Source organism: Kogia breviceps, chromosome 7 (genome assembly GCF_026419965.1).
Source record: "Kogia breviceps isolate mKogBre1 chromosome 7, mKogBre1 haplotype 1, whole genome shotgun sequence".
Lineage (NCBI taxonomy): Eukaryota > Metazoa > Chordata > Mammalia > Artiodactyla > Physeteridae > Kogia > Kogia breviceps.
Genome location: NC_081316.1, coordinates 17,315,959 through 17,435,471, shown reverse-complemented (window position 1 = coordinate 17,435,471; position 119,513 = coordinate 17,315,959). Strand labels below are relative to the sequence as shown.

Here is a 119,513-nt window from a genome sequence, read left to right as displayed (position 1 = left end):
CAGGGATGCTTGCTGTATAGGCAGACTGAAGTGGTGCAGTCAGATTTGGATTCTGGTTCCCAGGTCTCTCTTTGCCTCAGTTTTCTCCTCTGTAAAATGGGGTGATAACATTCCCTTTGCAAGCGTGGCTGTTGTGATCATTAACCAAACCCGGGGATGGAAGCATGTTCACAGCTCACCAGCTATGTGATCTTCAGCAAGGCTCTTGGCCTCTTTGAGACTCAGTTTCCCCATCTGTAAAATGGGGATCATAATAATGGTTCCATTTTCTAAGAGTGTTAATCCCTGTGAAGTGCTCAGATCCTTGCCTGGCATGCAGTGCTTAATAATTGTTAGCAACTAATTCGATTATGCCAGTGGACACCCCCAGGTCTCACTCAGGCCTGGGACAGCACTGACTCCCCAGAGCCCATGTGGCAGCATCCTGCCCACCAGGCATTGCCCCCCCACCCCGCCCCACCACACAGCCTCCTCCTCCACTTTCCAAATGCTTTCACACTCCCCACCCCGTTGGACTGCACACTTCCTGAGGGCAGGGTCTGGACTGATGTCCCCCTTGCAGAGTGCCCCTTTTTCTTCTCCCAGGTAGGGATCTTGAAGCTTTTTCACATGGCAGGCAGATCAGGGACTAAATCCTCAGTGCCAGCCACCTGCCTTCAACTCTGGTCCATACTCCTAACCCCACCTCTTGGGGGAGCTCCCTGGCGGCCCAGTGGTTAAGACTCTGCGCTTCCACTGCAGGGGGTGCGGATTCGATCCCTGGTTGGGGAACTAAGATCCCACATGCCACGCGGTGTGCGGCCAAAAGAAAAAAAAGATGCTACTAACCCTACCTCTTGGAGTGTGGGCCAGCCCCACCTCCAAGGTCCCAGAAGGGAACCCTATTCATAATGGGTACTTGCCATCCAGGAGAAAGAGCAGTGCCATGAAGGGTTTTGTGAGATAAAGAGGAGTTCTCCTCCCGGCCCACAGAGGAGGGTTTTGTATCGGAGGAAACATGCACACCCAAGGCCAGAGAGGATGAAGGGAGGGCTTACCCCCAACATTCCACAGCCCCTCCCCTCACCCCTAACATACTCCATGGGGCTGGGCTCCTGTTGCCCTCTGGAAGATTCATCCCTTCTGCAGGTGAGAGACACACTTCCCTCTCCTTCATAGGCACCAGACATTGAGAGCTGTGAATATGAACATTTTTCAGTTCCACATTCAGGGCTGCCGTTCATTTATTCATTCAGTATACATTAATTGAACACATACTGTATGCTAGGTCTTGTTCTAGGAAATGGGGATATGCTGGGAAACAAGGCAAAGTGCAATCCTCAATTTGTGGACGTCCTAGCGGGACAAGGCAGACAAAAAGCAAATACACAAATAATTAGGGAATTCCCTGGTGGTCCAGTGGTTGGGACTCTGAGCTGTCAGTCCTGGGGGCACAGGTTCGATCCCTGGTTGGGGAACTAAGATCCCACAAGCTGTGCAGTGCGGCCAAAAATAAAAAATAAAGCAAATACACAAAATACTTATACAATATAACATATGGTAGTGATTAAGAACATACAGGGGGAACAAGTAAGGGCCAGAGAGTGATGGGTGAGAGGGATGGTCAGGGAGGGCCCCCAGAGGAGGTGACATTTGAGCAGAGACCTGGAGAAAGTGAGGGATGGAGCCTTTTCAACATCTGGGGGAAGAGCTTCCGGATGGAGGGAACAGGATGTGCCAAAGCCCTGGGGTGCGAAGGGAGGTGGTGTATTTCAGGGTTAAGGAGGGTCAGTGTCACTGGGCCACATGCAGAGAGGATGGAGGAAGGTAACAGGTGGGGGAGGGGGCAATGTCGGAGGGTCATTGATGTGATGAAGGGCAAACGGAGAGGGTTCAGGGTAGGGGAGCTGGTGTGGGCTTTAGACAGACCCCTGGCTGTTGCCTGGGGGACACAACAGAGAGGGAAGCTTTGTGGCTGCATTTCCTCTTCCAAACCACCCACATTCTGGTCCTGGGCTGGAAGGATTGGCCTGTCCTAGGGGTTATGGAGCAGTGGGAAAAGCAAGGATTTTGGAGTCAAACAGAATGCCAGCTTGGAGCGGGCAGATTCTGCCTGTGGGACCCACAGGGATACCTAAGCCTGCCAGGGTGGGATGGGGATGGGGTAGATCCAGGAGGCCAGCCTGCCTCAGGAGCTGGCCAGGAGGAGGAAGACATCTGTGGAGAGACCTCCAGGCCTCGGTGGGAGATGGTTGAGGAACGCAAGGAAGGTTTGAGGGGTCTGGAGGTCATGGCCCTATTTCTCTTTTTAATAAGGAGGCCAGGCAGGACCCAAAGGTGTTCACCGGGGAGAATGAGAGGGCTGGGCCTTCCACTCGCCCCCTAAAACACCACTGTTTTATTTACATTGTACCAAGAGCACGTACCTTTATAACTTGAGGCACGTGAATATATCGCCTGTCCGAGTAGATACTATATTTCAGAGTCGAGGTGGACTCGACCGGGAAGTATGAATTGAGGTGGGGGATTGGGAGGGCGGGCTCCACCCAACCCTGGCGACTCCTGATGACGCCGACTGGAGGAGCAAGATGGGGGAGGGGTCCGGGTCTGCCGCCAGGCTGCCGCACTACGACCCCAGCCCGGCCCCTGCCCCTCTGCCCCAGAGGGACCTGGGGGGCTGCGGGGCGGAGCTCTCTCAGGCCCCGCCCCGGCCCCGCCCCCGCGCCCCCTGCGGTCCCGGCCCCGCACTCCTCAGGTTCCGGCCTGCCAGGCAACAGCTCACAGCCTCCCGCCCCGCCCCTCCGCGCGTGACCTAGGCCCCGCCCCCCTTGAGCCCCCGCCCCCCGCCCCTCTCTCCTCTGTCACTTCCTGATTCCCGCTTCCTGCTTCCCAGAGACTGGGATACGGAGCCACCCGAGGACAGTGCTGCAGCCTCCTGGCGTCCCTGGTGAGCGCGACGGGCCGGGGCTGGGGGCTCAGGCGGGGATTGGGCGGGACTTCGGGGGCAGAGCCGCAGGGGGCTGGGGTGGGGGTCGCCAGTCCGAGGAGCCCTTCCCCTCCGCGGCGCCCCACCCTCAGTCCCAACTCCCCCTGGCCGCTCAGCGTCTCCGCTGCCAGACCGGGATCCTTGAAGTTGGGCTCCTGCTTCACCTTGGACCCTGCTCTGAGGGCGCTCTGGGATGCTCTGTGGCTGGGAGGGGCGTCCCGACCCCCGCCCAGTCCTGCCAGGCCCCCTGGACCGTCCTGGGGCTCCCTTCACATTCCTGCAGGCACTGCACATTCCGTGGGATCCAGAACTGTGGCCTAGCGCGGACCCACAACGGAGATCATTGCGGCCTCCTCTGTCTGTCCTCCCCATCACCCTGCTTCCAGATCCTGGGCGGGAAGGAGCCTTCTGGGAACTGACTAGGACCCACTGAGGAGCTCAGCTGGCATTGGCTCGGGCACCTCCCTCCCACACACACACACGCATACTAGAGGCCGGGGAGAGGCCCTGGGTAGTATCCAGCAGAGCCCCTCAGGACTCAGCAGTGGTTCTTCAGGAGGTCAATGCATTTCTGCCTTCAGATCCCCCCTTGGGGAGAGGCGGCCAGGTCTGCCCTGTGACATCCTGTAACTTGGGAAACCGAGAGCCAGGCAGGTTATCAGGCCCCGGCGCCCTGTTGCATCCTTCCCACTCCCTTCGTGCAGCCCTGGGAGGCTTGGGGGTTGTTGAGAGGGGCAGAGGCTGACCTATGCTTCCACCCTGCAGTCATGTTCCGCAAAGTGGTTCGGCAGAGCAAATTCCGACACGTGTTCGGGCAGCCTGTCAAGAATGACCAGTGCTATGAGGACATTCGAGTGTCCCGTGTCACCTGGGACAGCACCTTCTGCGCCGTCAACCCCAAGTTCCTGGCAGTGATTGTGGAGGCCAGCGGTGGAGGCGCCTTCCTGGTGCTCCCCCTAAGCAAGGTGGGCCCCATCGGGGTTGGGAGGAGACTGGAGCCGGCTTGGTCGCGTCTGCCAGGTCTCTCTGCTCCCGTCACAACCCGTAATTTGCCCATCCCCACACTGCCGGGCAGGTGTTGTAATCCACATTTACTGCCTGGGAGGTGTTAGCACGGATAGGGAAGGTCTGTTTTTTATTGCCACGGAGTCAGAGGCAGAGGCAACAAACGTCTCCTGCTCACCTGGTGACACCTGTGAGGAAGAGGTGGGTCAGGAGGAGGCAGGGTGAGAGTCACATCTGGGCCGCCTGAGGGCCAGGCCAACCGCGTCATTCCCCGTGCACAGAGGGGAGGGCCGAAATTCTGGGAGGGATGGAGCCTGGGCATCTCGGGTCCCCCTTTACTGCCCCCCTCGTGCCTGCAGACCGGCCGCATCGACAAGGCCTACCCGACAGTGTGTGGACACACAGGACCTGTCCTGGACATTGACTGGTGTCCCCACAATGACGAAGTCATCGCCAGCGGCTCAGAGGACTGCACGGTCATGGTGAGGCATGGGGCTGTGATGGGGGCGGGGGTTGCAGATGTGGCTCAAGGCTGGTGGCATCGGGGCCAAGCAGGGGCCTCAGCTGCCCTCCCCGCCCCTCGCCAGGTGTGGCAGATCCCGGAGAACGGGCTGGTCTCCCCGCTGACGGAGCCGGTGGTGGCGCTCGAGGGGCACACCAAGCGAGTGGGCATCACCGCCTGGCACCCGACGGCCCGCAACGTGCTGCTCAGCGCAGGTCTGCACCACAGCCCCCGCCCTGCCCCTCTGCACGCACAGCTCCGCAGCACACCCCGCCCTCCCCCAGGCCCGTCCGGCACCCAGCAAGGCTGAGGCCCGCAGGGCTCGAGCGCCGGGTCGGGCCCCAGAGGGTGTCAGAGCTGACGGCCCCCCACCCGGCAGGCGGCGACAACGTGGTGTTCATCTGGAACGTGGGCACGGCGGAGGCGCTGTACCGCCTGGACAGCCTGCACCCCGACCTCATCTACAACGCCAGCTGGAACCGCACGGGCAGCCTCTTCTGCACCGCGTGCAAGGACAAGAGCGTGCGCATCATCGACCCCCGCCGGGGGACTCTGGTGGCGGTACGTAGCCCTGGAGGGCGAGGGTGGACGCGGACTGGCTGAGGGGCTCTCCTGGGGCTCCACGCTGACGAGCACTGCATCTCCCCGGCAGGAGCGGGCGAAGGCTCACGAGGGGGCCCGGCCCATGCGGGCCATCTTCCTGGCGGATGGCAAGGTGTTCACCACGGGCTTCAGCCGCATGAGCGAGCGGCAGCTGGCGCTCTGGGACCCAGTGAGTGGCCCGAGCGGGCGGCCTCAAGATGGGCTCCACCCTGGGCGAGGAGGGCGGGGGTCACCTGGAGAGGCCTGTCGTTCCCAGGTTCTCAGCGTGGCACCTGAGGCACCCAGGACTTGGAGCCCTGCCAGCCTCTCCTCTCCCTGCCCCCTGCTCTCTGGCCTCCCCCACCGCCTCCACCCGCCTCCGTGTCTGCCCACAGTGTTCTTGCCCCCTGAAAGGCCCTTCCCTCCTTTGCTTGTCTGTCGACACTCGGCCGTCCTTCGAGGCCCAGTGCAGAGGTCCCCTTCTCCAGGGAGGCTTCTAGCCTTTCCTGTGAAGTGCTCTGTCCCACAGGCTTAACCTTCTGTCTAGTGGCCTCCAGGGCCCTCTGAGACAGCAGCTAGTGCTGCCCGGCACCCCTGGCTCCCGCGTGGTGGGGACTTTCTTAGTACTTGCATGGTGGCCTGGGGGTAGTCTGAAGGCCTGGAGTAGGCGGGGAAAATGGGCCCGTGGGAGTGGAGGGAGGGGAGCCAGGAGGGCCTGGCGGGGCTACACCGGGTGGGCAAAGGGTGGCAGTGGTAGGGGCAGTGCCAGCCGGCTTGTGAGGCTAGCTGGGGCCAGTCTCAGTGACGGGTTAGGACAGTGAGGGGAGAGGGGAGGCTCCGGCCTGGCCTGACTGCCCCTCAACCCATGTGCCAGGAAAACTTCGGGGAGCCCATGGCTCTGCAGGAGCTGGACTCTAGCAATGGGGCTCTGTTGCCCTTCTATGACCCTGACACCAACGTGGTCTACGTCTGTGGCAAGGTAGGGCTGGGCGGGGCCGGTGGGGACAGGGAAGAGATAGGCAGGCCCGGGTGCTGACCCCCACCCCTCCCACCCTGCAGGGTGACTCCAGCATCCGGTACTTTGAGATCACAGATGAGCCCCCCTACATCCACTTCCTGAACACGTTCACCAGCAAAGAGCCCCAGAGGGGCATGGGCAGCATGCCCAAGAGGGGCTTAGAGGTCAGCAAGTGCGAGATTGCCCGGTAAGAAGGTGGATGTAGGGGGCTGCTCAGGGGCAGGAACGGGCCCAGAGGGGCCCCGGGGTCAGGGGCCAGCCCGTGGGAGGGGCCAGGGTAAGGACTGGAAGGGAAGAGCTGGGAGAGCTGGGAGAGCTGGTAGGGACAGGTTCCACCCATGGGTCCTCCCTCCCCGCCCTTTCCCAGGTTCTACAAACTGCATGAGCGCAAGTGTGAGCCCATTGTCATGACTGTGCCACGAAAGGTGAGGCCACCTAGTTCCCTGCCCACCCACTCCCTTTCTAGCAGACAGACCACACGGGGGTGACCAAGGTGAGGCTTATGAATGGGACATGACCGAGTGTGGGTGTAGTCAGCGGGCTGGATAGATGCCAGCGTGCCCAGCCAGGGGCAGGCAGGGATGAAACACAGGGTGAACTGAGGCCTCGCTCTGCATAAGCCACAGGAGACAGATACTGGGCAGCCTTGGAGGTCTCCCTGTAGGAGGCAAGGCAGGACCAACAGCATGGCTGGGGCAAGGCCTCCAACGAGGGGCGGGTCGTAAGCCAGGTGCAGGCACAGAGGTGGGAATGGAAAGAGGAGTGGGGAGTCTGGCTGCAGTGCAGGCTCCCGTGAGGTGGGGACTCGGCCACATGTGACTCGGCCTCAGAGCCCCAGCTGAGAGCCTTGAATGTGCTTCATTTCTCTCCAGCCAGCGTTTACTGAGGGCACAGGGTAGCGTGCCAGGCACGTCCAGGGAGCAGAGCTGAGGACGAGTTTGACGGGGCCAGCCCCAGGAGCTCACTGTCCACCGGGCACAGACGTGGCTCCCAGAGTCCCACAAAGCCACGTAGCTGGCCCCTGCTTGGGAAGGTGGGGGGAATCTTCAGAGGGAGCTGTCCAGAGGGAAGTGAAAGAGCAGAGCTTTAGAAAGGTCACTAGGGGTCAGGCCACAGGAAGCTTTAGAAAGGTCACTAGGGGTCAGGCCACAGGAAGATGGGTTGACAGGGTGCAAGCTTGGAGGCCAGGAGAGTGTTGAGGAGGTGGCCACGCAGGGTCCGGACGAGAGGACCCTGCAAGTGGGCCCCAGCTGACCCAGACCTCCCCGCCGCCCAGTCGGACCTCTTCCAGGATGATCTGTACCCCGACACGGCTGGGCCTGAGGCGGCCCTGGAGGCAGAGGAGTGGGTGAGCGGGCGGGATGCCAACCCCATCCTCATCTCCCTGCGGGAAGCCTACGTGCCCAGCAAACAGCGGGACCTGAAGGTCAACCGGCGCAACGTGTTATCAGACAGCCGGCCCGCCGTGGCCCCTGGCTCCCCCCGCCCGGGGGCCTCCACGCCTGCTGCCTTCACCAGTACTGCCGCCCCTGGCGGCAGCCTTGCCGGAGCCGGGGTAGGTGCCCCTCAGCTCAGGGTGGTGTTGGGAAGCCCAGGTGTTGCCCAGGTCTGCTGTGCCTGCCTGAACCACTCACTGCCCCTCTCTGGGCCTCAGGCCCCTCTGCCTGATAGTAGATTTGGGGAGGGCTGCAGCTCCGAAACCCCTGCCCCCGCTCCTGTCCCTGCAGGAGGCTGGGAAGCTGGAGGAGGTGATGCAGGAGCTGCGAGCCCTGAGAGCGCTGGTCAAGGAGCAGGGGGAACGCATCTGCCGCCTGGAGGAGCAGCTCGGCCGCATGGAAAATGGAGACGCCTAGACCTCGGGCCCAGTGGATGCCACTCCCCATTCACCTCCTCCTCCCACCCCTTTCTCAGCCTCTGCTGGCAGGTCACGCCAACTCCGGCTGGCTGCCCCTGCTCCCGCTGAGGGTTTCTGGGGCAGGTTCAGGGACCAGTCCACACCCTGACCCATCCTGTGGGATGGAGCCATCCTCTAGGCTGGAGCCACTGCCTGGCTTTGGGCATTGTTACTGGGGAGGGGTTTTGTACCCAGGAGAGCTTCTACTCTGAGGCACCGTCTCCCCGACCCCCACCCAGCCCCCCTGCTCCCTCCCCTGAGGAAGCAGGAGGGATGGGCTCTATATTTTCATTCCAAATAAAATTCTCTTTCTAAAAGCCAGGTTTGCCCTTCTGCTGCAAGGGTGGGACTGGGAAAGGAAGTCTGGACCCCTGGGGACACAGGGCACCCCCATGGATCATAAATGTGGGAAAGGTCTGGGGGACCGTGAGCATCCCCCACCCCGCCCCCCCCATAGCCCCAGCCTGGCCCGAGGAGAGGCCAGTGAGGATCTGGTGTGGATCAGGGTGGTTCTGAGAGGCCCCGGGGTTGGGGGGGGGGTAGGTGAGGGGCGTAGGTCGGGGGGTAGGTGGGTGGGGCGACGAGGGTCCTGTTGCAGGGAGGGCTGAGCAGGGTGTTGTGGGCAGGAAGCGGAAGCGCCGAGTTAACCCCAGGTGCATCAAGAGCGCAAGCTCATTTCTCGCTCCACACGGCCAGGGCTGGAGGTGGGCGCCCGGCGCTGAGAGGCCAGCAGACCGATGGTGAGCGTGGAGCCTGCTGGGTCCTTGGGGTGGGGGCCACAGGAGGTCAGGGCTGGAATGTCTAGGCCCCGGGAGCTAAGGAAGGAACCCCCGCGGACCCGGGGGCAGGAGCAGCCAGGCAGGGGGCAAAGGCGAGAGACCCGGGATGAGCCCAGGGCAGAAGCTGGGCCTTCCTCTCACCTCACATCAGACCTGGGCCTCCCTCAGATTATGGGGGTGGCCCCACCAGGGCCCCACTCCGTGCCTGACCCCCAGGTGGACTCTCACCTGCTCTGCTCGGGAGCTGGGACTGGGCACAGCCTCTACTCGCATCCCTGGAGCCTGGGCAGACAGTGTGGGGTGGGGGAAGGCTTGTTTGCGTCTCAGCACCCCTCCCCCCGCGCACCCCCCACCTGCCTTGTTCCGACCGCAGGTTTCCTCTGGCAGCTGCACCCACCTCCCCCAGCCCCTGGCCCTGCGAGGCCTGAGGCCCCAGGGACAGAGAGTTGAACGGAAATGCTGCAGCTGGGGCAGTCCCCGTGGCTGGGAGGGAGGAAGAGGGGTCTCAGTGACCCCCATCCTGGGACCTGGCCAAATGGAGGCTACACAGTTGCCTCAGGCTCGGTTCCCCCATCCTGGGCCTCAGGAAGAGCCAGCTGCAACACCAGCCTTGCAGGTGCCTTCCTTCCCTTCCATCCCCTCCTCCGCGGGGCAGTCTTTACAGATTTCTTGAGCACCTACTCTGCCCTAGGAATTGTTTAGGTGCTTAAGCCAAAAAGATCCCCGTCTTCCTGGGGGGAAGATAAAAGTATAAGCATACTAAACAGGCAGAGTTATCTTCTGTGTCGGGAAGTGGGTAGGAGGGTAAAGCAGGGCTGGGCTGCAGGGATGAATGTCAGGGTACTAATCCAGGCCAGCTTAGGCTGCACTGAGGTGACTTGAACCAGGGTGAGCAGGGAGCCATGTGGTGGCTCTGGCCGGGGTGGGGGTGGGGGGCTCCCCAGGCAGGAGCCGGCTTACGTGGTGCCGTGGGAGAGAGGGAGGCGAGAGGGAGGAGGACGCATCGCTGGCGTACGTCACAGAGCCAGGAGAGGCCTGACCGACGAGGACTTGGGCTTTTCTGCTTGACTGCCCCCATCTCACCCAAGAGGCAACCAACCGCAGGCAATGAGCCCCTTCCTGTCTCCCCCCAGGGCCTGCCCTGCGTCCTAGGGCTCTGGACTCTGCTGGCCCTGCCAGGGGCCCCGGGCCCAGGCAGCGGCGCCGAGGACAGCCCGGGCCCCAGCTCCTCGGTCGCTGTCATCCTGCTGCTGCTGCTGCTGCTGCTGCTGGCCACCGGCCTGGCGCTGGCCTGGCGCCGCCTGAGCCGGGACTCAGGGGGCTACTACCACCCAGCCCGCCTGGGCGCCGCACTGTGGGGCCGCGCTCGCCGCCTGCTCTGGGCCAGCCCTCCAGGCCGCTGGCTCCGGGCTGAGCTGGGGTCGCCGGATGAGGACCCGGGGCGGCAGGAGGACGAGCAGGATGAGGAAGATGACTACGACCTGGGTGCCGGCCAAGAGGAGCGTGAATCCCAGGAAGAAGAGCGGCGAGGAGCGGGGCCCAGCCCGCAGGAGGCCCCGGAGCCGGCCGAGGAAGCCTATGGCGATGACACCGGAGGGGGCCTGGGCCTAGGCTCCCAGGGGCCGCTGGGCTCAAGGGGCAGTGCTGAGGCCCTGCTGAGTGACCTGCACGCCTTTGCTGGCAGCGCGGCCTGGGACGACAGCACTAAGGCAGCTGGGGGCCAGGGCCTCCATGTCACCGCACTGTAGGAGCCAGCCCTGGTGCCACATCCTGGTCACTGTGCCTCTGCTTCCCGAGCTGCCGTGGCTGGACACAGCCTGCCCTGGGCTCATGTCACCCACACCCCCGCTTGGAGAGCCTCAGACAGTCACTCCCCCGCAAGAGTTCTAGTCCCCAAGTCTGTGTACCCCTGGCCCCTCCAGGAAGGCCACCCGTCCCCAGGGACACGGGGCAGCCATCTGAAATAAAACCCCTCCGGCCCTGCCATTCTGTGGTTCTGTCTCGGCCCCTCCCATCCCTTAGCAGGGACTCCTCCCGGCACGACCCCACCAGCCCCTGCCCCAGACTGCCCCAGAAGTCCAAAGGAGAAGCCAGGTCAGGGCCGTGACTGAATACTTTAATAACCCAAGGGCACAGCTCAACTGCGGGAGGCCGGCGGGCAGCCCCCCTTGACTGGCAGCCGTAGTCTGCAGTACTTCGTGTTCATGATTGAGGGGCACGGCCACCCCCAGCAGAGACACACTCACGCACACTCGCTCCTGTACCCCTAGGCACAGCCCCAGGTCTCTGGGACTGGCCCGGGGTCTCACTGCCCTCATCTCCACCCACCCTCTTAGCGCCCAGGGCGCCCACGGCCTTTCTTGGACTTCTTGGTCCCTGAGGGGGGTCGGATGGGGAGGGGGGCAGTGCTCGAGGGCGGTGGTGGCGGCGGCGGTGGCAGCAGGAGAGGGGGTAGAGGGGGCTCCATGGGCTCTGGTGGGCCGGGGCTGGGTCGGAATCCCTCAGAGGGCGAGAACTTCAGGGGGCTGCAGGGGAAACCAAGGCAGAGTCAGCATTTACTGGCACGGGGCCAGGATGCAGTCAAGTGCCCACCCAGGCGGCCCCTGCCATAGAAGTCCCCATGGTAGACGGAGAAACAGAGGCTGAGGCTGGTTCAGAGATGGCCAAGGCAGCCCTGGGGTTGACGGCAGAGCCAAAGCTAGAACAGCCGCCGCCTCGTGGTACCTGATGGGGGTCCAGGGGCTGCTGTTGAGGCGCCTGGGGGAGCGCAGTTTGGGCTGGAAGGAGAAGCCCTCCTTGATGCTGTCCAGGACGGAGGGTGCCACGTACGTGAAGCCCTAGGGAGCAGAGGCGGGGCCAGGCGATGCTCAGGGTCCACCACTCCTTGGCCACACCCCTGCCCGTGTCCCCATAACCCTCAGGCCCCCAGACCTCACCAGGAAGGCCTGGTTGGCGCTCTCACTGAGGGCCGTGTCGTCTGGACTGTCCACTGGCGTCTGCCTCGTGAAGTGGGAGTCAAACTGGCTCACGTCCTCCTCCGACTGCTGTGGGCACCCCGGGGGGAGAGTCAGGGGTGTCCAGGACAGGGGCCTCTACCCGCCCCCAAGCCAGTGGGACCTCCACTCACCAGGGAGGGCCGGAAAGGGGGGTCCACGCGGCGAGCCAGGAGGTCGTCCCAATTAACGTGCCGGAAGAAGGGGTGCCTCTGTGGGCAGAGTGCCCCCAAACATGCCAACATTTCACCCTCCGTGGCTCCCACAGGAACTCCCTCTGCCCTAGGGCCCTGCCCCCTGCACCCAGACACCCTTGGGGGCTTGGCCCTACCCCCCTGTAATGGTCCCAGACCCACCTGCACATCAGCGGCGTCCCCGGGGCCACCCCCGATACGTTGGCTGGGATTCCGCTTCAGAAACTGCAGGACAAGGGCAGGGGGTGAGGGTCCCGGGCAGAGGTTCCGATTGTTTCCGAGTGGCCCCAGGGGGTGGGGAAAGGTGAGAAAGGGGTCGTGGCTTGCGGTGGGGGCCCTGGAGTGTGGTCTCCGCCTACTGACACCCTCAGGATTTCCAAGGTTTGGTCCCATGGCCCCTTCTCCACAAAGCCTTTGCTGGCATCACCCCAGGGCACATTCGTGGGGATCCAACTCACAATCTGGATGGGGTGCCTAGCCTCCCACTTTGATCGCCAGTGATCGCCTTTTTTTTTTTTTTTTGCGGTACGCGGGCCTCTCACTGCTATGGCCTCTCCCGTTGCGAAGCACAGGCTCCAGACGCGCAGGCTCAGCGGCCATGGCTCACGGGCCCAGCCGCTCCGCGGCATGTGGGATCTTCCCGGACCGGGGCACGAACCCGCCTCCCCCGCATCAGTAGGCGGACTCGCAACCACTGCGCCACCAGGGAAGCCCCAGTGATCGACTTTTTGAGGAGAGCGGCTAGTGCATGGTGCAGGTCTCACTGATTAGCACTCGGACTAGGGACCTGTCCAAGGTCTGCAGCCTGTCTGCGTCAGAGCTGACGTCTCACACCTCACAACCAGTGCCCCTCATCCCAAAGGCACATCGTACAGGTGGGGGAAGGGGAGTGGGGAGCTCCAGCAACCCTGGCCCATGGAGACTCATGCAGGGCCTGGGAGAAGAGACGGGGGCCGGACCGAGGGCAGGAGGGAGCCAACCTTTTTGACGAGGTCCCGGGCATCTGGGGTGAGGTAGGCGGGCAGCTCCAGCTTCCCTCTGATGATCTTGTCCATGGTTTTCTTCCGGTTCTCTGCAGTGAAGGGTGGCTGGAGAAGGCAGAGGGTGAGAGAAGCCTTGCGGGCCCCCCACCGGGCCCGCCCCTGCCCCGGGAGGGGGCCCTCCTCCCGCCCCCACGCCCACCCTCCCGAGGAGGCTGGACTTGCCGATCCAGTGAGCATGTCGTACATCAGGGCCCCCAAGCTCCACCAGTCCACCGCCCGGTTGTGGCCACTGCGCACCAGAATCTCAGGGGCCCTGGGGGCCAGGTGGAACCATCAGTCAGGCCGAGCCCTGCCTGGCTGTCCTCCCGACCCCTGGGCCCAGCCGGCTGCCGCTTACATGTACTCGATGGTGCCGCAGAAGGTGTGGGTGACGGCACCCTCGTGAATCGACTCCTTGCAGAGGCCGAAGTCCGTCAGTTTGATGTGGCCTGAGGAAGAACGTTGGGGCGGGTCAGTCAGGACCCCAGGCCACCCCACGGGGCTCAGCCCGCCCCACACATGCGCACCCTGGCCGTTCAGCATGATGTTCTCAGGTTTGAGATCCCGGTAGATGATGCCTTGGGAGTGGAGATGGCCCAGGGCCAGTGTGATCTCTGACAGGTAGAAACTGCAGAGACAGGACAGGGTGAAGGCAAGGGGTGGGGGGGTGGGAGTGGAGCCAGGCCCTGGCGGGGAGGGGTCCCTGGACCCCCTCAGGAGAGAGGCTGGAGGTAACACCCACCAGGCCGTGTCTTCCAGGAAGATGCCCTCTCGCTCCAGATGTGTGAAGAGCTCGCCGCCTGCGACACAAACATGTCAGCAGCTGTGTGCTGGGACCAAGCTCCTCTGCTTGCCAAGCCTTGGTTTCTTCTCGGGGAGAGTGGGGCTCGTAATTCCCGCCCTACCTGCCTCCCAGAGCTGCCGTGGGGACTCAATTCAATTCAGCAAACGTCTACCGACGCCTACTCGGTGCCTGGCCCTGTGCTGGGTGAAGCTGGGGACAAAGATGAAGAGACCCAGCCACTGCCCGCAGGACGCTCAGTCTAATGGTGAGACAGACACGCACACAGCTGCTCCAGCGTGCCAGACTGAGGCAACGGCTCTGAGAGCCTGCCAGAAAACTTCGCAGAGGAGACAGGAGGACACCATTAACCCCAACGCGAGGGGACAGATCAAGTCCCTGGCAGCGGAGAGACTTAAAGGGGATGCAGAGACGGAGCGCAGGAAATGAAGCTCCCAGGGCTCATCGGGCCAGATGGGGTCAGTAGGAAATGCAGGCCCGGATTGCTTCATGGCGAGCAGGGGACACCAGGCCAAGGAGGCCAGGCTTGATCCGGGCAGTTCCAGGGAGCCATGGAATTCTGAGTAGGAGTGTTGGGGGCAATCCCGTGCTCTGAGACGATGACCCTGGAAGTTGGTGGAGGAGACACTAGGAAGAGGGTGAGCTGGAGGCTTTGAGGCCAGTTAAGAAACAACTGTGACGCCTCCCCTCCGTCCAAGAGAGTAGAGAGGAGAGAGGACACTGCAGAGAATGAACCATCTGGATTGGGATCTGACTGGATGCAGGGCACACAGGAGAGAGGACCAGGACATGAAGGGCTACTGGAAATGGACAAAACAACCCTCTGGACATCTATACAAACTCCCACCATTCCCATCCACGCCCAACACCAGTGAGGGATACAAGAGGCACTGGACAGACGTTTGCTGAATGAATGAATGAATGAATGAACGGACAGAGGGATGGATGAGGTGGGGCCCCCCTGGCCATTCTACATACCACGTCTCTCCCAGCTCCCCCCAGAGCTCCCTGTGCTGGTTCCCTGGCCTTGCCCACACCCCGGATGGGCCCGCACTCATACCACTGAGGCACTCCAGGATGAGGTAGAGTTTGCCACCAGTCTGGAAGGCATAGGCCAGTTCCACAATGAAGGGGTGCTTCACTGACTCTAGAATGTTCCGCTCAGCCCGCGTGTGTGCAGTGTCCTTGGCGTTGCGCACAATTTTGGCCTGCAGAGGCAGGGATTGGTTAGAAGGGGGGGGCCCCAGGACTCCCTCAGTCCCTCCAGCCATTACCCTTCAGCCATTCTCTATCACCCCATTGTATTTCTCCATAATTCTGCAGCTATCAGCAACCATCCTTTCCAGGGACTGGTTTATTCTAGTAGCACCGTGTTTCTCAACCTCCGCACTCAGGACATTTAGGGCAGATAATTCTTTGCTGTGGGGGGCTGCCTTTTGCATTGTTAGACCTTTAGCAGAATCCCTGGGCTCGACCCACTGGATGCCTGTGGCAGCCCCTCTCTGGTCGTGACTCAGAAATGTACACCGACATTGCCAACATTGCCAGACGTTGCCTCGGAGGCAGTATTGCCCATGGTTGAGAATATACTGCAAAACAATATAATTGCTACTGACAATGAACAAGCAAGTGCCCAAGATAGTGACCATCTCCTCCACCACGTTCACTGCTGTCTCCCAAAGGCCAGTGTAGAACATTGGGAATGGCAGCCACTGGGTGAGGATCTGTCGGCTGAACGAATGACTCACCTTCCTCAGAACTTTCATGGCATATATTCTGCCCACATTGGTGCCCTGCACCTTTCGCACCTGGAACACCTGCAGGGCAGGGGAGACAGGGTCAACCTCCCTCTCCATATCCTATCTTCAAAAAGCCCTACCCTGAAAAAAAAAAAAAAAAAGCCCTACCCTGAAGCTCTGGCACTGGGACCGAGAGGCCCACCCAAGAGTGGGGCGGTAAAGATTTCAAGTCCGATTCTAAGAGGGTTTACAAGTCGAACTTTTTTTTCTTTTAACTTTTTGGCTGCGCGGCATGTGCGATCTTAGTTCCCCGACCAGGGATCGAATCCCCGCCCCCTGCATTGGAAGCACTAGACCGCCACAGAAGTCTCTATAACTCTAATTTGTTTTGAGAACCTCCGGTGCAGCAAGACTGAGGCTGTGAGGCCAGTGAGGAAGGAGCAGGGCCGGTACCTTGCCATAGTTCCCCTTGCCCAGCACGCGCAGCAGCTCAAAGCAGTGGGGCCCGATGCGCTCAGGGCCCGGGTTCACACTGCTCTCAGTCAGCTCCACCTCCTCATACTGTCCCACAGGCCTGTGGACACAAGAAGTTAACGGGCGCAAGCTCCAGTGCTCTTCAGGTCCCCTTCCCCAGCCCATTCCCTCCTCCCCCAACACGACCCTCACTCACTCCAGGCCAGCCGCCCTCAACTCGGCAAGGGGACACACGTCCTGTGAGAAACCGAGGGGTAAGAGCCAAGGGAGGTGCCAGGCTCCCTCCCCACAAGCTGGTCTGCTTGGCCCAGGCGTGGAGAGGGTGAGGAACGGGAGCCATCAGGCGGTGGGCCAGGACTAGGGAGGAGAGCCGAGGGCAGGAAAGGGAGATGCAGGGGAAGGGCTGGGGGCCTGCAAGACAGGTGGGGGTGAAGGTAGGGTCAGAGCCTAATAGCGGCCGGGATCTTAGACAGACCGGGGTCTGCAGGAGAGGAGCCCACTCTGGGGGCGGGGGACCGGGCGCACGAGCGATCCCACCGCCTGGATGATGGGATCGAGCCGCGATCGAGCCGCGTCCGGGCGGACCACTCACCGCGGGGCTAAACTCTGGCTCGCCCTCGCCCTCGCTGCCTTCCTCCGTCTCCAGGTCCAGGTCAAACACCGCCGCCATGGCTGCGCCGGCCCCGCGGGCCCCCAGGTGCTTACCCAGCAGCGCTCTGACTGACAGGCCGTCCCGGGCCTTACGTCATCACTCCGCGACGGCGGCCTCGCGCGCCGATGACGAGAGAGGCTGCCCCTCCCGCGAGCTGGCGGCGAGAAAAGTTGGCGTCCGTCACAAGGCATCTCGGGAATGGTAGTTCCTGAGTGCCGGGGTGCTAAAGCCCGCCGAACCTTCTTCCGCGGGCCCCTCAGTCTTCCCAGCACAGCTTCCTCCGGGGCGGCACAGGAAGCCGACCATTTTGATTCTGGGGCGACTTTGACTTTGGACGGGGCAGAGTCGAAGTGCATGCAGGTGTGAGTGTAAATGCAATTCCCAGCCCTGTTGGAGCCCTACGCTGCCAGGTTGTCTGGGTGGTGGCTAGAGGCGGGTCGAGTATATCTCTCTGTTCGCCTCTGAAAGGGAGCCGGCTGCTGCATCACGGTCTCTAACGTGCCTCCCGCTCGAGGACCCGCAAGTCAGCATTTACTGCTCCGTGCTCAGCTCACTGCTGGGCTTTGTTGCCAGATTCCTGCCGGAAAGGGTTTGGGTCTCACTGATCCACCCGTAATTATGGGCTTGTGCTGTGCGTCAGACACACGAACTTGTGTTTGGTGACACTACAATAATGAACACACCAAACCCAGCCTGTGTGAGTTTAGATTTGGGGATGGATTCTTGTTGGATGGGATTCTGGGAATGTGAACTGGGCCAGACCAGGCCTTGGATGAGTTCTGCTTTTTGGAAGCTGTCTGGGTGTGCATTCCAGTTGGACAGGGGAGGCTAGATATGAGCTCAAATGGACAGAATTCAGGGTCTCCAGGCTGGAGGAGGGTTATCTGGTTGGGTGTGACCCTCATTGTAATTCCACCCTCGGGTTTGGGTCCTGGTGTAGGTGCCCCTAGCAGGCCCCTCGCCAAAGGTCAACCCAGAGGCCTGGTCAGTGTGGCGGTTTATCCTTAGCTCTAGACGCTACGGGTATCCCCTAACTACCTCTCCCTCCCCCTTCCCCATCCCCTGTCTACCTGAGCTTGAGAAGTGTTGGCCAAGTCGCAAGAACCTATCCCAGACTCTGGACGTTTCACTAGTCCATAAGCCTTTATTTGGAGAGGGACGCTTATGGAGCTGTCCACAGCTCCTGTGCAGCACAGAGGCAGAGTTCTTAAAGCAGCCTCCCCTGAATGAGGAAGGGAGTGTAGAGTCTCCTCTGCCAATGCTAGTTAGGTGTGCCTGAGGCCAAAGCACCAAAGCTTGGTGGATAAGGTGCATGGTGCACGGGAGGGTGTTCACATGTCTCAGGGCCACATATAGGAGGTGAGTGGGGCCTGGAAGCTGAGTGGGCAGGTACAACTTAGTAAAAGCAGAAACCTGGACCTTGCATCTTGTCCCTCGACTCTTCATCCACTGTGGTATGACATTGAGGCAGTGGCTTTTCCTCTCTGAGCCTGTTTCCTTTTCTGTAGAATGGGGCAAGACTGTCTGCCTGGAGGGGAGATGGTTACTGCTGACCCCAGGTCACCTGCTTCTACTGCCCAGGCCAAGTGAGGCAGGTGGGGCACTGCGAAACATTGTCAGCAGGCTCCAGAACTAACTAGAATTTGTTAAATGAGGGGGTGAGAGTAGGAGGACGAGGGGTTTAGTCTCAGGCTTTCTTGGGATTTGTCCAAAGCCAGAGGCCAGGTTCTCTCCTGTAGGCAGCAGGAAGAGACAGACCTGGAGGGGTGGGAAGGATGGGCTGGGTTTGGGCCCACTCGCACTAACCTGGGGGCAGGGTGTGTGTGTGTGCACAGTTGTTGTTGCTTCTCCATGACTAGAGTCCTGGGAAGCTATGGGCTGGACTGAGGCCTTCGGGACGGCAAGCAGCCCACCAGCTACTTCTTCTGTGGCCCCTCAAGTCCAGGAGTCCGTGGTGTCAAAATAGCCCTGCCGCTCTGGAACAGACCTGGGGCCTTGGAGGGGACCAGACCTCTCCAACGGTTGGGGCAGGACCATGGGAAGAGAAGCAGGGAGAGCACCAGGGGGCAGAGGGCACCAGCGCGTCCCCTCCAGCACGTTGCCCCTGCCCTCTGGCCCCAGCACTATTTGAAGTGGGACAAGAAGTAGGCGACGGGGTAGTGGGGCCCGTCGATGCCCAGGCCCTGGCAGAGGCCCAACAGGCGGAGACGGGCCTCCGCCGGGCTGGGCCCAGCACAGGCCACACTGCAGTAGGGCTCCTCGTATTCTCCAGGCACCAGGGTCTCCTCCAGCAGATTGAGACGCAGCAGGCCCTGGTCGTGAAGAGCCTGCAGGGTCTCACGGCTGGCGGTGGAACTCAGCGCCTGCAGGTGCTGGGACACCAGGCACATGACACCCACCAGGTGGCCACGGGCGCGTGGGTGGGCAGGCAAGGCAGGCCGCAGGCCACAGGCCACCATAGCAGCAGCGAGCAGCAGGTCCACACCATAAAGCTCCAGGATCCAGTCTCGCAGGTAGAAGCCACCCATGCGGGGGTTGATCTCGATGAGCCGCGGCCCAGCCCTAGTCAGCTTGAGCTCCACGTTGAAGACCCCATCCAGCAGCCCGCAGCCCAGGCAACAGCGGAAGGCTGCCTGCACCAGCTGCGCCTCCTGCTCCGGTGCCAACCCAGTGGGCATGCAGGCCGCCGTCTCAGTGAAGCCAGGCAGCCGTGTGGGGCCATTGTCGGAGACGAAGGCAGCCAGCAGTCTCCCCCCAAACAACACCAGATCCACGTCGTGTTCGGTGCCCTCGATGAACTCCATCAGCAGCATGGCATTGCCCCAGCCCAGCCCGATGCCAGGGTGGTCGGCCTCACCCTGCAGGTCTCGGGCGATCCGGGAAAAGTGCTCATGGCACTGCGACGCGTCCTCCACCAGCCGTACTCCCACTGCACCCGCCCCAAACTCCAGCTTCATGACACCTGGCAGGGGCACCTGACGGACAGCCCTGTCCACGTCGGCCTCGCTCTCCAGTGGGCAGCAGGGCACAGCATAGAGGGAGGGGGCGGGCCACGGTGGGCCATGGCGGCACAACAAGTGCAGCTGGGTGCGGCTCTTCTGCTTAGCCAGGTGCATGGCGGCTGGCGGGTTGCAGGGCAGACCCAGCTCCTGGCAGAGCAAGGCCGTGAGCACCAGGCAGTCATCCCAGTAGGAAAAGCAGCCGTCTAGCTGCAGGCCGCGTGCCCGCACCAGCTCCGCCAACACCCGTGCGTTCTCCTCATCTCTCCGGTGCTCTGTTACATCGAAGTGGATGAAGGTCTGCACCAGCTGGGACGCAAAGTGGTTGGGGTCCGACTCCACTAGGTGCAGCTGCAGAAACCACAGGGCGGTAACACACCGAAATCAGCTCGTGCTGGGCGCTGGGCAATAAGATGGGGCCTAGAACATGGTCCTGGCCCTCAGGGGAGACAGCTTCACCAGTGCTACGTGCTCAAAACGTGTATATATATATATATTTTCGGTACGCGGGCCTCTTACTGTTGTGGCCTCTCCCGTTGCGGAGCACAGGCTCTGGACGCGCAGGCTCAGTGGCCATGGCTCACAGACCCAATTGCTCGGCATGGGGGCTCTTCCCAGACCGGGGCACGATCCCGTGTCCCCTGCATCGGCAGGCGGACTTTCAACCACTGAGCCACCAGGGAAGCCCCAAAACGTATTTCTTGATGACTGGGTAGAAGGTACAGAGGTGGGACACCTAATCCAGCCGAGAGGGTAGGGAAGGCAACCTAAAGGAGGCAGTGCTTAAGCTGGGAGCTGAGTAAGGTTTAGCCAAAGGAAAGATGGCTGCAGGAGGAGGAGTGTCATATAGATGGGAGGGGTGGCAGAGAGGGCTGGTGGACTCTTTCCCACTGGCAGGCTCAGTCTGGCCAGGGTTCATAGGGAAACCACCAGGGTTCGTAGGGAAACCACCAAGGTTAGGGCTTGGGGCTGCTGGTCTGGTGTCCCGAGTGGCCTTTTACTCTTAGCAGGTACAAAATTCAGCTAGGGGCGGGAAAAAGTCGAGACTCCTAACCTGGACGGGGCGACAGACCTCGCCCCTACACTTGGGCTCCAGGCCACCGGCTAGATCGCCCCGCGCAGGCCCCGCCCCAAGGCCAACCCCGCCCCGGGCCCTGCCTCCACCACTCAGGCCGGAACTTTGAGCCCCACCCCGCCCACCTTGAGTCCGTAGTCGCGCGCAGCCTCCCACACGAACTTCTTGCTGACGCCGCCCGCTCCGAGCAGCAGCAGCTGTTTCCCCTCCATGAGGCAGCGCGCCGAGCGTCGCAGCATCGTCTCCACCAGCGGCGCGGCCGCCGCCTCCTCGGCCGCCAGCCCCGGGCGCGGCGCGGCCCACAGCCCTTCGAGCGCGCCGCACGCCTCCAGACACAGGTCTCCGTTCAGCTCCAGGGCCACGGGGGTCAGCGCGCGGCCGGCCACCGTCAGGGCGAAGTCCACCCCTGGGCCGGGCAGGGGGCGCGGGCTCAGTGCGGGCCGCCTTCGGGCCTCGGGCCCCCCTCCTCCCGTCCCCGTCCGGGGCGGCCCGCACTCACCGAGGAAGTCAGTGCGGACCTGGCGCCCGCCGCGCTGCTCAGCGCTCAGGCCGGCCTCCAGGGTCAGCACGGCGGCTAGCGCGGCCTCGGCCGCCGCCTTGACGCGCTGCCGCACGACTGCCACCTGCGAGGCCTCACCCAGGCCGCACTGGGCCAGCGCCGCCTCCAGCGTCCGTGGCAAGGAGCTCTGGTGCCGCAGAGGCCGGTCCCCACGGCCCACGCTGCACACCACCTGGGCAAGGTGCGGCTCAGGGGACTGGTCCAGGAGGAGTCCGCTCGGGACTGTCCCCGGCCCCAGCACACCTTCCCCTGTGTCACGATTCAGGCCACACCCCTCACTGGACATTCAAGTCCTGTCCTCCAATGTGACTTAACACTGCACAAACCACCTTCCCTGCCACTGCTCGTCTGATCCCCCTGGGGGGACTCTACCCAGGCTTCCAGGCCCAGCTGGGGTCTCTGCTCCCGAAGGGCTCTAAGCATGCTTGGTCCTAGTCCCTACAGCCCTGGGGGCCTGTTCCACCCTGGTGGGCTTAGTCCTAGAGCTCCCTGAGGGCAAGGTTGAGTCTCTCCCTCTCAGCTTGGCCCAGAGCTGTGTACCTAGGAGGGTCCCTAAGCCTCCCTCCTAAAGGGCTCCAGGCCCTGGAGGTTTGTCAGGGACCCTGGGTCAGCCTCTTCTGTGGGGAGGAGCTCTCTGGGAAGGTTTCAGCCCCGGGCCCCCCGTACCCAGCATGGGATACCAGGAAGGGCTCGGGGATGTGGGCGGAGCACAGGAAGGGTTGGAGAGGAGGGAAAGTGTCAGACGGAGTCCTCCCAGAGGCAACCAAAATCCTCCGCGCTCCCCTCCCAAGATTTTGTCCTCTCTCTGCCCAGGGGCCCTCATCAGCTCAGTGGAACTGGGCTGGGGTGTGGCCGCAGGGGCATGACCTGAACCTGCGCCATGCTCACCTTGCTCAGCAGGGGCCTATCACCCTGTGTCCGACAGACCACAGCACAGATACGCAGAGCCAGCTCAGGGCCAGGCGGGGGGGTGCCTGGGGGAAGACGGTGAGGCCTGAGCACAGAGCAGCCAGGAGGCCAAGCCAAGCTCCACCTCTGGCTGGCGCAGGTGGCTCTCACCTGGGAAGGGCAGCCGGGCAGGTGGGCATACAGCCTCCACCAGGACACTCTCCTCCTCCTCCAGTTTCTCCAGCAATGCCAGCACTGTGTCCACCACTGGGCCCAGCTCAGCTCGGGGATACAGACGCATTGCCTGCCGCCCCCTCCAGCGCCAGCCACTGAGCTTCATGGCTACCTGCAGCAGGCAGGGGAAGGGGGCCTCCTCACCACCCCACGTACCTGCAGGGCGGGGCGCTCATACCACAGGAGCTAATGAGTAAACTGAGGTAAGAAGGCAGGAGATTACCACAGAGATGGGGCAGTGGTAGGCCTCGAAGTTGGGGACCACTTCCCAGCAGGACCCGGTAACCCTCCACGGGTCCCCTCCTGCTGGCCTCTGCACAACCTTGGGGGCAGAGCCTGTTACCTGCAGGGCATCACCCAGGGCCTCGGAGTGCAGAAAAGCCCCTACTTCCTCCTTCACCAGTGTCTCCTGGCCCTCTTTGCCATTCAGCTCCACCAGCCGCAGTCCCGGGCTGGCATCCCCTCCCCTCAGCAGTGCCGGCGGCTTGTAGGTGAAAGCCAGGGTAGCTGGTACAGCCACGCCACCCTGCCGAGCTAGCAATCGCCTCGTCAGCAGCCGGTCCTCCAGCAACCGGGCCAGCTCGGCTGAGGCGCCTGTGGGGCAGGTCAGGTCACGAGCGAGCTCAGCTGCCTCTCGACCCCGGCCAGGCCCCAGCCCCAGGCCTGCCAGGAAGTAGGTGGCGCGGCGAGGGGGGACAAAATCGTCCAGGAATGTCAGGCCCCCCGGGTGGAAGCTCACGGCCTTGGAGACCAGCAGGGCTGCCTCGCCCGGCTGCCCTGGTGCTGGCACCTTTGTCAGCCAAGCAGGGGACAGGCAAAGGAGCATGTTTCCTGTGGGCAGAGGGGGGGGGTTGCTGGCCAGGGAGGGCTTCATGCCCCCATGCCCTCCACCTCCAGCCTGGGCCCCTGGGTAGTCGTGGGCAGCTGCTCCCAGAACCCACCCCCACTCGGAGTAGGGCAGCTGGCCCGGTGGAATGCAGGCAGTTGCCAGGGTTGGCGGGTATTTTGGGATGTGGCCGGGCCAGGGCAGGGCTGCCCTTTCTGTAGGAGGGGGTGGGGGAACTCGGGCACACACTCACCCGGGCTCTGGACCCCGCCCTCCAGCAGCAGAGACAGAAAGGTGCTGGGGGATCCCAGAATGCACAAGGTCACCTCCGCCCCAGGGCAGCCTTGAGGAAGAGAACATTGCCAAGCTCACCAGGGGCTCCCCTTGCTCTCTTTCCGCTCACCTTTCCCCACCCCCATAGCTCTGCCCTCACCCTTGGACCCCCAGGTCCTCCCCGGGTATTGGACGAGACAAGTAAAGGGGACAGAGGAAGCTGGAGAGTGAAGGGGAAGCTGCCTGTCCACCTTGCCCTCTGAGGCTAGCTCCCTTCCCTCTGCAGCTGGCCCAGAAGGCACTGGAGGCTGGGTGACTGGAGACGTGGGTTCTAGCCTGAGCTCTGCCACTGACTTTCTGTGTGACCCTTGGTCCCTGTGCGGTGGGGGGAGGAGTCTCTGCACCTCAGTTTCCCAGCTTGTACAATGGGGCCAGTCTGTGATGTTCACGCACTCTAGCTGTAAGCCCTCTGTCCACACAAAATCTTTTGTGGCTGCCTGATACATAAAACAGATAAAGCAGAGGAGGAGTCCTGGGTCCCAGCTGCTAGCTGCCTCCACAGCAGCTCCCAAGACACTTCTGTAGAAGCTTTGGCTCCACAGAACACGGATTGCAAACCCCAGGGCTGGATTTTCTGGGGGTGGGAGGGAAGCCTCGATGACCTCTGACTTTACTGGTGCCAGATGCCCTTGGAAATGCCTGCCTTCTGGAGGTTGACTGGCCTTGTCTCCCTGGCTTCAGACCAAGCCAGAGTCTAGGGGAAGGGGCTGACCTTGACAGAGACGGGAAGCAGGCTGGGCTGAGGGTGCCTCCCTCCTCCTAGGAGCGCCCCCTCCCCCCAGGGCTGCCCCCCTCCGTGGAGCCCTTGGGCACCTGTGCGGGGCACCTGGCTGCGGTCCTGGGTCTCCGGAAGGCCAGCTTGCTGCAGACAGCTCTGCAGGAGACTGTAGTAGTAGACAGTCCAGGCCCGGGCCTCCGCCCCCTCGGGGGAGCCCTTGCAGTCCAGGGCCACGTCATGGCGCCAGGAACCGTGGAAGCAGCCTGGGGGTGGCAGGCCAGAGCCCCCGCCCCATGGGCCCTCCTCTTCTTCCAGGTCCTTGGAGCCCAGGGGGGAGTCACGCTCGGGACCCAGTGGATCCAGGGACAGCTGAGGGAGGCAGAAGTGGTGGGTCTTGGGAAGGGTAGGCAAGGGGCATATTAAGTCACCCAAGGGTATAAGCCCCCCACTCTCCTAACCTTGGGCAGACACTGTCCTAGGAACAAAAGAGGATGGGTTGGGTTGGGTTGGGTTGGGTTGGGTTGGGGGATGAAGGCCTGTCACCAGGAACATGTAAGTGGGAGTGCTTTGTAAACTGTCTGTGCAGTGCCCCAGACGGTGGGAGCAGAAAGCAATGCACTACTGGCTGGACCCCTGCCCCCTCATCCCACGCCCGGGTCTGCCCCAGCCTGGTTCAGAGGGGCAGAGGTTTTTTGCCGGTTTTGTTTATCGAGGCAGCCCTGGGACCTAAAAGAGCCCTGGCACGCTGTAGCTGCTCAATGTTTGATGACTGAAGAATAAGTGAACGAATGAACCAAGCAATCACTCTTGGGTTGCTCTCTTCTCTCTGACCTCAGTGACCCATGTACCATTGTGGAGTTCTGCTGAGACCTAAATATGTGGGTGAATCTGGTCCACGGTCATCTCCAAGTAGGCTGGAGAATCTACCATACGCCCAGTCCTGGGCCAGGCCTCAGTAAGGAAAAAGCTGGCGCCCTTCTTTTCAGATGTTCTGAGTCATGGAAATGCTCACTTTAGATGAAATCTTACACCCTGCCCCTCTCTGAGGCTGGCTGACTCCCCAATGAGGCTGCTCAGAGGCTCACTGTGAACACACGTGCAGACACAGGTGGGCCTGTCCTCCGGGGGACAGGCTGGGCCTCCTTGGGCAAGTCGTAAGGTTTCTTTGGGACTTGTGGGTGCCTGGTGCCTGCCCTGTCCCCTGCCGGGGTGCTGATGAGGCTTGGACCTAGAGAATCACCGTGGTCATTGAGAGACAGCATACTGCAGGCAGCCGGGAGGGCAGAGGTCTGGGCCTCAGACCTGGCCTGGAATGCCGGTTCACGGGTGCCAAATTCTGAGGCTTGGTGCCCTTTCTTAGGAGCTGAGTCCCCTGAGAGCCCAGAATGGGTTCACTGCTATGTTCCCAAACTTAGAATGGGGCAGGGCGCGTGGTAATAAGTTGCAGGATGAATGAATGCCAAAGGGGACCAGGAGTGCCCGCCTCCCAGAGCTGATGGGGGAGAGAGGCAGTGCCTAGCACACAGCAGCTGCTTGTCCCATGGCACACAGAGTGGGCGGTCAAGGGGTGGTGTGTGCGCAGCTGGTCACGGGTCTGTCCGCACAGGCAGCCCCAGGGCTAGGCTTTTACGTGCCCGATGCCGCCCTCTGGGCCCTTCCTCTGATAAGGGGCTTGGGCGTTGGTGGGGAGGGACCAGAGGAGACTCACCATCTCACAGGTGGAGAGGCTGAGAGACTGATGGAAGAGACTGACAGAGAGAGACAGGAGGGAGTCAGGGCGGCCGGCCGGATCTCTACCGCAGAGCCCAGCCCCTAAGACTCTGGGGCAGAGAGGTGGCCGCGACCGCGCCGCTCTCCTGTCCCAGCCAGGAGGTGTCCAAAGCTGCCCCACCCCCACCCCAAGGAAGCAGAGGGATTTCTGACGCCCGGACCCCCATGGGGCCCGCACCCCGGGCTCACACATCCCAGGCTGCGCGGGGCAGGGCCGGGGGTCCTGGCGCTCAGCCCTTCCAGCGGGGGGCGCGCCGGGTCCCCGCACGTGTGTGCGCGCGCTTCTGGGAGGGGTGTGCAGGCGGTGTCGCGGGTCCCGCTGGGGGGCGCGGGCGCTCAAGGTCCCGTCCCCGCGGCCCCTGCCCCGCAGCCCCCTCCCTGGCTCTCCCCGGGGCGCGGGCAGCAGCCGGGGTACCTGGCGGGCGGCAGCGGCTCGGCGGGGCTCTGCCGGGCTCGGCGGGCGGCGCGGACCCGGCGGGACTCGGCGGCGGCGGCACAGCGCCCGGCCGAGGCGGCGCCGCTTTATATAGAAGCGCCCGGGGCATGCCCAGTGCCAGGCGGCGGCGAGGGGGGGGCGCGGCGCGGGGCGAAGTGGCCCGGCCCCACCGTCCTCCAGCCGGGGGACCCGGCAGAACCTCCGCCACCCATCCTGAACCTGGGATGCTGGGGGTGGGCGGGCCCGACCCTGCCAGAGGCAAGGCGCCGGGGGTGGGGTGGGGGGTGGCAGGGAGAGACAAACAGAGGGACAGACAGGACACCTTCGGAGACACAGTAAGTCGAACAGAGGGCCAGGTTCTAACGGATAGCGATCGTCAGAGAGGGTCACAGACTTAGGGGCCGCGGTAAAGAAAAGACAGAGGAAAGAGGGGGATAAATAGAGAGAGAGAGAGAGGCCCATAATGGAAGAGAGATGGAAAGAGGATACAGGGGGAGGAAAAAGCTGGAGCCGGCAGAGACTGGTACCAGGGCTGGCCCTCAGGGGTGGGGTGGCCAGGAGAGCGGCTGGAGCACACAGTCCGGAGCCCTGACCTTGGATGGAGTCCTGAGCTCCCCAGCACCCTGGGCCGCAGCTGCCTGCCAAGGAGCACTGTGCCGTATGGCAGCAAGCACTCCCAGAAAGACCTTCTTGAACAGGGGGTCCCTGTACATATGCGGGGTCCCCCCCTCATCTCTCCCAGCCCCTCCAGAGTAGTGGCCACTAGGTAAGACGCCCCCCACAAGGGCAGTCCCAGTTCCCTGGGATACCCTCTGCCCTGCTGGGGGCCAAGAGGGAAGAGGGTGGCCAGGCTGGGAGTTCTAGTGGGTCTGAGCACAGCAAAGGGAGGGGCTTGTCTACATGATCTGCCCTGCCCATCAACACTCAGGTCAGCTGGACATCCATAGTTATCTCCCCAAAAGGCACATCCTTACCCCCAGAAAAAGCACACCTCAAGAGATCTGGATCACAGCCACATATTCACCCCAAGAGACACACCCAGAGATTCATACCCTCTCAAGTGTTGTCCCATTAGATGGATTCCGATCCTAGATCCAGCTGTGGGGCCTGGGCACCTCCCCTTCCTGGTCTGAACCTCCCTCCCCTCCTGACTTAAATGGGTCTAGTTACCATCTCATAGGACTGGGGTGAAGATTATCACAGCATCCTGAGCCCAGCGCACGTAGGCTACTGTTGCAATTCTCCCACCTACCCCCCAACCCCCCCCCCGGAAACTCAGACCCTCTCTCCAGAGACACCCCCTGACTGTTCCCTAGAGCCTCCTAGGCTGGGGGAGGGTACTGACGGCCCCACAGCACTTGTGGAGGCAAAGGTGGCTGCTTTGGCCCCTTTCTACAACCGTACACAGAGCAGCCTGTGAGGAACCACCCTGTCTACCAGTGGAGGGACCCAGAGAGAAGTGACTTACCTGGGGCCCCCCAGCCCAGCCCAGCCCACATTCCCCACACAGCTTTCCAGGGCTGCTCTGGGCTCCCTAGCACCAGATCCACACTCCACTCCTCCCTGTGGCCAGCGCAGTCTCCTGGAATGAGGGGCGGCCACCCAAGAAGATCCATCCTCTTGCTGAAGGGGTAGCCTGAGCTCCAGGGGGATCCACGGGAGGGAGCAGAATTGGGGCATGGATGTCACCAAAGAGCATGAGATCTGACACTTAACAAATATTAAAAACCGAAATCCAACAGAGTAAGTTTTAAAGATTTTATCTGCTTTATCCAACGGTTCATGAATCAGGCAGCATCCCATCTAGCAGACAGAAAGGAGCTACAAGAAGTTGTGTAAAATGCAAGACTTTTATAGACAGAAGGGAGCAGACCCAAAAAGTTATACTTAGGCAAAAAAGTGGGTTGGTTATTGCAAGATCACTTTCTTTTCCGCAACAGCAGGGGTCTATCAGGCAGATGAACTTGCTAGTGCTGGTCAGGCAATTCCTGATTGACTGGTTTAAGATACAGTTTCCAGGAGAGCTAAAACTGTAATCAAGTTATCTCAGTTTGGTGATATGGGGCCTAGCATAAGTGACCCCACCTTGGGCCTGCTGTCTTGCTTTTTGCTTTTTTTTTTTTTAACTCTTTAAAAAATCATTTATTTATTTATTTATTTATTTATGTTGGCTGCGCTGGACCTTAGTTGTGGCATGCAGGATCTTTAGTTGCAGCATGTGGACTCTTAGTTGCGGCATGCATTCGGAATCTATTTCCCCAACCAGGGATTGAACCCGGGTCCCTGCATTGGGAGCACAGAGTCTTACCCACTGGACCTCCAGGGAAGTCCCTGCTGTCTTGTTTTTAACACAAGCAGTGTAGCATCTGTGGACTCAGTTTTCACTGAGTATATCCCCTCAAATGGGGATTATAGTGCATACATTAGCCCAGGCTTGGCTGGACAGGGGGCACCTGGCAGAAGGTAGCAGTGCCAGCAAACGTTTTTGGACTTGTCCCAGGCACTGTCCAGAGCTCTTTATGTGCCATATCTCACTTAACCCTGTTGGGTAGCAGTTATGAGTCTCTGCCTTTTGCAGATGAGGCAATGGAGGCTCAGAGAGGTGATGTGATTTGCCCAAAGTCACACGGCTGGTGAGAGGAAGGGCTGGGGTCTTCCCTCTGCCAGAGTGTGTGCATACATGCACACAGAGCAGCGTGGTTCTGTGCCCACTCCCAGACTGCCCTGGCTGGGCACCGGCTGTGATGGCGTTTGCCTTGTGGATGCAGAGAGGAAAATCAGGGTTGGGCAACTGCAGCTCAGCCCGGGGCCCTGGGACTTGGGGCAAGCAGGCTGGCAGGGCAGTCTTGCTCTGTTTGTGTCAGGAGAGCCTGGAGGTCACCTGAAGCTGAGCTGAGCCAGGTAGGCGTGGGGTGACGAGAGGCAATCCCTGGGTGACTGCCCAGCTTGACTAAACAATAACTATCATAGCAATGAGACAGGTAGAGTGCTCTTGGGACTAGGGTGGGAGCTGTTATTATCCTATTATCTGTAGGAGGAGACTGAGGTTCAGAGAGAGTGAGAAGGCCTTTCCCATGCAGGGACTCTGCAGGGAGTCCAAGCCTGGCCTCCGGACAGTGTGGGGATGGGGGGACTTATGGGGTGGGTGGCAGTCGAGATGGAGACCATGGCCCCCCATACGGGCGTCCATTTGCCCTTCCACCTCTTTGCTTGCCCCCACTCCTGTCCCCTGGGCTGACCCGGGCTGATGGACATCGCTGTCTGCCATCCCAGCCTTGGTCCCCACAGGCTGAGCACTCTCTGATGCGTGCCTTGCCTTCTGTGAGCCCCTTTCCAGGCAGGTTTGCAGGGAGCTGGGGCTGCACAACCACTGAGTGTGGTTGTGCAGGTTGCTCACTGCACAAAGATACCCTGCTGAGCGGTCACTTCCCTTCTGTCCCGAAAGGGATGCATGTACCTGGGGGAGGGGCGAGCTGAGCGCTCGGAGGGCAGGGAGTGCAGGGCAAATCCCATAAACTCCCTGCAGGTTCCCCCACCTACCTGCTCCCAGAGGAGAGTCCATGAGACACCCGCCCCTAAGCCTAAGGCGTGGTCTAGCTGGCTCCGCCCCCAACTGTGACCCTGGGCTGGGCGCTCAACCTGGCCACCTCCCCCTTCTCTAAAGAGGCTCTCAGTGCCACCTGCAGAGAGAGGGTGTGGGGGTCTGAGAAAGGGTCGGTGAACTGCAGGGGACTGTGTTATTATTAAGCTCCAAGTACCCTAGTGGGGTGGGGAGGGGGAGGGAGGGCTCAGGAAGCTCTCTTTAACTCACAGGAGCCCAGCCCCTGGCCCACACTCAGAACCTAGGCTGGGGCGAGACTGGGGGGCTGGGCAGGAGCAGGAGAGAGAGAGCAGCCCCAGGACAGCAGAGGGAGGTGGGTGTCAGGCTCACGGCTGTTGATACGGGGGGGAGCGGTGAACCTTGGGTCTGCCCTGGGCAGTGAAGCTTTGGCCCAGTTGCCTCCCCTCCTGAGCCTTAGTTTCCCCCCAGGTAAACCTCAGTTCTGGGTCTGGACCTCCGTGAGTCCCTCCTTCAGGGGGAGGGATTGGTGTGCCCAGGACCCAGGGCCTGGCCAGTCACACGTGGAGGGAGCGCCACAAGAGCGTATGTGGAGGGAGCGCGTTCCTGCAGCCGTGGCCCTGTCACTAGATCTGAGGGTGCCAACGCTCCAGCTCAGCCACTGAGAAGGATGGCTCAAACACGCCACCACTGCCACTTCCCTGGCGGCCCAGTGGTTATGACTCCGCGCTCCCACTGCAGGGTGCTCCGGTTGGATCCCTGGTCAGGGAACTAAGACGCAGGGGGACTGCAGACTCTTTCTCTGGGTACTGCCCTCCCCCTCCCCCCTTCAGGGGAGGGCACCCAAGGAAGCAGGGAGGCAGGGCACCCGGAACGGGCCCTGCAGGAACATAAGCCAGCCCCGTCGTCCTGGCGATGGCTCCTGTCCCAGGCACCTCAGGCACCCACGGGGGCAATTAGCGAGTGTGGGAGGGGTTTCCACAGCGGCAGTCCCCAGGGGGTGCGGCTGGGGCTTAGTCAGGGGGCAAGGGCTGGCGGGCCCTTCCTCCTTTGTCCGGGCACACTAGGCCTTTGTTCTCAGCTGGCTCTCTCTGAGGACGGGACCAGGACCATGCGTGGGGGGCGGACCTGGCTTAGGGTGCCCACACCCCTGGGGGGATCCTGAGCCAGCAGGAAGAGGGAACAGAAGAGGGGATAGAGCCCCCCTTCTGGGCCCAGCATCCGCTAGGGGAGCCCTCTGCCCCCAGGTACAGAAGCCTTACCTGACCCCAAGAGGCTGGGCACTGCAGCTTAGCTCCTGGTGCTGGTAAACACCTTCCAGCAGCCAATGGGCGGCCTCAGTGTGCCCCGAGGCGCCAGGGCTGGACTAGGAGGGGCGGGGCTGTGAGGGGAGTGAGGGCCGGAGGGGAAGGAGCCGCTGGTCCAGGGTAGAGGCTGGAAGGCATTCCATCTGACTGCATACGGGCTTCTGCTCAGACTTTATTGCAGGCCTCCCCGGGAGCCTTGGGGTCCCCTAAGCCCAGCCTGTGCCCCTAATCTCACCCTCCTTCAGCGCCAGCTTGATGGCTTACAAGGGCCCAGGCACCAGGACAGCTCCATGGGCGGATGATGGGCCTGGGTCCCCCAAACCTCACTCTCTCACCTTCCTTCATCCTCGAGCCTGACACAGTCCACGGGAAAGAAGCTGAGGCATCCATCCCGGCTGTAAAGCGCGGTGCCTACTTTGAGGCTGGCATCCACCGTTCAGGCTATTGGGGTTGGGGGACCCCGAGTCTCTGGTACCCCTCAGAAGTGGGACCTTCAGAATCGGGTGTCCAGGGAGGAGGTGGAGCCTCGATGGGACCTGGCGGGGCTCTCGATAGGGGGGGCCCTGGACCGAGTCAGCAGCCCATGGAAAGTCTTGCCTCGGGTCTGGGGCTTGCGCCGTGGCGGTCTGGGCTCCTCCGGGGGCTGCACCACGATGCGGGGTACCTCGGGCCTGGTGGCTCCCCGGGTTCCTGCCAGCTGCTGGGCCTCAAAGATGGCTTGGGCCCCAGGCAGGCGGGCCTGCGGCCTCGGGGGTGGCCCAGATGCCGACGTGGGCAGCTGGGCCAGCTGGGCCTTGATCTCCCGCTGCAAGTCCTGTTCGGACAGGGCCACGCTGTGCACCTGTGGGGAGCAGTTGACACTGAATCTGCCTGGCCTGGGTGAGGGCAGGAAGCGACGAGATCCCCGTGGGGCGGGCAGGACACAGCCGCAGGAAGTGGCTGAGGGGCTGACAAGCAAAGAGACTGAAGCAGCCACAGAAAGCCACTTGAGGCCTGGGGTTTCCACATTCTCTGCTGCTCAGAGGACAAGAACTGAGCCCCGGTTCTTACTGTGACTTCCCCCTCTGGGACTCAGTTTCCGCAACTGTGCAGGGGGGCTGGGCCATGGCAGAGGGCGGGCAAGGGGCACCCACCTGGGGCATGAAGACCTCCTCCTGCAGCTGGGTGGGCGGGATGGCTCGAAGGGCGCCGAGCGTCTCCAGGAGCCCTGGGCAGGCCAGGCGCTGTTCAGTGGTGCCCAGGGCCAGGCGTACCAGTGTCAGCCCCACGCGGAACAGCACCTTCACACCTGCAGGCCGGGGGCTCACTCAGTTGGGGGGCCAGACCTGGGCTTCCTCAGTCTGCACCTGAACCTGCCCTCAGCCAGACTCCTTCCACCCTCCTGCAGCTCTGCTCCTGTGACCCAATGACTGAGAGCAGGGTGGCAATCTGAGAGCACTGGCCAGCATGTCTCAGCGGCCACAGACACTTCTGGGCAGAGCAGCCTGCCAGGAGCCAGGGGCTACTGAACGCCTCACGCCAAGCCTTCTCATTCTGGGCCTCAGCTCCTCGTCCCTCCAAGGAAGGGCTGGGTGGTGACGTGCAGCCCTTTCCAGCTCAGACCTGTGACCTTCTGATTCTAGAAAGATTCTAGCCAGAACTCCTCAGCTCTAAGCCAAGAGCATAGGATACACGTGCACATAAACACGCACACACGCACATGGGTGTGACCTTGGGCCTCTTCCTAGAGCCTCAGAATTCCTTCCTGGTAGCCTCAGGTCTGCTGAGAACAGCAGCGAGGTCTGGTGACAACTGTGACTTGTAAAGGGACATCATCACCGTTATGAAAGGGAGCCTGAGGCAGAAGGCAAGGGTAGCCCTGACGCGGGTGGGGGGGGTCCTGCCCTGCCCTGCCCTGCCCTGCCGTCGAGGTCTGGGTCTGCAGCGGAGGACATGTAGATGGCGACCTGGACACCCGTGGCCAGAGCTCTAAGCCAGCCTGAAGCCAACTGGGCATACAGCAGGTGCTCAATAGATGTACTGATTGATTTCTACCATCTTTTTGGTCCAACCACCCCGCTCTTGGCACGGCACCTCTCCCACGTCCGCACCCCCAAGTCAGTCGTCTGTAGCCTGGCCTCTCCGCCTCCACACTGGCCCTGCAAGTTTGCCTCTTCCATAGAGCAGCCACGAGCACCTTTAAACAGCACTCTCCCCCTGCCACCCCCCTACACTCTGGCACATCCTTTGTTTTATTTTCTTCACAGAACTTATGACAATCTATAAATATCTTGTTAATTTGGTACCATCGCCTCCCATCCCCACCTCCACCAGAATGTAGGTCTCGCTCGCTCAAGTGGCCCTGGCTTCCAGAGCAGCGCTGGTCTCCGAGAGCGCTCACCAAGGGCCCGTGGGGCTCCATCGGCCATGCCCCCACTGTGCCCAGTCCCTGAGCTGTCTCACTACTGGGATCTCTGCAGCTCCTGCCCTATCTACCTTGGGGAAGCGCCCCCCGCCTCCAGCCCTCCCCCAAGCAGATGGTGCCCTCCCTGTGGCGGTCTCACCGCTGGGGGTGGGGGCTATCATTCATTACACTGGTGATCCGTGGCCAAGGGCTGGGCCGTTTCCCCGGAGCCACAGGGCGCTGTCACCCTCAGCACACCCCAGCAGCCAGGCCCCAGGCCAGGACTGGCAGTGGCGGTGGGGCAGAGCGGAGCTGGCACCCTCATCCCCTCTGCACACCAGGCACCCGGGGCTCCCGGCCCAAGTTCCCACACCTGCCCCCGCCCACCGGGCCAGCCACCCACTCACCCTCGCTAAGGAAAGCGTCCCAGACACGCAGCACGGTGGGGAAGGGCAAGGAGCGGGCGAAGAGGCACAGGAACCACTCGGGCAGGTAGAGCAGGGGCCCGACGCCCACCTGCTGCAGGTGCTTGTACACACGCGGGAGCAGCCGCCGCAGCAGGGCCGTGAATACCTCGGCGTCCAGCTGGACAGCCTCCTGTGGCCACGTCCGTCAGAACCTCCACTCCCCAGGCCCCTCCCCGCCCCCCGCCCAGCCCCTCCCCCTGTGCCCTCTGGCCCCATCCCAGCCTCTCACCATATGGGGCCCGTAGTAGCCAGGGAGGTAAACCTCGCAGATCTGTACCAGGCACCAGAAGGCCTCCTGGGGGCGGGCACAGGCCTTGAGTGCCCACCGCAGAGGGGACCACGGAGGGGACCGCAGGGCGGGGGAAAGGGGCGCAGGGGAGGGTCTGGACACCATCTGGGGTGACTCTGGAGCCAGGAGCCTGGACTCAGTGCTGGGGCTGGTGGGGAGGGGCAGGTCTTACCAAAAAGCTTCCTGTTGCCCAGATAGAGGCCTACCAAGGGGTGTAGGGAGTTGGAAGTCACCGGGCTCGGGGGTTGAATTTGAGGGTCACGGGGTAGGGGCTCACTGGCCAAGGCTAGGGAGGGTCCCCCAAGATCAAGTCTTGGGTTCTTGGAGTCACTGGGGTCAGGGATCATGGTCACAGGGTTCAGAATCAGAAGTCATGAGGTCAAGGTAATAACATCCAGACTCCTAGATCATTGGGGCAAAGGTCAGGGCTCAGGGTTCCATGTTCCTGCAGTCAAGGTCGTTGGGTTTGAAGGTCGCTGAGGTTGGTGGTCATGAGGCCCTGGGTCACTCACTAGGACAGGTTTGGGTAGGAGTCAAGGATCCCAGGTCCCTGAGGCCAGAGTTCCTGGGGATGGAGGGGTCATGGGTCCAGGGCACAGGATTACTAGGTCCCTAGGTCACCAGCGTTGGGGCTCATGGATCACTGGGGTTAGGGGGTCAGGGTCTTGGGTCCCCGTAGCAGGGTTGAGGGTACTCACCTCTGGGGGCAGATACATGAGCAGCACGGCAGCCACCGGGCCCTGGGCCTGGCAGTAGCCCTGTTCTGGCCGATATAGGGTGTAGGCCTTAAGCACCTGGAGGAGCCCCTGCTGCCTGTGCCAGAAGACCCCGTCAGGGGCCAGTGCTCCGGGCATCCCCTCCCCGCCCTCTGGCGGCCCTTGCCCAGGCCTCAGCCCCCCGAGGGCCTTGCTGGGTCCTCTGAGATGCAAAGATATAAAGCCGGGGCGGTGGGGGGGACTAGGCCAAAGCACCTGGGGGTTGCGGGGCTGGGGGTCCCTGGGTATCACTGGCCTCGTACCCGTGACCCTGGGGTGACACAAACATCTCATGCAGGGGGAACTGGCGGTGCAAGTCCCTGCCGATGGTCTCCAGCCACTGTGGATCCCCAGGGGCCTCAGCCAGTTCCTGTGGGTGGACAAAAAGGTTGAGTGTAGAGGCCCAGAGTGGTGAAGGGCCAGGGGAGGGGAGGTGGGACCCCTGCCAGTTCCCTCACCTGATAAGTGCCATGGCTGTTCTCCTGACACACATGGGCCCCGCACAACAGGGGCCAGCACCGGGCCCGCAGGGCCGAGGGGATGCCTTTTCGGCACTGCATCTTTACCTGTGGATGAGGCCAAGGGACCCCGTTAGGCCAGCAACGCCAGCTTCCCCTGCTCCTGTCGGCAGGCCCCAAGCACAACCTGTCATCAGGCAAGAGCCACTTTGGGTAGCAGGGAGAAAAGGCAGGAGGTACTGGGACACGGGAGGGGTGAATTTTGCCAGGGCATGGGCCGAGGCACAGGGGGCTGAGCCACGGAGGCCTGGGTGGGGCCACTCTCCCCCTCACCTTCTTGTACCGCCGAGACATGGTTTTCTCCCAGCGTGAGGTCATCTCCACCCACTTCATCTCCCGCTGGCGGATAAGGTCTGCAGGAGGGTGACCTGGCCTGGGGACACATGGCACAGGCGTCCAGGCGCTGGGCAGCTGTTACCCAGAGCCCACATCTGCCACCCTTCATTCTACCTGGGTGAGCCTAACTCCTGGCCCTGGAGATCTCTGGGAATCTCTGGGGCGGGGTGGGGACCTGTCACCCAGGAGTTGCCAGTGGTTGTCATGGGGACAGGAAAGGATGTGGCTCCGATGTGGGTGGAAGCAGGAGAGACTGAAGGGGGTGTGTAGGTGTGTGTTGAGGGAGGGGCTTGTTGACTGTCCCCCAGGATAGGGACACAGACAAGTCATCGGGGAAGTTGGGTAGACAGAGTCCTGGACTAGAAGCCAAGAGTTGTGAGGTGGAGTCTGATTCTGTCTCTGATCTGCTGTGTGACCTTCCTATCTGTCTCTGGACTTGTCTTCCTGTCTGTACATTGGGAATGGAGAGGATTGGTGGGGGAAGAAGTGTGGGTTCTGTGACCTGGATCTGGGATTCCCAGGCGAGATTAAAAGGGGAAGAATGTTTGGCCCCAGAGGTGGGTGGAAACCCTCAGAAACTGGGAGTAAAAGAGACATACAGGGACCACCTCCCGCAGCCCTGCTAACCTTAGGATTCCATCTGGAACCCGAGAAGGGATGATACTGGCTGAGTCCCCAGACCCTCCCAGGACCCTCGAGGTTGGACCTCACTCTAGAATTCAGCCCTCATCTCCCACCCTTATTCCCAGCACCCCAGTGCCCCACCCCATCCCTTCCCTACTTACCCTGGCTCTGCTGAGCTGCCCCCAATGAAGCCATAGCGGTCAGCCTGGCGATATGGGCCAGGCCCACTCAGCTCTGAGTCAGACCCCAAAGAGCTGGAGTCATCCTGCAGCTCACCAGGCTGCACCAGGTCCTCCCCCAGGGCCTGGGCCATGGTGCTGCAGACCCCTGATGCCACAGGCTGCAAGATGTGGGGAAAGCCAATGTGAGAGGTGGCTCCTAGCCAGCCTAGGGCCTGGGCTCCTATCCAGCCAGGCCCCAGCCCCAGGACCTGACTGCGTGGTCAAAGGGAGCAGATTTCAGGGTATCTCTCCAAGCCCCTTCTGTACCCTCTTCTCTTGTGGGGTGGCGGTGGAGCATGGACCCAGAAGTGGCAGAAAGGCCGGGCCCCTGTCCCCTGCAGCCCAGCTTACCTCCTTGCTGCACCTCACCTCCTCCTCTCACTTCCTCCTCAGCCACAGCTTCGGCAACCGGCCGGGGGGCCCCTCCTAAGTGCGTGGGGAGGGGGGTAGTTACCCCTTCCTGTCCCGGGCTCTTCCGGCTTGCCCCCCTGGCCCTGGGCCATGGGCTCCTCCCACCATCCCGGTGGGCTGGGTGGGTGCAGGCTTGGGTTCCTGTGCTGGGTGTGATGCGGCCAGGGCCTGCCAGAGGTAGAGAGGGCAGGCTGCCTCCAGATTTGAGGTCACTGGCATGTAAAACACTCGATTCAGGGTTCAACGAGTATCACGGTGTATTTAGTGTTTGCTCTTTACAAAGTAATACTTTCAACATGCACACAATGTAGCATTACTATGCTACTTAAAAGGCAAGGATAAGACATTACAAAAAGTAATAATTTAGCATGCACCACAGGCAGCGTGGACCAAAATGAGCTCGGAGTACAGCAACAGGTGTCTGGATCTACCTAGTCAGTCACCCGAGGGCCCCAGACTCAGGAGGTAGAGGTCCTCCGTGAATTTGAGGCTAACTCTTACTATCTCTGAGCCTCAGTTTCCTTTCCTGCACTTCAGGAGCTTAATCTGCACTGTTTGGGGAGACCCAATGAGTTACCAATGAGGTCACATCACTTTCCCGACCAGGACAGAAGTGGAAAGGACTGCTTAGCCCTTGAAAGAGAAAAACAACTTCCAAAGTACTTCCGACCGCACCTCCTCGGAACATCGGAGGGTGACTCCTCAAGGCCGGAGCTAGGCTTGACCTCGCCCCACGAAGCCCCGCCTACCAGGCAGGCTCCGCCCCAGACACACGAGTCAGTCCAAGTCCCGCCCCCTGACCGAGGCCCCGCCTCTCGTGCCACCGCGACCCCTGCGCCCGGCGTCCGGCGGAGGCGCTAGAGCGCTGGGGCAGCGGGCGGAGCGGGGAGGGGCGGGGCGGAGCGGGGAGGGGCGGGGCGGGGCGGGGCGGGCGGCCTAGGAGGCGGGGCGGCGAGCCGGGGCGGGCGGAAGGAGCGCCAGGCCGGAAGGAGGCAGCGGGAGGGCGGGTGGCAGGAGCGGGCCCGGAGCTGCTGGGGCCAGAGCGGCGGCGCCGCCATGTCCGACAGCGAGAAGCTCAACCTGGACTCTATCATCGGGCGCCTGCTGGAAGGTTGGCCGGGACAGGGGAGGTGGGCGCCGGCCGCGCCCTGGTCCCCTGCCTGGCCCGGAAGTGGCGCGCGGGTGGACTTGCCCCTCCCAGGGCCAGCTTAGACTGGGCGGGGACGGGCCGCGAGGTCCCGTGGCCGCAGGTGCCCCCCTTTCCAATCGCGGCGCGCCTGGGAGGTCTGGGGTTGCTCCCCTTGCCAGAGCAGGGCGGGGGCGCACGGGTTGGCCAGGGCTCTTGGGGTGAGAGAGAAATCCGAGAAGCCTAGCCCCCCCCAAGCAAGGGGTCCTGTGTTCTGAGGTTTTGGCAGGCCTCCGCGCACAGCAATCCCCCTCGAGTGTCTTGAGGGTAGTTGGGGGTCTCGTCCCTTGAGGCTTGAGGCGGGGGTCCCAGGAGGCTCAGCAGCAACAGCTGCCCCTGGGCGAGGCGGGGCCCGGGAGGCCCAGGCGCCCCCCAGAAGTGCCTATGGGGCCACCCATGTCACCCACCCTCTTCTTGCCTGAGGGTCCTGTTGCCTCATTCCACTCCCAGTGCAGGGCTCGCGGCCTGGAAAGAATGTACAGCTGACAGAGAACGAGATCCGTGGTCTGTGCCTCAAATCCCGGGAGATTTTCCTGAGCCAGCCCATTCTTCTGGAGCTGGAGGCACCCCTCAAGATCTGCGGTGAGCCCCCTGCCCGGACCCCTTTGCTTCCTGAAAGTGGGTACCGCCCCCCCCAGCCAAAGTCCCTGGATCTCTCTTCCCTTGAGGCCAACCCTGGCCCTGGGTTCAAGTTTAGACTGCATCTAGTGCTGACCTGGTTCTGTGTGTCACAGGCGACATCCATGGCCAGTACTACGACCTTCTGCGGCTGTTCGAGTACGGCGGCTTCCCTCCAGAGAGCAACTACCTGTTTCTGGGGGACTACGTGGACAGGGGCAAGCAGTCATTGGAGACCATCTGCTTGCTGCTGGCCTATAAGATCAAGTACCCCGAGAACTTCTTCCTGCTCCGTGGGAACCACGAGTGTGCCAGCATCAACCGCATCTACGGCTTCTACGATGAGTGTGAGTGGCCTGAGCGTCTGGGGCTGAGCGGGTCCTGAAGGGCTCTCCCGGCCATTCAGTGCGACCCTCGTGTTGAACTTGTGGCTGGGGTAGCAGTGTTTGACAAACACCTGCTAGACTGAGCTCCGTGAAGGCAGGGCCGGACCAGTTCACATCTCCTCGCCCTGCCCTCCTGGCGTGGGTCCTGGTGCTTGGGAGGGACGTGGTGAATGGTTGCTGACGGAAGGGCTGCCAGCATTCTCATGCAGGGCCTTGCCTGTCAACACTCCCCTCCAGTGCATCCGTTACTTAAGCACTTAGGATGCCTGTCCGGACTGGACTCTTATCGGCCAGAAGCTGAGAGAGACCAGGCCCGGTCTTGGCCTGGCTCTGCTTGTGTGCAGGGGGGTGGGTGCCAACCCTGAGGTTGTTCCAGAACTGGAATTCTGGGGTTCCTGTGGACTCAGCTGCTTTAGAATTCCTCCTGGGAGGCAGTGGGGTGGGGGTTGGGGGGGGCGGTTTCCCTTCTTGCCTTCCATTCTCTTCTCCCAGCTGTGTCTGAACAACACACAATGTGCCCTGGAAGGCCCAGAGACCCACACTGAGGGTGGGGCAGACAGGCCTTCTCGTGAGCCCTCTCCTTCCCTCTGGGCAGGCAAGAGACGCTACAACATCAAACTATGGAAAACCTTCACCGATTGCTTCAACTGCCTGCCTATTGCTGCCATTGTGGATGAAAAGATCTTCTGCTGTCACGGGGGTGAGGGCGGCTCTGGGCCGCATGGCGAGGGAATGCTTGGGCAGGACCAGCCTGGCCATATCCCTGGGGGATTTGGGACGGAAGTTTTAGCTGGAGGACACGTTCTCAGCCACCTGGAACAGCTCTACCTGGAGTCCTGGTTTGGATATCACTTCTTCCACAAAGTAACCCCGCACCCCAGCGTTAGGCTGCACTCACTGTCGTGTCATGGCCTCGGCTTCTTGCGTGGAGTTTGCTTGTCTTTCCCCAGGGAGCACTGTGCTCCGTGAAGGGACAGGGACTTGAAGAGGCAGAAGGCGATGAGCTCTGCCTGTGCAGGCTCCCAGGAATCCAGGAGAGGGCAGAGGGTTGGGGGAACAGAGGCTGATTGGCAAAGGCTTCCTGGAGAAGGGAGGGCCCTGGTTTTGAGGCTTGAGGAAGTGACCTGCCCCCGGTGCCCCCCAGGCCTGTCCCCAGACCTACAGTCCATGGAGCAGATCCGGCGTATCATGCGGCCTACAGACGTGCCAGACCAGGGCCTGCTGTGTGACCTGCTGTGGTCTGACCCTGACAAGGACGTGCAGGGCTGGGGCGAGAATGACCGTGGCGTCTCCTTTACCTTTGGAGCTGAGGTTGTGGCCAAGTTCCTGCACAAGCATGACCTGGATCTCATCTGCCGGGCACACCAGGTGGGCTGGCAGCTCTGGTCTGGGTGGCAGTGGGGGCCGGGCAGCAGCACCTGCTGAACTAACTGCCCCCACCCTTGTCCAGGTGGTAGAAGATGGCTATGAGTTCTTTGCCAAGCGGCAGCTGGTGACACTCTTCTCAGCTCCTAACTACTGTGGCGAGTTTGACAACGCAGGCGCCATGATGAGCGTGGACGAGACGCTCATGTGCTCCTTCCAGGTGGGGGTGGAGGTGGGCATGGAAGGGGCGGGGGGCCCATGGCTCAGCCCCATGAGCCTGACCAGCTTGCCTCTTCTAGATCCTCAAGCCCGCCGACAAGAACAAGGGGAAATATGGACAGTTCAGCGGCCTGAATCCTGGAGGCCGGCCCATCACCCCGCCCCGCAACTCCGCCAAAGCCAAGAAATAGCCTCCGTGTGCCCGCCCTCTGCCCCAGATGGTGGATTGTACAGAAATCACATGGCTGTGAGGGTTTGTGCTGGCCCCTAGGGCCGCCCATCACAGGGAACACGGAGCCTTGGTGTATTTTTCTTTTTTTTTTTTTATGAATCAACAGCAGCGTGCAAACCCCCAGGGCTCCTTCCACCTGCACCTGCAATGGCTGCAGGCAGGATCCTGGGGCTGAGGCTGCAGCTCAGGGCAGAGCAGGGCCAGATTGTGGGTCCCCAGCCTTGCTTGGCCTCAGGGCTGGCAGCCGGATCCTGGGGCAACCCATCTGGTCTCTCGAATAAAGGTCAAAGCTGGATTCTCGCCATGGCGTCTGTCTCCCTTGTCCCAAATGCTGTGCCTGGCGACCCTTCTGCCTAGGGCCACTTGGGAGGCTCGCTGGGCATATGGGGCCCCAGCCAGGGAAACACCAGCCACGTGCTCAGGTCACAGGGGCCCTTGGAATTTCCAAGCCAGGGCCAGAGTTTTAGAAAAGCAAGCAAAACAGTGTGTGCCGGCCACAGGGGATCCCCGTGGTGTACCCAGGATCTGAGGGAGGGACAGGTCCTGATTGGCAGAGAAGGTAGATCAGCAGAGGCCAGCAGCCCCACCTTGATTTTTCTCTTAGGGAGGTGGGCTTAGAGAAGGCAGGCCCCCAACCCTGGCCACGTGGTTGGATTAAGAGGAGAGGGACCTCCCAGCAGGTGGCAGCTCAGCACCAAGACTGGGAACAGGCATGATCGACTAGGGGCTGAAGGGAGACGACAGTACCCAGGCCAGTCACAGATAGCCGAGCAGGGCCTGGGGCCTGGGGGAGGCGGCAGGACCAGCCAGCTGAGCTCCAGCACAGCCCACCTCTACCACCCACCCTGGAGAACTGGCCCCGCCCCTGGTTGGCGCTGGGAGGTGGGGATGCGTGGGGAGGTCCGGTCCTCCAAGGACTTCTCGGCTCAGCCCTCCCCCTCGCTGTCCTCAGCCAGCACGGGGCTGGGGCCCTGGGGAGAGTGTGCAGGGGCCAGGACGGAGCCAAAGAACAGCGAGCGGAACTGGCGAGAAAACAGAGGAAGCCGAGTGAGCTCTGGAGGCTGCTCCCTCCCCTGCCTCCGTCTCCAGCCAGCCCCTACCTTCTTGGGTGGGGGAGTCCCAGGCACTGTGCTGGGCTCGGTGTCATCTTCCTCCTCTGAGTGGGAGCCAGGGCTACGGTGGGGCTGGAGGCCAGGTGAAGGGGAGGTGGAGGGCAGTGTTCGCGAGCCCTCGCTGCCCACGGTGGTTTCCATGGCGATCATGTAAGAGTCAATGTCATCAAGGGCAAAGTCGTCCAGGTGGGGTGTGCTGTAGGACCGGGAGAGAAGACGGGGAACAGAGGCAGGGCCCCACCTTGGAGGGCTCAGTGGGGGGCTGCAAAAGCCCTGTGACCATTGGTGGCCTCTTGGTTTTATTACTTCCTGATTTGGTGGGAGGGGAGAGGATGCCTGGGGTTAAGTGGCTGCTTCCTGGAGGGGGTGGACCTGAAATCCTTTCATCAGAGTTGAGGTAGAGGCCTGAGGGAGGCATCTTGGGGGCCACTTTAGCTCAGCTGGGGGAGGGGAGCAGCAAGTCCTGTAAGCTGGGCCACCTGGGGCCCAAGCCTGCACCTTCCCAGGGGACAGGAACTGGAGAGCACTGGGGCCCAGGGACATGCTGGGCGGAGGGCCAGGCCAAACTTCCTCTGCTTAAACTACACTGGGCCCATCCTCCCCAACCCACCTGCCCTTTCAGCCACCGGCTTCCCAGCAGCGCTTTCCCTCCTTGGCCTGGGAGGAGGCTCGGAGGGGAGGCCTCAGCCAGAGAAGGAAGCCAGCTGGACCCTGGGGACACTTCCCTGGGTGGGGGGAGTCTCTGAGTACAGCTGCCCAGTAAGGTTGAGCCTGCAGGGCCGGAAGCTGTGAGCACTGCAGGGCCTAGGGCCCAACAGGAAGTGGGGGGAGGGGGAGGCGCAGGCGCTGGGAGCAGCTCGCTCCCCAGGGTGCACAGAGGTGGGGAGGGGGAGGAGTGGGTGGGCAGCGCTCTCACCTGTGAGCCTGAAGCTGAGGCACTGGCCGCTGGAGCTCCGGGGCGCACAGGTCCGGCTCTGAGAGCGTGGCCAGGACAAAGTGGCCGTCTAGCAGAGAGTCCTTGATGGCAAAGATGGCTGGCCTGGGCAGGTGACGGGTCCAGGCAAGGTCAAGGCCCCTTGGCTCCTGTCCCAGAGCCCTCCCCTCCCTGTCCTGAGGCTGGGAGTTACCTGCCCGGGCCATCAAAGTAAATGCTGAGAGACAAGTTCGCTGACTCAGCGAAGCTCAGGAGCCCCTGGGAAGGGAGAGGCAGAGCGCTGAGGCCCCCGGCCCGCCGGCAAGGAGAAGCGGGTGGCCCGGGCAGTGAGCGCGCGTGGGGCAACCTCACCCGGAATTCCTTGAGGCAGAAAGTGATGGCCACCCCTTCCTGGGCCTGCAGCTGCTGGAAATCCTCACCCCCGATGCTCATCTCGGTCACCATGGCTTTGGCGGCACTGTCTGTGGGGTCAGCAACAGGAGGAAACCCGGGCCATGCCCCAGCCCAGCCCACCTCTGCCCCCTGCCCCAGGCCACGTCTGGTTCCCTCACCTGCCTCCTCCTGGTAACTACGCAGGATGACCCTGTGGCCACGGCCAATCCCCAGCGTCACTTCGGCCAGCGCAGGCGGGAAGGGCAGGACAGCCTCCCCCAGGACCCTGTGGGGAGGGCATGGCATCACCCCAAGACTCAGCCCCTTCCAGTGGCTTTGCTCTCAGGACCTGAGGCAGGACGGTGACACACACCAATGTCCAAACGGAACCAGGCCAGGCCCAGCATGCCCCCAGGGAGGACAGGAGCCGGACATGGTCCCTGCCCCGTCCAAGGCTCCCAGGCTGTCGTGGGAGGAGAAGTCCACTTGCAAGAGACGGGGCAGACAAGAGCAGAGCCCACAGAAGACAGCAGGAAGCACAGGTTGTTTGTGCTGAACCAAACCGGGCAGGAGGCACCTGGCCACCCAGGGGTGGGAGACCATCCCCACACTGTTTGCATAAATGCAGCCTTCAGAGAGAGCCCTCAGATCCTTGTCTAGTAAAGACACACGCTGATAAACAGTTACAGGTGAAATAACATCTGGAATTTGCCTCAAAACACTTGGGACAGGAACTGGCGTCTGCTTTTATATGAATTTTAACTTGTCCATAAAAAACAGAGAAACGGGCTTCCCTGGTGGCGCAGTGGTTGAGAGTCCGCCTGCTGATGCAGGGGACACAGGTTCGTACCTCGGTCCGGGAGGATCCCACACGCCGTGGAGCGGCTGGGCCCGTGAGCCGTGGCCGCTGGGCCTGCGTGTCTGGAGCCTGTGCTCCGTAAGGGGAGAGGCCACAGCAGTGAGAGGCCCGTGTACCACAAAAAAAAAAAAAAGAAGCCGCCTGCCAACGCGGGGGACACGGGTTCGAGCCCTGGTCTGGGAAGATCCCACATGCTGCGGAGCAACTAAGCCTGTGTGCCACAACTACTGAGCCTGCACTCTAGAGCCCGCGAGCCACAACTACTGAAGCCCGTGCACCTACAGCCCGTGCTCCGCAACAAGAGAAGCCACCACGATGAGAAGCCCGCACATTGTAACGAAGAGTAGCCTCCGCTCGTTGCAACTAGAGAAAGCTTGCGCGCAGCAGCAAATACCCAATGCAGCCAAAAATAAATAAATAAAAATTTCTTTAAAAATTCCTTTGTTTTTTAAAGGTATTTTTTTGTATTATGTGTAACAGACAAAATTATTTAAGTCAATAAGTTTTTAAGGAATTTCACATGTTCTGATTCTTTCCACTGCCAATCACCTTAGTTCCTCCAAACTCATAACCTTCAAGATAAAATAGCCCTTTCAGAAATAAGCTGTCATGTGAATCAGCCCCCAGTTCTCTTAGTTGGGCTTCTTTGATCTCCAATGGAATACGGACACACTTCAGAATTCCCCACCTGTAATCTCTGGGATCCAATTTCCTCAAGCGATTTACTTTAGGACCATGTTTAGGGTCAGGAGGTGGATCTGCCTGGTTCTGAATTTGACACCTTCTAAAAATGTATTCGGTTCAAATCGTATTCACTCCTAAGCCATCACACCCTAGAACAGTACAGATTGTTGGGATAGGCCAATACCTAAGATTTAAAAAGTCTGACTCTTTTTCCAACGATGTAGATTTACGGAAAAAGCCCCATCAGGATAGATCTCAACACAACTGCTCTTTTTAAAAAAGAAAGAGAAAGGGCTTCCCTGGTGGCGCAGCGGTTGAGAGTCCGCCTGCCGATGCAGGGGACGCGGGTTCGTGCCCCGGTCCGGGAGGATCCCACGTGCCACGGAGCGGCTGGGCCCGTGAGCCATGGCTGCTGAGCCTGTGCGTCCGGAGCCTGCACTCCAGAGGCCACAGCGGTGAGAGGCCCGCGTACCGCAAAAAAAAAAAAAAAAAAAAAAAAAAGAAAAGAAAGAAAAAGAAAAATCCTCAAAATACAGACCACAGATTGATTCCCTCTTTCTCTACCCAAAGGGATCCTGGGCAGTGCTGTTTCAACAGAACTCAGAAAAACAGAAAGTCAGGACCCAAAGGGACCTTGAGGTTACCACGTCCTTCGGCTACCAAAAGAAAAGAAACACAAGACCTTGGGTTACTTGGATGCAAGTGGAACCCAGCAAGTGGGCGAGTGGGAGGGGAGCCTCTCCTCTCTGCTCTTGGCTTCACCAGGGACCTTTGCATCTGCTGGAGTCTCCTGGGCCCTGCACAGTCCCTCTGATTCCCCAGAACAGCTCCATCTCTACAGCTGCTTATTCAGGCAGCCCTCCTGGACCATGACTTCCCCGCCCAGCCTCCTTGCTTGGCCTCCTGCTGGGACCCCTCAAGGCCAGAGTCCAGCCAGGTAGGAAGAGAGGCTGCCCCTGAATGGGGGTCATCCCAGAAGGATGACGAGGCCAGAGAAGGGTCATGAGTCCCTGAGCTACAAAAATTAAGGGACCTTCAAAGGTGTTCAGGCCAGAGAAGACTTGAGGGCAGGCCAGAGACCTGTTCTCTGACAGAGGAGTCAGAATGGGTCTGAATGGTGAGAAAACCAAGTCAGACCTTTGAGGTGGAGAATACAGACTCCAGAAGACAGTGAGGAACATGGAGCAAGGGAGAACCCAGCCCCTCCTCACTCCAGCCTCTGCCCTTAAAGAGCCAGGCAAGGACCTAAAAGCAAACCAGGTTGGATGAACTCCTCGAGGTCTACAGAAACCCTGTAGGGAAAATGGAGGAGGTGCCTTCTTAAACTGACCGTTGAGGCCCAAAGAAGGAAGAGAGAAACCAAAGCCTCAGCTTGCAACCAGGGGGCACGCTCACCTTGCTGGGGCACAGAGCACATGGGGGCACACGGCTGGGTCGAAGACAGCCTGCAGGGACTCGCAGTCCTGGAAGGACAGGTTGTGAGTCTTCTTCACCCCTGGATGGGCAGACAGGGTCTCAGTGGGCCTCGCCAACCTCCACCCAATGCCACAAGGACGACCTGGCCAGCCAGCTGCTCACTCACCGTATTTGCAGTACAGCTGAACTACCAGGCGGCTGCTCCTGCCATTCAGGAAGATGCAGCATTTCTCCACGGTCTTCTCCAGCATCGCCAGCGAGCGGAAGACTGAGAGGAATGACTAGGCGATGGAAACACATCAGCCCAGTGCTGCGCCTCCACCAGCCAGCTCTCACGTTCCCTTAGGCTCTGGCCCATCACAGGCTCAGCACTGTCACACCAGGAAAGGACCTCCCCCACACGCAGACATTTACACCCTTCCAGGCCTTCGTTCATGCTGTTCCCCTTGTCTGGAATGCCTTGAAAGACCTGCTTACCTTTCAAGGACCAACTTGAATGTCATCACTCTCTGCAGGTCCCTGGCAGAATCAATTAGCCTCTCCATATCTCCCATTACCCCCTGTGGATGTCCGTACTATGCCCCTGCGCTGCATTTTGCATTGGATTGCTCCTGCATACATTTCTCTCCCCAGCTGGCACCTAGTGTGTGCCTCAGAGCAAACGCACTGTGGTAGAGGTTTCTGGGGGAGTGCACTGCCACTGCTGAGGGAGGGGCCTCACCTTCATCAGGATCTTACAGCGCAGCGGGTCCTGACCAGGGGTGGCCGCCTGGTACTGCTGGAAGAAGAGCGGGGCAAAGAGGAAGCAGGCATAGGCCGAGCGGGAGGAGTTCACGGTCCGGAGGGAGAGCTGGGCCAGGAAAAGCAGGGAGAGGGAAGCAGTCACCAGCAATGTCAGGCCCAGCCCTCTGGCCGGCTTTTGCTCACACACTTGACCTAATGGCCTCCACTTCCACCATCGTCTGCTGAATCCCTCCCTCTCCTTCCAGTCAGAGGGTATCTTCTCCATGAAGCCTTCCCGGAGTGCCCCTCAGCACCGCTCCCGCAGCAAGGACCCTACACAGCTTTCAGCGCGGACCCCACCCGCCCCCGGGCACTTCAGGGAGGGCAAATGCTCTCAATTCACACATTGGTCTGGGAAGATGACAGGGCTCAAGGTGACGTCCCAGCAACAGGGGAGGAAACTGTAACTCAGCAGACAAATCTGCCCACCGGCATCCTATCTGATGGGGGCGAGACTCGAGTCCAGGCTAGGGCTCCCTGTGGGAATCTCACCCCCCCCCCAATACCGTGGCTCCTCACCCCGTCTTCCAGGGGCTCCAAGTAGAGTTCGTCCCCGATACGGGACAGGGAGTGGACGGCCTTGCCGAGCACTGCGGGGAGGAGAGGAGAAACACTGGTTTGCTGGCGCCTTGGGACGTCCCACGTGCCCCCAGCCCCCGGCTAGCCCCAATTCACCCTTCACGTTGCTGCCCGTAACCAGACACTTCATGCTGCTCCCCGCGGCCGGGCTGTGACAGGCGGCGGGCCCCGGACTGGACCCCAGCTCGCTGCTCCCCTCCGGATCTCCGCTGCAGCCGCGGATGCCCCGGGTTCTCTTCCCGCGCACCGCCCCCGGCAGCCCCGCCCCCGCCTCCTCATTGGGCCACACGCCTGCACCTCCGTCACGTGAGAATAACGCTTGCCGGCTGCGCCATCACGTGACAGAGTCCCGCGGGGGGGAATCACGTGATCCGGGAGCGCCGGGCGCCTTCCTGGTTTGTCTCTTCGCGGGGTCCAGGGCCTCCCTCGGCCCTTCAGCGCCCCGGGTGAAACGGGCCTGTCAGCGGGGCCCAGCGCGCTGCGCGCCCGAACGCAAGGCGCTCAAAGGGTGTGGGGGAGCGAATCCGGGGATGTGCGGGCGAGCCCGCCTGGGTCACTAATTTAGAACGGGTTTTCTGGGCGTCTGTCGGGGGTACGGGGTCGAAGGCAGACCGTCGCACCCAATCCGAGCCGGGGACACGCACAGAAGCAGCAACCACTGGCACTAAAAAGAAATTAAAGCACGTTGAGGCAGGATCCCGGGGTGGGAAGTGGCTGTTCGCTCTGGCTTCGAGGATCCTGCGTTGATCCCGAAGAAGAGAAGATTCTCCGAACAGAAGGGGGTAGAAGGGTGTGGCTGGCAGGGGAAGGCGAGAGTAAAGACTCAGCGGTGCATGGGGCTTTACCCCCGTTGGGAGGGAAGTGGGTCTGTGAGAGGAGGGCTGAGCGCTGCCAAATGCTGAGGGTCACTAACGGGAAGCGCTGGAAACGTTTTCGGAGGGTAGACGCATGCGTATGTGGCCCTTTGAAAAACGACCAAGGCACTGTGCCAAAGGAGGGGCTTCATCGGCGGGCAGGTCTTCCCCTAGTCCTGGGCCTCGGTCCTCTGCTGCGTGAACTGGAAGGGAAGTCCTGGAGGGGCTCCCTGACCTCTAGTTCCCTGCAGCACCCAGTGTGCTTTGAAGGGGCCTGGGCACCACTGCGTTCCTTTAGGGCCCATCTGGACTTGCCCCTCTGGTACTGTTCCCAGTGAGGAGGCCATGTTTGTCCGTGGGCCCCTTACCCTCCTGCTCCTGGCCTGCAGTTCTGGACCCAAGTTTGTTTCTTCCTCTCCTTGCCCTCAGCTCTGCTCCCTCACCAGGTTTCCCTGGAGCACTGGGGGAGGTTATTCTTGCCTTTTGGGGGGTCCGTGTAAATGGTACCACCTCTACCCAGGCATTTAGGTCAGTAAACCTGGAGTCATCCTTGACCCCATGCTCTCCCGCACCCTAAATACTACAAGCCTCCAGCAAGCCCTGACTGCTCTGCCTCTCAAACAGATGGCAACTTTGTCCTTCTCTCCCATGTCCACGGCCATCGTCCTGGCTCAGGCCACCATCATCTCTCACCCAAATGACTGTGGGAGCTCCCTGGGTGGTTCCCTGTCTCCTCCAGTCCACTCTCCAACCAGCATCAATGTGACCTTCCTAAAATGTCAGTTGTGTCACACCTCTCCCTGGTGTAGACCCTGCAGTGGTTCTCAACTACTATACTTGCCATCAAATCTAAACCTCTTGGGGATTCCCTGGCGGTTGGTGGTTAGGACACTGCGCTTTCACTGCTGAGGGCATGGGTTCAATCCCTGGTGGGGGAACTAAGATCCAGCAAGCCGTGAGTCCTGGCCACTCCCCCAAAAAACATTCTAAACCCCTTATCCCAAACCTGCAGGAAGGAGATGGCCCCACCCATCTCTCTACTTGTCTGTGGGCTTCCTGTGCAGCAGAACTGGCCCCATCAGTTCCCTGAAAGAACCACATCCTTTTCCACCTTGGGATCTCTGTAAAGCTATTCCCACCACTTGGAATGCTCTTTCCCCTTCTCACATGCTGGCACCTTCCCTTCCTAGGGCTCAGCTTCAGTTGCCCATCCTCAGATAGGCCTTCTCTGCTTCCGCCTCCACCCGCGCCCCCCCCCACTCCCCGCATTGTCTAGCTAAGCCCTTGCACTGGGTTATCCATAGCACTTATCCCAACTCAACATTATTTCATAGTGTCTACTTCTTTAATGCCCCTAGTTATGTCAGCCCCATGAGGGCAGGGACCTAGTCTGTTTTGTTTGTTACTGTATCCCTCTACCTCCCACAGGGCCTGGCCCTCAGCAGGTGATCAGTAAGTATGCATTCAGTGAATAGGTGTGTGACCCAAGTGTAGCTGAGTTGCCTCTGGTTCCCTCGTAGCACGTATCACGGTGCTGTGATGAAAGGAACAAAACTTGCAACCTCTGACCACAGTCCAACCCTTCCGTGGACAATAGCTGTCCCCCCACATTCTGTGCAAACCCCCGCCCCCCAAGGAACCTAGTATTCGTTATTATCTTCCTTACTTTCCTCCTTTTCTCTGGATCTCGCCCTCTCTCTTTTTATTCCAGTGAAAATCAGCAGAGCCTTCATGGCTTCTTCACCTCTTCCCCACCATTGCCAGAGCAGCCCAGCTGGAACAGAAGATAGATGCCAAAGCTCCCTGGAAGGCAGGGAGGGGAAGGTGTGACTAATCGCACACCCGTGTCTCTGCCCCTGACACCTATGGGACCAGTAGGGTCCTGTGGCACCGAGGTCTTTTGGAGCAAGGCCCTGGAGGAAGGGAGAGGGAGACATAAACACTTTAGGACTTTCTTTTTTTATTTTAATATTTATTTATTTGGTTGCACCAGGTCTTAGTTGTGGCGTGCATGTGGGACCTAGTTCCCTGACCAGGGATCGAACCCGGGCCCCCTGCATTGGGAGTGCGGAGTCTAATCCACTGTGCCACCAGGAAATTTCCAACGCTTTAGGACTTTTGATGAGTCTTTCTTCCGCTGCACACACACACCTGCCAAAAGTTGGGAATCACCTGACCCTTCTGAAGGGTTCAGACACGAGAAAAGAGCCTAGAGCCGGGACTCGGGAGTCCTGGGTCTCTGGTCTGTGCTTCAATGCTGACTTGCTGTGTGACTTTTGGCTAGTCCCTCCGGTCTCTGCGGCTGTACAGTGTGGTTGGTGGCACGAGATACTCATTGAGGTCCCTTCCCACCTTGACGTGCTGTGATCCCGAGGGGGCCCTTCGGCTTCCCTGAGACCCTCACCTAGCCACAGCTCTGGAGAGGAAATGGAATTGGCAGGCCTGCTTCCCCCAGGCTGTGGGGTTGGAAGGGAGTTCTCCAATCGGAGGCCAAGCAGCCTCTCCAGGCTTGCAGTTGGCATAACCAAAAAGGCCTTTCAGGTCCGGAAGGGAGAACACACTACGGGGAATGAGGACCTTGCGACTGTAGCCCTGCTACAGACAGCCTCAAGCAAGTCGAGGCCCTTCTCTGAGCCTGTTTCCTCTTTGATAAAATGAAGGGGTTGGATGAGATGCTCTCTCAAGATCCTTTCAAACCGCACATTCTTACAGTCTTCGCCATACCCCGCAGTAGAGATGGTCTCCTGCAAGTACACAAGTATGTGATTGTGTGTGTGTGTGTGTGTGTGTGTGTGTGTGTGTGTGTGAATGTCGGGGGTGGATATGGGACGGATGAAGGTGGTTACCATTTCAAACTTTTAAACTAATTTTCTGTCTGGAAATTTCTTCCGTTCAACCACTGCTTCTCACTCAACTGGATACGTTTGAAATCGCAGAATCCTCAGATCTCAGTAATTCGTTCATTTAACACATGTTAGACGCACTTTCCTAAGTGTGGGAAAGAGAGCACACGACGAAAATCCCTGCCCTCATGGGCTTCCACTCAACTGGAGAGAGACAAACCAGAGGGCCTGACTGTACCAAAGCCTCTGGCAGAGCCTGCTGGGCTGCGCACACGGGAGATGGGATTTGCCTGGTGACTCTGGGGTTGCTGAGTGGGCAAGGGGGCACTGAGCTGGCGGGGCTCTACTTGCCCACCTATCATGCCTTTGTGGCACACCAGGTGCCTCGAGCCCCCAGAGGCAAGCCCTGCCCGGCCCTTCTTGTTCACTGGCATTTCTCCCAGCAACCAGAACAAGCCTGACACATAGCAGTGGTTTAATAAACATAGGTCAGATGCCCCAAGAGTATAGGGTTCAGAGAGGTTACAAGACTTGAAGCCAGGGACTTTGCTGGTGGCACAGTGGTTAAGAATCCACCTGCTAATGCAAGGGACACGGGTTCGAGCCCTGGTCCGGGAAGATCCCATGTGCCACGGAGCACCTAAGCCCGCGAGCCACAACTACTGAGCCTGCGCTCTAGAGCCCGCGAGCCACAACTACTGAAGCCCGTGCACCTTGAGCCTGTGCTCTGCAACAAGAGAAACCACCCCAAGGAGGAGCCCGCGCACCGCAACCAAGAGTAGCCCCTGCTCGCCGCAACTAGAGAAAGCCTACATACAGCTATGAAGACCCAACACAGCCAAAAAAAAAAAAAAAAAAAGGCCCTAGTTCACATGGTCAGTGGTGCTGTTACTGTGATTGCTGTGTCCTAGCACCTCCATCTCTGGAGTGACCTCCTCATGGTATTCTGGGGTCAGGACCGGGGACAAAATACATCATCAGCACGGACGAAGCCAGGGTGAATCCATACTAGGAACTGAGAGGGAAATCCCCCCACAGAAACATTACAGAGGAAAGTTCTGTAGGTCAGGAACTGGAAAATACTCAGAGAATTAGGGTTGGGGTAAAAGTCAGCCCCAAGAAGAGGTGTGGGTGTAGGCGGGGCTGCGTGCTGCCCCTTGATTCTGGGCCCTCGGTGTGCCCTCTGCCCCACCAGCTGCTGGAGGCTGGCATGAGGTAATGGCTGTGCCCGCATTGCCAGGCTCTGGGCACAGGTCAGAGACCAGGTCCCTTCAGACTGCAGGGCTGAAGGTGGAGGGACATGGGACGGCATTTTTTTTTTTTTTTGCGGTACACGGGCCTCTCACTGTTGTCTCTCCCGTTGCGGAGCAAAGGCTCTGGACGCGCAGGCCCAGCGGCCATGGCTCACGGGCCCAGCCGCTCCGCGGTATGTGGGATCTTCCCAGACCGGGGCACAACCCCGTGTCCCCTGCATTGGCAGGCGGACCCTGAACCACTGCGCCACCAAGGAAGCCCTGGGATGGAATTTTTAAACCCGCAGATGGGAAGGAGAAGCTCAGGCTTGTTCACCAAAACCTGGCATGCTGGAGTTACAGGGCCCCCTTGGAGCACAAGTGAGGTAAGTTTAGGACAAATCAAAGGCAGCGTGCTTCAGCCAGCAGGGGAGGACTCCGATGGAACTCATTACCCCAAGATGTGGTCTCAGCTGGAAGTATAAATAGCTTCACAAAAGGTTTAGATAAATCTGTGGATGACAGCTCCATTCATGTGTTAGAAGGGAAGGAAGCCGTTTGTGGCCTGCGGGCCCGTGGGGAAAAAGCATCAGGGAGGCGACCCGGCCTCCCTGAGACCACCCCTTGGGGCCCCTGTTGGAGGCCGGCTTTGGGCCTAGGGGACCCGGGCTGCAGTGTCGGTGTTCCTACAGCCTGCAGCCCAGCCTGAGTCCCCAGGCCCTTTCCTCAGTGCCCCATCCCTCGTCATCCGCTGTTTCGGGAGCCATGGGACCACCCGCCCTGGGGAAAGCGCCCTGTCCTGGCTGTCCCCTAGGCGGCCAGCAGAGGGAGACAGACACCGTGTCCAGTCCCAGCTTCCAGCACAGAGACCAGGCTGGTCTGCCCTGGGGAGGGCAAGCGGCACCCGAGGGTCCCCCAGCTCGGTGTCCAACACGGGGCTAGGCGCCCAAGGAGGGAGGGGCCCAGAAAGCATCCTCCCTGGCCAAGGTGGGCTTCCTACAGTGCCGGGGGGAGGGGGGAGGAGGAGAGACTTCAGAGAACTGGGGTCAGGGTGGGGATGAGGCCACTAACTAAGAGCAGGGCTGCTCTGGAGCCATCTTCCCTCTGTCCCTGCAGACCTCCAGCCCCTGGCGGGCAGCGTGCAGTCTCTGTAGGACCACGCTGTTCCGCGGGCACATACAGGAGATGCTTCAGAAAGCCTTGGGGGGTGGGGTGACTGAGCCCCACAGGCCCGAGTGCCAGCTCCTCCCGGCCCAGGAACCGATCCCAGGCCAGGTGTGGTTCCCCAACTTTGGCTGCTTGGCTTCTCCCCAGCCACCCTCAAAGTCTCCCTTGACGTCCCCCTGACCTCTGACCTCTCCCTCCCTTCTCGGCACTACAGCCGTTCTCACACCTGTCCGAGCTCCTGAGTCCCTGTTTCATTTAACAATGAAATTTTCATTTTGCAGCCCTCAGCGGCTGAACCTGACACGTGCTCAGCGTGCTTTGCTGTGGATCACGAGGTGGACCTCGGAAAGGAGACTTTGGGGCCCGGCGAGCTCCTCACAGACAGATGGGGGCTGGCGGCCGGCACAGCCAGGGTGGGCTGTCTCCCCAAGTCGCTTCAGAGCTCACTGTGCCCTATGTCCATCCTTCCCGCTCTGGCCGGCCCTCCTCCAAGACACTGACCCCCTATGAGGAGGCTGTCTGGGATGCTGAAGCAGATGATCAGGTTCATTTCTCATTGGAGGAAAGCTGAGCAGCGGCCCAACTCCAGAACTCTCTAGAGTTCTGCGTCTGTGCCCAGTGCGGGGAGTCAGCATGGGGGTGCTGGGGACAGGCCTCGGGAAGAAGACGGAATGGAAAGAATAGAGTAGGTACAGACAGACAGACTTGTAGACATGGAGGCTTGCAGGGGTCGGGGCACATCATTAGCAGAGATGGGAGGATAGGGCATGAAGGGCAGAGAATAATAATATTTAAACTTGTCGCGTGTTAAGTGCCAGAGATTTGACTTGTGTTAACCAAGGAAGGCACCATTATCATCTCCCCTGTCTTATGCAAGAGAAAACTGAGGTGTAGAGGGGTCAAGTGGCTCGCCCAAGGTCACACAGCTGGTGAAGGCAGAACGGCACCCTCACGTGCTGTCAAGCTCCCAGCAGTGCTGGGACAGCCCCCCAGCAGTGCTGGGACAGCCCCCCAGAGGTACTAAGTGCAATCTGTCCTCTGACCCCGCCCTCTCCCGGGCCCACTGTGGAACCCAGACAGTTTGGAGAAAGGCTGAGAAGGCTGAAGGAGGAAGGCCGGTGGGAAGGAGGGGGCAGAGCAGCAGTGACTCAGCAGGGCAGGATAAGGATCTTCCGGCAGGATAAGGGAGAGGTAACCCCCGCTCCTCTGCCAGGGTGCCGGAGTCACAGAGCCCGAGGCATGGGTTGTTCAGGGCAATGGAACATCCCGGAGAATGGCGGGGGAGCTCCTGGCGGATGGGGGTGGTGATGGAGCCCCTGACAGTATCTCTCCTGCCCCTGTCCTCACACAGCCATCACCCTGACATCCTTGCAGATGGGGAGCAAGCCCAGGTAGGGCAGGGGAGAGGCAGGCGGCAGGACCTGGTTCCTCTCCTCGGCTGGGAGGCAGGGGATATGGGCGCCGTTTTTCTCGGGAGGCCTGAGCTGGGCCAGGTGTAGGTGGGGGATGCAGGGCTATTGCTAAGGTAGGAAGAGGTCTTTGGCCTCCGGGTTTCCGCTGACATCACAGCCAGCTCAGGGTGAGGCAGGGCCCTCTGGGCTCCTGCCCCTGGAAGAAAGGGGAAAGTGCACTCCCCTCCGCCTTTCCTCCTCCTGCTGCCCTCGGTGGCCCCCGCGCCTGCACAGTCACGCTGGAGTACGAGAGCCCAGCGGTGGAGGAGAGCGGCGCAGGTCCCTGGTCGGTCGGGCCCTCAGGAGGTACAGCCTTGCCCTGGCTCTGTGTGCAGGCAGCCGTCTGCCTTACGGCTCAGTGCTCATTCCATGATTCAAACTCACTGCTCTGCTCGCGGAATCTACAATTCCAGCTGAGGGGACTGAGTGCTCCCGGGCTGGCACCTCTCACCGACCCAGGAGGGCCATGTGGCATGGCTGGCCCAGTCAGTTGTGTGTGGAGGGTCGTGGGCAGGAGAGCCCAGGTCTCCTGCTCCAGGCACATGGGGACTCTCTGTCCTAGAGAATGTGCTCATGTCCTGAAGAGGGAGACCAGGCGTGCCCCAGGTTAGATGCCTCCTAGCCACGGGGTGCTCAGCACGTGCTGCTGTCTCCGCATCCAGCCTCTTCTCCTTTGAAGGCTCCCTGCGCGCCTGCGCCATGGGGGCAGTTAAGAGGTCGAGGTGCTGAAGGCAAATGGTCCTCAGTTCCAGCCCTGGTTCTACCTCCTGGTGTGACCTTAGACAAGTGATTTCATCTTCCCAAACCTCAGTCCCCTCGTGTATAACATGGGAAAACAACAGTTCTTATTTTCTAGGGTTATTGTGAGAATGGAATGAAATCATTCACATAAAGCCTTACCACAGAACCGGACTCGTGGTGAGAGCTCAGTACGTTTCAACGCTTGCCATGAGTTAAGCCTGAGAAGCGCAAAGGAGCAGTGTGTCGCCAAAGAATGCCAGGCGTTGCAGCAGGCTGGCGGAGTCTCTGGGGCCAGCCACTGCCTCTCCTGCCTGCGCACAGGCCAGCCTCTGCCTCTCAACCCCAGGGCCTCTTAGGTCTCCTCTCTGTGTCCCTGGCACCTGGCATAGAGTAGGAACTCAAGGAATGTTTGGTGAACAAATGAATGAATGAGTGAATGTCCTTACTTATCTCTGTGGGCTTCTCCAATACTGCACTCCTGCTCACCCACCAGGAGGGGACTGGACCGGAGGCTTCCCCAGACACCCCAGGGGTCAGGGGTCAGGGCCCCTTCAATGCCAGTTCTGCATCCGTGTGGGACGTGGGGCCTTTTGGGCATATAGAGAGCCTTCCCTGGGGATGCCACTTATGGGGGGAGGAGGGGAGGCAGGAGGGAGGGGTGGAACCCTAGCCTGTCCCTGCGCCAACACCGACTCACCCCCAGCCCCTTGGAGGGCAGCACAGTCCTCTCTGGGCGCCAGCCCTGCCCCCTACCCAGACACACCCTCTGAGGCCTAACCTGCCACCCCCTGCAGATGGTAAGGACTGAATTCTGGAAGGCCAGAGAGAGCATCAAAACAGCAGCCTCCTCATCAGCTCACTGATACTCCCACCATCCCGTGGGAAGGGAGGCAGAGGTGGTCATAGCGCATCCCGCTGAGAGGTGGTGGGCTTGTCCCAAGGCCCGCCGCCCAATTGGAAGCCTGGCATCCTGACTTCCAGTCCTGCCGTCTGCCCTCGGCCCACCGCAGGCAGCCCTGTGAGCTACACCCGGTGCAAGCGACGGTGGGGCTTCGGCCTGTGGTCGGTTGCCGCTGCCCCTCCTGCCATCCCGCCACATTTCCACCCAGAAGCTCCACCTCCTCCCAGAGCTCTCCTTCCCTCATCATCCTCTGATCTCAGTTTAGTGAGTGTCCCTTGTCACAAGACTGTGAAATTCTTGGAGTCAGGGGGTGGGTTTTCCTTGTCTCTCTGTCCTTTACAGGACCTGGCACCCAGCAGGGGCTCAGGAAATACCTGTGCAACGCTTCTTGGGACAGATGGACCTGGAGCTCAGGGGGCCAGTGTCTCCTCTAACCTCTGCCCTGCCCCCAGCAGCAATCCCAGATCGTGAGAGCTGGCAAGGCCCCGAACAAGCACCCCTTTCTGAGAGCCACAGGGGTGCAGGAACTTCCCCAAGGTCCCCAGCTGGAAGTCAGAGGGCAGCCACCTGCGCCCACCACCCCACAGAACGCCTGAGGGGCTCTCGCTGCTCTGCTTCTCCCTTCTCCCCGCAACTCCCTCAGCGCAGCCCCCTTTGGAATTTGGCAGAATAAAGGCACAGTCTTTATTCTAGCCCCTACCCCAAACCAACTGGCAGCTCCTAGCCTGCTGCCTCTGCCCAGACATGGCAGAGGGGCACTGGCAGCTTGGAGGAGTTGATTTTCCCTTTGGCAGTGGGGGAGATGGGGGAGGGGAGAGGCTTGCCCCACCCCCCCATCCCGTCCCCGCCAGGTGAGGGGAGAAGGCAGGGATGCAAGTCCAGACAAGAGGCCGAGGAAGAACACGACTTCCCCAGCTTGTAGGGTCCCGGCATCTAGCCCGGGGCTGTGTGGAAAGCCAGTTGTCCCTGCACCCAGCTGGCCTGGGTCCCCACTTCAGAGCTGCAGCCCTTGGTTCCTGCAGACGGAGGCTTTCTCTCTCGACTCCCTCCCGAGGTGAACATTTGCTGGCGGGGGTGAGGGCATGGGAAACTTTCCTCCCCTTCCACTGCAGTCCGCTCCTCTTTGTGTCTCCTGCCCCGTCCCTTCTTTTCTCCCTCCTCTTCCCTCAGCACCCCCCCTTCCTTCGGCTCCCCTCTCCCTCTTTCCCCTTTCTCCCCTGGCCCCTCCTCCTCTCCCGTGTTGGGGCTGCTTTCTCCCTGACTCAGCAAGGTGCTTTATAAGGTGCTGAGGGACTCAGCCAAATCCAAACCACATTGTCTGTGCAGACACTCTCCACAAGGCACAGGCTGCACACCAGGGGAGAAGGACTTGAGAGGCTCCCTTCTCCCCCTCCCGCTCCCGCTCCCCTTCCTTCCGTGGCTCCCTCCCTCTGAAAGGGTGGCTGCTAGGGGACCTCCTGGCCAGCCTCAGTGCCAGTCACCCACTGGGCATCTGCCTCCTTGACCTTGGCCTGGGCATCAGAAGATCTTCGGGCTCACTGGCCAAGAATGTCATTGAAACTCCACGGCATTCTGGCTGGGGGAGGGGCGGGAGGGAGCCCCCCCCCAGCACTTTTGCAAAGGGCCCCTCCAAGGCAGGTTTCATCAGAGCTGCTCCTGACGCCCCAGAAAATCCCCTGCCCCCAACCCCCCGCCAGCTCCCCTTTCTCAGCTCATTTTCTCCTCGTTTAGGAAATGAAAGAAAGCGGGGGAAAAAAAAAACCCCAAAACAAACCCAACAACAAAGTCTGTCCCACTCCAGTGAGGTAATTGAAAACAAACTTCTTCCCCACCCCCCCACCCCCCCATCCCAGTTCTCGAAGTGCAGAAATGGGAAGAGCTGCCCTGGGAACCCAGCACTGGTCATGCCCACGGCTGCCTGCTCTGACCCACAGGCTGGAGGGGCTATGGCAGGGCGGGCAGGGTGCCCTTCCTTCTGGGGGCGGGGGGCGGGGGGGGGAAGGTGGGGCCCAGGGCAGGAGTGGTGAGCGCAGGCTCTGATGCTATTCTAGAGAGGAATCACCTCTCAGGTCTGGCCCACCACCTCTCCCTCCTTGAAACAGCAAATAAACAACAAAAGCAACTTATTACCAAGTGATTTAACTGGCGGTCCGGTTCTAGAACACTCAAGCCTTGGAGACCAAATGACCGTCCCCCAAGAAAAGTCACAGAGTGGGGATGTCTGCAGGCCCCCAGATAAGAGCTGTTTCCTTTGCACGTTCCTTGGCAGCCCTCTGTACAGGGAGGAAGGGAGACCCTCCAGGGAGGGTCTAGGCTATGGGTGCCCTAGGGATCCCGCCCTGGCAAGTCCCAACCCAGGCCTGAGGGAAGGACGGAGGGAGAGCACTCCGCACTCAAAGCACCCCCACCCCAGCACCGGAAAAACCCTACAACCCAAACCCCAAAGGCAGGAGAAAGCCAAATGACTTCTTGGGGGAAGCATTTCACAAGTGGGGACACTTGGTCTGTCCATCGCCTTGAATTCGAGCGGTCCCTCTGAGTCACCCCTGAAGCCTCTGGTGTTGAAACTGGTCCGGTGCCTCGTGCTGATTAATGAATTACAAATCCCCCACCCATGAGCACTCTCCTGACGGCTGGGAAGAAGAATGAAGAACGCTGTGAACTTGAGGGAGAAACCCTCAGCCAAGTGCCCTCTTCTCTCCTCCACGCTGGGCAGTGGGCCTGCGTTGCCCTCTTCCTGCCCCCCGCGGGGCACTGTGAGCCGGTTAGTCACCTGCCCCAGACCCGGAGCCTCGCTTAGGCTCAGCTTTTGGAAATGGGACAGGCGGCGGGACAATAGGCAAGGGGGGCGGTCAGCCCAGACAAAGGGCAGCAGGAAAAACACCATCACTTGCTTCGAAGCCAGCTCGCTGGCATTTGGGAGAATGTGTCATTGCATTTACTCAGGGGGAGGGGGGAGCGGGAGGGGGAGGGGAGGGAAGGTTAGAGATGTGGAGGCAGAGGTAGGGTGAGAGCTGGGACCCCGCCGGGCAGATGGCAGGCGCCCCGGGCCGACACCGAGGGAGAAGAAAAGGAGCGACCGGCCGGCTCACTCCCCTGGCTCTTGGGAGTTTGCAGAAGCACTGATGCCCTCCCGCCCCCACCCCCAGGAGGCCCAGGGTGGTACCGCCGCAGCCTCGCCTCACCTCACCCCCCCTCGGTGTTGTGGCAGGGAGAGGAGCCCCAGAAGCCCTCCCTTCCCTCCTCCCCCCTCCTCCCCCCACTCCGGGGAGGGCCGCTACAATTTGTGGTTACAGCTTTACACGTCAGAAAAAAAAAGTTTGCAGAATGTCCCACACCGAAAAAAAAAAAAAAAATCCGAAACCGAGCGAAAAAAACCTGCGAGTGGGCCTGGCGGATGGGATTATTAAAGCTTCGCCGGAGCCGCGGCTCGCCCTCCCACTCCGCCAGCCTCCGGGAGAGGAGCCGCGCCCGGCCCGCCCGGCCCCCGGCCCCATGGACTTCCGAGCAGGTAGGAGCCAGGCGTCCGAGGCCCCGGCCCCCGCCCCCGCCGGGAGCCGCGAGATCCGGTTCCAGTCCTCCCCCCCGGGAGTCGCGAGCCGGGGCCCGGCCGGGGAGCCGGGCGCTGCCCCCGCCAGCGGGGCTCGGGCCAGGCGAGGCACGGCCGGGCGCCTTCGAGAGGGGCCGGGTGGGGACGCGGCATTCCTTGAGTCCGCTCGGCGGGGAGCCCCGGCGACCCGCAGACCTGGGAGGCGGCCACCTGGAGCCCGGCGAGGCGGGGTCGCGGGATCCCGGAGGAGAGAGCCCCGCGCCGAAGTCGGGGAAGCGCGTCCGCGGCGGGCGCGGGTCTGCGGGAGGGAGACGCGGCGCGCGGGGAGGAGGGGGCCGGCAGAGGAAGGGGGAGGGAGGGAGGCACGGGGAGCCCGAGGCCGGGCCGGCGGGAGGCTAGGAGAGGCCGACACCTAGGGCCGCGCCGCTCGCCCTCCCCGGCCCGCCGGGAGGGGAGGGCGGGAAGGAGGGCGGGCGAGAGTAGAGAGGAGGGCGGAGGGCAGCGCCGAGCCTGGCTGGTCCGGGCCGCGCCGCGGGAGTCGCGGCTGCCTCGCTGCGCGCCGCGCGGCCGGAGCCCACCATGCTGCCCGCAGCGGGGGAGCCGGCGGCAGGTAGGGGCCGGGCGGCGGGGCGGGAGGCGGCAGCGAGTCCCCCGGGCCGGCCCGCCGTGGCCTGGGAGTGATTAGTGCGGGGGGCGGGCACAGCCCGGCCGGACCGGGCAGGAAAGTCTGTCACCGGCCGGGGAGCGGAGGCAGCGGCCGCTCGGCCCCGGCGGCCCGCGGGGGGGCGGGCGGGCAGGGCAGGGAGTTGACGCGCGGGAAAGGGCAGCGGCCCGGCCGAGCCCGGAGCCCGGCGCCCCGGACCCCGCCCCCGCCCCCGCCCCCGCCGCCGGGAAGGGAGAGACCGGGCGGGAGCGGGCGGGGGCGGGGCCGGGGGCGCGGGGGCCACACAGGGGGACGGCGCCGCCGCTTCGGGGAGGGGGCCGGGAGCGAGAGGTCACCGCCGAGCGGGGAGGGCCGGCCGGGTTCTCGGGCCGAGCCCCTCGAGGGAAACCCCAAGTCCCCGGGCCTCGCCAGAGTCCCTTCATTCCCGCTCACCCTACCTTCCTTCCCAGCAACTCCACACTGCGCTCCAGAAGCCCTCCCCAGACTCCCAATCCCGGAGGACGCGTCCCTGTTTCCTCCTGCGCCCGGCCTGGCCCTCCCCCCGGGGGTGGGAGGGGGCTGCCAGGAGGGGAGGGGGCTGAAGGCTCGGCTCGGCCGGAGCAGTCCGAGCCGCGGAGAGAGGCTGTGGGTGGAGGCACTGGACCCACTCCTCTGTCAGGCGCTCTCTGACCCTGACCCATACAGGCTGACACCTCTGAGCTTTCACTGTCCCCACGGACCCCCTCCCGGCTCCAGGAGCACACAACTGTCCCCCCACCGTAGGACACAGGGATACATCCCCCTGACAGATCAGACCTGTTTCCCCCACTGGCTCAGACACCCTCGCTGCCCTGGAGCCAGGCACTCAACCAGGGGAGGAAACGGGCATCAGGCAGAGGTGGCAGCATCTGTCACCCAGCAGCCCCAGAAGTCTCTCCTCTCAACTGATGTAATGGCTCCCTCTCCCCCTGGCAGAGCCCTGCACTGGGCCCGTTCACACTTCTGCACACCACCCCTCGGCACCAGCTACTCCATTAGTGACACTTCACATTCCTCCCCACAATCCCACCTGCCTATTCACACCCTGGCTCCGGCAGCTCCCTCTGAGCCCCTCCCATACCCGCTGGATAACAACACCCTTTCAAGCACACCCACACAATTGCCGGACTATTTCCTTCATTTTGCCCCCGTGCCTTCTGCTGGCTGCCCAGATCCCCGGCTCCACCCAGGGTCCTCTGCAGCACGATCAGGACCCTCTTGCTCCAACAAAAGCCCAACTCCTGGGTGGGAATGGACTCCACAAGGCTGGAAGGCTGGCCCGCCCATCTGTTTCTTTCCCTGGGCCTCAGTTTCTTCTTCTGTCATTTAGGCTGGACGAGAATGGCAGGGAGGGGGTTTCTGAAGAGCACAGCAGCGATGGAGCATCGCGTGGTTTGGAATCTCTTCGCGTGCACAGTGCAGCCCCTTCACACAAGCCCAGTCACCTGATGGGCTGGTGACAAAGTGAGGTCTCCTGACTTCTGGGCCCATGTGCACCCACTCACTAAGCTGATTCTCAGTTGCCTGGGGGATAGGGAGCCAAGGAGAGGATGGAAGGGAGAGAAGGAACAGAGGGGAGGGTAGCCAGCCTAGAGGACAAGGAAAGATGGACTGTTTCTTTGGGCCCTTCCCTGAGAAGGGAGGCTGGGAGGTGACCCCCAGGGCCGTTTCCTGGATCTCACACCACAGTGGACCCACCACCCCCTAAACCGCTCGTCCCTTCAGTGCACCTCAACAGACCCCTCCAAGGTCACCAGGATGCCAGTCCTGGTCTGGCCTGAGGGTGGGGCCTCTCCTCTGGCTCCCACATTCAGCCCAACACCTCTGGAGCTTTGCGATGCCTCCCCTGCTGGCTCCTACCTGTTAGGCTGAAGGCTCTTAGCCACCAATCCCAGGTGCACAGTCTCCTGGCTGACTTGTCCTACCCACCCTGACTACCCTGGTGCATTTGCACTGCTGAGCACCCACCTTCACTGCATGAGGTCAGACGGGGGAGACAGGCTGAGGGTGCAGCTGCCTAAACACGAGTACACGGGTACGCCTGCCTGTGCAGCCGTCAGGGTGGCCACGCACTTGCGTGGGCTGAGTGTGTGTGTGTGTGTGTGTGTGTGTGTGTGTGTGTGTTTGTTCATGAGGGGGGGCCTCGGTTCCCAGGGCCCAGGGATCTGGATGGAATTAGGGGCTGGCCCGGGTGGGGGCCAGGATGGGGGGTGGGGGGGCCGCAGCAGGAAATGTAAGCTGCTCTCATTAGCTCCTCACGTGCTCAGCTGGATTTATAAACACAAGGGAAGACGGGATGTAAACAATCAGTGGGCAGCAGCCAGAGGCAGATTTGGGGCGGGGGCTGGGCGGGGGGCCAGGACTCGGGGAGGGGGCCCAGAACACAGCCCCCGGTGGCCGGTCCACCTGCACACCATGAGCCTGGAGAGGAGGATGGATGTGAGGGCTCCAGGATGCCCACTGGGCTTGCCCTCCTAGGAGCATAGGCAAGCGGAGAGCTGTGCTGAATTGCAGTACTCACGACTAAACCACAGGTGTTCCCTGCCCCAGACGGCTTTCAGTTTTGCCCCTTAAGATATGGGACATCTTGCCCAGGGTGGAGGCTGTCCTAATAGAGGGTAGAACCCTGTCACCTTACTCCTCTCCTGGCTTCTTCTCCCTCTGGATTTCTGAGGCTCCTTCCCTCTTTCTGGTTCTCTCCATGGGTCGGTCCCGCAGCTCCTTCAGCTCCCCCCCCCCACCCCCACCCCCAGCCTTCAGTGACACAGTTACCTCAGAACTGAAATATTCCTGGAAACACCGGCCTTGTCTGGTTAATTTCATGAGCCGTTTTTCTGCCCAGATGACTTCCCTCTTGTTTTTCCAAAGGCTTCTCCCCCTGCTGTCCCTGTATAGGGAGCCAATCCTTCCCAGGGATGTCCTGCAGGGCCCAGAAGGGGAGGGGGCAAACAAAGCCCAGAGCTGGGTTCCGGACCCCGACCCGTACCCACCCCCTCCCACCGTGGGCCAGCCAGAGCCCAGCCCCAGAACTCTGGCTAGCAGGGCTGCCCGGAGCAGGGTGGGGTCAAGAGGAGAGCCTAGCTGTCAACTGCTGCTTCAGCTGGGACCCTCGGCCTTGCCACTAACTGCGAGAAAAGACCAGACTCAATCCTGAAAGCTACCTCAAGGCTGCAAGGACTGCTGCCCACCTCAGCAGGTCTCCAGCCTCTGAAACTAACCCCACATTGTACCCAAAGGATCCTGGAGGTGACTCAGCCAGATAGCCAGGTTGAAGGCAGCAGAGGAGAAGGGCCTGGAATTGTGCTGGGATGTGAAGAGTGGAGAATAGGAAGGAACTCAGAGAGTCAGCAAGAGCTAGGGGTGGAAAGGGAGAATGAGGAAAGGACCGTTTGGGAGGGAAGCCACAGGCTGCAGATGGGGAAGAGGAAAAGGGGAGCCTGTCTCCCCAGGGAGCAGTTATGAGCCTGATCCTGCTTTCTGTCCTAAAACACATGGGTGGGGCGCGCGCGCGCGCACACACACATACACACACACACACAAAACCTTGAAGCAAGAGCCCTCCACCTGAGAGGGCAGGGTTCCTGAACTAGTGGCAGCCCTGCTACTGCATTCTGTCAGTGAAGCCAGCCAGTAAAGCATCTGAAAGTTGGGACTGACCAGCTGCGCCATTGCAAAAGTTCCCACCTGAGCCCTGCACTCTGTAAGAGACATTTCATAGAGTGTGAATCCTAAACCCCTCCTCGTTTGTAACCCTCTCTAAAGCCCTGACCCAGTGTTGCGGCTAAGTCTAAACCTACCTAGTCTTAATCCTTTCTTAACTCCACACTTATCTTAAGTACAATCAAATTGTTAAACCCCCATCCAACTTATTTCTATCAAAGCAACGTATGTCATTGTAGAAAATTTGACAGTATGTAACATAAACTAGAAGAAAGAAACCACTCGTGATCTCACACTTACCCAAGCTCAAAGCCCAAACTAGCCCTATTCTTGCTGACAGGCCATGCATCACCCCATCTGACAGCTAAATCAACAAATTCACAAACCTTAGCCCCAGCCAACCCTCTGCCTGCCCAGACCTAACCACATCCCCCAGCTGGACTCAAACCTCAACCACACTCAGTCAGCCAAATCCCAATAAACTAACCTGAAGCTTTGAAAGGAACCCAGTCCTTAAACCTAACCTAGCTCAACGCCAATTATAGCCTTACTCTTCCCTGAGCCTCATTGCCACTGCCGGTCCTAGTGCCCCCTGAATCCTGGCCTAGTGCCCTCGACCTTGGACCTCACCTAAAAGCTGGGAAAATCATATTTCCCAACTGCCTAGTCTGTCCTCACAGCATTGACCCCTGGCCTCTGGTACCCTGCGGGGCCCAAACCCTCCAGCACCATCAGCAGTCAAGTGGAACTCCTCGGCAGATACATCATATTCTCCCTCTCTCCCCTCCCCCTCTCCCTCCCCCTGGCCCCTCTCTTCACCGCAGGCTGATCACCAGGTCTCATTCAGGTCAAACTTTTCCCCATCCAATACCCTAGAGGAGAATGGGGCAGATCTCCATGCTGCAGCCAGCCTTTCAGAGTGACACTAAATCTCCTTCCATCTAAGCCGATCCTTACACTTTCCACACCCGGGAATCAAATCCCAGAATGTACCCACCACCGCCTGCCCAAGCCAGCCCCGTGTCCTTCAGCCTGCCCCTGGTGGTCCACAGCTCCACCTTGCCTCTGACCCCGGTGGTCTGACCCTACGTCCTGCCTCTGGCTCAACTCCCACTCGTGGCCGCCTCTGGGGCGCCCCTCTCACGGCTGACTTCTCTCCGTTTGAAGCTCTGACACGTGCTGTTTCCCAACCCCTTGGCTCCCCCGAAGCTGCAGTGGGACCCAGAGGGTGGGAGAGGAGGCCGAGGTACACCTGGAACCCGGGAGTACTGATTCTGATCCGCAGTCCCTTGGCCTGGTCCCCCATGTACACACACACACGCACGCACGCACGTGCACACACGCACATACACATGTCGGCGCACATAGCGACTTAGCTGATGGCACAAATACTCTCCAGTACCTCCTGGTAGACACACAGGCCAAGTCCTCTTCCTCAGACACAGACATGCCTCCATGCACACACTTTCTCAGGCCAGGAACACTCCCCTCCTCCACTCCCGCACCTCCCATCTGGTGGTCCACCCTCACCCCCTCCCAGCCTATGGTGGGGACAGACACCGGAGGGGCTGCTAGCTGCTTCCTCGACTGGGCCCAGGCCACCCTCACGCCCCTCGCCGTCTTGTCCGCAGGGGACTCGTGGGGGATGCTCGCGTGCCTGTGCGCAGTGCTCTGGCACCTCCCTGCGGTGCCAGCCCACAACCGCACCGGGGACCCGGGGCCTGGCCCCTCCATCCAGAAAACCTATGACCTCACCCGCTACCTGGAGCACCAGCTCCGCAGCTTGGCTGGGACCTATGTGAGTATCCAGGGCCGCTCAGGGCCTGGGAGTTGGGTGAAGGATGGGCGTGGGGGAAGAGAGGCCAACGGTGGGGGTCCTGGTGAATGATGGGGTGATGGGGAGGGGCTTTGGTTCCAGGCAGTCTCCCAGTCTGCTCTATCTCCCGCCCTTCCTTCTTAGGGAGGGTGCCCCCTCCTCCCCGTCCCTGGCCCCAGGACGAGGCATGTGGGCAGGCCTCGCACCCGCCTTGGCCCATCGCCCCGCTGGCTGCTGGCCCAGCTGCCTGCCTCCCCCTGGGGGCCGGGGAAGTCTCCTCTGTTTACACCGTGTTGTGGTGTCTCTCGCGCACGGGTGGGGCTGGGTGGGGATGGAGGGGCCCCACCCCCCATGCCTGTGTTCCAGCTCGTCTCTGCCCCAGACCTGGGGCCCTGCTGCTCTGGACCCATGGGCCTCCCTTCTGTCTGCCTCTCCCATCCTAGCTGGGCCTCCTAGGGGGGACTTGGGGGAAGGGGGCTGCAGGGAACCCAGGCCAGGAGTGGCAGGGGGTTCAGGGTGCGGTTGGAAGCTGTGCCATAAGGATCTGGGGGCGGTCCAGAGGTGCTCAGAGAGCCCAGTAGAGGAGGAAGGAGGGTCAGGGTTCCGAGGACCGTGGGGAACTGGCCCCTCTTCCCGTGTTCCTCTTCCACATCCCAGACCCTACTTTGGAGCCAGGGAAAGAAAGGGGAGGAGGGTGGCGGGGGGAGCTGGCTCCGGCCCCAGGATACACCGAGGAAATGAGTTTGTCTCTGTGCTTGTCAGCGTGGGAACCTCCCCCGGGCCCTTGCCTATCCCAGGCCTCGCCCCTCGCTTCTCCCTTTCTCTCCCAGCTGAACTGTCTCCCTCACCCTTTCCCTGGGCCCCAGGCCTCTCCCCGGAGGGTTGGCAAGGCTCTCTCCTCTGCCCTAGACTGTCTTCGATACCCTTCCTCCTGCCCAACTCTTGAGATGGCCTCAGTTTCTTCCTTCTGCAGCCTTGCGCCTATGAGCGCTTCTTTGGGGGCTTAGCGAGTACCTTGTCCCCTGCCCTTCAGCTGGTGGACCATGCATGCCAAGGGGCAAAGGCAGCTCGGATGCTCTCGGGCCCCTCTGCCTTAACACCCGCTCTTCCCTCTCTGGTTTCCCGTCCAGAAAACCTTTGCTTGACTGCTACCCCCCTAGCTCCGGACCCTTTTTCTCCCAGGGCTGCCAAATCTCTTGAAGGAGTGGTCTGCAGCCTCTGCCTCCACTTCCTCTCCACCCACTCACTCCTTAACCCCCTGCAATCTGGCTTCCAGGCCACTGGAACGGTTCTCTCCAAGGTCGTCAGGCACCTCCTTCTTGCCAAACCCAATGGCATTTCGAAGGTTCATTCTCCTCGCTCTCTGTTTTGCAGCCCCACTGCTGAGCGATGCTGCCTTCTTGAACTCCTCTCCTTGGCTCTGACTCTCCTGGTCCACCTTCACCTCTGCAGCCTGGCCTCCTGGGTCCTCGTGGCTCCTCTTCCTCTCTGTCCTGCTCCCACGGTGGGCGCTCTCCCAAGGCTGGTACTCTCAGCCAATCGGCACGTCCTTCCTGAGTTTCTCCTGTGTGTTACTCTCTTTCTGCACTTCTCCATAGGAGAGCTCATCACCCCCATCGCTTCAACTGTCACCTCCATGCAAATGACTCCCTGGAGAAACTTAGGGGAGGCCCATGAACATAGCGGGAGGTGGGGCCGGTGTCAGGGGACACAGGAAATAGCAGCTTTGGGGGCAGGTATCTCCCAGCAGGCAGGTGAGCTGCCTTCTCCGCCCCCCTCCCTCCCCATCGCCCTCTCCTTTTCACAGTTGAACTACCTGGGCCCCCCTTTCAACGAGCCTGACTTCAACCCACCTCGGCTGGGGGCGGAGACTCTGCCCAGGGCCACTGTCAACCTGGAGGTGTGGCGAAGCCTCAATGACAGACTGCGGCTGACCCAGAACTACGAGGCCTACAGCCACCTCCTGTGCTACCTGCGTGGCCTCAACCGCCAGGCCGCCACGGCCGAGCTGCGCCGCAGCCTGGCCCACTTCTGCACCAGCCTCCAGGGCCTGCTGGGCAGCATCGCGGGCGTCATGGCAGCTCTGGGCTACCCGCTGCCCCAGCCTCTGCCCGGGACTGAGCCCACCTGGACCCCTGGCCCTGCCCACAGTGACTTCCTCCAGAAGATGGATGACTTCTGGCTGTTGAAGGAGCTGCAGACCTGGCTGTGGCGCTCGGCCAAGGACTTCAACCGGCTCAAGAAGAAGATGCAGCCTCCGGCAGCCGCGGTCACCCTGCACCTGGAGGCCCATGGCTTCTGATCCCTGACCTTTACCACCGTCTCTTTCCCCTCCCCCTTCAAGCCCTGCTCCCACTCTGGGAGGGAGAAACGCGTACACCGACACTTGTTGAGCCAGGAGACAGAAGCCACGAGCCTCTAGCCCTCCCTGGACTGGGAGGAGGGTGTAATGCAGTAAGGCCCATCCCCTCCCCGCTTCCCTAAGTCCTACGGGTCTGGGGAAGAGGTGCAATAGGCCCCACCCCATTTCCGCAGGACGTGATGCTCCAGGGAGCCCACAATGGTTCAAAGTGGTGCAAGGCTCTCATAGCTTCCTGCTCCCTGCCCACCACTTGCCAGTGCCCACCCAGCCCCTCAAGTGGCACTGCCAGCAAGCGTGCCTGTAGGGCAGGGAGGGGGCCACCATCGCCTGTGCCTTTCTGGGGTGAAGCCCTTTGGCTGCCCTGCTCTCCTTAGATGGGTGTTGCTCCCCTACCCCCAAATAACTCAATACATCCGATTCAGGAAACAAACACAGTGGCAAGTCCAAACAGGAAGAGGTGGGATCTGCATTGGAGGTAATCCTGGAAGCAGAGGGGCAGGGACAGCCTGGACTCAGGGGTCCCCGAGGCAGCCGGTGGCACAGAGTGGCAACCAAAAGGACATTGCCTTGAATTTTCTCGCCAGCCCCAGGGTGCCTCCTCTCCGCCCCCTTTCCCAGGGTATCTGTGGGTTGCCCAGGCTGGGGAGGGCAGCCATAGCCACAGCCACAGAACTTCCTGAAAGTTTACATTGCAGTAGCATTTCGGGGTGCGGGGGGGCAGCTCCCCCAGGCCCTGCCCCCCAGCCCCACCCACTCATGACTCTTAAGTTTGTTGTATTAATATTTATTTATTTGGAGATGTTATTTATTAGATGATATTTATTGCAGAATTTCTATTCTTGTATTAACAAATAAAATGCTTGCCCCAGAACTTCATCTCTTTGCTTGGCCTTGCCCCGCCCCCTGGCTCTCCTCCTTGTCCTCCGGGCCTTCCCGCCTCCTCCCCCCACCCCACCCCCACCCGCCCCTACACCTGCTGGTGGAGGGCCGGAAGCCCAAGGGTTAGCTCGGGAGATGCCAAGAGCTGGGGAAGAGGCTCTCTCCCCTGCGTCCACTGGGAAGACAGGAACACGGCAGACTCCGCTCCTGCCCCTCCACCTACCCCCCTTCTAGCCCTCCCAAATATCTGCCTGTCGCTTACCTTCCTCCTCCCAGCCTTTGCTCATGTACCTCACTTCTCCGGCTTCCTTTAGTGGTCTTATGGGTCTGTCCCCCTGCACAGCTGTCTGTCTGCCCTCCGGTGCTCTCTCCGAGCCCCGCGCATTTAGCCCTCAGCTTCCCCAGGACACCCACCTGTGGCCGGCTGCCCGAGTCCCTCAGCAGTGACCCTCGCCTTCTCAATACCCTTCATCTCCCAGGGAGGGCGACAGACTGAGGCCAAGTATCAAGTCTCAGCTGTGACTCTACACTTTTCTCTCCAACATAAAACAGCCGATTAGGGGGATAGAGAGAAACTCATATTGGACTGCAAGCAAACAGGAACAGATGCTGTTTGAGGGGTGACCTAAGGTCAAATCCCAGGTCCATAACCTACCAGCTAAGCGACCTTGAACAAATGATTTAAAGCTCTCTATTGTCCAGTTTCCCCATCTGTAAAATGGGAATAATCGATACCTTTATAAGAACGTTGGAAAGGATAAGAGAAACAATGAAGGTAAGATGCTTGGCTGAGGCAGCGGCGAATGTCTGGCGTGTCAGGATGCTCTGGTGAAGAGCCACGGGGTAGATCAGTGGGCTAATTGCTCCCAGGTAATACGGGGATATTTTACCAGGGCCTCCTGGAGGCAGTACCCTAAGCAAAGGAAGTAGCAAAGATGGTGATGTCAATCAGTTGACAAATATTTTAAAGACCTAATTACCTGCCCATCACCTTGCTAACTGGTGTTGGAGAGCCTAAGGAAGTCCAAGGCCTGACTTGGCTCCTGCCCTTAACAGAGCCTGCAGTCTCTCTGGGAAGAGAGAGAGCTTACCTGAGCCGATAAGAAACAAAAGCACGCTCACGTGATGTGCACTGGGAGATAGTGACACGTGCAGAGCCACCAGAAGAGGGGGAGCTGGGAGTGTAGGTGGAGGAGGACAGGACCTGCTTGTGGGCGTGGCGAGCCAGGCTCTGCCGAAAGTCCCTGAGTCACCTGACCCAAGTTGGGGGGAACATGTCCACCCAGAGGAGTCCAGGCTCTTCTGGCAGAGACGGCTGCCCAGGTGTGGCCAGGGGCAGCTGCAGGCCCCACCACCAGCCTAACTGGATAGAGAGGAGAGGGCCTCTGGGCTGTCTCCATCCAGAGGCTGTACTGTGAGGCACCTAGCAAGGGGCTAAACGGGATACAGGGAGAAGGAAGGTAAGTCCCACGCTACGTACTGTGAGCTTCCTGGGGGCAGATTCTGTCTTCCCCATCTCTCTGTCCAGCACCCAGCTCAGGCTCAAGCTCAAGTCCAAAGAAGGTGTTCAATGAGTGTGTTGAACAAAATCCGTGAAGAGGGACCGCCCCCCCATCCCCCCATCTTCACCCCCTGCCAAATGCTAGAATCCAAAGCAGAATTTGATTAAGTGCAGAAAGACGCAGGCAAAATACTATTTAAGTCAAGAAGGAGGGAGTGACCGCATCCAGTTGGGCGAGGGCCCTGCTGGTGTGCTGGGCTGTGGGCCCCACAGGGCAGGAAGTGGTGCCTGAAGTCCACGCTGTACTCCCAGCGCCTAGCACACAGTAAGTGCTTCCGCGTGGGACCTGACGCCGTTCTTGGAGGATGGGCAGGACAAGGGCTGCTGTGTCTGCCTCCCTTTTAAGCAGGTAGCATCGTGAGGGCAGCCTCCACCATGTATTCATCTTTGCACCCCTGCAGCATTTTAGCACAATGCTGGACACAGGATAATGTACTCGATCATTTGATTTAAACAGATTTAAAGAGTGTCAAGACAATAGTGTGTGAAAAGCCAAGAGAAGAGAGTCTCAAGGAGGCAGCTGATCCGCAGTGTCAGATGTCCCAGGAGAGCGGAGAGGAGACTGGGGGGGTGGTCTCCTCCCTGATGACCACCTCTCTGGTAATCAGGGAGTCACAGGCCACCTTGGCGAGAGCAGTTGAGAGACACCGAACTGTGAGGTTAAAGATGGAGATGGTGAGAAGAAAGTCGGAAGGGTAAATCTATTTCCTCCGGAGTTTGGTGGCAAAGTCAATATCTAGAGGGAACAGCAGGATCACGGAAGGTGTTTTGTTTGGTTTGCTGTTGCTGTTTTTATAAATTTTTATTTATTTATTTATTTATTTATTTATGGCTGCGTTGGGTCTTCGTTGCTGTGCACGGGCTTTCTCTAGTTGCAGAGATTGGGGTCTACTCTTCGTCGCGGTGCGCGGGCTTCTCATTGCGGTGGCTTCTCTTGTTGCGGAGTATGGGCGCTAGGCACGCGGGCTCAGTAGTTGTGGCGCACGGGCTTAGCTGTTCCGCGGCATGTGGGATCTTCCCAGACCAGGGCTCGATCCCGTGTCCTCTGCATTGGCAGGTGGATTCTTAACGAATGCGCCACCAGGGAAGTCCCCTGCTGTTGTTTTTAAATGGAAGAGATCAGAACATGGTGTTGCTGTGTGAGGGGTGGTGGCTGGAGAAGGATTGAGAGGTTTGGGGAATGGAATCAGGGACAAACAGAGGAGAATCAAAAGGGTTGCTGTGCAGCCATGTGGCACCAGTGATATCAGCAAACACATCTCTGTCATGGACTCATCGGCATGATTGTGACATTCCCTGACATTTCCTAGCAAGCCAGAGGTGGGGACAGAGCGAAGACAGGGTATTGCCCAAGGCTGAGGACAGGCAAGCAGGGATGGCAGTGAATCAAAGGGCGAGAGACTCTAGAGGGCTAGAGATTGCACGCCCGAGTGGCTGCGAGCCCAGGGCTGCATATGCGCACAGGGCGGGGAGTAGAGGGAACCGGTGGCAGGGGTGGGGGGCCAGGGGGTGGACGCAGAGGGGAGCCCGGCCAGAAAGGGCATTTCAGAGTTTGAGTTCTTGAACTCTCCCCCAACAGTTCCCTACTGATGAGGTCAGGGGTGTTGAGTCCTTCCTTTGGGTTTTGGTGCTGTGAACCATGAGGCAGGTAGCTCCTGATGAATGACAGCTCATCAGCTTTTCTGTGAACGGGTTTGTCATTTGTTTTCCATCCACAGCTGCTTCAGGAGAGGTGATGAGTTTTCATTGGTTATCTTGGGTTCCACCTCTTAAGTACAGTTTTGTAGTCAGGGGCCCACGTACACAGACGTCAATTTAAGAACCTGGAACACCTAGGGCCCTGCAGAGTCACCGGGGGAAGGGCATTATCTCTAGAACGCCGGCTGCTCCCAGGAAGGTTAGGGAGAGTGGGAGGGAAGGAGAGAAGGCCCTGCTCCCTGTCGCCTCCGGATAGCATGCTGTGGAGGAGACATCTCATCCTCATCCTCATCTTGGGCGCCTGGAAACACCCCTGTGTTTGAGAGGATTCACACAAGATGGAGAACTGTCACTGGGGCAAGGCAGCTTTTGGGGTGCGGGAGTGGATGGAGTAGAGGCTCTGCTGGGGGGTGGCAAGAGGCACCTCAAGGTGCCTCAAGGCAAGTCATGCCTTGCCAGCTTCCTCCTTTTGCAAAGACTGACCCATATCCAGGACTTAGGTTCCCCTTGGTATGTGGGGAGACTCACTGAAGCATGCAACACACACACACACACACACACACACACACACATTCCCCACTTGCCATAGCCACCCCAAGTGGGGAAGGGCCAAGGGAGGCCCTTGTTCCCCTTAACCTACAGGGCAAGGGCTAGTGATCCAGGCCTGGCTGAGCGCTCTGATGGGTGGCTCCCTCTTAGCTCCCCCTTATTCTCTGGAGCCACAACTGTCCCTGCCTTTGTTCCTTCAATTCTTGAGCTCCCTGACTCAGCCTGGTTCCCCAATTTCCCAGCAGTGGACAAAGCCGTTGTCAGTAGGCTGGGGGTAGGGGCATTGAGGGAGTAACTGTGAGCTTTAGAACCAGAGCTCTGGCCCTTTCCCCATCCTTCAGCATCCCTCAGCTTTCCTAGTACAGAGATCACCTCTAGGCCCCTCTCCAGTTTGTCCTGATCGCCAAGGCTAGGCTGATGGGGTGGAAACTAAGTAGGACCTTCCTCCCAGCTGGACAAAGTCTGACACCTGGTGGCCAAGGTGAGGAATGGCCAGAAGGGCCCCTTTTCAAATCTCCCTAGGATTTCCCTAGAGCCAGGAAGGCCAAGGTGAAAGGGGAGGTGATGGGAGGAGGTTTGGGCGGGGTGTTTGGGACAGAGCAGAAGAGACATCCTGCAGCAAAAAACTCAGACCTAGGGGAACTTTTGCCTTCCACCGGGCTCCCGCCCCTTAAGCCCACGAGGCCAGAGAACCTGGAGCAGGAGGAAGGAGGGTGTCTGGGAGGGTCAGGAGGGACCAGGAGGAGCTGCCTGAAAGAATTTTGGCCCACAGGGTGGAGAATGGGGCCCAGAGTGTGTGAGTATGTGGGGGCCAAGGGTGTGGGTCTGGTGCCCAGAATCTCCAGCTCAGGGGGGGTGGCAGGGCCTGAGGGCCTGAGGAAGGGGGATGCAGGGAGAGGGAAGGAGAGCGGGCTACGCCCCGCAGCCCACTGGGCCCCAGGCAGCTGCTTCCCTCCCTCCACCTGCCCCCACCTTCCTAGCTCTAGCTGGCTCTCCCCACAGGCCCCATTGTGAGCTGGGGGAAGGGAAGGGACTCTTAGGGCGCGTGCGCAGTGCTGAGGCCCCCCCCATCCTGCCACATTGTCTGAGCTAAGCCAGGTCTAATCCCCCTTCCCCTCGGAGCAGTCAGTGGTGGGCCCCAGCCCTAAAGAAGGTGCTGGGATCCTGTTCCAGTTCTTTTCTCTCCTTTTCTCTTGCATTGCCCTAAGACTCTGGCCTTGGCCGTGAGGCAAGGGCCTTGAGTGTTCCCAGGCCAAGGTGCAAAGGTCACTCCTGCCAGTCTCATCACCAGCCTCTGGGGATCGGGGCTGACAAGGAACCTACGCCTGGGTCTCTGGAAATTTCCTGAAAGAGAGAACTTAACCCCCAGGTCAGACCTCTGGCCTGGGCTTCCAGCCTGAAGCCTGAACTGTGACAGGCCCCAGGACAGCAGTTTTGGGGAGAGGCCAGGAGATTGCCTGAATAGGGATAGGGGTTCCAGGAAGGAAGGTTAAAAGCGACAGGCAGAGTTGGGGGAGTAAAGAGGGAAAAGACCTGAGGGTGGGCAGGCCAAGGTCTGGCCTAGTCGTGCCAGCACAACTTAGGACTCCAGATGCCATGTCAGGGAAGGATACCAACTGGACAGAGATGGCTCCAAAACCCCTGGTGCCTCCACTCCTTCGAGCCTCGGGGCTCGATCCTACTGCTGTCCGACTAGGCGAGGGGGCCAGTGCTGCCTGTGGAGAGCTCCCTCAACTCCAGGCCAGAAAGCCAGTCCTAGGGTGCCTGCACTTGAGCTGATGGCCTGGACTAGGACAAGCTGAAGGCCAAGGGAGACACCTTCCAGGCTGGGTGGGAGAGGCTGGCAGGGCTGTGGGCAGCTGGCAGGGATGGCCCAGACGGTGCCCAGAGAGCAAGCCAGGGTGCCAGAGGGGAGAGGGACTAGCTCAGGCGGCAGTAGGAGCCGTAGGAGCCGCTGTGGCCGCCCAGCAGCACACCCCATTTCACGCTCCCTGGGCGGTGGCAGGGCCCCACGGCTATCAGCTTTCAGGGGTGGGAGGGACCAGGAATGAGGAGGGGTCTGCCCCACCCATGGCTCCCTACTCCCTCAGGGCTTTGTGGGCGCAGGAGCTGGGTGCCACACACCTCCAGACATGCCCTCTGAGGAGGGGTGGTCAGTCCCACAGAGCCTGGGCACCATCCCTCCCTGGAGTGCTCTGTGCCTGACTGGACCCCACATGGAAGCCCTTCCCAGGCCTGGTGGAGAGGGCCTCCCTGCTTCCCTCCCCAAGGCAGCAGGGCCCCTGTCTCCCTCAGCATGGGCCCCACTTAGTCCAGGAGGCAGAAGGGGGATTAGACCAGGCCCAGCCCAAACAGCAAAGCAGGGAAGGGCCCTCCAGCTCCGTGCAGTGCACCCTGAGCTCTCACCCCTCCACTCCGCCCTCCTTCAGGAAGGGCTGGGGAGGGCCAGGCGGGAGGAGGCCCCTGAAGACATGGCCGGCTGCATCCCGCTCCTCCTCTTTGGTGCTCTACTCTCCAGAGCACTCTCCTCCCATGTGCCCACAGTCCTCCTAAGGCAGAGTGCCCAGACCCCAGAGCAGTGCGAGAGGGGGAAGGCAGAGCCTCTGAGCAGGCCCTTGCACCCCGGGGAGGAAGAACAGGATGGGATCTCTGGAGGGTGATCAGAGCTGGGCTGGGCCTCACACGGATTCCCAGACTCCCAATGGCCAGCGCTTTCGCCTGCTGCCAGGAAGTTGGTGAGGAGGAGGCGGGTATAGGGGTGAGTCAGCGATGACAGGAGCCCAAGGGACAAAGGTCATGGGTGGAGAATTGAGAGACTCTGTTTACAGCAGCCCACCTCCTCCAGGAGGTCTTCCAGTGCTAAGCCAGCCTCAAGGTCCAACCCACTCTGACCCTCTCTTCCCCCTTTTCCTGTTTGTTAGGAATTTTATCCTTGCGCTGACAATTTGTGTGTCTGTCTGCTTGCCCTTTAGCCTGCGAGCTCCTGGGGAGCACGGAGGGACAATGGTTTTCTGGGGCCCCACCATTGCCTGTGACTATCAGTACTTCCTACTTCTTCATTTTATCTTGTACCGCATGGCTTGAGGGATCTTAATTCCCGGAACCAGGGATCAAACCCTTGTCCCCTTCAGTGGAAGCGCTGAGTCCTAACCACTAGACAGCCAGGGAAGTCCCCAGTACTTCCTACTTTCAAGAACCCATTTCTATTTCAGTTGAGTGAATATGTGGGAAGGCGCTTAGAACAGTACTCGGCACACTGTAAGTGCCATATATGTGTTAGGTTTATTGTTGGAATTTTTTGCTCATACACTCACAATGGGGCGGATTTTACTGACCAAGGACTGGGGACCCAAACGCACTCTGGCCTCCTGCGCGGTGTGGAATCTTCCTGACTAGAGGACGGGCAGGGGCAGGCTGTAGGACCCCAGGAGAGCCGAGGAGGCAAGCACTCGTCTGGACTCAGAGTGGGCAGTGTCTCTGGGCGCAGTTTTCAGAACCCATGGGCTTCTCTGCGCAGGTCTCCTGGGGCCGGTGGGGGTGGCGTGGGAGCCGGGAAGGGGTCGGGATGAGCCCCAACTCTCTCCGGACCTCCAGACCTGCCCACACAACGCTCGGCGGGCCAAGGGGCGGGATTGGAAGTCTCCGGCTGGGCTCTGGGGAGTTACACACCGGCCACGGGGATTAGTGAGGCTGAAAAGAACATTTGCCTAGGAAGGGAAAACGGGAAGTGAGAGGCTGAGGATAACACTCTGCAAGTCCCCAGAGACCCGCTGCAGACCAGTGGCGGGGGGAGCAGGAGGAGGTGGTGCCGTCTGGGGATATCATGACAGGTCCCCCACCCCAGCCTCACCCCTTCTCCCCCAGAACGCAGCTGCATCAGCTGCCCCGCCCCCTCTGTCTGCACCACCTGCCATTGGCTGGGGATAAACCCCGCCCCTCAGAGGAGGCCTCCCATTGGCTTAGGTCTTTGCTGTTTGCATGCTTGTGGGGGTGGGGGAGAGGCGTCATTCCTTGGAACCCTCGGACTTCCTTTCTGTTTGTCTGGGTCATCCGTCTGCCCATCGCTGGCCCCAGGCTCGCTCTCTGGCCCCAGCCCTCTCTCACTCTCTCTCTCTCTGCAGCTGTCTCTCTCGTGCCCGCTGGCTTGTCTCTCCTTCCCGGCAGTCGCCTCCTTCTCCGCCTGCCTGGGTGGCCGCCATGGGCCGGAAACGGCTCATCACTGACTCCTACCCTGTAGTGAAGAGGAGGGAGGGCTCCGCTGGGCACAGCAAGGGGGAGCTGGCACCAGAGCTAGGTCTCTGAGGTGTGGGAGGGCGGGAGGAGTGGATGTGAGGGACACGAGAGGACGTGGGCAATGGAAGGCGAAGTGAAGTATGTTCTCTACTTCCTACACCAGACCTAGCAGTGGACAGCAGAGGCAAAGGGGCGGTGAGGGCTGGGGAACAGTGGGTCAGCTGTGAGGCGAGGGGCAGGGGACCAGCCCGGCAGGGCACAGGCTTGGGCAGGCCTGAGCAGCATCATGTCATTGCAGGGGAAGAGCCCCAGCCTCCGAGCGAGGATGAAGCGGAGATGGAGCTGCTGAGGCAGTTTGACCTGGCCTGGCAGTATGGGCCCTGCACAGGTGAGAGCCCCCTCAGGCCCCGAGAGCACATCCCGGAGCCAGTCCTGCCACCCACTCGGCGCCCAAGCAGCCCCAGCCCCTGCCTGATACTCTCAGCACTGTCTCTGGACACCAGGGGTGTGGAGGTCCTGACACACCCCTCCACCCACACTCTCTAGCCTGGACGCTTCCCTGCCCCCCACGAGGCCCCACTGTCTTCTTTCCACCCCCGCAGGGATCACACGGCTGCAGCGCTGGCATCGGGCAGAGAAGATGGGCTTGGAGCCTCCCCAAGAAGTGTGGCAGGTGCTGCAGACCCACCCCGGTGATCCCCGCTTCCAGTGCAGGTCAGAGGCCGGTCGGGGGCTCTCAGGGGAGCCAGGGACTTCTCCAGGCACCACCAGCCTGCTGGTCCTGGATGGGGGCCATCCTGACCTGAAGAAGAAACAGGTGCAGCCTTGGGGGGTCCTCACTGAGCAGGCAAGAAGGTTCTACAAGGTGCTGGGCTCAGGAGGCAGAAGCTTGCCTTAATACTTATCTCTGAGCTAATGGTGGAGGAAGGGTACACTAGGGCCCAAGGGTCTATTTGATACTGAGAGGTTGGCCAAGGACTATAGGCCGTGGCCAAGAGCTGGGGCTGGTGAGAGCAGATCAAGAGACTTAACTGACTCGGGTTTTTCCCTCCATCCCACACTCCCTCGCACAGCCTCTGGCATCTCTATCCCCTCTGAAGCACCACCTAAGACCTCTCGCCTGCTACTTGAGAACCTCCAGACACAAGCTAGAACAAGTTGCTGCCCCTCGGCTCAGCTCTGCTGTGGAGAACGTTTGGCAGGAAAGAGGTTCACAGGGAAGGGGAAGAGGCTGAATCTGGAGGTCCAGCCAGCAGGCTCCCGGTGCCGCCTCTGAGAACCGACACAGCCGAAGCCAAGCACCTCCTACATGGAGAGCGGTCTCTGAGGACGAGGACCTGGCCATGACCCTTCTGAAGCCTGCCACATGCCTGACCTGAACACTGCGGTCCTTTGGGATGACGTGGCAAATTAGGCACAGCTTTGGGACTCGGGCAGAAGGCAGAAGACCGAAGAGGCAAAGATGCACTCCGCACCTCAGGCTGGGAATCTGAGGGCAGAACTGACTGAGCTTACGGGGCAAGGGGTTCACTAGTGCTTATCAATAAAGAACTCGGAGCCTGGAAGCCTGACCTCCAGTCTCTTAATGTGGCCTTGCTTGGACTGGCAGCACCCAGCAAGTTGACAGGTGGGAGAGAGCTAGCACCATGCTTTCCTGCAAGGTGCGAGTGCCTCTTCCACTGCCTAACCCTAGACCTGAGAGGAAGGAAAGAGAGGCAACTTAAAAAAAAAAAACCAACGGTCAGTCCTCACGAGCGCTGAGCAACCTCTGGCGCCCCCTGGTGGTGCACACTATTCTAGCCACCTTCCCTTACCAGCCAGGAAAACCCCACTGGACCCACCACCTAGCCTGCCCAGGGCTGCCCACCTCAGAAAAATGGGTTCTTTGTCAGAGCAGGATCCATGGGGCCCATGACTCATAAGGTCCAGACAGACATACACATTCCCAGCAAGCACCTGTACTTCCCACATGAGGGCCACCTGGATCCAAAGCAGGGTTGGGGGAGCGTTTCAACCTGCAGGACCTGCTCAAAGATGGCCATCATCTGAGGAGCTGTGGTAGGGAACTGGATGGTCCTGGAGATGGAGAACTGGCCGTATTCAGAAACAGCGCTTAGGGGACCCTGGGACATATGACATGGAGAACAGAATCAGTACTCCTTTGAATGGTGTTACTTCATTTGATACATCAGCCCTCCATCCTGGAGCAGATAGAGACAGAACTATTAACTCCTTGGGAACAGGCCTAGAGGGCAATCAAGTGGCTCTTTTTTTTTTTTTTTTTTTTTTTTTTTTTGCGGTACACGGGCCTCTCACTGTTGTGGCCTCTCCCGTGGCGGAGCACAGGCTCCGGACGCACAGGCTCAGCAGCCATGGCTCAGGGGCCCAGCCGCTCCGCGGCACGTGGGATCTTCCCGGACCGGTGCACGAACCCGTGTCCCCTGCATCGGCAGGCGGACTCTCAACCACTGCGCCACCAGGGAAGCCCCCAAGTGGCCTTTTTAGTCCCCATTTTATTGAGCACTGACCATGCCTCAAGTACTTTCAATGTATTATCCCTAAATTTCCTAAAAATCCTTCATGGTAGATTTTACAGAGGGAAACTGAAGCGCAGCCGGTTGTCCAAAGTTGCCCAGAAGCGCCAGCAGCAGGTATGTGGTGGCGCAGAGACTGGGGCCCGTGCACTGGGCTCTTCCCGTCCCCGCCGTGGCCCTGCCCGGCTGCTGAGCGCCTGCTGTGTGCTGGGCTCTAGAGCTCTTCTGGGCTGTTAGTGGTGAGGAGGTGGACAACACAAACGTGTCAGTATCATGTCAGGCGGTGGTCAGTGCTGGGCAAAATTAGGGTGAGAGGTCAGAGAATGCCAAGGGTGCTGAAGAGGTTGGTCAGGGGAGGCTCTGACAGAGTGGCATCGGGCAGGCCGAAGGGACAACAAGCACAGCCTCCCCAAGGCAGGAGTGTTTCCAGACTGGCCCAGGGGCAGCACAGAGGCCAGGGGCCGGGCAGAGGGGGCGAGGAAGCGGGCGGCAGATGAGGCCAGAGAGGTAGCAGGTTGGTCCCATAGGGCCTTGCGGACCGGGACGAGGAACCTGGATTTTATCCTGAGTGAGAGGAAAACACTGGTGGGGTGGGTCTTAAGTCAATAAATAACAATCAACCTTACGTCTTCAAAGCATTACTCTGGCTGTTGGTAGAAAATAGACTGTGGGTTTGGGGGAAGAAGAGGTAATGAAACCACTCAGGAGGCTACTGGAGTTGGCCTCGTGAGAGGTGATGGTGATTTAGCCCCGCGTGGGAGATGGAGGCGGTAAGAAGCGGCCAGCTTCTTTTCTTTCTGTATTTTGAAGGGAGAACGAACCGACAGGACTTGCTGATCAGCTGGCTGTGGGGTTTAAGAGAGAGAGGAGCCAAGGATAACTCCAAAGGTTTTGGCTTGAGCAACTGGAAGAACAGAGTTCCCATTACTAAGATGGGAAAGATTGCGGGAAGGGGAGGGTGGGGCGGGGAATCAAGGGTTCAGATTTGAGGTCTGTGACACATCCAAGCTGGGGAGTAGGCAGTGGACATGCAAGTCTGGAACTCTAGGGAGAGCTCTGGGTTTGAGATACAAATTAGGGCATCTTTTAGGTGGCATTTAAAGCCGTGTGTGTGGGTGAGATTACCTGAGTGAGTATAGTTAGAGGCGAGAAGTGGTCCGAGGACAGCCCTGAGGCTTCTGTGCTTAGAGGCAAGGGAGGAGAAGGCCTGAGCAAGGAGACCGAGGCGGGGCCAGACTGGAGAGAAGTCAGGAGAGGGTAGGGCCTGGGAAGCCTGGGCAGAGGGTCAAAGTCTCAGGTGCCTCTGAGAGGCTGGTAAAATGAAGCCTGAGAAGAAGAGCACGCTGGACCCGGCAACGTGGCGGTCACAGGGGACAAGCAGCTCCCACAGAGTGCTGGGGATGAGACCGGATGAGACGGGGAGCATGCTGATCTTTTCAGAGACCTTTTACTGTAAAGGGAGCAGAGAAACGAGTGGCCACTAGAGAGGGTGTGGGATCAAGGAACCGTTTTGATTTGTTGTTCTGTCTCGTCTTTTGTTTTAGGTAGAGTGATAGTACAGCGTAATGACCCGGTGAGGAGAGTGATCCCACAGGGAGTCTTTGTGAAGGTGAGAAGGGCCAGGACTAGGACACAAGGAAGAGTGTGGACTTAGACCGGAGCATCCACGGTGACAGGAAGGGAGGCAGAGGATGTGGGAGTAGATGCAGGTAGGAGGACACGGTTGGGGGTGGGAACATTCGAGAATCAGATGTTTGCTGACAGCCTGGTGCGCTGGGAGGGATCTGATGTTTAGTGAGCGCCAACCCATGCCATCTGCTGCACTTCACGCCGTCTAGTTGACTGCTCAGAACCATCTCATTAGGTGAGTATTATCCACGCTCACAGATAAGGAGACCGAGGCCGAGAGGGAAAGTGCTCTGCTTCATCCGTGAGCACCAGGGCCCAATTCCCACCCGGGTCCGTCTTCTCACTGAGTTACCCCACACCTGCATTCCCACCCGCACCTGCACTCCAGGTGTTTAGGGTGGCGTTGAAGAGATAAGACCCACCCATGTGGAAAGTTAAAAAACAAGTTAAAAACCTTGCTACCTTGGAGCAAGTAGGAAGGTATAGACACGCAGTTCTCAGGAAGGAGAGAGTGTTAAAGGGACCCCTCACTGCAAGGGCCCTGAGCACAGGACTGCCACGTCGGCATGGCCCCCGCCTTACGTCATCACGCCTGGCCCCTCAACCCACCAGGCCCTGCTTCTCAGACCTTTCCACTGCAGAATGAATGCACACTCGCCACCGGGGCCACTCTGAATATTCTTAGTAGTTGTGTGTTTTCTCTTTGGCCAGTTTTGCATTCTACTCCATGATGTGTGTGGAGTAGTTGCTGTAACGTAAAAATGGCTGAACTTACTTACCCAGTAGAATGAACCCCAGGAAGATGCATTCCTGTGTGGCCTATGGCTGGTTTCATATACCGCGACACGCCCACTACCACCCAGCCGAGGCTGAGCTGCACTGCAGAAAGCACCAAACAAGCGTGTGTTGGGAGGAAATGGGAGGTCAGCGGCCCTTGAAGGGTGAGTAAGAGTCAGCAGACAGAGAAAAACATTCTAGACTGAGGGACTGGGCTGAGCAAAGGCGGTGAGGAGAGGTGGGTGTGTGTGCCCAGGGGAGATGTGTGCAGACTGCAGCACTTGCTCTACAAAAATCAGCGCAACCCAAAGCTAACGTTTCGGTGCTTGCTCTGTATCCAGCACTGTCCTAAGTGCCTTTTATCCTCACAGCAATCCTAGAAACGATTATAAACATTTTATAACGCAATTTAGAGAGGAAATTCAGGCACAGAGAGGTTAAGTACTTGCCCAGGATTACGTAGCATGTGACTGAGGAGAATAAATAGGATTTGATCCCAGGGTCCCGCTCCAGAGCCTGCACTCATATCATGTGGGGTAACACTAGTGAGGTGGCCGGAACAAACACAGGTTCTTGAGCCTGAGACAAAGGAGTTTGGACTCATCGATGGTGATGAGAGTGCCTGAAGGTTTTTGAGCAGGAAAGAGACAGGATAAAAATAATCATTCTGGAGAATCTGTCTGACCAGACTAGACAGGGAAGAAACTGCAGGCAGGAGGGCCAAGTAGGAAGCTATAAAATATTCAAAACATGGGTGTTGAGACCTAGATTAGCAGACAGTGCAAAGGACAAAGAGCTATACGAGAGGCTGCAAAGGAAGCTGGCAAGACTTGCATTTGGGAAGGAAGGATGGGGAGGAGCCGTCCAATATGACTCAGGTTTTGAGCTTGGGTGGGTGAGAGAATGCTGGTGCCATGGGCAGAAAAAAATGGAAACTGGGAGGGGAAGACAGGCTTGATTTCATGCATGTTTAGTTTGAGATGACCACAGGACACCCAAATGGAAACATCTAGTAGGCAATGGAAACCCGGAGGTCAAGTCCAGCAGCAAGGTCAGAGAAGGGTGTGGAATCCAGGGGACAGAGGGGAATCACCTGCCAGGGGCTGACATTTGAGCCCATGACCATGGATGAGTTCTCTGAGAGAGGAAAGGGAGACAGGGTGAGGGTGCAAAGATAGGACCAAAGACGGCACTTGGGAAAATTCTCTCTAGAAGAAGGTGAAAGAAGACCAGCAAAGAAGAGGGGAGAGTGTCAGAGTGGCAGGAGAGTCGACGTAGTGTCCGGGAGGTTCCCGAGAGCTTCACAAGTGGTAGTGGCTGGTGTGATGGTGCCGAGACGTCAAGGAAGACCTCATTACGAGGAGGTGGAAAGGTACAGGATGGCTCACCCTAATTCGGTCCCCACATTTCATGCTTCCCTCTGTCCTTGTTTTGTAATTCTCGCTGGCATCTCAGCTGTCATAGTATCTACCATGCCACACCCATCAAAGAGGGGCACAATGCTTCATTCTTTATTGACTCAGGTGTGGCAGCATTTATCCACCCTCAAACTCTGACAAACTCACTAATAGAGTGAGGGCTTAAGGAGCTAATTTACCAAGCAACTCGAGTAAACAGGGAAAGGAAGACATTTCTGAATTAGTCTAGAAGTAGATGGAAGCCACAGTGGTGCCAGCTCGAGCGAATTTGGGTTAACACCACCTCCAGGACTGAGGGGCCCCTCAACATGCTTGCTCGTTTTCTCGGCAGGCAGGTCTCCAGTTCATCCACCTGAGTCTAATCTAGAGAACAACTTTGTGCCGGGCACAGCACAGGCAAATCAGAACCCTGGTCCCTAAGCTTCAAGAACTTACTGCAGTGCGAGAGAGAGACAGGAAAGATGTATAAGAGAATTTTAAACGCTGCCACAAGACGGATGTAAAATGGACTCTGGGAACTGAGACTTCCTGAAAACGGCCCTTTAGCTCAGCATTTTAGGGTGAGTAGCGGCTTCCACAAGGCGGACAAGGTCCTTGGTAATTCTTGAGTCCTACTTCAGTGCTTTGTCTCTTGAAGGAAAAGGCACTTCCTAGAGACCTCCTGTGGGGTGGAAGCCTCCCTCGCCTCACCAAGAGGTTCCGATGGCTCCTGTTCTGCGAGTCCCACCTGGGTTGCATGCTGTTGTCTCCTTGCAGCTTTCCCTAAGAAGAGTGAAGACCTCCTCCTCTGCATCCTCTGGTAACCTGGTTATATTCTATTATAGCATGCCACATTGCTGCAACAATACATTTCATTGGCTCCACTGCTGGACAGTATTTTATCCTTATCACCAGTGTAACTAGCACAGGGACTGCTACATAGTAAGCACGCAAAGCTGAAAGAACCTTCCCACTTCACTCACACCTACTGTTTGATTGGTTGGTCCTGTCCAGCCTGTGAGAACCATTTATGTACCAGCTGTGAAGGTCAGTCCTAAACTCCAGGGAAATCTAGTCTCCATCTAAGTCACTTCTGGGGGTTGTGTGGCCTTGACGGCAGGAGCCATCTTTTCCTAGAGCCTTCTCGTCAAGGAAGGCATCAAGGCTGTCTGTCAACTTCAGAAGCAGGCTCCTGTTCCATTCCTATTTTGGAGGCTGTGCCGCCACTGGGCCAGCCTGCTGAGTGTTTATCTGAGGTCCTCTCACATGAGAGTGGAGACAGTCATCCTATGCAGAGTGTGGAGGAGAATCCAGCCAACTTTTCTACATGCTCTCAAGAGCATGGCCGCCCAGGATCCTACATTACCTCCCACAATACTGGCGTGTAAACTGGTACAATCCCAAAGACACCAATTTGGCATTATTTATCAAAATTACAAATGCACATATCCCTTTCAGTTCCTATATAGAAATGTATCCTACAGATACTCTTGTATGTATAAAATAACATTGTAGCACTGTTTGTAATAGCGAAGACTATAAATAGCCTAAATATCTCTCAGTAAGGCAACCCGAATGTAAATTGTAGTAAATGATGGATGCTGTGCTGTGAAAAAGTTTGAGGAAGCCCTTTATGTATTGCTGCAGAACGGGATGACCTGTGAAATATACAGTTAAGTGGGAACAAAAGGATTTACAGAACACTGTGCACACTCTGCTATAGTTTAGGTTAAAAGGTGTGTATTCACTTGTTTCATGCATACAATATCTCTGAAAGGACACCCGAGAACTTGATACCACCAGTTGCCTTTGAGAGGAAGGTAGCTTGGAAAAAGGAATGAGGGGAAATTTTTCATTGAATAAGACTTTTGAACTTTGAACTATGTAACCATATTACCTATTTAATCAATCAATAAGAAAAAAAGTCTCACCATATCCATGTTGATGCACTTATTTAACAAGTATTAAAAATAATAGAGGGCTTCCCTGGTGGCGCAGTGGTTGAGAGTCCGCCTGCCGATGCAGGGGACACGGGTTCGTGACCCGGTCCGGGAAGATCCCACATGCGGCGGAGCGGCTGGGCCCCATGAGCCGTGGCCGCTGGGCCTGCGTGTCCGGAGCCTGTGCTCCGCAGTGGGAGAGGCCGCAGCGGTGAGAGGCCCGCGTATCACAAAAACAAAAACAAAAACAAAACAAAACAAAACAAAACAAAAAAAACTGTAAAAAAATAATAGAAACAATACCACTAGGGTAAAAGGGTTACTGTGTCATGCACTGCGATGGCTTTGTGCATATCTCGGCTCTCGTGATGCTGCACCCTTTTTACTATATTCCACTGGGAGAAAAGGGTCTTCCACCTGTCTGTATGGTGGAGTCCTGGCAGTGGGAAGGTCCAGGACTCACTCCCTCTAGAAGGCCCATCTCCGCTTTTACTAGACCTCTGCCAGCCACCTGGCACTGCCCTACACTGGGACAAGAGTCAACTTGTCACAGGGACAGGTTTCACAAGAGTGCAAACATGATGAGTCCAGTATAAGTCCAACCAGTTCATTCATTTATTCATCTAACAAATGCAGAGGGGGCATCTGTTACTGTGAGTAGTATGTGAAATATATGGCTTGGGTCCCAAACCTTAAAGAGTTTCCAGTCTGCCCTTAAATACATGAAAAGATGCACAACTTCACTCCAAATAAGATTGGCAAATGCTAAAACATTTGGACAGTACACTCTGTTGGCAAGGCTTGGGGGAAACATGCAGGAGTACAGAATGGCACAGCCTCTATGGAGGGGAACTGGTGGCACTGATAAGATGACAGCATTTACTTTTGACCCAGCAATCCCACTGCTAGGAATTTACCCTGAAAATTCACTTCCACAAACATAATACACCATACGCATAAGTGTACTCACTGTGGCATTATTTGTAAAAGCAGAATATTGGAAACACCCTAAATTCTTGTCCACGGATTAAATAAACCCACCCAAGGGAATACTGTGTAGCCATTTTTTAAAATGAGGAAGATTTCCATTAGCTGATATGGAGTGATTACCAGGACAAATTGTTAAGTATGTAGTATACTACCTTTGTGTAAGAACAAAGGGGAAATGAGATATATGTTTGAAAAAGGGAACACTGGGAAGAGTAAACTAGAAATGAGTAAAATGGTTACTATTGGGGGTAGGTAAGAATGGGGTGGGCGAGACAGAATAGGAAGGATATTTCTCTAAATATGTTTCCTTATACAGTTTCAGCTCTTGAAGCACATAAACATTTTACATACTCAAAAACATATCGAAAGAGATTTTCAAAAATCCTAAAATTGAATATAAATGGTAACAAATCAATCCAGCTGTATGTCAAATTAATAATATAACCTCACAGAAAAAGAATATAAGGATTCAAGTAAATTTTGAACACAGCTCATGGACTTCGTAAGAACAAAAGAACCACACACAAAAAAAACCTTGAACTTTACTTAGTAGGTTTGTTGTTGATAATGGTATTGGTGTACTAATTCTAAAACTGTTTGGCTGTTTTTGTATTAAAAATAGAAAATAATGAATAAACATATAAATGTTGGGAACCAGAAATTGCACTGTGAAAAAAGGGAAAGAAAATATGGAATGGGGTGGAATTCCCTGGCGGTCCACTGGTTAGGACCCCACGATTCCACTGTAGGGGACACGGGTTCGATCCCTGGTTGGGGAAATAAGATCCCACAAACCTCAAGGAGGGGCCAAAAAAAAAAAAAGGAATGGGGGAAGGTGAGGAAGAGTCCTGAAGTGCTGGATTTGAATTGGAGGTATCGGTATGCTGATTTCTTTTTAAATTAACTTTTTGAAGTATCATTTACCGACAACAAAACTACAGATCTTATTTTATTTATTTATTCTGGCCATGCCACCAAAATAATAGTTATACACCAGTGTAACTACCAACCCAATTAAGATCTAGAACATTTCCATCAGCCCAGAAAGTTCCCTCACTCTCCTTTGCATCCAGTCTCTCCCTCCTCTCCCATCCTAGGCAATTTGACTCCTATCATCAAAGATTTGTTTTGCCTGTTCTAGAACTCATACAAATGCCACCATTCAGCATATCTGACTTATTTCACTCAGTATAGTGTCTATGAGATGCATTCATGTTGTTGTCTATCAGCACTTCACTCATCTTTGTTGCTGAGTAATACTCCATTGTATGAATATACTAAAATGTAGTTGTCCATTTATCAATTGATGAACATTTGGGTTACTTCTAGTTTTGGACTCTAATGAATCAAGCTCTTAGGAATATTTAGGTACCAGTCTTTGTGTAGGCATTTATTTTCATTTCTCTTGTGTAGATGCCAGGGAGCCAAATTGCTGGAAGGTATAACATAATATACATTCAATTTTACAAGAAACTGCTCATCTGTTTTCCAAAGCGGTTCTACTTGGTTTTTTTTGACTATTTAAAGATCTTTTTATTGAGGATTGACAACTGTGCTATCATCAAAGTGGTTCTACCCTTTTACATTCCATCAGCAATGCATGAAAGTTTTGGTCGCCCCATATCCAACCGGCACTTGTTATTGTTAGTCTTTTGAATTCTCACCATTTAATGAGTGTAAAGTGGTACGTCCTCGTGGTTTGTTTTTTTTTCCACATCTTTATTGGAGTATAAGTGCTTTACAATGGTGTGTTAGTTTCTGCTGTACAACAAAGTGAATCAGCTGTATCCCCATATCCCCTCCCTCTTGAGCCTCCCTCCCACCCTCCCTATCCCACCCCTCTAGGTAGTCACAAAGCACCTAACCCTATGCAGCTGCTTCCCGCTAGCCATCCATTGTAGTTTTAATTTGCATTTTCCTAATGTTGAGCATCTTAAATGGATTTATTTGCCATTTGTATATTTCCTTGGTGAAGTGTCTTTTCAAATATTCTGTCCATTTTAACATCAGGTTATTTGGCTTCTTATTATTGAGTGGTAAAAGTTGTTTATATATTCTGGATACATGACTTTTGTTAAATATATGTATTGTGAATATTTTCTCCCAGTCTGTAGCTTGCTTTTTTATTTTCTTAATAGCGTCTTTTGAAGAACCAAAGTTTTTAATTTGATGAAATTTGATTTATCAATTTTTTCTTTTATGGTTAGTGCTATTCATATCCTAAGAAATATTTACTTACCCCAAAGTAATAAATATCTTCTCCTATGCTTTTTTCTAGATGTTTTATTTTTTTTAGTTTTTACTTTAGGTCTAAGATCTATTTTGAATTAATTTTCACTCTTTTGTCCCTGATAATTGATAATTTGTCTCTTCCTTCTTTTTTTCCTTAATCAGTCTTACTAGGGGTTTATCAATTTATTAATATTTTCAAAGAACCAACTTTTGGCTTTGCTAACTTTCTCTGTTCTTTGTATATTTTCTATATAAAAGCATTAGTGAAGAGCGTTAACTTCTGCTCTTCACTATCTCTTCCTTCCTTTGGGTTTAACTTGGTCTTTTACTAATTTATTTTATTTTATTTTTGAGATAGTATTCACATAACATAAAATTCACCATTTAAAAGTGTATAATTGGGCTTCCCTGGTGGCGCAGTGGTTGAGGGTCCACCTGCCGATGTGGGGGACACAGGTTCGTGCCCCTGTCCAGGAAGATCCCACATGCCGCGGAGCGGCTGGGCCCGTGAGCCATGGCCGCTGAGCCTGTGCGTCCAGAGCCTGTGCTCCACAACGGGAGAGGCCACAACAGTGCGAGGCCCACGTGCCAAAAAAAAAAAAAAAAAGTGTACAATTCAATGGTTTTTAGTATATTCACTATGTTGTGCAATCACTGCCACCATCTAATTCCAGAACATTTCCATTACTCTATTATCAGTCAGTCCCAGTACCCCCCCCCCCCGCCAACCGCTAGTCTACTTTCTGTCTCCATGGATTTGCCTATTCTGAATATTTCATTTACATGTAATCACACAATATGTGGACTTTTGTGTCTGGCTTCTTTCACTTAGCATAAGGTTTTCAAGAATCATACATGTTGTAATTACTTCATTCCTTCTTATGGCTGAATAGTATTCCATTGTGTGGATATATCATATCTTGTTTATCCATTCATTAGTTGGTGGACATTTGAGTTGTTTCTACTTTTCGGCTATATGACTAATGTTGCTATGACCATCCATGTACAACTTTTTTTTGTGTGTGTGTGTGTGTGTGATACGCGGGCCTCTCACTGTTGTGGCCGCTCCCGTTGCGGAGCACAGGTTCCGGACGTGCAGGCTCAGCGGCCATGGCTCACGGGCCCAGCCGCTCCACGGCATGTGGGATCTTCCCGGACCGGGGCACGAACCCGTGTCCCCTGCATCAGCAGGTGGATTCTCAACCACTGCGCCACCAGGGAAGCCCAATGTACAACTTTTTATATGAACATATGTGGGGTATATATTTAAGAGTAGGATTGATGGATCATATGGTAATTCTGTTTAACTTTTTGAGACACCACCAAACTTTTTCTGGCTTGCTTTTTTTTTTTTTTTTTTTTAAATTTATCTATTTTGGCTGTGTTGGGTCTTCGTTGCTGCATGCGAACTTTCTCTAGTTGTGGCGAGCGGGGGCTGCTCTTCATTGCAGTGCACTGGCTTCTCATTGCAGTGGTGGCTCTAGGCGCGCAGGCTTCAGTAGTTGTGGTATGCAGGCTCAGTAGTTGTGGCTCACAGGCTGTAGAGCGCAGGCTCAGTAGTTGTGGCGCACAGGCTTAGCTGCTCCGCAGCACGTGGGAACTTCCCAGACCAGGGCTCGAACCCATGTCTCCTGCTTTAGTAGGTGGATTCTTAACCACTGTACCACGAGGGAAGTCCCTTTTTCTGGCTTCTTAAGGTAGAAATGTAGAATATTGATTTTAAAACTTTGTCCTTTTTTTCTGATATAGGCATTTAAAGTTATACATTTTCCTCTAAGTACTTTTTTAAAAAAATTATTTATTTATTTTTGGCTGTGTTGGGTCTTTGTTGCTGTGCCTGGGCTTTGTCTAGCTGTGGAGAGCAGGGGCTACTCTTCGTTGTGGTGTGCGGGCTTCTCATTGCGTTGTCTTCTCTTGTTGCGGAACACAGGCTCTAGGCACGCGGGCTTCAGTAGTTGTGGCACAGGGGCTCTAGAGTGCAGGCTCAGTAGTTCTGGCGCACGGACTTAGCTGCTCCATGGCATATGGGATCTTCCCAGACAGGGCTCGAACCCGTGTCCCCTGCATTGGCAGGCAGATTCTTAACCTCTCTGCCACCAGGGAAGTCCCTCTCTAAGTACTTCTTTAGCTGCACTACACAAATTTTGATATGCTGTGCTTTCATTATTGTTCAGCTTACAATATTTTCTAATTTCATTGTTTTCTTCTTTGACTCATTAGTTATATAGAAATACATTCTTTAATTTCTAAACATCTGTGGATTTTCTAGATATATATTTTTTCTAATTTAATTCCATTGTGATTAGAGAGCATATTCTATGAGATTTTAATCTTTTGAAATTTACTGAGATTTATCTTATGGCCCAGGATATAATCTAGCTTAGTGAATATTCCATGTGTACTTGAAAAAAAAAGTTCTGCATTTATTCTGCAATTATGGGGTGGAGTTTCTTTAATGTCAATTATATCAAGTTGGTTGACTATATTGTTCTGATTTTCTAAATCCTATTGCTTTTTTGCCTAGATATTCTACCAATTATCAGTAGAGGAGTATTCAAATCTCTGACTGTAAGTGTGCATTTGTCTGTTTTTTCCCTTTAGTTCTGTCAGCTTTTTATTTTATTTATTTTTTATACAGCAAGTTCTTATTAGTCATCCATTTTATACACATCAGTGTATACACGTCAATCCCAATCTCCAAATTCATCCCACCATCCCCCACCCCCTGCCGCTTTCCCCCCTTGGTGTCCATACATTTGTTCTCTACATCTGTGTCTCTATTTCTGCCCTGCAAACCGGTTCATCTGTACCATTTTCTAGGTTCCACATATATGCGTTAATATACGATATTTGTTTTTCTCTTTCTGACTTACTTCACTCTGTATGACAGTCTCTAGATCCACCCACGTCTCTACAAATGACCCAGTTTCGTTCCTTTTTATGGCTGAGTAATACTCCATTGTATTTATGTACCACATCTTCTTTATCCATTCGTCTGTCGATGGGCATTTAGGTTGCTTCCATGACCTGCCTATTGTAAACAGTGCTGCAATAAACACTGGGGCACATGTGTCTTTTTGAATTATGGTTTTCTTTGGGTATATGCCCAGTAGTGGGATTGCTGGGTCATATGGTAATTCTATTCTTAGTTTTTTAAGGAACCTCCATACTGTTCCCCATAGTGGCTGTATCAATTTACATTCCCACCAACAGTGCAAGAGGGCTCCCTTTTCTCCACACCCTCTCCAGCATTTGTTGTTTGTAGATTTTCTGATTATGCCCATTCTAACCGGTGTGAGGTAGGTGATACCTCATTGTAGTTTTGACTTGCATTTCTCTAATAATTAGTGATGTTGAGCAGCTTTTCATGTGCTTCTTGGCCATCTGTATGTCTTCTTTGGAGAAATGTCTATTTATGTCTTCTGCCCATTTTTTTTTAAGTAAATTTATTTATTTTATTTCTTTATTATTTTTGGCTGCGTTGGGTCTTCGTTGCTGCGTGAGGGCTTCCTCTAGTTGTGGCGAGCGGGGGCTACTCTTTGTTGTGGTGCATGGGCTTCTCATTGCGGTGGCTTCTCTTGTTGTGGAGCATGGACTCTAGGCACGCGGGCTTCAGTAGTTGTGACATGCAGGCTTGGTAGCTGTGGCTTGCAGGATCTAGAGCGCAGGCTCAGTAGTTGTGGCACACGGGCTTAGTTGCTCCATGGCATGTGGGATCTTCCTGGACCAGGGCTTGAACCCGTGTCCCCTGAATTGGCAGGTGGATTCCTAACCACTGCACCACCTGGGAAGCCCTTCTGCCCAGTTTTTGATTGGGTTGTTTGTTTTTTTAAATTTTGAGCTGCATGAGCTGTTTATATATTTTGGAGATTAATCCTTTTTCCGTTGATTTGTTTGCAATAGTTTCTCCCATTCTGACCGTTGTCTTTTTGTCTTGTTTGTAGTTTCCTTTGCTTGCAAAAGCTTTGACGTTTCATTAGGTCCCATTTGTTTATTTTCATTTTTATTTCCATTACTCTAGGAGGTGGATCTAAAAAGATCTTGCTGTGATTTATGTCAAAGAGTGTTCTTCCTATGTTTTCTTCTAAGCGTTTTATAGTGTTTGGTCTTATATTTAGGTCTCTAATCCATTTTGAGTTTATTTTTGTGTATGGTATTAGGGAGTGTTCTAATTTCATTCTTTTACATCGTAGCTGTCCAGTTTTCCCAGCACCACTTATTGAAGAGACTGTCTTTTCTCCATTGTAAATCCTTGCCTCCTTTGTCATAGATTAGTTGACCATAGGTGCATGGGTTTATCTCTGGGCTTTCTATCCTGTTCCATTGATCTATATTTCTGTTTTTGTGCCAGTACCATATTGTCTTGATTACTGTACTTTGTAGTATAATCTGAAGTCAGGGATTCTGATTCCTCCAGCTCCACTTTTTTCCCTCAAGACTGCTTTGGCTATTTGGGGTCTTTTGTGTCTCCATACAAATTTTAAGATTTTTTGTTCTAGTTCTGTAAAAAATGCCACTGGTAATTTGATAGGGATTGCACTGAATCTGTAGATTGCTTTGGGTAGTATAGTCATTTTCACAATATTGATTCTTCCAATCCAACAACATGGTATATCTCTCCATCTGTTTGTGTCATCTTTGATTGCTTTCATCAGTGTCTTATAGTTTTCTGAGTACAGGTCTTTTCCCTCCTTAGGTAGGTTTACTCCTAGGTATTTTATTCTTTTTGTTATTGTAAGGGTGAATGGGATTGTTTCCTTAATTTCTCTTTCTGATCTTTTGTTGTTAATGTATAGGAATGCAAGAGATTTCTATGCATTAATTTTGTATCATGCAACTTTACCAAATTCATTGATTAGCTCTAGTAGTTTTCTGGTGGCATATTTAGGATTCTCTAGGTAGAGTATCATGTCATCTGCAAACGGTGACAGTTTTACTTCTTCTTTTCCAATTTGTATTCCTTTTATTTCTTTTTCTTTTCTGATTGCCATGGCTAGGACTTCCAAAACCAAGTTGAATAATAGGGGCGAGAGTGGATATCCTTGCCTTGTTCCTCATCTTAGAGGAAATGCTTTCAGTTTTTCACCATTGAGAATGGTGTTTGCTGTGGGTTTGTCACATATGGCCTTTATTATGTTGAGGTAGGTTCCCTCTATACCCACTTTCTGGAGAGATTTTTATCATAAATGGGTGTTGAATTTTGTCAAAAGCTTTCTCTGCATCTATGGAGATGATGGTACGGTTTTTATTCTTCAATTTGTTAATATGGTGTATCTATTGATTGATTTGCATATATTGAAGAATCCTTGCATCCCTGGGATAAATCCCACTTGATCATGGTGTATGATCCTTTTAATGTGTTGTTGGATTCTGTTTGCTAGTATTTTGTTGAGGATTTGTGCATCTATATTCATCAGTGATATTGGTCTGTAATTTTCTTTTTTTGTAGTATCTTTGTCTGGTTTTGGTATCAGGGTGATGGTGGCTTCATAGAATGAGTTTGGAGTGTTCCTTCCTCTGCAATTTTTTGGAAGAGTTTGAGAAGGATGGGTGTTAGCTCTTCTCTAAATGTTTGATAGAATTCACCTGTGAAGCCATCTGGTCCTGGACTTTTGTCTGTTGGAAGATTTTTAATCCCAGTTTCAATTTCATTACTTTTGATTGGTCTCTTCATATTTTCTATTTCTTCCTGGTTCAGTCTTGGAAGGTTATACCTTTCTAAGAATTTGTCCTTTTCTTCCAGGTTGTCCATTTTATTGGCATAAAGTTGCTTGTAGTAGTCTCTTAGGATGCTTTGTATTTCTGCGGTGTCCGTTGTAACTTCTCCTTTTCCATTTCTAATTTTACTGATTTGAGTCCTCTCCCTTTTCTTATTGATGAGTCTCGCTAAAGTTTTATCAATTTTGTTTATCTTCTCAAAGAACCAGCTTTTAGTTTCATTGATCTTTGCTATTGTTTTCTTTGTTTCTATTTCATTTATTTCTGCTCTGATCTTTATGATTTCTTTCCTTCTACTAAGTTTGGGTTTTGTTTGTTCTTCTTTCTCTAGTTCCTTTAGGTGTAAGGTTAGATTGTTTATTTGAGATTTTTCTTGTTTCTTGAGGTAGGCTTGTATTGCTATAAACTTCCCTCTTAGAACTGCTTTTGCTGCATCCCATAGGTTTTGGACTGTCATGTTTTCGTTGTCATTTGTCTCTATGTATTTTTTGATTTCCTCTTTGATTTCTTCAGTGATCTCTTGGTTATTTAGTAACATATTGTTTAGCCTCCATGTGTTTGTGTTTTTTACATTTTTCTCCCTGTAATTGATTTCTAATATCATGGTGTTGTGGTTGGAAAAGATGCTTGATATGATTTCAATTTTCTTAAATTTACTGAGGCTTGATTTGTGACCCAAGATGTGATCTATCCTGGAGAATGTTCTGTGTGCACTTGAGAAGAAAGTGTAATCTGCTGTTTTTGGATGGAATGTCTTATAAATAGCAATTAAATCTATCTGGTCTATTGTGTCATTTAAAGCTTGTGTTTCCTTATTAATTTTCTGCCTGGATGATCTGTCCATTGGTGTAAGTGAGGTGTTAAAGTCCCCCAGTATTATTGTGTTACTGTCGATTTCCTCTTTTATAGCTCTTAGCAGTTGCCTTATGTATTGAGGTGCTCCTATGTTGGGTGCATATATATTTATAATTGTTACATCTTCTTGGATTGATCCCTTGTTCATTATGTAGTGTCCTTCCTTGTCTCTTGTAACATTCTTTATTTTATTAAAAAAAATTTTTTTATGTGTCCCTAACTACACTCAAGTATTGCTTGTAGTTATTATTATTATTATTATTTGCAGCACGCAGGCCTCTCACTGTTGTGGCCTCTTGCGTTGCGGAGCACAGGCTCTGGATGCGCAGGCTCAGCGGCCATGGCTCACAGGCCCAGCCGCTCCGCGGCATGTGGGATCCTCCTGGACCAGGGTACGAACCTGTGTCCCCTGCATCGGCAGGCAGACTCTCAACCACTGCGCCACCAGGGAAGCCCACGTTCTTTATTTTAAAGTCTATTTTATCTGATATGAGTATTGCTACTCCAGCTTTCTTTAGATTTCCTTTTGCATGGAATATCTTTTTCCATCCCCTCACTTTCAGTCTGTATGTGTCCCTAGGTCTGAAGTGGGTCTCTTGTAGACAGCATATATATGGGTCTTGTTTTTGTATCCATTCAGTGAGACTGTGTCTTTTGGCTGGAGTATTTAATCCATTCACGTTTAAGGAAATTATCGATATGTATGTCCCTATTACCTTTTTCTTAATTGTTATGGGTTTGTTTTTGTAGGTCTTTTTCTTCTCTTGTGTTTCCCACTTAGAGAAGTTCCCTTAGCATTTGTTGTAGAGCTGGTTTGGTGGTGCTGAATTCCCTTAGCTTTTGTTTGTTTGTTTGTTTTTGTGGTACGTGGGCCTCTCACTGTTGTGGCCTCTCCCGTTGCAGAGCACAGGCTCCGGACGCACAGGCTCAGTGGCCATGCCGCTCTGCGGCATGTGGGATCTTCCCAGACCGGGGTACGAACCCGTGTCCCCTGCATCGGCAGGCGGATTCTCAACCACTGCACCACCAGGGAAGCCCCTCTCTTAGCTTTTGATTGTCTGTAAAGCTTTTGATTTCTCCATCGAATCTGAATGAGATCCTTGCCAGGTAGAGTAATCTTGGTTGTAGGTTCTTCCCTTTCATCACTTTAAATATATCATGCCACTCCCTTCTGGCTTGTAGAGTTTCTGCTGAGAAATCAGCTGTTAACCTTATGTGAGTTCCCTTGTCTGTTATTTGTCATTCTTCCCTTGCTGCTTTCAATAATTTTTCTTTGTCTTTAATTTTTGTCAGTTTGATTACTATGTGTCTCGGCATGTTTCTCCTTGGGTTTATCTTGCCTGGGACTCTCTGCGCTTCCTGGACTTGGGTGGCTATTTCCTTTCCCACATTAGGGAAGTTTTTGACTATAACCTCTTCAAATATTTTCTCGGCTCCTTTCTGTCTCTCTTCTCCTTCTGGGACCCCTATAATGTGAATGTTGTTGCATTTAATGTTGTCCCAGAGGTCTCTTAGGTTGTCTTCATTCTTTTTTCTTTATTCTGTTCTGCAGCAGTGAATTCCACCATTCTGTCTTCCAGGTCACTTATCCATTCTTCTGCCTCAGTTATTCTGCTACTGATTCCTTCTAGTGTATTTTTCATTTCATTTCAGTTATTGTATTGTTCATCTCTGTTTGTTTGTTCTTTGATTCTTCTAGGTGTTTGTTCTTTAATTCTTCTAGGTCTTTGTTAACATTTCTTGCATCTTCTCAATCTTTGCCTCCATTCTTTTTCCGAGGTCCTGGATCATCTTCACTATCATTATTCTGAATTCCTTTTCTGGAAGGTTGCCTATCTCCACTTCAGTTAGTTGTTTTTCTGTGGTTTTATCTTGTTCCTTCATCTGGTACAAAGTTTTCTGCCTTTTCATTTTGTCTATCTTTCTGTGAATGTGGTTTTCCTTCCACAGGCTGCAGAATTGCCGTTCGTCTTGCTTCTGCTGTCTGCCCTCTGGTGGATGAGGCTATCTAAGAGGTTTGTCAGTTCTGTCAGCTTTTATTTCATTTTTTGTAGCTCTTGTTGGGTGCGTATACATTTAGGATTATATCTTCCTTCCTCAATTGACCCTTTCTTGATTATGAAATGTCTCTCTTTTTCTCTGCTAATTCTCCTTGTCGTGACATTTCTTTGTCCAATATTAATATAGCCATACCAGCTTTCTATGTGCATAGAATATCTTGTTTCACCCTTCTACATTATGTATGTTAAAATTATACCTCTTTTAGATATATACAGGTTGAACAACAGAGGTTTGAACTGCAGGGTCCATTTATACACGGATTTTTTTTTCAATAAATGCGTACTACAATACTAAACGATCATCAGTTGGTTGAAACTGTTGATGCAGAACTGCAGATCGGGGGGGCCAGCTGTAAAGTTATACTCACATTTTCCGCTGCAGGGAGGGTTGGTGCCCCTTAGCCCTGCATTGTTCAAGGGTCAACTATAGTTGGGTTTTGACTTTTTATTTTGACCAGCTCTGTTTTTTAATTGGAGCATTTCTATTTAATGGAATTATTAATACAGTTGGGTTTAAGTCTGTGTTAGTTTGCAAGGGCTGCCATAACAAAGTACCATGGACTGGGTGGCTTAAACAACAGAAATTTATTTACTCATAGTTCTGGAAGCAAGAAGTCTGAGATTATGGTGTTGGCAGGGTTGGTTCCTTCTGAGGGCTGTGAAGAAAGGATCTATTCCAGGCCTCAATCTTTGGCTTGCAGACAACCATCTTCTCCTTGTGCCTTCACATAATTTTCTCTCTGTACATGTCTGTGTCCCAATTTCCTCTTCTTATAAGGACAACAGTCACATTGGATTAGGGTCTACCCTAATGACCTCATTTTAACATAATACTTCTGTAAAGACTCTATCTCCTTGGAAAAGTAGGATATAATAACCAAGGACAGGGTTTATTAAATAAAGCTGTAATTAGTATTAAAAAAAATTGTTATTACAGCAGAGATTGGCACAACATTGTAAATCAACTATACTTCAATAAAAAGAAAATAAAGTCAGAAAAAAGATTATATATTGATCTATATGTATATGTATCTGTATATTTGTATGAAATAAAGGAGCTTATCTTTAATGAAGCTAAAAAAAAAAACAACAAAGACTCTATCTCCAAAAAAATAAAATAAAATAAAATTTTAAAGACAAAAGAAACAAGACTGTGTCTCCAAATAAGTCACATTCGGAGGTGCAGGATTTCAATGGGGACACAATTCAACCCATAACAAAGTCTATCATCTTGCTATTTGTTTTCCATTTGCCCCATATGTTCTTTTTTTATTATTATATTTTTTAAATTAATTAATTAATTAATTTTTGGCTGCGTTGGTTCTTCGTTGCTGCACGCGGGCTTTCTCTAGTTGCCGCGAGTGGGGGCTACTCTTTGTTGCGGTGTGCGGGCTTCTCATTGCGGTGGCTTCTCTCGTTGTAGAGCACGGGCTCTAGGTGCACGGGCTTCAGTAGTTGTGGCACGCGGGCTCAGTAGTTGTGGCTCGTGGGCTCTAGAGCATAGGCTCAGTAGTTGTGGAGCATGGGCTTAGTTGCTCAGTGGCATGTGGTATCTTCCCGGACTAGGGATTGAATCCATGTCCCCTGCATAGGCAGGTGGATTCTTAACCACTGTGCCACCGGGGAAGGTCTGCCCCATATCTTCTTTTGTTCCTCAGTTCTTTTCCTGACTTCTTCTGAGGAATTGAATATTATATTTATATTAATATCATACATAATTAATGTTATAAATGTAATAGTATTAATATGATATAATTGTCACACATTATAATTCAATATTAAATATAATTAATATTATACTTTGTTTCATCTCTTTGCATTTTAGCTATACCTTTTTATTATTTTTAATGATTGCTCTAGAAATTATAAATATGTATCACTAATTTCTCACAGTGTAATTGAACTCCATATTTCACAGAAGAAAAAACTATAATATAATCTAGTCTCCCATTTTTTGTACTATTATCATATATTTTATTCCTACATATGTCATAAACTGCATCTTACAATTATATTACTTTTGCTGTAAACAGTCATTTGTCTTTTATGGAAATTAAGAGAAGAAAAAAGCCATTCTTTTATAATTACCCAGAATTATCAATTCTGTGGCTCTTCATTCCTTCCTATAAATCCAAGTTTCCAAATTTCCTTTCAGACTAAATAACTTCATTTAGCATTTCTCACAGTGCAAGTCTGCTGGCAATAAATTCTCTTATCTTTCATTTTTCTGAAAAAGTCTTTATTTCTCTTTCATTTTGAAGGATATTTTCATTGTCTATAGAATTCTAGACTGAAACTCTCCCTTCATCAGCAATTTAAAGGTGTGATTCCATTGCCTCTATCCCCCTTTTCTTCCTATCATTGTACCCCTATATGTAAGGTGTCTTAGTGGTTCAGCATCAACACTAATGAGATAAAGCAATATTAAATGATTGAAACAACGCAAGAGAGAACATGTCCCTTATGTAGTATTCTTGCAAAAGGTTTAACCTGAATCTAATTGTGAGGAAACATTCAAAGAAATTCCAATTGAGATATTTTACCAGAAAACTAGCTTGGATTCTTCAAAAATATTCTTCAAAAATATCAATGTCATGAAAAACAAAAGGGCAAGAGGACTTGTCTAGATTTTAGGGATATGTGGAGAAATGTAATTAGTCTAGATAATAATACTGCACTGTGAAATTTCTTGGTCGCCATGGAAAATAGTTTGCCAGTTCCTCATAAAGTTAAACATAGACTTAGCATATGACCCAGCAATTCCACTTCTAGGTATATACCTGAAAGAATTGAAAGCAGGGACTCAAACAGATACTTGCACATCCGTGCTCCTAGCAGCATTGGTCACAACAGCCAAAAGGTGGAAACAACCCAAGTGTCCATCAACAGATGAGTAGCTAAACAAAATGTGATATACACATACAATAGAATATTATTCAACCTTTAAAAGGAATGAAATTCTGACAAGGCTACAACATGGGTGAACCTTGATGACATTATGCTAAGTGAAATAAGCCAGACACAAAAGGACAAATATTGCATGATTTCACTTACATAAACTACCTAGAACAGGCAACTTCATAGAGACAGAAAGTAGAACAGAGGTTACCAGGGGAGGATGGGACATTTACTGGGTACAGTTTCTTTTCAGGATTATGAAAAAGTTCTGGAAGTGGATAGTGGTGATGGTTGCATAACACTGTGAATGTACTGTATACATGTTTTTTTTTAACATCTTTATTGGAGTATAATTGCTTTACAATGTTGTGTTAAGTTTCTGCTGTATAACAAAGTGAATCAGCTATATGCAACGCAACTGTATACTTAAAATGGTTAAAATAGTAAGTTTCACGTTATATATGTTTTACCACAAATTTTTAAAAAGGATATTGTGGTTACATGAGAAAATATCCTCATTTTTAGGAGATATGGGCCAAAATATTTAGTGGTGAAGTGTCTTAATGCCTGCAACTTATTTTTAGTGGATCTAGGGAAAAAGAGAGAGAAAAGAGAAAGAAATGTGGCAAAAGGTTAACAACTGGTAAATCTAGATACATGTTCATTGTACTACTCTTTCAACTTTTCTGTAAGCCTGAAGATGTTCAAAATACAAAGAAGGTGCTCAATAAATATTTTTAAATGAATGTGAGAGAGGACCCTTCCAGACAGAGAGAAAAGCAGGAGCAAAGGTTAAGAGGAAGAAAAAGTGCTTTCAAGAAACACTGAGGGGCTTCCCTGGTGGCGCAGTGGTTGAGAATCTGCCTGCTAATGCAGGGGACATGGGTTTGAGCCCTGGTCTGGGAAGATTCCACATGCCGCGGAGCAACTAGGCCCGTGAGCCACAACTACTGAGCCTGCGCGTCTGGAGCCTGTGCTCCGCAACAAGAGACACCACGATAGTGAGAGGCCCGCGCACCACGATGAAGAATGGCCCCCGCTTGCCACAACTAGACAAAGCCCTCGTACAGAAACGAAGACCCAACACAACCCTAAATAAATAAATAAATAAAAGAAAAAAGAAAAGATAGAAACACTGAGGGGGCTTCCCTGGTGGCGCAGTGGTTGAGAGTCTGCCTGCCGATGCAGGGGACACGGGTTCGTGCCCCGGTCTGGGAAGATTCCACATGCCGCAGAGCGGCTGGGCCCGTGAGCCATCACTGCTGAGCCTGCGCGTCCGGAGCCTGTGCTCCGCATGGGAGAGGCCACAACAGTGAGAGGCCCGTGTACCGCAAAAAAAAAAAAAAGAAAGAAAAAAAAAAAGAAAAAAAGAAACACTGAGTAATCTAGTTTGATTTGATTTGAGTCAAAGGTGCATGCTAGGACGTTCTGGGAGATAAAGCCAGAAAGGTAGGTAGGCTGTGTGCCAAACTGGAAAAGGTCCTGAGCTAAAGAACAGAGAGCCTGTACTGTTCCTGGCTAGCAACAGGGAGCCCCACGGAAGGCAATAAACATGGCAGTAACATGTGAAGTGATGGAATTCTTCTGCAAGATGAATCTAGTCATGATGCCCTGGACAGACCAAAGGGCATCACGGCTAGGAGGCTGTTCAGTAGTCTAGGCATCGGAGCAGGGACTTGGGCCAGGTGGAGGAAGTGGGAATAAAAGGCAACTGTTTTGTGAAGGACCTTCAGAATTTGATAACTGAGTAAACGTGGAAAGTGTGGGTTATCAACCTGAGGTTTACACCTGGGTGTCGGAGAACACAGGAAATGGCAAAGTCAGCAGGAGAGGCTAGTTTGTAGCTCAAGGCTCAAAGATGTGAACTATAAGAAAAAGGAGTAGGTTTGATTTTATCCCTGCCTTCCTGTCAAATGGATACTTCACAGGCCCTCAGGCTGTCAGACAGGGTCCAATCAGAACCAGAATTCTCCATTGGACCCGCCTCACCTGGCCCCACAACCCATCCCCGGGACCAGCAGGCCCTTAGGGCTGACTGGTACCCCGAGTCCTTCTCTGGTAGTGTCTCTTCAGCATCTCCCCTGGTTCCTTTCCACTTAGCCCGCACGTAGTTCAGTCTTCTTGCCCTAACTTGCCCTCTTTTCAGAGTCCTTTTTCCTCAGTAAGAGGAGAGGAATCAAGTATCTGCCCAAGAGCACCCATCCTGCAGCATGCAGGCCAAGACCGGCACTCCTAAGCAGCTCAGGTGTGGGTGGGCCAGGGGTGGAGGGAGCGAGGGAAGAGATGATAGAGCGGGGCTGAGGAGGTCAGCACAGGGTGGTGGTGGGGGGGCGGGCAGCAGGGACCGCCTGCAGCATATCTGGCTGCAGGGAGACCCAGTAGGCCTTGCTCCATCCAGCCCCACCTGCCATACAAGACACCCAGCAGTACTGGGGTTGGTGGAGGGGGTCTCTGCTTGCCAGCTCAGTCATCCCACCGCTCCTCAGAGAATTCCATCTGTTGTCCCTAAACCACTTACTCTATCCCCATGGCACTCAGCCCTCCTCTCCCAGTTTCCCATTTCTGTGTAGAAGATAAAAGCTTGAGGTCGGCAGGAGTGCGGGCATTCTGATGAGGCAGAGCTCAGCCTAGCGCAGGAGCGTTTAGGATACGGAGACAATCAGGCTGTGGACAGGGCTGGAGGAGGCGTCCAGCTGAGCCACCAGTGAGGGTGGAAGCTGTGGAGAAAGTCAGAGGCCTTGGAGTCAGTCCACCAAACCAAGAGGTGAGCTGCACAGCAGAGCGTGGCCTGCAGAGGCAGGTGGCTGCTGTCCTGGGCACAGCTGCCCAGCTCCACGCCTTCTCAGGCCGCATGAAGATCAATTATGTGGGGTGCATATAATCAGCTCCTTCTCCTCGCCCCAGCCTCCAGGGAGGAGCAGCCTCCTTCACCCAACCTGTCGCCTGCCACCACAGTTATGTCTGGCCTGAGTTAGGCTGGCACGGGGGGTCTTGCTCTAGCCCGGGCTTGCTCTGGGTGACCCTCCCTGCCACACCTGCCTCCCCAGCTCTACCTCCCAGGCTCACTAATCTGCCATCAGGCGTGCCAGGGGCTGGGGGGTGGTGTCACGACCCAGGCCAGGGAATCCCACTGGGCAGCCTTTGCCAGCTTGCCTCCCTACCCACTGGGAAAACAGCTTTTGTATTCTTGGTCCTCAAGCCCAGACACAGAATCCCTTACAGTGTGCCAGCTCTCCAGGGCGTCTGCCTGGGAACGAGCAAATCTGGCAGAGTAAGGGGAGAAGCGCCAGCTCTGGTGTGACCTGCTGCCATGGAAACAAGTCAGTGACTAGCAAGGGCGTGAGAGTGAGAGGCTCTGGTCAAATATGTCCAGCGACAGAGAAGCTGGGCTGGAAAACTGAGGGAAATGGGCAGGGAAATCTGGCTGAAATGGGAAGGACGGAAAGTCCTGGTTTAACTGCAGGTTAGCCTTACCGGGAGGCAGATGGAACACCTTTAGTGACAGACAAAGCAGTGGAAAGATTACTGGTCTCAGTGCCACCACTGGCTCTTTGATCTAAACCTAAAAATTCATATCTCTCAGAAGGGAAAGTTAAAGTCGCAACATAAGACTTTGCAGCTGCTGTAAATTGCAATGGCTCATCACGCCCCTGAAGCAGGCTGATGTAGGCCTCCATGGCAGGCCCTGAGCTGCACCAGGTCTGAGATAATTAAGGCTTCCCGGGGCACTTCTATACACAGGAATCCTGCCACACCCAGCAGGCACTTACCTGCAGCCAGTGGGGTAGAAGCAAACTGGAGAGGCAGGACAGAGAAGAAGCGCAGGATTCCGGGGTGGGAGCACAGGCTGCCAGGAAGAGGGTGTAACAGCTCACCTTGGGTCACACCTCCAGGAAAAGGAGCATTTGTGGCTCCCAGAAGTCCTGCACCATCCCACATCTAGGGACAAAAGAGACAGTCAGTTGTGTCCCATCCTTTCCTTCGTTGTACTCACTTAACCTCTCCCCAGCTTCCTTGTTCTGAGGATGACTGCACCCTCTGTGAGCAACAGAGGGTCCGAGGGGACGTCTAAACAGGACTTGGGAGGCTTTGCCCTGTCCTCAAGCCATTTTCCCTTCAATCTTCTCTGCTCTGCCTTCCTCTAGCAACAGCTCCGTCCCAGCTCCTAAGGAAGTTCTCCACTCCCGAGGTCATGGGACAGCTGCTCTGAGTGGTCTGCTTCAGTGCTAGCTCCTGGCGCAAGTTCAGCCCTAGGCAGGCCTGTGGAAGGGCAGGGCCTCGAAGTCAGCCTGAAGATGGTGCTGAGAGCCAGCTTCATGCCCTTGCAGCAGCTGCAGGCCTCAGCAGTCTGCTGGTGTGGTGCGCGCAGTTTCCCACTCCCAGGTGGGTCACAGCTGGGAGAGAAATGTCTCGGGGGAAGAGTGGGCCATTGAAAAAGAAGAGCCAAGAACAGACACAAATGCCACAGCAGCCAAAGGAGTGTCCATCATTGGTCCTCAAGAGTGCTTCATGATCCTGTGCTGTGCTTTCCTCCCCTTGCAGCTGTTCAGCTCAGTTCTAGAGAAGGAGACTCACAAACCCTCCTGCCCATTCACGAGACCCTGTTCACGCTGCTCCCAGTTGGCTGGTCCTGCACCAAATATGCCGACGATATGGCCCTGGCCCCATCATCATCTGCCTCTTCACATTCTTCCCCTGGAAGAGCGTCTGTAAGAAGCATGTGAGCCTAATAAAAGGGCCTCAGGGTAATAGAGAGACCACATCTCGCTTCCCCTCTGCAGGAAACTCACAGCTCCCGTTCATTCACTATTATTTACTGTGTGCCATCCATGCGCCAAGCTGGGAATAAAAACACTGACCAAAACCCAGTCCCTGTCTTCTAAGACCTCAGTATCTACAGACATTTCTCCCCCATGTCTCAGGGCTGTGGGGAGGGTGCCCAGAATATCTTTTCCCTCCTTCTTAGCATATCCACATTCTCCACATCCTTCACAGCCCAGCACAAATGCTGTCTGCTCCTTGGCTCTCATCATATAGCCACTTCACAGTGGTGTCTCCTGCCTCTGAATGTTCACAGCACAGTTACCTGCACCTCTCTCAAGACATGTCACTTTCTACTTATATGTGTTTTGTATGCATAGTTGATCTTCTCTGCTATACTCCATGTTTCTTGAGGGCAAATATCATCTTACACATCTTTGTATCCTTTGGAGTCCCCCCCAAAATACCACATGCATAACAGGCGCTCAAATAATACTCATGGAATACGGCTTCCACATAAAGATGCCTGTTGGATGAGTGAAGTCTTGTTTGTGAAGCTATTGGGAGTTCTCAGATTTAAAAATAATACATTTTCATCACTAATTAAAAACTCCTTATTAGAATTTTCCCTATTAATACAAAGCTTGAACTCAATATAGGTAACATAGGATTCTTATGTATCCCTTATAACTGTATATATATATCTAGTCTTATGTAAATGGTATATTATGTAAATATTATAATTCAATAGTCAGCTGTTTCTGCACTATAACATATAAGTGCTCACATCCTGTGTGTATCTTATGCAAGTGAAAGTATCTTCTGCACTACGTGGTGTCCAGCTTTTCACTCTTCCTAATGCTGTGTGGTAATGATATAACCCAGACTACAGCTGAATGGAAGAGATACCCTGGCCATGAGCACCCAGCCTTGGGTAAGCAGGCTCAGGTTTCCCCATCAGAATCAGCCTATAAAACCATCCTTCCTAGGAGGACAGATCTGCCCATCAACAGAGGAAGTGGGGACTTCCCTGGTGGTCCAGTAGGTAAGACTCCGCGCTCCCAATGCAGGGGGCCCCGGTTCTATCCCTGGTCGGGGAACTAGATCCTGCCTGCATGTCGCAACTAAGAAGTCCGCATGCCACAACTAAAGATGCTGCATGCCACAAATAAGATACGGTGCAGCCTAAATAAATAAATTAAATAGAGGACGTGACTCCAAAAGCTAAGAAAAGTTCTCACAGTGGCTAAGGGATGTTTTTGAAAATATCGTAACTGATGGCTGGGACTGGGACAGCGCTTATTACGGGCAGGCTAAAAACGTACTCCAGTTAATCATCAAAAACCTGTGGTGGTTCTATCATTACCCCCAGCTTTGCAAATGAGGAAAGTGAGGCTCAAGACATGTAATCACTTTGCCCAAAGTCACATACCCAAGTGTCTCTGACTCTAGATCTTGAGCTGAGATTCTTGCTCAAAACATCCAGGTCCCTTTGTTTCTTTTTGCACTTGGTGTGCAATGAGGGGCAACGACCCCCTGTCCCCTAGAAGAGACCTTAGGGATCATCTGCTTCAACCTCCTTACTTTACAGACAGGAAACTTGGGCTCAGAGAGATAAAGGGACATGTCCCTTAGGTCACACAGAGCCAGGGGCTGCTCTGCAACGGAATCACAAGGTGCACAAGAGTACCAGTCCAAACTCCATTTTACAGAGGGGGAAGTGAAGCCCAGTGCGCTGAGCGCAGGTCCCGGGTCCATCACAGGCAGAGCCGTATCCAACCCTGGGCGCGCTCGTTATCCTGCCCGGCGTTACCAGAACCTTCACCTGGGGCGCCAACCATCAACTCACCGGCCCGCGCCTCGGGAGTACTTGTCGGCGGCGCGCAGGCCCTCGGCTGGGAGTGACAAAGCGCTGACGTGGAACGAGCGGGGCCGCGCAGGCAGGCCAGAGTCGGACATGGCCTCGCTAACCCGGGCCTCCCCTGGCCCCTTCGCCTCAGAAGGCCGAGGCCCCAGGAGGGCGCGGACGCCCAGACGCCGAAGAGAATTCGGAAGCGCTGGCCCCGGAGGGAGGCAGGGTCGCCTGGCCTCCTCTCCTCAGGCTCCTACTTTGCCCCCTCAACAGTGTGTAGACCCGGTCCTGGCGCCGGAGAACCTGACGGGGAGCAACGGCTCGACCCTCAGCAGGGTCTAGCCACCTGTACCTAGGAGGGCGAGCGAGGTTGCCCTGGAAACGCAAAAAAAAAAAAAAAAAAGAGGCTATTCGCGCCTGCGCGGACGCGCTAGGCACAATGGGAAATGTGGTTTCCGGGCTTCACCTGGTGGCCAGAGGAAGGGACGCAAGGTGGCGCTCCAGCGTCGCGGTCCGTTCATAGCCGCAGGGTTCCCCTGCCGCCCTGGGCCCTTTCTGGGCGCTACCGGCGTAAGAGAGGCCGCGGAGGCCTGAAAGGTAGTTTCTCTTGAGGAGACGCCCTGGTTCGTGACTCGTCCGAGGCCGGGTCGAGCCGGCCCCGACGGAGGGAGAACGTTGTGGAGGTGGGAGCTGGCCCAGGAGGGACCGGCTGCCCGAGGGACCCGAGCTCCTCGTCGCACAAGTGTTCTAGTCGGGCCGGGCGACCACTCCGGTTCTAAGAGGCTCCTGTATCGGGTGGGAGTTAAATTGGGACCCCGTGAGCAGAGCCTGTCCTGACCATCCCTCCGGAGTCCCTGCCCATTGCGTTGACTGCCCTGGAACCACCTTCTCCATTCCCGAGTTAGGCCTCTGGATTGAGATCTAGAAACCTAATTGAGGCTCTGTCGGAGACCCAGTTACTTCTCTGAGCCTCAGTTTCCTTATTTCTAAAACGGTGGTAATTGTAATGGCTCCACTTTCTCCTCTGAGAGTGTTGCAAGGTTCGTATGAGATGACTGATGTGCAGGTTGGACAGTCATTTAAGAACATAAACAGGGCGTTCCCATTCGTTGTAAATTAGTGCAACTTCTTACAAGGAAATTAGGCAGTGCCCTTCAGAGTTAAAAACGAAGAATGAAGCTGCTTCGGCAATTCTAGAAATATGTCCTACGGAATTAGTGGCCATGTGTGCACAAGAAATTATATACAAGGGTACTTAAGCATTACTTGAAATGGAAAAAAAAACCCAACCCCAGAACAATGTAAATGTCCTTCAGTAGATGACCACTTAAATCATGATGGATTCCATAAGAGAATATGTGTGCTTGTTTTAAAAATTAGGCAGAGCTTTCTGTACTGATGTACAGCTCTTCTGTGATATGAAAAAAATTTTTCAAAATGCAGAATAGTATGTTAATATGCTTTAATTTATACTTAAAAAAGAATACACAGATGTATTTGATGACTTAAGCATGGAATGTCTTTGGAGGGCCTTAGAAGAAGCTGGTAACAATGGTTGCCTGTGAAGGATTGGAGGACAAGATGGGAGGGAGACACTCTTTTCATTTTATATCTTTCTTTTTTAAACTGTGTTTTTTGCCCCTTTAGCAATTTGTATGAGCTTTGTCTATACATACAGTTCTTTTTCTTTTCTTTTCTTTTTTTTTTTGGTCATGCCATGCCTTGAGGGACCTCAGTTCCCCAACCAGGGATTGAACCCCCGACCACAGCAGTGAAAGCCCGGAATCCTAACCACTCGGCCACCAGGGAACTCCCAGTGTACATATAGTTCTTAATCATTTGTCTGTATTTTTGATGCAGATAATTTTACCCTCCAATTTTTGTTTCTCCTCGTGCTGAATTCTTACTTCTCAGAATCCTCCATAGATTCTAGTGGGCCAGCTCTGAGTTCATGATTGGATCCTGCCTTCCCAGCTGCACAGACTGCAGGAGGGCAGGGCCCGACCTTGGCTTCCCTCCTGACATTGTTACCCCCACTGTCCCCGAGCCCCAGCCCAGAACTGCTGAAAGGGCAGTCTGGGTGGGACTCATGGGTGGCTCTAGATGGCAGGCAGCCCCTCCCTGCTCAGCAGGGTTGACCAGCCAAATGGATCAAGAATCACATCTGGCTTCTCTGTACCCCACCTTGTGACCCTGGGCCTGCTACCCACAGACAGGTACAAATGATTCCTCTTCTAGAGAGCATGTTGAGGCTGAATTCTGTCAGTGTACAGAGGATGCGTATTGTTAAAATATCAAAGCAGGAGGTGGGGTCTAGGGATTTACTGGTTTAATCCTTTTGTCTTACAGAAAGAAACAGAGACTTAAGATGAAGAAACTTGTAAGTGATACAGCTGGGGCTAGAACCCAAGTCTCCTGCTCCTCCATCCGCTAGGGTTAGAGCAGTGCTGGGGGTCCCACCAGGGTCTGAGTGAGAGATTCATTCCTAAAACTGGGCGTGAGGTCTCAATCAATAAGAACATTTGCTGCCAGCTCCTATCTGAGGCCTGCTTTGAGGGAAGGAGCTGCACCCATCCACTCCCAACCCCCAACCAAACTAGAGTGTTATAGGGCAGAGCATATGATCTTGGGAAGAGGGGAGAGAAGTGACAAAGATGGACCCACTTACTCTTCTTGAACACTGTAATTGAGCAGGAGGAACCCCTAGACAGAGGGGAGGGCCCACCGAGGGTCCTTCTTCCCTGGCAGTGATAGGCTGGCTTGGAAAGTCAGGCTCTCTTGCATTGTAGCAAGAAGAAGATTCTTGGGACCCAAAGTGTGCTCAAGAACTAGCATCAAGTGCCCAAAAGGAGCCTTAGCTTCTGTGACGGGCTTGGTCATGTCCACATAGGCATCGACAGCTTCCATTTCCTCACGGGTAACTCCCTTCCACTGCCCCGACAGAGCCCAGCACCTGCTGTCCAGTGTAGACTTGTTCCCCTGCCGACCTGCCTGAGGGGGGCGGGGCAGCTAGCATTTACCCAGGCCTTGCCCCGGGGGGTGAGGGAGATAGCGCGACCTCCCCTCTTCTCCTCCCCCTTCTTCCTCCCACTGCACCCCAAACATACCACTCCCCAAACTGGGAACTATGAAGAGACTGGAAGGGGTAAGAAGAGGCCACACTCCTTGTGCAACCAGAGAAACAGTGGACCAACAAGCTTTATCATAAAATTGAAAACAATATGAAAATGTTTTTTCTTTCTAAGTACAAAGCCAGACACTATTAAGACTATGAAAAACTGGCCAGAGGCCATGAAGCTCCGAAAGAAGACTCTCTTTGGCGTAGTGCCCTGTGCTCCAGTGCAGTGCAGGTGGAGGGTGCTGGGGGCAGCAGAAGACTCAGGCTGCTTACGGGGGGGTGTGAGGGAGGCTGCTGACCGGCCAGCCCCATCAGAGGGTTCTGGCTCCCCACTCCTCAGGACCTCCCAGGTTTGGGGACTGAGGTTACTCTCGGCCTCTGGGGGCCACTGGTTCTCTGCAGAGCCCCAGGAGTGAAGTGGGGTCGGGGCGATGAGGCGGACAGGAGTAGGGGAGGGAGGACCATGAGGCTCTCTGCACTGAGAAGCTCTGTTTTATTCCATGGCTGCAAGTGTGTGTTTCAGGCAGCAGTTGAGGATGAAGCTAGGGTACTGTTGCCCCCAAAGGCACCTTCAGTCTCTCTACCACATCCCCAAATGTGGAGGAAATCTTGAGCCCTTGGACAGGTGGACACGGGTCTGAGACTTAAGGCTGTAGGTGCTGAGGCTGTAGTGACGGGAGTCTGGGGCCTCCTGGGGAGGAGCTAAGAGGAACGTGGACAGGCCCACAGGAGTGAGGGGGTGCTCATCCCAGGAGCTGCGTTCGGCGCCTCTGTTTGTGTCTAGGGGGGCGTGGGAGTGTGTGTGGGCTCACACCTCGCCCTCCTCGCCACTGTCATCCACGCTGGCCTGCCTCACCACCTTCTGCTGCCTGGGCGTGGACGGACAGCCAGCCTCCTGCTGCTCCTGGAAGGCCTGGGTCCGGCTGGCCACCAGGGCGGCGCTGTTGAGGGCAACCACAGACTGGCGGGACTTCAGGGCAGGCCAAGGCCCCTTGCGGGCCTGCTGGCCTCCCTTGGCGCTTGAGAGCTGAGGGAAGGGCTGTGGAGGGTCTTCATCAGAAAACTCCTTTGAAGAGAAAACCTGGAAGGATGAGAGTATAAAGAAGAGTCACGGGGAAGTCGTTCCAAGGCAGGGGCACGGAGCACAGAGCCTAGAAAAGGGTAGATGCAGAGCATCTGTTGAGTGAATACAGAAAAAGCTACTACAGGTACTCACAGGTCAGACTTCCCTAGAAGGGAAGGTGGCACCCCAGCCCCACTGCCACTGCTCCTCAGCCCTCACCTGTCTGGCCCCCAGAAGACCTCCTTAGCTCCCCTGCGCCCGCCACGTCCTCGGGGTCCTCTCCTCTCCTCCTCCTCTTGCCCCCCGCTGCTTTGCACAGTCAGTCCCATGAGCCACAAGGGAAACATCTTCCGGGTGCTGGGCCCTGGGCTGGGTGCCAAGTGAGGACACCCTGCCTTTAGGAACACACCCACCCACCCATCAACCATCTGTTCCTCCCCCCAGCCTTCCACACCCAGTGCCACCTCCTCCAGGAAGCCTTTCCCAAATGTTCCTGTCCTCTGTGAGGTGAGCTCTCCTTCCTCCGGGTCAGCGACCTTGGCCTCAAGTCACATGGGGGGCCTAACTTCCTAAGGCAAGGGCCAGGTCTTAACACTTGTGCCCTGCAGCGCTTAGCACAGAGAGGCTGCTTAGCTACTCAGCCAGCACTTCGGTTGTGTGAGTGCTATGACCCCTCTGCACGCCATCCCTCGATGGGTTGCCCTTCCGATTTGGGAGGGGGTGCTGAGATCATCTTATCCACACCCATCTGGGGTCAACAGGTGGTTGTGCAGCTCCTGGCCTGGGGAGGATGCTCCTTCCAAGGCTGGGCAGCCCTGCCGCTTAGGAGGCAAGTCCTCTCATCAGGCTGAGAGCTGCCTGCAGCCGCCAGCCTAGGGCTAGTTTGGCCGTGGAGCCCACCAGATGGCCCTGTCCCGTGACTGCTCTCAGGCTCCTGTGGAAGGCAGCGCTCACCTGTCCTCATCGGGTCTCCTCGGCTGCTCTGAGGGGATGAAAAGGAGCTGCCCAGGGTGTGGTCCCCCTGCTCAGGTGCCCCCTGCTCAGGGCCAAGCCGAGCCCCAGTCCTGGACTTTCTCCATCCTCAGGCCATCTGCCCGCCCCCTCCTTTTGGGCCCCACTCTGCCTCAACCTGGGCTCCTTCCTTAGCCTCAGCCTCACCTCTGGCAGGTCACCGTCCCCTGAGGTGCTTTCCAGCTCTGATGATGGCTCCAGGAGGCTGATGGACCTCATAACCCCGCGGAGGTTGATACGGGGCCGTGACCCAGGCTCTTCTTTTGGGGCTGCCTGGCTCTCCTCCAACCCCACCACATTCAGCTCCCCACTGCCCCCGGGTTCTGGCTGAAGAGGTGGGAACGGTGTAGAGACCTCGGGGGCCAGGGGCTCCTCTGGGGAGGCCCCACCCACTTTCTGCTCCCAGACATGGCTCTGCCGGCTGCGAGGGGGTGGCCCTGAGTCAGTTTCCAGTGACCCAGCCGCAACCTCCAGCACCCACCCCCACCACCCCCTTCCCCTTGGCCCCCACTCCGTACCTAGCTGTCAGGATGCCCTGATAGGTCTGCAGCTGGCGCAGGAAGCCAGGGTTGGGGCGGGCGATGGGCCGCAGCTCCTGCACATGGCGCAGAGCCTGCTCCAGGCTCCAGCCGTACTGCTTCATGGCGTAGGCGATTACCGTGGCGGCTGAGCGGCTGACGCCCATCTTGCAGTGGACCAGCACCCGGGTGCCCTGCGCTCTGTGGAGGCCGAACCAGGTCAGCTTCCCCCTCCCCCGCCCCCTTGCTGTGCCGTCAGGGTCGGGGAAAGGCAGGCAGGTGGTGGTGGGCTCACCTCCCAGCGCAGAGGGGAGAGGAGGTAAGGACCCTGACGGCCAGAAAAGCTGAGGGCAGAGCAGGCAGGAGGAGGGCACGGGCCCCAGACAGCAGGAAGCTGGGACGGGGCGGCGGAGGGGTGGGACTGCCCGACCTTGCAGCCTCCACGAAGCGGTGCGTCTCCTTCCAGTGGGGCAGCAGCTGGGCTGACTCCTCATCCCAGAGGCGCACGTTGTGGTAGGTGAAGCGCTCGGGGTAGAAGTTGTCAATCTCCCGGGCCGTGTTCAGGATGTGGGTCACCCTGCAGCGCGGGGCACAAGGCCAGGCTGACGCGGCCGTGGGCGCCAGGCCCGTTGGCCAGCGGGGCCGGCGGACCCTGGGCCTTACTTTTCCTGGTTCTGAGGGCCCGGTGGGGGCGGCATGGTTGCGGTGGGAGGAGGAGATGACGGTGACCTTGAGCAAATCGGTTCACCCCACTGGGCTTGAGTACTGTCCCCCCGCCCCATCCCCACCCCGCTTCCAGGTAGCTGCTGGGCGGCCTGCAACACACGCCCTTCTGGTATCGTCAGGAGTCAGTTAGAGAAGGGCCTCTGAGTTCAGCTGCGATGGGTGGATCTGCAGCAGCCGGATGACAAGGGTCACAGCAGGTCTCCCGAAAGCCCATGGTGGACAAGTGACAGGAGCTGTTGGCAGCGGGCAGCCAGGTCTCCTGTGGGAGCGGGGCCCTCCCTGCTCCCAGAGACGCGGTCAGGCGAAGAGGGGCTTTTCTGCTTTACAGCTGGGGAGGTTAAGACGGGGCCAGGGAGCTGCCAGCAGACCAGCAGGGTAGCTTGTTCCCCTGTCCCCGCCTGAGCCATGCGAGGGCAACAGCCCCAGGGGCGGAGCTGGAAGCAGAGCTAGCTGCTGCTGAGAGGGTTCTGGGGGTTTCTGGCCAGGTTTCCCCACGGGGGAAGACAGAGGGCGGGCAGTCCTGGGAGGGCTCGAAACCCTACCTGTTTCTCTGCAGCTCCTCCAGGTTCGCTGCGTTCCACTCTGAGCCCTGTGAACACGGAGAGAGCGTCATTGGCCCTCTCCCCCAGCTGCAGCAGGCCCCATCTCCCAGCCCTCAGCCTGCAGTTCACCAGGTAGAGGTGGGGGAAGATGCGGGACGCCCGGTCTTGCTGGGCCATGAGGAACAGCATCTGGTTGTCGATGAAGTCGCGGTACTGTTGGAGAGGGCATCCCAGGCGCAGCTCCAGGGCCTGGCGGATCTGCAGGCAGGAGGGTGAGGAGAGGCTGTGGGCGCCTCGCGAGTTTCCCGATGCCCCAGCCTTCCCTCTGGGGCCTCTGAAGACAATACTCTGTCCCATCAAGGCAAAGAAGCTGAGGCCAGACACGTGGGAACAGCTCAGACAGGAGGAAAGCTAAAGTGGGAAGGCTCCAAGGAGAGGACCAGTCTGGGGCCCAGCTCTCGCCCTGGTCCCCGGCACCCTGCCCACCTCTTTGGAAGTGATGCTCTCCAGGTCACTGGAGTCTAACACCTCCCACAGCTCAGCCCGGATCGCCTGCTCCATCGTCTCCTGTCCCGAGGGCCTGGGAACCGAGCCCGTCAGTCCAGGGGCCCCTTCCCCACTCTGCCATGGCACACCCCCCCCCTCCCCTCCCTGTACTGACCGGCCGGGCTCAATGCTGGGAGGCCGCAGAGACTCCAGGTCAGCCATGGCCGTCCACTCGTTGAGGCAGCTCTGGTCAGAGCTCAGTCTGTCCTGGTAGTGGCTGGCCCAGGCGAGGGCACTGCCCCCTGGCACAAGACCACTGCCTAGAGCCGCCTCACATGCCTGGTGCAACACCTGGAGCGTGGCCCTGGGACAGAGGAGAGGCTGGGTCACGCTGTCCTCCCTGCTGCCCCTACCCAGACCCTGAGCCATCTTCAAGACCCAGCCCCTTACCACATGGTCTGGATGCAGACTGGCTTGAAGATTCGACTCTGCCCACCAGATGTCACACTGAAGCCCCTGTGGGAGACCAGGTTGGGGGGGAACCCAGCTCCTGGCTCTGGGACAGGGCCCCCTGAGAGGCCTACCCACTAGCCACCTAAAGCTGGTCCTCAAAGTATATACACATCGTCTAAACTTCAAAATAAGCCCTGTTTGCCAGACATGGGGCAGCTGAGACCCAGAGCAGTTAGGTCACTTGCCCAGGATCACACAGTGAATCTCAAGTGGAGCTGAGAGTAGGCCCAGCCTAGAGTTCTGCAGTTGCTCCCCAGTACCCACCACACCCCTGCACCCCTCCCCACCCCCATACATCACACTTAGTTATTCCACCCTCTGGCCCCTCTGCTTTCCCTTCCCTCCAGTTGCCACCTCTTACCCGTCTCCATCTAGGTACACCTGGGTGTCACTCCAGAGAGGCAAGACCAGGCCTAGGGTGCAGCTGGGGGAGCTGGGGGAGCTGGCAGGGACAGAGGGAAAGCTGTTGTCGCCCAGCATCTCACTTCCTCTCCCTGCTCCCTTCCTCTCCCTGCTCCAACCTGCTATCAGGGAAATCCACACCCAGAAGGACTGTCTCATCCTGGCTCAGATGTTCTCTTGTGGAAACTACCAGCAGGTAGCGGAGCCTGGCCGGCCGGGCCGCCTCCAATTGGGCTGCCTGGGGAAGACAGGAAGGGAAAAGCCTGGGGTCACGGTGGCCCAGAGGACCCTGCTCCCCCCACCCCCACCTGACACAGAGCCGGGCCTAGAGCAGAACTGCCACCTGCTCCCTCCGCACCCATCCTTCTCTTCCCAGATACCAGATCAGTGGTTACAATCTAGTGGTTCCCAACTTTGGGATCTCATGGTCCAATAAAACGTTTAGAAAGATTTTTCTCAGAGAGGGTGTGTGTGAAAAGAAGGGGAGAATGGGCATGACAGATTGCCCTTTCTTTTTTTCTGCCTAGGAAGGAGGTTTAAGAAACACCTTTCCACTTGCCATTACCATAATTTGACTCAAGGAATGTTTTTCACCAAAGAAATATTAAGGACAGTTTCACAATAAAGGATGGTGCTTCTGTGGAATGAATTCTGCCTTACAAAAAACTGACTGCATCTGGTTTTTCCCATTTTGCTGCAGACAGTGAGATCGTTCCACAGGCATCTGGGAACTGGTCCTCACTTTCCCGCCTGTGTCCCATTCCCGCACGGGCCCCTCCAGCACACGAGCCCGCGGTGGGTGCTCAGCAGGCCCCCCCCCGAGCACCAGTTCATTTGTGGGCAACTCACATAGTCAGGAAGGTCTTGTGCTGGTTGAACAGAAACCCGCCTCTGGGTGATTCCCAGCTCTTGGACCTAATCTGACCCTACAGGCTCACATCGGACAAACCTCCCCATCCTTTCCCAGCTCTCCAGAGACCCGAAGACGTGGCCGGATCACCCTGTTAAGACAACTCTAGCCGAAAGAGCAGAGTCATTGGGGTTTGGGTAACCGCTACGCTCCCCAGGGGGCCCCCTGCTCTCACACCACTGCTCCCCAAACACACACACACTGGCCCCATTCCACCCTCTCCTCCCACCTAGGGAGTGGCTCTCTTCCCCCTTTCAGAGGGCCAGAGGGCTCTGGACGGGGCCCTCACCAGGCGGATGTCGTCTTGTGGCCTTAGCAGCCCCACCATGAGGCGCAGGTGCTGACTCTGTTCCTGCTTCCTGGAACTCTGGGGCCCATGCCCATCGTCTGTCTGGTCCCCGTGGGGCTGCTCCTCCCCGGGGGGTTCCTCCACTGGTTCAGAGCTGGCCTTGGCTGCGTCTCCATCATCGCCTCCGTCCTGCAGTCCCAGGACAGCCCCGCGGAGTACTGCAAAGCTCTGCCTGGCAGGGGAGCAGGGAAACCATTATGGCCCATCGTAGCCCTTAGGACAGGGGTGTGTCAGAATCACCTGGAGGGCTTGTTAAAACAGGTGTTGGACCCCATCCCCAGAGACTCAGTGGGCCTGGAGTGGAGGCCTGAGAATGTGCATTTCTAACCAGTTCCCGGGTAATGCTACCCCAACACTTTGGGAAGCACTGCCTTGGAGGCTCTCAAGCCTCCAGCCCATCTATTCTTGTCTGAGGAGGGGTGGAAGTTTCTTCCTTTTCCTTCCTAACTCAGTAGATACTGTGAACCTGGTGGGGACTCAGGAGTCCTCAGGCCCTGCCGTCCCATGCTGCCCACTGGCTCATGATCACTGGCCAGAGCCAGGTCCAGGACAGTGCGTGACGGAGCTCCAACTGACCAGGGGGAAGACGAAAGCAAAGGCAGCCAGCTGTGCCCACCAGCTGTGCCTACTGGCAACACGGCCCCACATAGTGTGTAGTGGGCTTTGGCTGCAAGTCCTCCAGGATGGCGGTGGCCAAGGCTGGCGGCTGGACGGAGGTGCGCGTGTTGGGAAGAGGTGCTCACCTTCGCTGGAGCCGGCTTCTGCGCTGGGACACCTGGTCCTGCTGAAAAAGCAGCCCCCAGGGCAGAGTGAAGCGGCAGGGAAGGATTCTCCTCTCCCCCGTCTCGGGGGCTGGCTGCTGTGGTGGTCGGTGGAGGAATCGCGCCCCCCTCCGCGCACACCGCCCACCCCCGCAGCGGGGAAGGGAACCAGAAAGGGGCTCAGGTCCCCTTCACGCTCCAGTCCACTCTCCACGTGGAGGCACTGGGGGAGCCCGGGCCCAGGTTCAGGTCCAGCGGCCGGAGGTAAGGGGGCGGGCGGCCGCGGCTGGAGACGCCTGAGGCTTTGGCCCCCGTCTGGGCCCAGAGCCGGGTAGGGCCTCCGCAGGCGGTCACGGCTCCGGATCTCGCCTTGGTCCGAGTTCCTGATTGCCTCGAGATTCCCCCCCAACCCCTCCCCCCACAGCCTGAGACTTGAAGTCCCCTTCGGCACAGCCCCAGGCTTCAGGGGAGGCTGCGCGTGGACAGCAAGCACTCCCCCAGGCCCAACTGGCAGCCAGCTGCGCGGGCAGGACCACAGCGAAGCCAGACTCACCGTGGGCCCCACAGGCGTGGAGTGGCCACCGGCCGGGGGCGAGCGGCTTACTGTGACCAGGGCCATGGGACCAGGCCGGGGGCACCTGGGCCGGCAGGGGCACAGCACCCTCCCGCAGCCCCGCGGACAGCCCCTGCCCCGCAGGACCAGGAAGGAGAGTCCGGAGCCACCAGGGCCTGGCACCTCCTCGAGGGCGGACCTTAAAGGGCCAGACACCCGTCCAGCCCGGCCTGAGGAGCCCGCGAGCAGTGGCCACCGCCCCTCCCTTCGCGTCTCCACAGGTTCGGTCCGCCTCGTCCCCGCCCCCCGAAACACGTTGGGGGCGGGGCGCAGGTGCGGAGCCCGGCAACGGCGGCGGGAAGGGGCAGCCTACATTGGGTTCAGGGTTTGGTCCCTCCTCACAGGAGGCGCCCCTGGCCCCGTCCTCCCTGCTCCGCCCAGTTAGGTCACCTGAGCTGTGCTCTGGGCCTCAACCGTTCTGCTACCAGCAGAGATGGGACCTCGGGAGGAAGGACTGAGGACCCGGGTCTCGGAGAGGGCCAGAAACTGTCTTAAGTGGGGAGCACCCCAAACTTCTTTCTCCTTGCCGGTTGGCCCTGGCGCTTCCACTCAGCATGAATCACTGAGAGACACTCGAAGCTTCAGCGGATATCAGGGTGGGTTTA

The 119,513-nt window shown here is 56.7% G+C and overlaps 10 protein-coding genes across 33 annotated transcripts; 5 read left to right on the top strand and 5 right to left on the bottom strand.

Moving 5' to 3' along the window:
* The first annotated feature begins 2,696 nt into the window (after window positions 1-2,696).
* Window positions 2,697-8,283, top strand: CORO1B (coronin 1B). Of its 3 annotated transcripts, none has more exons than XM_067037705.1 (12): window positions 2,724-2,926; window positions 3,547-3,615; window positions 3,731-3,930; window positions 4,330-4,452; window positions 4,558-4,687; window positions 4,852-5,033; window positions 5,125-5,244; window positions 5,929-6,033; window positions 6,114-6,259; window positions 6,440-6,497; window positions 7,349-7,627; window positions 7,800-8,283. In XM_067037705.1, the coding sequence occupies exons 3-12, from the start codon at window positions 3,733-3,735 to the stop codon at window positions 7,923-7,925; spliced, it is 1,467 nt and encodes a 488-aa protein (XP_066893806.1). In that variant the 5' UTR covers window positions 2,724-2,926; window positions 3,547-3,615; window positions 3,731-3,732; the 3' UTR covers window positions 7,926-8,283. The 3 variants fall into 3 exon arrangements, with proteins under 3 accessions (XP_058925343.1, XP_066893806.1, XP_066893807.1); XM_067037706.1 differs by having other exon boundaries at window positions 2,847-2,926; window positions 3,249-3,615; XM_059069360.2 differs by lacking the exon at window positions 3,547-3,615 and having other exon boundaries at window positions 2,697-2,926.
* A 342-nt stretch (window positions 8,284-8,625) lies between these two features.
* On the top strand, window positions 8,626-10,731 carry PTPRCAP (protein tyrosine phosphatase receptor type C associated protein). Its single transcript, XM_059069423.2, has 2 exons — window positions 8,626-8,706; window positions 9,879-10,731. Exons 1-2 carry the CDS (start codon window positions 8,704-8,706, stop codon window positions 10,491-10,493), a joined length of 618 nt encoding a protein of 205 aa, XP_058925406.1. The 5' UTR covers window positions 8,626-8,703; the 3' UTR covers window positions 10,494-10,731.
* A 109-nt stretch (window positions 10,732-10,840) lies between these two features.
* Window positions 10,841-16,725, bottom strand: RPS6KB2 (ribosomal protein S6 kinase B2). 4 transcript variants are annotated; one of them, XM_059069357.2, is made up of 15 exons: window positions 16,562-16,723; window positions 16,166-16,206; window positions 15,949-16,069; window positions 15,505-15,573; window positions 14,817-14,964; window positions 13,697-13,754; window positions 13,482-13,582; window positions 13,313-13,403; window positions 13,138-13,228; window positions 12,913-13,020; window positions 12,095-12,157; window positions 11,873-11,950; window positions 11,682-11,789; window positions 11,470-11,582; window positions 10,841-11,270 (listed from the first exon to the last, which is right to left on the bottom strand). In XM_059069357.2, exons 1-15 carry the CDS (start codon window positions 16,637-16,639, stop codon window positions 11,078-11,080), a joined length of 1,461 nt encoding a protein of 486 aa, XP_058925340.1. In that variant the 5' UTR covers window positions 16,640-16,723; the 3' UTR covers window positions 10,841-11,077. The 4 variants fall into 4 exon arrangements, with proteins under 4 accessions (XP_058925340.1, XP_066893796.1, XP_066893795.1 ...); XM_067037695.1 differs by having other exon boundaries at window positions 16,166-16,380; window positions 16,562-16,716; XM_067037694.1 differs by lacking the exons at window positions 13,138-13,228; window positions 13,482-13,582 and having other exon boundaries at window positions 16,562-16,725.
* Window positions 16,711-26,503, bottom strand: CARNS1 (carnosine synthase 1). Of its 3 annotated transcripts, none has more exons than XM_059069304.2 (10): window positions 26,439-26,503; window positions 25,962-26,001; window positions 24,349-24,622; window positions 23,456-23,545; window positions 22,720-23,207; window positions 22,314-22,488; window positions 22,143-22,228; window positions 21,195-21,426; window positions 20,821-21,101; window positions 17,746-19,971 (listed from the first exon to the last, which is right to left on the bottom strand). In XM_059069304.2, the coding sequence occupies exons 2-10, from the start codon at window positions 25,962-25,964 to the stop codon at window positions 18,745-18,747; spliced, it is 2,856 nt and encodes a 951-aa protein (XP_058925287.2). In that variant the 5' UTR covers window positions 25,965-26,001; window positions 26,439-26,503; the 3' UTR covers window positions 17,746-18,744. The 3 variants fall into 3 exon arrangements, 2 of the variants coding, with proteins under 2 accessions (XP_058925287.2, XP_066893794.1); XM_067037693.1 differs by having other exon boundaries at window positions 22,720-22,970; XR_010841309.1 differs by lacking the exons at window positions 23,456-23,545; window positions 24,349-24,622; window positions 25,962-26,001; window positions 26,439-26,503 and adding an exon at window positions 16,711-16,775 and having other exon boundaries at window positions 18,428-19,971; window positions 22,720-23,223.
* Window positions 26,504-31,315: 4,812 nt separating this feature from the next.
* TBC1D10C (TBC1 domain family member 10C) lies at window positions 31,316-37,426 on the bottom strand. 2 transcript variants are annotated; one of them, XM_059069364.2, is made up of 10 exons: window positions 37,270-37,308; window positions 36,859-37,037; window positions 36,011-36,110; window positions 35,678-35,785; window positions 35,483-35,589; window positions 35,163-35,277; window positions 34,405-34,470; window positions 34,116-34,305; window positions 32,459-32,613; window positions 31,316-32,166 (listed from the first exon to the last, which is right to left on the bottom strand). In XM_059069364.2, exons 2-10 carry the CDS (start codon window positions 37,008-37,010, stop codon window positions 31,819-31,821), a joined length of 1,341 nt encoding a protein of 446 aa, XP_058925347.1. In that variant the 5' UTR covers window positions 37,011-37,037; window positions 37,270-37,308; the 3' UTR covers window positions 31,316-31,818. The 2 variants fall into 2 exon arrangements, with proteins under 2 accessions (XP_058925347.1, XP_066893801.1); XM_067037700.1 differs by lacking the exon at window positions 34,405-34,470 and having other exon boundaries at window positions 36,859-37,426.
* Window positions 37,427-38,289: 863 nt separating this feature from the next.
* On the top strand, window positions 38,290-41,635 carry PPP1CA (protein phosphatase 1 catalytic subunit alpha). Its single transcript, XM_059069403.2, has 7 exons — window positions 38,290-38,440; window positions 38,966-39,097; window positions 39,250-39,480; window positions 40,115-40,219; window positions 40,664-40,887; window positions 40,970-41,104; window positions 41,184-41,635. Exons 1-7 carry the CDS (start codon window positions 38,386-38,388, stop codon window positions 41,292-41,294), a joined length of 993 nt encoding a protein of 330 aa, XP_058925386.1. The 5' UTR covers window positions 38,290-38,385; the 3' UTR covers window positions 41,295-41,635.
* On the bottom strand, window positions 41,409-108,279 carry RAD9A (RAD9 checkpoint clamp component A). Of its 8 annotated transcripts, XM_067037697.1 has the most exons (12): window positions 107,894-108,279; window positions 105,054-105,222; window positions 48,015-48,085; window positions 47,434-47,562; window positions 46,879-46,993; window positions 46,692-46,791; window positions 43,933-44,039; window positions 43,733-43,842; window positions 43,575-43,639; window positions 43,364-43,486; window positions 42,436-42,643; window positions 41,409-42,357 (listed from the first exon to the last, which is right to left on the bottom strand). In XM_067037697.1, exons 2-12 carry the CDS (start codon window positions 105,220-105,222, stop codon window positions 42,262-42,264), a joined length of 1,293 nt encoding a protein of 430 aa, XP_066893798.1. In that variant the 5' UTR covers window positions 107,894-108,279; the 3' UTR covers window positions 41,409-42,261. The 8 variants fall into 8 exon arrangements, 7 of the variants coding, with proteins under 7 accessions (XP_066893798.1, XP_066893797.1, XP_066893799.1 ...); XR_010841310.1 differs by lacking the exon at window positions 43,575-43,639 and having other exon boundaries at window positions 107,894-108,267; XM_067037696.1 differs by having other exon boundaries at window positions 43,575-43,842; window positions 107,894-108,267.
* CLCF1 (cardiotrophin like cytokine factor 1) lies at window positions 60,005-70,204 on the top strand. Of its 5 annotated transcripts, none has more exons than XM_059069406.2 (3): window positions 60,005-60,027; window positions 66,787-66,953; window positions 68,779-70,204. In XM_059069406.2, exons 2-3 carry the CDS (start codon window positions 66,801-66,803, stop codon window positions 69,271-69,273), a joined length of 648 nt encoding a protein of 215 aa, XP_058925389.1. In that variant the 5' UTR covers window positions 60,005-60,027; window positions 66,787-66,800; the 3' UTR covers window positions 69,274-70,204. The 5 variants fall into 5 exon arrangements, with proteins under 5 accessions (XP_058925389.1, XP_058925387.2, XP_058925388.1 ...); XM_059069404.2 differs by lacking the exon at window positions 60,005-60,027 and adding an exon at window positions 60,595-60,774; XM_059069405.2 differs by lacking the exon at window positions 60,005-60,027 and adding an exon at window positions 61,307-61,423.
* POLD4 (DNA polymerase delta 4, accessory subunit) lies at window positions 77,974-79,818 on the top strand. 2 transcript variants are annotated; one of them, XM_067037704.1, is made up of 4 exons: window positions 77,974-78,448; window positions 78,552-78,641; window positions 78,856-78,967; window positions 79,327-79,818. In XM_067037704.1, the coding sequence occupies exons 1-4, from the start codon at window positions 78,394-78,396 to the stop codon at window positions 79,349-79,351; spliced, it is 282 nt and encodes a 93-aa protein (XP_066893805.1). In that variant the 5' UTR covers window positions 77,974-78,393; the 3' UTR covers window positions 79,352-79,818. The 2 variants fall into 2 exon arrangements, with proteins under 2 accessions (XP_066893805.1, XP_058925418.1); XM_059069435.2 differs by having other exon boundaries at window positions 78,002-78,314.
* Window positions 108,280-111,076: 2,797 nt separating the features above from the next.
* Window positions 111,077-119,051, bottom strand: SSH3 (slingshot protein phosphatase 3). 4 transcript variants are annotated; one of them, XM_059069336.2, is made up of 14 exons: window positions 118,849-119,051; window positions 118,278-118,318; window positions 117,475-117,706; window positions 116,395-116,513; window positions 116,235-116,315; window positions 115,811-115,876; window positions 115,536-115,724; window positions 115,361-115,454; window positions 115,004-115,132; window positions 114,875-114,921; window positions 114,037-114,183; window positions 113,607-113,807; window positions 113,236-113,509; window positions 111,077-112,095 (listed from the first exon to the last, which is right to left on the bottom strand). In XM_059069336.2, the coding sequence occupies exons 1-14, from the start codon at window positions 118,912-118,914 to the stop codon at window positions 111,823-111,825; spliced, it is 1,959 nt and encodes a 652-aa protein (XP_058925319.1). In that variant the 5' UTR covers window positions 118,915-119,051; the 3' UTR covers window positions 111,077-111,822. The 4 variants fall into 4 exon arrangements, with proteins under 4 accessions (XP_058925319.1, XP_058925320.1, XP_066893792.1 ...); XM_059069337.2 differs by having other exon boundaries at window positions 118,278-118,315; window positions 118,849-119,004; XM_067037691.1 differs by lacking the exon at window positions 115,811-115,876 and having other exon boundaries at window positions 118,849-119,044.
* Window positions 119,052-119,513: the final 462 nt, after the last annotated feature.

Coding starts and splice junctions, on each gene's coding strand:
- CORO1B (XM_059069360.2), top strand. CDS start 3,733: ATGTTCCGCAAAGTGGTTCGGCAGAGCAAATTCCGACACGTGTTCGGG. Junction 4,688..4,851: donor CAACGTGCTGCTCAGCGCAG/GTCTGCACCACA, acceptor CCCACCCGGCAG/GCGGCGACAACGTGGTGTTC. Junction 6,498..7,348: donor TCATGACTGTGCCACGAAAG/GTGAGGCCACCT, acceptor CCCGCCGCCCAG/TCGGACCTCTTCCAGGATGA.
- RPS6KB2 (XM_059069357.2), bottom strand. CDS start 16,639: ATGGCGGCGGTGTTTGACCTGGACCTGGAGACGGAGGAAGGCAGCGAG. Junction 13,229..13,312: donor TGCGGCACCATCGAGTACAT/GTAAGCGGCAGC, acceptor CCTGGCCCCCAG/GGCCCCTGAGATTCTGGTGC. Junction 11,271..11,469: donor AGCCCCTGGACCCCCATCAG/GTACCACGAGGC, acceptor TTTCCCCTGCAG/CCCCCTGAAGTTCTCGCCCT.
- CARNS1 (XM_059069304.2), bottom strand. Junction 22,489..22,719: donor CCCTGGGTGATGCCCTGCAG/GTAACAGGCTCT, acceptor TGCCTGCTGCAG/GTAGCCATGAAGCTCAGTGG. Junction 22,229..22,313: donor TGCCCGGCTGCCCTTCCCAG/GTGAGAGCCACC, acceptor GTCTTCCCCCAG/GCACCCCCCCGCCTGGCCCT.
- TBC1D10C (XM_059069364.2), bottom strand. CDS start 37,010: ATGGCCCAGGCCCTGGGGGAGGACCTGGTGCAGCCTGGTGAGCTGCAG. Junction 36,111..36,858: donor GGCAGCTCAGCAGAGCCAGG/GTAAGTAGGGAA, acceptor ATGTGTCCCCAG/GCCAGGTCACCCTCCTGCAG. Junction 34,471..35,162: donor TCATGTATCTGCCCCCAGAG/GTGAGTACCCTC, acceptor GCCCGCCCCCAG/GAGGCCTTCTGGTGCCTGGT.
- PPP1CA (XM_059069403.2), top strand. CDS start 38,386: ATGTCCGACAGCGAGAAGCTCAACCTGGACTCTATCATCGGGCGCCTG. Junction 40,888..40,969: donor TCATCTGCCGGGCACACCAG/GTGGGCTGGCAG, acceptor ACCCTTGTCCAG/GTGGTAGAAGATGGCTATGA. Junction 41,105..41,183: donor CGCTCATGTGCTCCTTCCAG/GTGGGGGTGGAG, acceptor TGCCTCTTCTAG/ATCCTCAAGCCCGCCGACAA.
- CLCF1 (XM_059069405.2), top strand. CDS start 61,393: ATGCTGCCCGCAGCGGGGGAGCCGGCGGCAG. Junction 61,424..66,786: donor AGCGGGGGAGCCGGCGGCAG/GTAGGGGCCGGG, acceptor TCTTGTCCGCAG/GGGACTCGTGGGGGATGCTC. Junction 66,954..68,778: donor GCAGCTTGGCTGGGACCTAT/GTGAGTATCCAG, acceptor TCCTTTTCACAG/TTGAACTACCTGGGCCCCCC.
- POLD4 (XM_059069435.2), top strand. CDS start 78,218: ATGGGCCGGAAACGGCTCATCACTGACTCCTACCCTGTAGTGAAGAGG. Junction 78,315..78,551: donor GGAGCTGGCACCAGAGCTAG/GTCTCTGAGGTG, acceptor ATGTCATTGCAG/GGGAAGAGCCCCAGCCTCCG. Junction 78,968..79,326: donor GATCCCCGCTTCCAGTGCAG/GTCAGAGGCCGG, acceptor TCCCTCGCACAG/CCTCTGGCATCTCTATCCCC.
- RAD9A (XM_067037696.1), bottom strand. CDS start 105,222: ATGTGGGATGGTGCAGGACTTCTGGGAGCCACAAATGCTCCTTTTCCT. Junction 47,563..48,014: donor TGGAGCCCCTGGAAGACGGG/GTGAGGAGCCAC, acceptor TTCCTGGCCCAG/CTCTCCCTCCGGACCGTGAA. Junction 44,040..46,691: donor GTGCTCTGTGCCCCAGCAAG/GTGAGCGTGCCC, acceptor CCCTCCCCACAG/GGTCCTGGGGGAGGCTGTCC.
- SSH3 (XM_059069336.2), bottom strand. CDS start 118,914: ATGGCCCTGGTCACAGTAAGCCGCTCGCCCCCGGCCGGTGGCCACTCC. Junction 118,319..118,848: donor CCACGCCTGTGGGGCCCACG/GTGAGTCTGGCT, acceptor CTGCTTTTTCAG/CAGGACCAGGTGTCCCAGCG. Junction 115,877..116,234: donor GTGTACCTAGATGGAGACGG/GTAAGAGGTGGC, acceptor GGTCTCCCACAG/GGGCTTCAGTGTGACATCTG.